We start from the raw sequence: 144,179 nt of genomic DNA on the forward strand, positions 1-144,179 counted from the left end.
CATCAGTTATTTTGCTCCCCAAATATTATTAATTTCAAATGAGTGGAGATTGTCTCTCTGGAAGGCGTCAAGTGTCTCTCTGGAAGGCGTCAAGTGAATTTTTATCTGCTTTTTTGAATAGGTATATTTTTCGCTTATTTTTCGAGGATTTGGGGATTGCAATGTTCAATCTCGCTACGACAACTCTGTGTTCACTAATCCCTGAATCGGTTTTGATGCTTGTTATTAACTCAGGATTATTTGTTGCTAAGAGGTCAAGTGTGATTTACAACCATTCACTATTTGCTTGGGCTCATGAACTAACTGCTTGAAATTAGTTTCAGAGAATGCATTTAGCCCAATTTCAGATGATATTTTATGCATACCTCCAGAATTAAACATGTATTTTCGCCAACATATCGAGGGTAAATTAAAGTCACCACCAACTATTATTGTATGAGTCGGGTATGTGTTTGAAATCAAACTTAAGTTTTCTTTGAACATTTCAGCAACTGAATCATCTGAATTGGAAAGTCGATGAAAGGATCCAATTATTATTTTATTCCAGTTGCCAACAATGACCTCTGCCCATACTAACTGACAGGAAGTTTCTACTTCAATTTGGCGACAAGATAAACTACTTCTGACAGCAACAAACACGCCACCGCCAACCGTGTTTAGCCTATCCTTTCGGAACACCGTTAGGTTCTTCTCAAAAATTTTGGCTGAGCTTACCGTATTTACTCGAATCTAAGCCGCACTTTTTTTCCGGTTTTTGTAATCCAAAAAACCCCCTGTGGCTTATAATCGAATGCAAAGTAAGCGGATGTTCTGAAAAATGTTGGTAGGTGCCGCCACAACTAACTTCTGCCGTCGAATATACACTCCTGGAAATTGAAATAAGAACACCGTGAATTCATTGTCCCAGGAAGGGGAAACTTTATTGACACATTCCTGGGGTCAGATACATCACATGATCACACTGACAGAACCACAGGCACATAGACACAGGCAACAGAGCATGCACAATGTCGGCACGAGTACAGTGTATATCCACCTTTCGCAGCAATGCAGGCTGCTATTCTCCCATGGAGACGATCGTAGAGATGCTGGATGTAGTCCTGTGGAACGGCTTGCCATGCCATTTCCACCTGGCGCCTCAGTTGGACCAGCGTTCGCACTGGACGTGCAGACCGCGTGAGACGACGCTTCATCCAGTCCCAAACATGCTCAATGGGGGACAGATCCGGAGATCTTGCTGGCCAGGGTAGTTGACTTACACCTTCTAGAGCACGTTGGGTGGCACGGGATACATGCGGACGTGCATTGTCCTGTTAGAACAGCAAGTTCCCTTGCCGGTCTAGGAATGGTAGAACGATGGGTTCGATGACGGTTTGGATGTACCGTGCACTATTCAGTGTCCCCTCGACGATCACCAGTAGTGTACGGCCAGTGTAGGAGATCGCTCCCCACACCATGATGCCAGGTGTTGGCCCTGTGTGCCTCGGTCGTATGCAGTCCTGATTGTGGCGCTCACCTGCACGGCGCCAAACACGCATACGACCATCATTGGCACCAAGGCAGAAGCGACTCTCATCGCTGAAGACGACACATCTCCATTCGTCCCTCCATTCACGCCTGTCGCGACACCACTGGAGGCGGGCTGCACGATGTAGGGGCGTGAGCGGAAGACGGCCTAACGGTGTGCGGGACCGTAGCCCAGCTTCATGGAGACGGTTGCGAATGGTCCTCGCCGATACCCCAGGAGCAACAGTGTCCCTAATTTGCTGGGAAGTGGCGGTGCGGTCCCCTACGGCACTGCGTAGGATCCTACGGTCTTGGCGTGCATCCGTGCGTCGCTGCGGTCCGGTCCCAGGTCAACGGGCACGTGCACCTTCCGCCGACCACTGGCGACAACATCGATGTACTGTGGAGACCTCACGCCCCACGTGTTGAGCAATTCGGCGGTACGTCCACCCGGCCTCCCGCATGCCCACTATACGCCCTCGCTCAAAGTCCGTCAACTGCACATACGGTTCACGTCCACGCTGTCGCGGCATGCTACCAGTGTTAAAGACTGCGATGGAGCTCCGTATGCCACGGCAAACTGGCTGACACTGACGGCGGCGGTGCACAAATGCTGCGCAGCTAGCACCATTCGACGGCCAACACCGCGGGTCCTGGTGTGTCCGCTGTGCCGTGCGTGTGATCATTGCTTGTACAGCCCTCTCGCAGTGTCCGGAGCAAGTATGGTGGGTCTGACACACCGGTGTCAATGTGTTCTTTTTCCATTTCCAGGAGTGTATGTAGCACAGGCATGCTTTGCAGGCACAAAGTCAAATACTGACGCCAAAACCTCTGAGTCAGTAAATAATTTAAAAAAAAAAGGTGGAAGAAGAGCTTTTTTCTCCGCCCCGAGTTTCGACCATTCCATTTTCATACATTATCCAACGAAGTAAATACAAATTCCGTATTGTTCATCTTCGAATGTAGCAGCATTTCAATGTACTATGAAAATCCGACTGGAAAGACTGTTTGTCAATATGGCCAATTCTACGTTCTGAATTTTTTCCAAGCTGTGAGAAGAGATGGTTTCTAATAGGAACTTTTATGAATTGTGAATCGCATGCAGTATTCTCTTCACCATAAGAATAATACGAATATAAACATTTTGCCATGTATTCTTTCGTGTTTGCTGCTATCTCATTTAATACCTGTCTGCCTAATAAACTACGAAACTAGTGTGAGACAACAGCAAACGCGGAAGAATAGACATATCATGTCATGTTTATATTCGTATTATTCTTATGCCTAATAGTGATACAGTCAGAAATGAATCACGGCAATTGACTAGATTTTTAAATCTAAGATGACTCTAATTTCTGTGCAGAATGTAGTGTACAAAAGAGGCGTCTGCAAATATTTTCAAACGGCGAATAATTTTAGCTAAACTCTCGTTCAGAACATCTTGTATCATACGCAGTCTATTATTTGGTTCTTGTTGACCGTTATCAAAGAAAGCAGCAGTGTAAGTAACAACAAATAGCAGTCTCTTGCCATTGTTTCGCTAATAAGACAATTCCTCTCTCTCTCTCTCTCTCTTTTTTTTTATCGTAGGCGGCGCTAGCGCGCTCAAAAGCAAGCCATGCCGCGAGCGGCGAGAGGTCGTGAACACACATTGACAAACAATGCATGACACAGTACAATAACGCATTTTCAGCTTAGAGTGACGTAAACACCTATAGCAAAGAGAACAGCACTTATCAGATCAAAGAAAAATAAGCAATCGATTCAAACCAGACGAAGCACGTGAAAAAGGAAGGGTACCCGTATAAATACGGACGGAGCGCCTGACGCATAGCAATGGCTACCTGGTAAAGCTTAACTGCTAAGCTTACGACTCGAACCAAACTACTGTAGCTGTATCGTCATTCATTCGACCTAAATTGTGTCTCATATTACAATGGACCAACTTTGTTTTGATTTGGAGGTGCGGCCTAAAACTTTTCTCTCCCCTTGAATTTCGAGTCTCAAATTTCATGTGCAGCTTAGATTTGGGAAAATTTTTTTCCCTTGATTTCGAATCTCATTTTTCAGGTGCGGCTTAGATTTGAGTGCGGCTTAGATTTGAGTGCGGCTTAGATTCGAGTAAATATGGTATATCCAGCTTTAGCCAGCTTTCAGTGCCTATAATTATTTGAGCATCAGTGCTTTCCATTAGCGCTTGGAGCTCTGGTACTTTCCCAACACAGCTACGACAATTTACTACTGTTATACCAATGGTTCCTGTATCTACGTTCTTCCTGTGCTCAGCCTGTACCCTTTGTGACTGAAGCCCCTCTTGTGTTTTCCCGAGACCCTCTAACCTAAAAAACCGCCCAGTCCATGCCACACAGCCCCTGCTACCTGTGTAGCTGCCTCCTGCATGTAGTGGACACCTGACCTATTCAGCGGAACCTGAAACCCAACCACTCTTTGGCTCTAGTCGAGGAATCTGCAGCCTACATGGTTGCAGAACCATCTGAGCCTCTGATTCAGACCCTCCACTTGGCTGTGTACAAGAGGTCCGCAATCGGTCCTGTCGACTGCTGCAAATGGTCAGCTCTGCTTTCATCTTGCAAGCAAGATTGGCAGCCTTTACCACTTCTGTTTGCCCCTCGAAACCAGAGAGAATCTCTGGTACCGACGTGAGCAACCACCTGCAGTTGGCTACACCCTATGCTCTTCATGGCATGAATATGTAGCTTCAGACGCTGATACATGGCAGGCAGCATGCATTTGCTGCTTGGGAGACTGAGCACTGTGCTAGCATGTCCAGTATTTGAGGCAAGCTGAGGCGGCCAGATGCAGCTCTGTGTGGTCACAAGCAGCCATCAAGTCTTCTCTAATGTGGAAGGTCGTATCGCTCTAGTGGCACAGCAATGCTGGTGGCCGGATCTGAAGTCTCAACTGATGGTGAGGAGCAGGGATGGGCGAATGGTGCTGTGTTGCCTGCTTTGGCTGGGCAGACAGGCAGAGGTCTCTCCTTCACAGACTGGTGGTGGCAGAGTTCACAGTAAGGATGCCCTGCAAACACACAGCAGGCGCCAGATGTCATCCTGATGTGCCAAACATGACATACTCAGCTTGGCCAGCATTTAAATGCTGCTTCCCGGCACTGAATTCATGGAGGGGCTGCATTTGTTGGCATCACTGAACCATGTGGAACAAGGCAATGACTAGGGTCTGGCGTAATCGTCAATGACACAGAAGGCAGTCCAGCCAGTGTGCCTTCTTGAAGGCTGGCCCAGGGCACTGACACACAGGACAGTGTCACCGAAGACTTGGTGCTTCTGAGAGGCACTGATCAAGCAGGAGCAATGGCCGGCTGTGGCCAATGTCCGTGGCTTGTACCCTGATTTCAGCTCTTGAGATCTGACACGGGAGCTGATAGCGCAGTCCAATGACCACCATCTGCTGTCTGGCTGCAGTGTTGTATTAGGTCCGGGCTCTGACTTCTGCCCCAAGTTCTCCTGTAGTTTTCTCCCATACAGAGGCCCATATGCAGCAATGTTTGCTGAACAGTTATTGAGGAGACACTGTTGGCAGCCCCTTCATTCATCTGGGTGCTCAGTTGCTCAACAGTTGCTTGTCTGTTCATCTGTACATATCTCTGCAGCCAATGTTCATCCCTGTCATCTGTGGTCCGTGGTGCATTACAGTTATATCGGCATTGGGTTTGGATAATGCCATTTTCCCAGGCAAGGTATACTTTAATCACAGTGGCACACAAACAATTTAGAGATGTAGCCATTTCAAAAATGCTTCCACACTTGGTCTGAAAGCCAATGATCATGCCCTTTTGGACATCAGATAAATTTCTCTGTTTCTGCATTATGGCAATGACTGCATGTTTTCCGTGTCACATCAATGCACTGTATATACCTTCCACTGCAAGTGGTGTCACCTGCTGCCTGTGAGTGGTTATTGCACATTGATGCCAACATAGGTGGTGGTCAAATAATGTGACTGGACTATGTGTTTAAATTAATGGTTCAAAAATACTAATGCCTTCTTTGGTATTTGAAGTTTTATACTCTTCTTGAAGGGTGAAGTTATTTCATCTGTCTCATGTATGATACACATCATGTGGAACAGTTTTGGCATAATTGATTATACTAAGGAACCTCATTAATAATTCTATGTACACTCAAGACAGCTTCTTGTGAAATACATCTTGCTGTGCTCTATCAATTTCTTCTCATAGTTTCGCATCCCTATCTCATATTCAGCCATTTCCTCTTTTCTTTCCATGATATTTTCTTAAGTTTGTTTCTTTTGTATATTCTTCTATATGTTCCTTCTACCTTACAGCTTTCTCTTCTTGGCTCAGTGCTGACTTGCCATCTTAACACTTGATATTCATAAAACTGTGTCCCTTTTCTCAAGGGGTTCTTTAATTTCTGTATGTATAGCATCTATTATTCCAACTGTCATGTGTGTTTCTTCCATGCAGCTGAAAATAAGTGTTTTTTCCCTTCTTCCATATGATGGTTGTGGCCATGGGAATGAGCATTCAGGTGTCCGTGTGATTGTTTGAATGCTCATATTATTTCTAGAAAAGTAGTTAATGCTCAAAAGCTGTTGGTATTTCTGTTTTCTGTTACAAGTTTCTGTGCTCTATGCATCAAACCAGTATAGGTGAGTGGTGGCCTTTCCATTATTTTGCATATTAACTAACAAAATAAGTGTTTGGCTACTGAGTATAGCCTCCCACAAACCAGGAACCATGCACTAATAGGGTGGCCTGCACGTCTCACAAATATGGATAGTTCTACTGTAGATAGATGAAGGGGCAAGAGTCTGGCCTTATAACATTATCCAACTTAGCTATGGTAGCTTTACTGTGTGGTTAAACAATGACGGAATAATCTTGGGAAAAATATTCTGAAGGTAAAACAGTCTCCCATTATTGCATTCTCCTCCAACCATTCTTGCTTCACGATTTTGCACTTTCTGTCAGTCTCATTTCTTTTTGATGGATAGTTGTTCTTCTACTGTCTTTGCTACCTCTTCTCTACCCATTCATCTTCTGCTTCATTTGCTTCCCCATTTCAATTAGTAATTCTCTAATGATCCCTTGGAAACTTTAGCCTATGGTTCTTTCAATTTATCTATGTTCCATTTCCTTAATTTCTTACCTTTTCACTGTTTCTTCAGTTTAAATTGTATCCATAATGGATAAATTCTAGTCAAAGTCCACATTTGCACTTGGGAATGCTTTGCAGTTTAAAGTCTTTTCCGTATCCTACCATTATATAATCTGTCTGAAACCTTCATGTGCCCACACATCTCTTCCAAAACACAATCTTCTTTCATGAAATTTAAACAAACATTTTGTGCAGCTTCCCCTTTTGCTTCTTTCCATCAGTCAATGTTCTCCTTTTTTCCTTCTTTTCCTTTTCTTACTAACGGATTTCAGTTAGCTATCATGATTAAATTTTCATGTTCCTTAATATATTAAATAATTTCTTTTATTTCATCATACGTTTCTTTCTATCTCTTCATCATCTGTGGACATTTTTGGCGTATAAATATGGGTAATTGTGGAGGATCAAGACTTTTTATCATGGCTATGACAGACTATTCAGTAAGTTGATGAAATAGTTCATGGATGAATGGCTGATCTAATAGTCACTATATTTTGGCAAGCAGCCATGTCACCATCATATCACCATCAGGTGCACTGATGAACTGACTGCTTAGGGCCTGTTGTGACATGCCCCACCTCTCCCCTCCACCCCTCCCCCTGTCATCCCACCAACCAGCCACTCTCCCCTCCTCCCAGCAACACAGTGCTCTATCCTCAGTTCCTGCCCAGGGACACAAGCTAGTGGCATTTCTGCTGCTGCTCTACCTTCCCTCAAAGTCAGTTCATATGAGATATCTCCATCTTCTTAATTGGACTAAGCACAGGTTCCTAGCCCTTACTAACAATGTAGCCACTATCATGACTGATCAAAGGTTCCTTACTCAAATCTCAATAGCTTCTTTTATGACACAGTCTGAGAAGTGTCAGAACCTTAGTATTATTGTAACCCATTCCATGTACTTGTGACAGACAATGTTCTGCAACTGCCGATGTGTTAGGATAGTTAGGCTACTGCAGTCTGGTATGGTGTCAGTGTTCTTGCAACTACCTTCAACAGTAAGCACTGTCTGATCTATATATGTCTTGCCACATTGGAAGTAATGGAATATTGCCTGTCAGAATTAAATTGAACAGATTACAACCATACTAAGTTTCTGAGACAGACATCAAACTTCTGAGACTGTGTCATTAAAGAATCTATCAAGATTTCATCAATCGTGATAGTGGCTACATTACTTAGTAAGTCTTGAGAACTCACTTAGTCTGATTAAGACAAGGAAGGAGGTGTTGCACAAAAAACTGACTTTGGCGTGAGGCAGAGCAATAGCAAAGATGTCATCAGCACATATTTCTGGGTTTTAATGGAGGATGGAGCAACATTTCCACTGGAGAAAGGGATGAGGTGATGTTTGGCATGAACCACCCTTGATAGAAGTTCACCTACATTTCTGTTTTCTAGTTCATTAGTAGTCTTACTCCTGCAACATCCTTGTTTCATTTCATATTGAAACTTGTTCTTCCTGCCATCAAACTCTGTAATCTCCCACTACATCTAACTTCAAACAATCAGTTTCACTGTACATGTTCACTAATTTACCTATGCAAATAGTCCCAAACAGTCCCAACCTGAAGATCCAAATGGAAGAGTATTTTACCCTCAGAATATTTTATCCAAGATTATGCCATCATTGTTTAACCATACAGTAAAGCTACCATAGCTAAGTTGGCTCTGGCCTCTCCACAGGCACCATACTCTTCTGATATGTGTGAGGTTCATGGTTTGTGGGGGACCATACTGAGTAGCCAATCACTTATACTGTTAGTTAAATAAAACTAAAGTTCATACATAAAGTAAGGGAAAGGCAGCCATTCACCTATAGTGAATGAATGCAGGGAGCATAGAAATACATAACAGAGGTTTTGAGCACTAGCTCTTTTTCTAGCAATGGTATGCACATTCGTGCACACAACCATACAGACACCAAAACACATGCTCCTATGACCACAGCCATCATATGGAATAATAAAAAAATCTTGTTTTCAATTCCACAGTTCAAACTCTAATAATGCTTAGGTAGATTACACATCAATTTACACCCCAAATTTTATTAAAACAACAGATTGTGATATTTAAACGGCAAAATTTTTCTTGTCTCTAAGTCAAAAGTAGTAGAAGCAGTTATGTTTGTAAGGTTCATTCCTACACACTAGTTTTAATCCTGCCAGGCATATCAACAGGTGATGTCATACTAATGACATACCTCATTAAATATTATGTTGACATCTGTTGGAGTTTTTGTGAGTAGCATATCCAGCCACCATGTCACATGAGCTCAAAAGCCAGCTGATTTAAGGCCAAGTGGACACAGGCTCTCTTTTCTGCTCACCAACTATGTGTTCTTTTCCAAGGTCAACTGGAGTATTGAAGATGACTCTGCATTACACAAGTTGTTCTTTAGATTGTTCATGTTATGACTGATCTGCTTGTGATCTGAGTATAGGGATGTACATGTATTGCTACTGAGTTCTACTTCAGTGAACTTTGTTACCATTCCATATTTGGTTACATGATTCATTTCAGTCTCCACCACCACCATAATTCAAACTGAATCCACCCTGACTGTTTTCATTTGTAATCCAAATAATTTACACACTCAGCAACTTTTAGGAACTATGTGTCATTTATCCTGTGTTTCAATGTATTCAGCAAATGTTAGTAAATAAGTTTTACACTCTAAATAGGAGACTACAAATTTTTTTTATGAAAGCCAGTGACAAACAGCACTGACATATCTCTAACTAAACTACTGTGGCGAAGCCTGCTGTAAGTTTGTTACGCAATGCACATGCACCAGAACAGTACAAAGGTGGGGTGGGTAGTGGAGGAGAGGTGAGGTGAGGGATCAGGTGTGAGGAGATTTATCTTATTATTTTACAGTGCTACTGCACTAACAAAAATAAACTACAATAAATCATCTTAAAAATATTTTAAAGATTACAATAAATTAACTTTTCTATAAAAAACAAAGAAGCAATGGAGAAACCCACTAATTTAGAAAGAATTTTTCACCCTTCAGTGGAGTGTGTGCTGATACAAAACTTGCTGGCAGATTACAACTGTATGCTGGACTGGGACTCAAACCTGAGACCTTTGCTTCCACAGGCAACTGCTCTGTGGACAGAGCTATCCGAGCATCTCGTGATGTGCGCTCACAGTTTAAATCCTTCCAGTACATCTCCTGCCTTCCAAACTTTAACAGCATAACTCATGGGACTATCTATCTTGAAAGAAACAATACTGAGGAGATCTGGATTAGCCATAGCCTGGAGGTATTGTTTCCAGAATGAATTTTTCACTTTGTAAAAGAACGTGCACTCATATGAGCCTTCCTAACAGATTAAAACTATGTGCCAGCCTGACAATGTTTAACAGGCCTTATGAGAGAACATAAACATAGGGAAATGACATGAATTAAAAGAATACTCACATTTTTAACCTGTAACTAAAGTACAGAGGAGAGAGCCACCGTGAATCTGTTAGGTAATACACCATCACATATATACAATTAAAATGAAATTTCCCTAATTTTAGTCAGGATAGGAAGAGGCACAGGCAAAAATGCATGATAATAGGGAGAAGGGTGGGGTACAAAGCATGTGGAGAAATATCTTTATTCACTTAGATGCCATTCCACTGGCAAAGTCACTGTACAATAAATTAACTTAGGAACAAAGCAGCAATGTAGAAAGACAATGTTCAATAGGTCTTATGAGAGAACTTATATTCCAGAATAGATAAGTGCAGGGAAATGGCATAGTGGCTTATGCCCCCCTCCTTGCCTCCTCTTCCCCCACTCTGACATTCAGCTTACATATGTTGATGGATTACTGAATAGATACGCAGTCAATCTTACCTCTGTACTTTAGTTGTAGCTTTACACTGTTAGCATTCTTTCAGAGGTAACTGCTTGTTATTTCCCTTCCTTTATGTAACCTGCTATAAACACTCTTTTATAAGCCATGTTAAACATTACGGATATTTTCCACTGCTTCTTTGTTTTTATATACATATATTTTTAAACTAGATCATTACACTGGATTTTAATTAGTGCAGTAGCACTATAAGTCAATAAAGACTTTAATTCCCCATACATGATGCTTCCTAACTCCTTCTTCCCAATCTTGTGCATGTGTATTACATAACTGACTTTCAGTGGGTCTTTCCTATGCAGTTTCATTATAGAAATGTCAATCATTGATGCTACTAGCTTTCATTTGTAGGAGACAGTGTTGGTTTGTGCCCACCTAAACATGTTCTGTCTTTCTTTTTTCCTATTACCACCAGCTCTCACTTAAATCACATGATTTAATGGTGTACTCTTATTTTCACACTTTTAACTGTAACTTTTAATTTTTCATAAAAGGATTTACTGCTATTGTTTTTACATTTGTCTCTGATACTTCCTCTATTAATAATTTATCCGTTGACTTTAAATGCAAAATCTCATCATCACTGCCACTGTGACACCTAGCAGTATGTAATGACATAGACTAGTCCTTGTAATGGCAGTCTAAACTGAGTTGACTCCTGTTGTAAGTTATGTAAAGTGTAAACTGAGTTGCCAATGAATGTGAGTATGTGTTAATATGTCATCTACAAGTAGTGCTTGTACTTTCCTGACAACTGCAATGTGTTTTGGCAGATGTTTGAATGATGTACTATGGCTAAAACACTAAAAATAAATAAATTTCTAACAAGTGGACTGTTGTTGTTAACAACTAAATAAAGCATTGAAAAAAGACATGCTCAGCATTCACATAAAGCATGCAGACCTCCAGCATGAATCTGTGTGGGAACTCAAACACTTTATTTTTATTTACAAATTGTCTATTACTTTATATGTCAAATTATTTTTGGAAGGGGATGTCAACTGTTTACAATTACACCACCATCAGTAAAGTAAAAGATGTATACATTTCCTCCAGAGTTTTAGAACAGAAGATGCTAAGTGAGAAATAAATCATATGAGTCTTACCATTATATACTGAAATCTTTTGGAGAAATCAGCAATATAAGCCCCCAGCATTTTGGTACTTGGATATGATACCTTCCACCAAGAGGCAGGTATCTTGTTTTTCAGTATGGAAGATACTGAGTCTTCTATTTCAGGGGAGATAATAATTTCTTGGCCTTTCATTGTTCTGATTATTGTTTCTAGCGTCATTCTAATTGTCTTGAGAAGTTTGTTATATTTATCAATTTCCAGTATGAGAACATTATTCAAGTTTTCCTTCTGTGAGAGTGGATACTTTTTTCTTGCAGCTTTTTCATCAAACTCTTTCTCTGGAAGCTGTGAAACAATTGATAATTATATTTTAGTGTTGCTTTACACTGCTAATGACACATAAAAAATCTATTAATTTTTTTGAATAACCTTAAAAAGTATGTTGATTTTTGCCTAGGGCTGTATATGATTCATTCAATATACTAATATTAAATAGGTTCTGAAACTAATAATTTTATGTGGGAGTCTAATCTTTTGCTTGGTCTATGACAATTTTCATTGACGAACTTCTTTATTATGATAGCAATGTGGTATAATTCAAGAAACTTGAAACAACTGCAAAGAATGTCACTAATGGTATGAAGTTCATTAACATTTTTTCTTATCTAGCAAATAAATTAATAGGGCATGCAGAATTCCTTTGAGATACACATTTCTTTTAGCCAGCATAGCTCATGGTAAAGGCAACAGAAACATTAGTTTCTCTGCACACTAATATTAAAAACACTGTAATAAATGAAACAGTATTTAGTCTCCCACTGTCCTCTTTAATCTGCTTTGATAAAAAATCAGGTTTAGAAATACAATTATTCTGATCTCCATTTTTGCATAACATATTTGAAGCTTTGTTCAAAATAATGGAAGTATAGTAACTTTGAGTTGCAAAAGACACACAAACATGTTCTTATTCCTTTTTTGTTTATCTAGTTTATCTTCTTGAATAATATTAAAAAACACTTTGTTTTCCATTTTGTTTGAAATTACATCATTACCTAGCAAGGAATAAAACAATAACAACATGGAGGATGTCCATACCAACACAATGGAAAAAGTACAGAAAGTACATACAGCCTCCTCTCTTTCAGGACCCCTGTGTCATTAGTTTATGTTTGCTTAAATATTATTGTAGTATAATGTCATTTATGTCATTTAATTGAAACAATGAGCAAGACCACCGAAAATTTTAGCAGCACTCAATACTGATTATCAACATAAACAGTACTGCACTTTGCTGATCTCGAAGCTGTGTTTTGGATGTGTTCTTCAACTTACCAATTAGATGTATCAGTGAATAATATTTATCAGAATCTCAGGCATCATTTAGTGTCTCAGTAATATTCTTAGCACTATGTGCGTCACTCACAGTTTAATATAAAATTTATAAAAGAAGAATTCTAATGAGTAAAACGTGTACTTATTTACAAATATGTGAAAGATGACATCTCCAAATACAGTTATTAACATGCTGATTTGGTGTAAATCCAGTCAGTAGTGCTAAGATATTTGTTAAAAATGTTGGCATTCTATTAACTTGGTATAGTGTGAAGAGTGTCATCCAAGTACATGTGGCACTAAAGGCACAGACAATGAACTTGTGAAATATTAGTGTTTTTCAGATTTGAAATCAGCTATACTGCACACTGAGATGGAGAACACTGTTCTCATGCATGTGGAGAAACACTGTTGGGTCTTTCCATGTCAAATTGTCTAATCTCAGAACATTTTCCCGCTCGACCATCAAGAATTTCTGGTGGCTTTGAGCTTTTATATTCCAGGCATTAATTTGCTGAAAGAAATTAAATTTGTTCATCTGTTACAACTTCGCATGATCCCTTAAGAATAATAATGAAAAGAATTTTATGAGCGATATTCATCCAGAAAGTTTTAGGCAAAATCTCACAAAAAAATAAGTGCCAGAAAAAATTTCGAAGTTTGACCTCTTATATCTCAGGGACTAAAGGTATGATGAATGTGAAACTGGGCCTGTAGTAACCTAACAACACAATGTTTTCATATTAAAGTTTCATTTATGTACTACTTTCCAAATACTGAATAAGTCCAAAGTTGAAGATTTTCTAGAAAGGTAAAAAATCTCGCATTTTAGTCAAGCAATTGTCTATATCTAGACCAGTATTGCTTCAATGAACGTAAACACTACCAATGTTAATTGGGGCCATGTGCAAATGCCATCATAAAATTTCAATGAAATCTGAAATGGTTGATCAGGGAAGGCTAGGTAAGTTGACATTGAATGACCGTGCTGCAATGTTCACCTTAAAACATATCTTTGTTCAGATTCATATTTGTTGTTATCCTGCACTTGTAAAAGAACTGTCTATGTTGACTGCATCAGCACAGCTCGAATGACTTCGTCACTGCTGCAATTATTCTTGTGTTGAAATCTTAGAGCCTACAAGCAATTTCAACATATTATGAAGAAACAGAACTCACTTCTTCTTTTAATAAATGCCTATGTCACATTTCAATGTAAAATGACTTACTGTATTTCTACATTTAGTAACAGGAAAAAATCACTTGTGTGTACAGTTTAAGGTTGTACATTTGACTCTGATTTTACATGAATGACCATTGTGAATTTAATGCACCCTCTGACATTCACTGTCAATGAAACTAATTTCAGTCATCAAGGGAACATTGGTAAAGGAAGGGTATTTCTAATCTGGCTTCATCCTAAAAAGATCTAACCATTTTGAAAGGAATCACTGCATTTGGTGTTCAGTGGGCTCAAATTCACTAATCATGTTATCATCTATAAACAACAAACTAACACTTCACAGTCTTATTTAGGTGTAGTTGTGTCAGGGCTGGTTTGAGAACACTTTTCCACACAAGTGACATATTATTTGGCTCACTCATCCCCCCCCCCCCCCTTTTTCCTCTTACACTTTCATGTGTATCAGTTTTTGCTACTGCTTGTTATACACATCATATACAAATCTTGCACTTGGGTGTCCCTGGTGCCCCCCTTAGCTTGGCATCACAGGCGGATGCTACTAATTGTGACATGTCTTATATAGAAATCTTAAAGTTGTGGTGCCCATCAGCTTTGGACCAAGCTTGTTCCATTTGGGGCTTCGTATGGCCCAGGTCAGTGTCTTCTGTAATCAAATGTATGAATATTCTCAACTGGCATACGTAAAAAAATGTAAGCTTTCTTGGTAGTTTTCAGTGCCATTTCAAGCCCCATATCACCTTGTATTGCAGCCTTATCAAGAAGGTTGTTGTGATACGGTAACGTTCCCCCAACTGTAAAAAGTGAACATTAGAGTTGTGTGTCTGAAGAGCAGTCCTGTTGATTTAATATCTATAAAATGAAACAAGGAGTGAGCAGAACTGTCCCCAGCCTCTTCCCCTATCACTATTTGATTCTTTCTAATAAAGGCCTTATTCAAGGCCTATGTTCACGCACGATAATTGTATGAAAAAGTAACAAACATTTCTTTCCCATCTGTTTTATTGTATCTAGCTTTAAAATCAATCAATGATGTGTGATAAGTGTGGACGTTGCAAAAACTTAGACAGGGAGTGGTTTGCAAAAATTATAGATTATGTGTTCACTGGTGCAACTCCAATTGAGAAGACAGTGGGATGATTGATGGAGCTCTTTGATTGAATTGTAGATTATGTAGAAAAACTGGAAATCATGGAACAACAGACGAAAATTTGTGCTCTCCAGGCAAAGTTAGAAATCACAAAAACTGAATTACAACAGCTGAAAGGGGCAACAAGAGATAGTGTGCAAGAGAAGGTAGCAAGCAAAACGCAGACATGGGAAAATTTTGTTAGCAAATTCAGAATTCAGGTAAGCAACAGATTTCGCTTGGTACCTCAATTACAGAAGGTAGAACCTTATTCAAATGTAAAGAAATGTAGGGTGCAAAAGAACAGTGCTAAGAAAATTACAGATAAATCAGGTGAAATAAAAAAAAATAACAGTAAAAGAAGAGTCCTGCTGCTATATAGTAGTCATGCAAAGTGTGTAGGCCAGCAGCTACAGGGAAAATAGGTTCTTGTTCTTTATTTGTCAGTGGATCAGCTCTTGCAATGATATTGGGCATGTCATGTTTACATAAAGCTTACATATACATAGCAAAAATATGATATATATTAATTTATGTATGACTGTGTTTGTAGTCTGTTTCATACATTTGCTTGTTACAAAAAGATAGCAAATATACATATATTTTATAGAATTTTCACAAAAAAGTCATTAAAAGTACATTATAAAAGGCACCAATGATAATATAGTTCATTTCTCTGTAATTTCTTGGTCTTCACTCAGCACTGCCGAGAAAAACAGAGAGAAAGTAGAGGACAATACCATTGGAGTTTTGACAAAAATATTATTTCATACATCTTACATACTGGAACTGATTCTATAAACAGTTTTACATTTGTTGCAGTTTCCCTTTGCAATGTATACTGACACACTATTTAATTTTTTATTTCAAGATATTCTTTAACACTGTAAGGGCAAATATTCATCAGATGTCTTTTTAATTTTCTTTTAAAAAGAGACATACTTTCTATCATCTTGATATATTGCAGTAAACTGTTGTACAGGATGCATCCAGCATTTACAGGTTCTTTATCTGTTAATTTTAGCCCACTTCCTTCTATATGATAGTCATTTTTTCTTCTTGTATTATGTTCATGATACTCTCCATTTAGCAATGCAGTGCATTTAGATTTTAAGTAGATAATTGTTTCATACACATATGCAGGATGCTACAGTGAAAATTTTTACCTCCTTGAATTTATTTCTGCAGTATTCTCTAGGTAATACTTTTGCACTGCATCATATGGCTCTCTTTTGTAATCTTAATACCCTTTGTGTGCGCAACATTTCTCCAAACCACGATGCCATATGAGAAGTGTGAATGGACTAGTCAATAGTACATTGTTTGTAGAGTGTGTCTATTTACTGGCTTTGACATTTTTCTCATCAGAAATTTGTTTGAACCTGTTTTGCTGCAAATATTATTTATGTGATTTTCCCATGTCATATAACTGTGGCATAGAGTGCCATAAATATCAATATTTGTTCTGTGCGCAAGTGTGCTATCCTTGAGGAGAGGGCTTTGGGGCAGGATGTTGGACGCTAACGGCAGTTAGCCTCCGGACTTGTATCTGTGTAGAAGCTAAGTGAGAATAAATCTGTATATGAGAGAATTCCAGTTGTTTACCTACAACTATACCATATTCCCTCACTGGTGACCCCGTTTTTGTGTAATACGCGTCCGAGTTACCACCCGAAGCTTATTTACGCGCCTACTGTGTCGGGTTTCTCCGCGATCGCGAGGGCCTTTGTTCAGCTCCAGACAATGGCCTTTCAGCATTCACCGCCACCCGGATTCCAGCAACATCTCTCCAGCACTCCTGCCGTCATAGTGGCCATGCCGCAAGAATCTTTGGAATCCTTCAGCCAGAACATGCAGTGGAATTCATCGAGTGCCGCCAGTTTCTTCCAACCGCCAACAGTCGTGGACTCTGGCTTTGTTAGCCTGGACCTTCCCACGTGTTCTCCACAGAGTGTTGGTCGGAACATTCCTACTCCTGTGTCAAACACACAATTCAATACAGTTCGTGGCATCGAGCGAGGTTTTGCTACTTTGGAAAATCCAGTAGTAAATTCAGACTCGAATCAGCTCCCGCCACGTGTGTATCCTTCCGCGCCGGCTAGTCAACAGGTGTTCAATGCTCGCCAAACAGCAAATATCACACCAAGTGCGCATCCTAATGGACGTGTGTGGGATCCTTGTGTTGCTTCTAATCAGGTCAACAATTCTGTGCTGGACAGTAATTACTCCGACATCTACAACCAGTCTCACCACTCACGGTCGAGTGAATACTGTGTGCATAACGGACATTCACCGGCGTACTTAAGCACTTGTGGCTTCTCTCCAAGCTACCATGTCAATGAGAATGCACATTTTGACTACGATCCTCACACCGTTCGAGCGTCCGTCGCTTATCAGCCGCCCCCCCGGCGTCAAGTGAATTTCGTGATTTCCGCATTACGGGACGCCAATAATTCGGACTCGCAATCTTCTGCATGCTCTACTTCCATCTGAAGTAATAGGCACACCTCCGCAGTGACTGCAGTGCCGAATCTGCCGAAATTACCAGACTTCAAACCCGCTCACCAAGAGTTCTGGTTTAACCTGGTTGAGCAAACATTCAATGTCTGTGCTTTGGACGATGACGCACGCTTCGCATGCCTCACGAACCATCTTCACGACCGCGTCGATTTAATTTACGATCTGGTCAAAGCACCCCCCCCCCCCCCCCCCCCCAGCAGGGAAGTATGCTGTGGCGAAACAGACGATACTGCAGCGCGTCTCTAAAACCAGGAGAGAAAATGTGCGACAGTTCATCTGTGAAGAGCGTCTCGGCGACAGGTCTCCGTCCCAGCTGTGGCGGTGCATCCATCTTCTCGTCGATGAGCAAGTTATGCCTGATGACACGCTCGCAGAAATCTGGACTGAAAAGCTGCCTTTGCCTGTCCAGACTGCAATCTCTGTGTATGAAGATAGGCCAATAAATGAACGTTTATGCGCCGCCGACAGAGCATACTCCGCCAGGCAACATGAGCTCCGTGCACTGCATTCTGGACGTGACCACACTAAGATGCTTTCTGATGCCACGCCCTTGTCTGGTGCTGCTAGTAACAAGTTTGTTAAACTAGCCGCCCTGCCTGCACTTTCAACTCCCCGCAATGACAGTGCATCGGCCTCTGTGGAAAACTCTGGGGCACATACTCCGTCACCTAGCAACTACCCACAGGAGCACAGGCCCGCCCAACCTTACTGTTTCTTCCACGCGAGATTCAGGGAGCAAGCTCGCAAATGCCAGTCACCGTGTTCTTACCCAAACTCCAACCGCAGGTAGGCTACGGTGCCACCTCCTGCGATGTAAACAACGGGCACCATCCCACGTTGCACTCCGTTTCAGACAATAACAGTAAGTGTGGTCGAGTCTATGTTCGCGATTTACGATCAGGTGTATGTTTTCTGGTAGACACTGGCGCAGACGTCTCTTTGCTGCCAGTTCACCTAGCAACCAATAAAGTGCAACCACACAAAACAGTACTTCGTGCAGTGAACTTGTCTACCCTACAGTGTTCGGGTTCCACTTTGTATACAGTGAAACTTTCGCTCGAGTGCAAGCTGGAGTGGACGTTTCTAGTGTCAACAATTGAAGAACCTATTCTCGGAATTGATTTCCTCAAGCTCTATCAGTTGTCACTAGATTTTGCACAAAATACTGTGTTTTACCCCTCCCTTAACAAACATATTCCTTTCGCTTCGCCGAGTGACAGTTTGGCTAACACCAAACATGTGTGCTGTGCTAAGAAGTGTGTAAACCTATCCTTGGAGCTGCAATCTTGGACAAATAAGTGGCTAGTGGAGTGCACCAAGTCTTCGAAGTTGCGGATGGAACGTAAGGAAATGCTGCTGCATCTCCGCGACATACACCACGAGTTGGCCTCCACACAACAACGCCTCGCGGCACTACAAGCAGACGACTCATTGGCTATAGACAAGGTCAGTCCGTGCCAATCTGGTGTTCCCGTGCCCGCGCATGTTAACGACAATGTTGTGAACTCTGTAAACTGTGTCAGCACCCCCTTTTGTAATGATAGGGTATGCCCGAGTGCTCATGCTCCTTGCGTTCCAAATGGACAATTAACTTGCCAAGCTCGTGCCAATGAACTACGGGCATCTGCTGTCCGGCCATGCCCACTCGTGCCTACAGCGCTCGTAGCGGCACGGCCCGCTACCAAGAACCAGTGTACCAACCTCGCCCATGTTAACATGTGTGCGGCCTTTACGCAGCCTACGAGCGGGTGGCACACCTGTACTTCCGTGCCCTCAGTGCCACAGCATGGCCCATCCGCCACTGCCTGCTCCGCTTCACGGACATCTGACTGTCGTGCCGCACCACGTATTGCAGTAGTCACTAATGGCACAGTTCATCGGTTACATCTAACCAATGGGCCGCCCATATCACAACGCCCACGCCGCCTCAAGCTGGAATTTATGAAAATTGCAAAAGAACAATTGGACGATCTGTTACAAAAGGGAATAATTGAATCTTCTTCCGGTTGCTGGGCTAGTCCTATCCTGTTTTACCAAAAGAAAGACGGTACATGGCATTTCATCAATCAAACTTTATCCCATCTAGACTTTTGTTTTGTATGCATGGACAACATATTGGTTTTTGCTTCTACTTTAGAACAGAGTGAGGAGCGTGTTCAAGTCGTGACGGATATTTTAGCAGCCGCTGGTATTGAACTGAACAATAAAAAGGCTCAATTGCACCAGTCATCTGTCACATTCCTAAGTTATGTTGTGTCATCGGATGGTCTGACACCACCACAGGACAAGATCAAGCCTGTTCTCGAGATGCTACGCCCTCAGACCTATAGGGAATTACGCAGGTTCATCGGAACAGTTAATTATTACAGGAAACATTTGCCAGCCGCTTCTGCGGTGCATGCTCCTCTCACAGATGCTCTCGCTGGCCCACTAACTTCTGGCACCCGCCAGGTACCATGGACACCAGGCATGGACAAGGCATTTAATGAACTCAAGCAGCTGTTGGCCTCTGCTGTCACTATTGCCTCCGGACTTGTATCTGTGTAGAAGCTAAGTGGGAATAAATCTGTATATGAGAGAATTCTAGTTGTTTACCTACAACTATACCTTATTCCCTCATAACTATCCAATGTTACAGCTAGAAATTTATAGCTGTCTATCTTCTTTAGTTCTAGGTCTTAAAATCTGACAGTAATGTTGTCCAAAGTGTGTTTTTTGTTTGCATGTGCCTGCATCTATGTTGTTTTGTTACCTTTTATAAAAATATTGTTTTCCCCGAAATAATTGTTTCAACTTTTCATCTTCAGCGAAGTCTTCTCTTGCAGGTCATCTGTTGTAGAACTGGTAACAAGTGAAGTGTCATCTGCACACATGACTACACTATTATCTACTGTTTTGGTCATATCACTGACATACAGAATGAAAAGGAGTGGACCAAGGATGGATCATTGAGGAACCCATGTTTCACAATTTCAAAATGTGAAAAGAGACTTATAATATTATTTTTCATTTTTGGCTTTATTTCTACACCCTGCTTTCTATTTTCCAAAAATGATTTAATGATATCTATTATTTTCTCCCTTATACCGTAACAATGAAGCCTTTCTAATAGGAAGTCATGGTGTATACAGTCAAATCCTTTTGTTACAAGTATTATGAATTCAGCTACTGCTGTTTTGGTAGATTTACTCTTTCTGAACCCATGTTGTTCATCGTTCAGAATATTGCATGTTTGCATAAAATTTAATGCTCTGTCTTTTATTATCATTAAAACTATCAGGCACTCTTTGTTGTCTAGTTCACTTTCTCAGCTTGAATTTTTGTCTTTCTCCATGTCCGTTTGATACCTTTCTTCCATTTTCTCATTTACAGACTCATTGTCTGCCTTTGGACTCAGAATCACAAAAACTTTTCTCCCTGAATCAGAGTCCTTTAGATCAATACACCTATCATCCACTTCCACAATATCAACACATATGGCAATGATAACTTTATCAATAATCAATATTCTGTATCCAACTTCACAGTAGCAAACTCTGCTTTACAGTTCTACTTTGAGTTTCTCAATTGTTCTGGTACATGTACAAAAACCATATTACTCTGTCCTTTGCAAGCCTTCATGGCTAAATAACTACTGCAAGCTGCATCCCTTTGAACCTCCTATCTGTTTTCATCTCTTGGTCTGCCTCACAACTTTTATCTTCCCTTTTTCCCTCCAGTACTAAACTGATGATATCTTGATGTCTCAGAAAGTGTACTATCAACTGACCCCTTCTTTTAGTCAAGTTGTGTTACAAATTTCTTTTCTCCTCAATTCTGTGCAGTACATTCTGATTATTTATGTGCTTACCCATCTAATTTCAGCATTTCTCTGTAGTAACACACCTCAAAAGCTTTCATTCTCATCATGTATGAATTGCTTATTGTCAGCATTTCACTTTTGTACAAGGCTACACTCCAGACAAATACCATCAGAAAACACTTCTTAACGCTTGAATCTATATCCGACATTAACAAATTTCTCTTCTTCAGAAACACTTTTCCTGCCATTGCCAGTCTATGTTTTATATCATTAGTTATTTTACTGCCCAAACAGCAAAACTTATCTAGTACTTTAAGTGTATTATTTCCTAATCTGATTTTCTCAACATCACCTGATTTAATTAAAATTATTTTGCTTTTGTTGATGCACTTCTTATGTCCCCTTTTCAAGACACTATCCATTCTGTTCAGCTGCTCTTCCAAGTGCTATGCTGTCTGACAAAATTACAATGTTGTTGGCAAACCTCAAAGTTTTTATTTCTTCTCCTAGAACTTAAATTCTTTCTCCAAATTTTTAATTAGTATCTTTTACTGCTTTCTCAGTGTGCAGGTTGAATAACATTGGGGATAAGCTACAACCCTGTCCCTCTCCCTTATCAACCACTGCTTCCCTTTCATGCCCCTTGACTCTTACAACTGCAGTCTAGTTTCTACAAAAGTACTAAATAGCATCCTGCTCTCTGTATTTTACCTCTGCTACCTTTAGAATTCTTTTGTCAAAAGTCTACAAATGCTATAAATGTAGGTTTGCCTTTGCTTAACCTATCATCTGAGATAAGTCATGGAGTTAGTGTTGGCTCACATGTTCCAACATTTCTTCAGAACCCAAACTGATGTTTAAAATCTAGTTCCAAAATCTCAGTCTGAACCTTTCAGTGCCTCCAGGTCTCTTCCACATAAACAACCTCCTTTCAAGATTCTTAATCCAATTGTAAGCAATCATTGAACTATGCTCTGTTCAAATTTCTACCAGGCAGCATCCTCTTTCAGTCATTTCCCTCATGCCATATTCACCTACTACTTTTCTTTTGCTTCTCTTTCCTACTACTGACTCCCATTCCCCCAGCACAAGTAAACTTAACTATCTGAATAACCATCACAATACATTTTTTTCAATCTGTTCATCATCTGTAGAGCTAATTGGTATATAAACTTGTACTGCTGTAGGAGTGATGGCTTCACGTCTATTTTGGCTATGACATTACTTTCACAATACTGTTCATACTAGCTGATCTGCATTCCTGTTTTCTTATTCATAATTAGGTCAACTCTGGCATTATCCCTACTTGATTTTGTACTTATAACCTTTTATTCAACTGACAAGGAGTCCTGCCACTAAAATTCACTAATTCTCACTATATCTACTTCAACCTATCTATTTCCCTTTTTAAATTTCCTAACCTACATGCCTGATTAAGGGATCCGACATCCCATGTTCTGACCTGCAGAGTGCCATTTTTTTTCCTGATGGTGGCATCCTCCTAAGTAGTATCCACCTGGAGATCTGAATGGGGGACTGTTTTACGTCTGAAATATTTTACCTAAGAGGGTGCCATTATTTAGCCATACAGTCGAGCTGCATGCCCTCGGGAAAAATTATGGCTGTAGTTTCCCCTTGCTTTCAGCCATTCACAGTACCAGCACAGCAAGGCTGTTTTGGTTAGTGTTACAAGGTCAGATCAGTCAATCATCCAGACTGTTGCCCCTGCAACTACTGAAAAGGCTGCTGCCCCTCTTCAGGAACCACACGTTTGTCTGGTCTCTCAACAGATACCCCTCTACATGTTGTTACCTGCCTTAATATTATTACAGGTCATCATATGTTGTACCTCCATTACAAAGATGGTGACAGTGTCTCTTGAAATGTCCTGGTTTGACATGCCTGTAACACAACTGCTCCCAGTAGTTCATACTGATTTTATTTTCAGCCTGAAATGTTTTGAATTTTACAGTTTTATGTCCATCCTTGTCTTTTAAATCCATCATGTGACTTTTACTTTTAATGCATTTGACTGACTCATTTTTTCTTTCAAAACATCAAATTCCCAATATAGGTCAGAGATTCCAGCAAGGTTGTAAACATGTAGTTTATCTTCTCCTTTTCTGTCACCTTTGCACCTGCTAATTTTAATTTCTACACTCATTTCGTTTAAAAAAATACAGAAGAATGTTGACAAATCACTATAGCCTTTTAACCTCAGTTTTTCCAACTCGATTCTACACACAGTTTGCACACTCTTCCATTTTAGTTGTCTACTTTCTGAATAAGAATCTTCTTTTTACTTAATAACCATTAACTGCTACCATGTAAAGAATTTTTATTAATGACAGAGTAAATAAAATATACATCACTCTATATACAGTGAACACACACAAAGCACAGAACTAACTGTTGTGGAGTAAACAGATATATACTCACTGTTGAAAGTCTCCTAGACACTGTTGATACTACTGATAAAAAAGCACCATATCTGAATACAGGTAAGTGAGGAACTGTCATATTTGTGAAAAATGAACATAAATACAAAAATGTAGAAATAAGTAAAATCAGTGAAGATCAGGATATAGAAGCATGTGCTCATGAGATGATATAGGGGATGTAACATTTGTTGCTGTAAGCTGAGGAATTATTGTGCTGTCTGGCAGACAGCAGAAGAGATCTATTTAATTTTAGTGATTTTAATGTAAATTTATTGAAGGAATGTGACAGGAAAAGCCATTTAGAGGTGCTTTAGTGGATAAAAATTTGGTGTCAGCTATAAATGTTCCTACCAGAGCTGCTAAAGATATTAGTGCTCTTATACAGATTGCATTCATTCAACCAACAGGCAATAGAGACACATGCCTGTATAATGGAAAACAGATGGTCAGATCACAAGGCGCAGTTAGTCACATTACATAACTTAGTTCCACGTATAGTTTGGAAGCACTCTAAAAAATCAGTGAGGCTGAGTAATGAGAAACTACTGAATATTTTAACAAAACTTAAAAAGGTACTGAGTGGAGTTACAGTTACAATTAAGATAATGCTAACTCTAAATTCAAGGTAATTATTTATCCATTTTTGAAAGTAGTTTTCCTGAAAGATAATTAAATGTAACAATGGCAACTCATTTAAAAATCCTTGATCACTATAGGTATCAGAGTCTCTTCACACCAAAAAAGGACTTGTACAAAATAGCTAGAACAAGTAACAACCCAGAAATACTTTCTTATTGTAGATAGAACTGTAACACATTAAGGAAAGTTGAGGTATGCATATTAGATATGAAACTGACAGATCAGATAACAAAACAAATCAGTATTGAATATCATTAAAACAGAGACAGGCAAAGAAGACACAGGAGATGACATTATTTCTATTAAAGAGAATAGAGACATTGTGAAAGATGTTTCATGCATAGTTGACATTTTTAATAATTAATTTTTAAAAATAGAGGGCAAAATTGGTGCAAATAGTTCACAAGAAAAAGCAAAAGAGAACAGTAGAAGCAATACAGAGGCCATTTAGTGGAATAGAAATTAATCTCACAGCCTCATTTGAAATAAGAAATATCATCATGAATTGAAAATGTGAAAATCCTAATGAAGTGGGTAACATTTCCAATAAGACACTAAAGAGTTGTGACCCCATAATGTGTAGTGTTCTTAGACATTTCTACACAATTTTCTAAATTTTTTGCATAGATAAAAGTACTCCACAGCTGTCTCATAACTGTATAGTAATGACATACTTATCTAGCCTAGGTTTGGATTTCAAAATGGCTGTTCTACTGAGTCAGTTACTTATACATATACTGAGCACTGAATAAACTCTTTAAATGATAACATATCACCAGCTGAGATATTCTGTGTGTGCTGACATAAGCTGTCACCAGACTGCGAGAAGACCAATAGTATGCACCGGAGCAAGCGAACCTATGAGGAGAGAGGTCAACGACAGACTTGCAAACAATGTGCTGCCAAAGCCCTCTCAACCGCCAGTATTTAGATCGCCATCATGGACCGGAGGACCCAGTCAGTCACCCAGTGAGTCACCGACAGGATGCAGAAGTCGCAGTCTCAATCAGAGTCTCAGTCTCAGGCAGCAAATAGCGACCAGAGTAGTGTGGATAGCAGAAGTTATACTTCAGCAGCTGTGAGGCTAATGACTATTAGGAAGAGCTTGTACCACAACACCTGGCCTATGTTAAGTTAAGTAGCTTCGTGTTAAGTCAATAATGAACTCTGTTAATATATGCATGCAGTTGTGTTATAGAAAGAGGATACCAGCCACCAAACAACATCCCCTCCTTGCTTCCCATGGTACAAGCCTACAGTGACAATGAGACAACACAAAACTGTGACTTATCAAAGGCATTTGATTGTGTCAGTCATAACATTGAATTACAGAAGCTAAATATTAATGGAATAAGTAGTTCATCAAATTCCTGGCTTAGTTCTTATTTAAGAAATAGAATGTGCAAAGTTACTTTAGGCTATTTGTGTAATAAAAAGAGGGTGCAATATCATCTGCATTTGGGTAAATTACAATGGCTGTCCCACAGGATTTGATCACTGGTCCACTACTGTTCTTGTTTATGTTAATGATATGCCATTTTATTTGAATCAGAAGCCAGTATTAATCCTGTTTTCAGGAAGACAAACATTGTTGTGAAGCTAGGCAAAGAAGCATCAACAGAGAAAATAGTAAATTATGTTTTTGTGGAAGTTACTGAATGGTTCTGTACAAATGGACTAGCTTTAAATTTTGGAAAAATTCCATTCAGTTTTGTACTGTCAAAAATCTCCTACCTCCTATTAACCCAGTATACTAACAAGAAATAATAAACAGGATAGAAGTTCTTGGGGATGGGCACTGATGGAAACTTAAGCTTGAAAAACCATATGGTAGATCTTCTAAAACATTAATGTCTGGCCACTTGTACCATAAGAATAATTGCCAACTTTGGTACATAGAAGTCAGTAAGTTAAAATATTTTCATATTTTCATTCACTGATGTCTTGTGGGAAATATTCTGGATAAATCCTCACTTAGGTGAAAAGTATTTGTTGAGTTGAAGAAAGGAATTACGATTATCTGTGGAGCTCACTCATGTATATTTTGCAGGCACCTCTTAAGCAGTTATGAATATCCACTTACGTAATTTATCAACAATTCATCTAAGATTGAGACCAACAGAGATATTCACAAGTACAACACTAGAAGGAAACAAGATCTGCATTATTCTGTAATGAATGCAACTTTGGCACAGAAATTGTGTGAATACGCAGTTGCAAAACCATTTGATAATCTACTGATGGAGGTAAAATACCTGATATACAGCAGAAGTCTTTTCAAATGTAGTTTGCAGATCCTTCTTCTTGGAAACTCCTTCTATGCCACAGAATACTTCTTGAATAGCAGTAATTAATCATTTAATTAATAAATAACTACATACACCTTAGCCCGGAATGTGGCCATGTAAATATTATTTTTAATTTTTACTCCTTTAGTTGTATATAACTGTTATATGTTTGTTATGTTGATATATTCAACACAGTAACATTTATTGTGAGTCTGAATTATGGAACAAGTAGCTGACTACTTCTTCTAACCAATAACTGTGCCATGATGATGATGATGACGATAATGATGAGAGACGTTGTGATTAAAAACTATTGCTGGGACATAGCCTGTCACCTCAAATAGTGTCATGAGGCCATAAAACCAAACACACTACCTGACTTATAAATTACTATCAATAGTGTGACATGCCATCACTGAGAGAGGTTTGAATTTTAACACAGGATATTGGTACAAAAACTAATGATCAGGAATATGACATCTCTGTCCTCCCTTTCTCTTTTAAATGTTGACAAAAATATTTTCCCCTCTCATTAGAATTTGTACATCTAACTTCCAATTTGAACATGAATACACACAACTATATGTTGGTGCCCCTGAGAGGAGGCAGTCAATACTAATACAGAACAAATACCATGAGCTCATCATTCATGGTAAGAAGGTTAAATCAACAGACACAATATTTTTATGTTGTTAAGATTTATAAAATGTCTTAAAATCTAGGAAAGGGAATCTCCAAGTTGAAATATAACAGTATAAGGAAAAGATAGATAGCTACTCAGCATAAAGATGACATGTGGAGTTGCAGACAGGCACAACAAAAATAGTCTTACAGGGTAGCTTCCAGCCAAAGCCTTCTTCACAAAAGGAAACACACACACACATTCATTCATGCAACCAAGCACACCTCACGCACACATGATTGCTATCTCTGGCAGTTCAGTGCAGAATGCAGATGATGCATAGAAACTGCAATCTGGAGGGTATGGGGGAGAGGAAAGGATAGAAGGGTACATGTGTGGGGAGGGAAGAGTGCGGTTGGAGGATCATGCAGGGACTAGACTGCCAACAGGTGCAGTGATGTGAGGCTCTGCATCAAGGACACGGGGTGGGAGCGATGCATTGTCAGAGGGCGGCACACAGAGATGATGGGATGAGATTAGGGAGAGATGTTAGGACAGAAGAGGTGGGAACTGCTGTGTGGAGAGTGTGAGGACGGTAGGTTACTGTAGGTTGAGGCCAGGATAATTTTGGGGATAGAGAATGTGTTGTACAGATAACTCCTATATGTGCAGGTCAGAAAAGCTGGTGGTGGGAGAGAGGAACTAGATGGCTCAGATAGGGAAACAGCCTTGAAATCAAGAATAGCTACTTGTTGTACTACAGAGCGGTCTAATTTGCTTTTGGCCACAGTTTGACCATGACCGCTTATCCTAGTGGATAGCTGGTTGGTAGTCATACCAATATAAAAAGCTGTTCAATGATTTCAGCAGAGCTGGTACATGACATGGCTGCTTTCACAGGTGGCCCAGCCTCTGATAGGGTTGGATAAGCCAGTGACAGGGCTGGAATAGGAAGTGCTGGGTGGGTGGACTGGGCAGATCTTGCACATGGGTCTTCCACAGAGATATGACCCCTGTGGCAAGGCGTTGGGATTGGGAGTGGCTTAGGGATGGACTAAGATGTTGTGGAGGTTGGGTACATTACATAACACTACTTTAGGAGGTGTGGGAACGATCTTGGGTGGGCTATTCCTCATTTTAGGAGTTGCTGATAGATAATTAACGCCCCGACAAGAATGTGGTCCAGTTGTTCCAGTCTGGGGTGGTACTGGGTGATAAAGGGGATACTACTTTGTAGCTGGTTCATGAAGGTAGAGGCAGGATTAAGGTGTGAGGGGAAATGGCACAGAAGATCTGTTTGTGGTCTAGGTCTAGGGGATAGTCAGAACACCCTATCTTCATTCCTTCATAACTACAACACCCTTTCTCACATCTACTTCACCTGGTCCTCCTCATCCCAGAATGGCAACTACTGGATGTCGACATCCTTCTCTCTTATGGCTCTATCCACACTTCTATCCACATTAAATGCACCAACCACCAACAACACCTGCGTTTTCATGGATGCCATCCCTTCAACAACAAAAAAAACACCTCACATTCAGCCTGGCCACCCATGGATAGTGTATCCGCAGTAAAAAGACTCCCTTGCCCAGTACGCTGAGGGTCTAACCAAGACTTTCACAGACAGGCGCTAACCCCCAGCTCTAGTCCACAAACAAATCTTCCATGCCATTTCCCCACACACCTCCAACCAATCCCAAAATCCAGCTATAAAGGAGTGATCTCTTCATCATCCAGTACCACCCCAGACTGGAACAAATGAACCACTGGCTCTGATCACCAATCATTGTTCTCTGAAATGAGGGACATCCTATCCAAGATCTTTCCCACCCTACCTAAAGTGGTATTCTATGACCAGCCCAATCTCCACAACATCCTGGTCCATTCTTATGCCACTCCCAGTCCTAATCCCTAGCCACAGGAATCATATCCGCATGGAAGACCTGCCCAATTCAGCCATCCAACACTTCCTGTTCCAGTCCTGCCATAGGGTTATCCTATTCCAGCAGAGGCACAACTTCTTATATTGGTATAACTACCAACCAACTGTCCATTAGGATGAAAGGTCATCACCAAATTGTGGCCAAGAGTAAAGTAGGCCAACCCTCTGGCACAATATGCTGCTGAACATGACATTCTCAATTTCAATGGTTGCTTCATAACTCAAGCCATGGGGATTCTCTCCTCCATCACCAGCTTTTCTGAACTGCACAGGTGGGAGTTATCCTTAAAGCACCCTCTCAACTCCCAAAATTATCTCAGCCTCGGTCTATGGTAACCTACTGTCTCCACACTCTCCACCAAACATTTCCATTCCCTCTATCCTATCACCTCTTCACTATTCTTGTCATCTCATGCTCTTTGTTTGCCGGTCTATGCCAATGCACCAGCCTGTCTTTCCCCTACCCTACTCATCTCATCTTTCGTTGTCTGTTGCCCGCCTTTCTTCCTCCCTAACTCCCTGCTCTGCAGCATCCTGATTCTGTGCCTGTTGACAGTGTAAGCCCTGCATGCTCCTAGAGTCAGTGCTCTTCTCTCACCCCCTTTCCCCATCCCACCTCCTCGAGGTTGTTGTTTCATTCTACGTGATAACAGCATTCTAGTCTGAACTGCTGGAGATGGTGGTCGTGCATGTGTGAGGTGTGGTTGTTTGTGGAAGAAGGCTTTGGCTGAAAGCTAATGTGTAAGTATCTTTTCATTGTAGATATCGGCAACTCAACGTGTCACCTTCATGGTGAGTAGCAATCAATCTTTTCCTTATATTGTTCAAACCTTTCAATTACTTAAGGCTGCAAATTTTTTACAGTTCTGTCATTTCAGTACCTACTTAAAATTTTCAGTGCTTAAGCTATCACATTTGAGTCTATAAATTATCATTCTCTCAATTAAAATCGCCACACTCACCTAAAATTGTCATTGTACTCTTATTTTGAATTACAACAGACTTTGCATGATGTCATAAATGTCTGTTTTTTATTGATTTTTGTGATTACTACAGTTTTACCTGATTTTTATTATAAACTGGTTGACAAACCTGGCACTGCCAGGGAATTCATTTTGCTAATTTTCTTTTAGAAATGAAAACAAAAAAGGAAATATGTTTGTATGTAACATTAAAAAAATCATTTCCATGTAGTTGTGAAAAAACCTTTGAAATTACGAAAAGTCATACAAAGAAATATGCATAATGCACAGGTGTATAAGTGCTGTATTCTGGACAGTTTCTGAATGCTGGATGCAGCTGCTTCACATATGTATAACATGATTTTGTGAACAACTGTATGGAAGTGCCTCTTTAGAGCTCTATAGATGGCTATTGTTTTTGCCTACAGCAGTCTGTGCTTTGGAGTTGAATGTTTTCAAAAGGGCTGCCAGGGTCAGGAATATTCTTAAGTTGACCCAACTGTAGGAATGTCATAGTTGTTGTTGTGGTCTTCACTCCTGAGACTGGTTTGATGCAGCTCTCCATGCTACTCTATCCTGTGCAAGCTTCTTCATCTCCCAGTAATTACTGCAACCTACATCCTTCTGAATCTGCTTAGTGTATTCATCTCTTGGTCTCCCTCTATGATTTTTACCCTCCACGCTGCCCTCCAATGCTAAATATGTGATCCCCTGATGCCTCAGAACATGTCATACCAACTGGTCCCTTCTTCTTGTCAAGTTGTGCCAAAAACTCCTCTTCTCCCCAATTCTATTCAATACCTCCTCATTAGTTATGTGATCCACCCATCTAATCTTCAGCTTTCTTCTGTAGCACCACATTTCGAAAGCTTCTATTCTCTTCTTGTCCAAACTATTTATCGTCCATGTTTCACTTCCATACATGGCTACAGTCCATACAAATACTTTCAGAAACGACTTCCTGACACTTAAATCTATACTCGATGTTAACAAATTTCTCTTCTTCAAAAATGCTTTCCTTGCCATTGCCAGTCTACATTTTATATCCTCTCTACTTTGATCATCATCAGTTATTTTGCTCCCCAAATAGCAAAACTCCTTTACTACTTTAAGTGTCTCATTTCCTAATCTAATTCCTCAGCATCACCTGACTTAATTCGATTACATTCCATTATCCTCATTTTGCTTTTGTTGATGTTCATCTCATATCCTCCTATCAAGACACTGTCCATTCCGTTCAACTGCTCTTCCAAGTCCTTTGCTGTCTCTGACAGAATTACAATGTCTTTGGTAAACCTCAAAGTTTTTATTTCTTCCCTGTGGATTTCAATACCTACTACGAATTTTTCTTTTGTTTCCTTTACTGCTTGCTCAATATGCAGATTGAATAACATCAGGGGGAGGCTACATCCCTATCTCACTCCCTTCCCAACCACTGCTTCCCTTTCATGCCCCTTGATTCTTACAACTGCCATCTGGTTTCTGTACAAATTGTAAATAGCCTTTCACTCCCTGTATTTTACCTCTGCCACCTTTAGAATTTGAAAGAGAATATTCCAGTCAAAAGCTTTCTCTAAGTCTACAAATGCTAGAAATGTAGGTTTACCTTTCCTTAATCTTTCTTTTAAGATAAGTCGTAAGGTCAGTATTGCCTCACGTGTTCCAACATTTGTACGGAAACCAAACTGATCTTCCCCGAGGTTGGCTTTACCAGTTTTTCCATTCATCTGTAAAGAATTCGCGTTAGTATTTTGCAGCTGTGACTTATTAAACTGATAGTTCGGTAATTTTCACATCTGTCAAATCCTGCTTTCTTTGGGATTGGAATTATAATATTCTTCTTGAAGTCTGAGGGTATTTCACCTGTCTCATACATCTTGCTCACCAGATGGTAGAGTTTTGTCAGGACTGGCTCTCCCAAGGCCGTCAGTAGTTCTAATGGAATGTTGTCTACTCCCGGGGCCTTGTTTCGACTCAGGTCTTTCAGTGCTCTATCAAACTCTTCACACAGTATCGTATCTCCCATTTCATCTTGATCTACATCCTCTTCCCTTTCCATAATATTGTCCTCAAGTACATCACCCTTGTATAGACCCTCTATATACTCCTTCCACCTTTCTGCTTTCCCTTCTTTGCTTAGAACTGGGTTTCCATCTTAGCTCTTGATATTCATACAAGTGGCTCTCTTTTCTCCAAAGGTCTCTTTAATTTTCCTGTAGGCAGTATCTATCTTATCCCTAGTGATATATGCCTCTACATCCTTACATTTGTCCTCAAGCCATCCCTGCTTAGCCATTATGCACTTCCTGTCAATCTCATTTTCGAGATGTTTGTATTCCTTTTTGCCTACTTGATTTACTGCATTTTTATATTTTCTTCTTTCATCAATTATGAGGGCAGTTCAATAAGTAATGCAACACATTTTTTTTCTGAAACAGGGGTTGTTTTATTCAGCATTGAAATACACCAGGTTATTCCCCAATCTTTTAGCTACACAACACTATTTTTCAACGTAATCTCCAATCAATGCTACGGCCTTACGCCACGTTGAAATGAGGGCCTGTATGCCTGTGCGGTACCATTCCACTGGTCGATGTCAGAGCCAACGTTGTACTGCATCAATAACTTCTTCATCATCCGCGTAGTGCGTCCCACGGATTGCGTCCTTCATTGGGCCAAACATATGGAAATGCGACGGTGCGAGATCGGGGCTGTAGGGTGCATGAGGAAGAACAGTCCACTGAAGTTTTGTGAGCTCCTCTCGGGTGCGAAGACTTGTGTGAGGTCTTGCGTTGTCATGAAGAAGGAGAAGTTCGTTTTGATTTTTGTGCCTACGAACACGCTGAAGTCGTTTCTTCAATTTCTGAAGAGTAGCACAATACACTTCAGAGTTGATCGTTTGACCATGGGGAAGGACATTGAACAGAATAACCCCTTCAGCGTCCCAGAAGACTGTAACCATGACTTTACCGGCTGAGGGTATGGCTTTAAACTTTTTCTTGGTAGGGGAGTGGGTGTGGCGCCACTCCATTGATTGCCGTTTTGTTTCAGGTTCGAAGTGATGAACCCATGTTTCATCGCCTGTAACAATCTTTGACAAGAAATTGTCACCCTCAGCCACATGACGAGCAAGCAGTTCCGCACAGATGGTTCTCCTTTGCTCTTTATGGTGTTCGGTTAGACAATGAGGGACCCAGCGGGAACAAACCTTTGAATATCCCAACTGGTGAACAATTGTGACAGCACTACCAACAGAGATGTCAAGTTGAGCACTGAGTTGTTTGATGGTGATCCGTCGATCATCTCGAACGAGTGTGTTCGCACGCTCCGCCATTGCAGGAGTCACAGCTGTGCACGGCCGGCCCGCACGCGGGAGATCAGACAGTCTTGCTTGACCTTGCGGCGATGATGACACACGCTTTGCCCAACGACTCACCATGCTTTTGTCCACTGCCAGATCACCGTAGACATTCTGCAAGCGCCTATGAATATCTGAGATGCCCTGGTTTTCCGCCAAAAGAAACTCGATCACTGCCCGTTGTTTGCAACGCACATCCGTTACAGACGCCATTTTAACAGCACCGTACAGCGCTGCCACCTGTCGGAAGTCAATGAAACTATACGAGACGAAGCGGGAATGTTTGAAAATATTCCACAAGAAATTTCAGGTTTTTTCAACCAAAATTGGCCGAGAAAAAAAATGTGTTGCATTACTTATTGAACTGCCCTCGTAAATTCAATATTTCTTCTGTTACCCAAGGATTTCTACTAGCCTTCGTCTTTTTACCTACTTGATCCTCTGCTGCCTTCACTATTTCATCCCTCAGAGCTACCCATTCTTCTTCTACTGCATTTCTTTCCCCTATTTCTGTCAATTGTTCCCTTTTGCTCTCTCTGAAACTCTGTACAACCTCTGGTTCTTTCAGTTTATCCAGGTCCCAACTCCTTAAATTTCCACCTATTTTCAGTTTCTTCAGTTTTAATCTACAGTTCATAGCCAATAGATTGTGGTCAGAGTCCACATCTGCCCCTGGAAATGTCTTACAATTTAAAACCTGGTTCCTAAATCTCTCTGTCTTACCATTATATAGTCTGTCTGATACCTTCTAGTATCTCGAGGATTCTTCCATGTATACAACCTTCTTTCATGATTTTTGAACCAAGTGTTAGATATGATTAAGTTATGCTCTGTGCAAAACTCCACCAGGCAGCTTCCTCTTTCATTTCTTAGCCCCAATCCATATTCACCTACTATGTTTCCTTCTCTCCCTTTTCCTACTTTCGAATTCCAGTCATCCATGACTATTAAATTTTCGTTTCCCTTCACTACCTGAATAATTTCTTTTATCTCATCATACATTTCATCAATTTCTTCATCATCTGCAGAGCTAGTTGGCATATAAACTTGTACTACTGTAGTAGGAATGGGCTTTGTGTCTATCTTGGCCACAATAATGCGTTCACTATGCTGTTTGTAGTAGCTTACTCGCACTCCTATTTTTTTATTCATTATTAAACCTACTCCTGGATTACCCCTATTTGATTTTGTATTTATAACTGTGTATTCACCTGACCAGAAGTCTTGTTCCTCCTGCCACCGAACTTCACTAATGCCCACTATATCTAACTTTAACCTATCCATTTCCCTTTTTAATTTTCTAACCTACCTGCCCGATTAGGGGATCTGACATTCCACGCTCCAATCCGTAGAACACCAGTTTTCTTTCTCCTGATAACGATGTCCTCTTGAGTAGCCCCCACCCGGAGATCCGAATGGGGGATTATTTTACCTCTGGAATATTTTACCCAAGAGGACGCTATCATCATTTAACCATACAGTAAAGCTGCATGCCCTTGGGAAAAATTACGGCTGTAGTTTCCCCTTGCTTTCAGCCGTTCACAGTACCAGCACAGCAAGGCTGTTTTGGTTAGTGTTACAAGGCCAGATCAGTCAATCATCCAGACTGTTGCCCCTGCAACTACTGAAAAGGCTGCTGCCCCTCTTCAGGAACCACACGTTTGTCTGGTCTCTCAACAGATACCCCTCTGTTGTGGTTGCACCTACGGTACGGCCATCTGTATCGCTGAGGCATGCACGCCTCCCCACCAACGGCAAGGTCCATGGTTCATGGGGGTGTTATAGTAGTAAAGAATAAATTCATCAAAATTGCATGCTGGATGCCACATTTTTTCATACATTCCGTGTTTCTGAAAATGTATCTCTTGAACTCTGCTTTGCACAATAATATATTTGTATAGGTACATTTATCAAACTATGTGGAAAATGCCTGTAAAATATATTGTGGATGGAGTTAGTAGCAGAGAAGCAATATATTTAAACATCATGCACGACATTGCAGTTTTTCATGTGTCTCAATGTTTATGACATCATCTCTCCTGAACTATGTGTAGTATCACAATGTAAATTTGTAGGTGCATGTAGCAGCATATGGGGATACTATCTACAAAATTTATTGTGAATAGAATTACTAATACAGAAGTAATAAATTTAAATGTCATTCATCTCATTGTTTGTGACGTCATTTCTCCTGAAGTATGGTATCAGGTGGCTCTTACCACCACAACAATTGATGCCTGACAGTAAGGTGCACATGTACCAAGTGTGGTTGAAATCGGTTCATTGGTTCAGGAGGAGATGTGGAACATACAGAGATGCATGTACATATACTTACACCCATTTTTATAATATGTAGGGACATGAGGCATGTCCATAAAGTAAATACCATTTTGGAAAAAAACTGTTAACATTTTTTTCAAAGCAAAATTTGTTTTTACGAGGAAGAGCATTTCTCAGAGTATTTTTCTACATAGTTGCCACCATTGTTCTCACATTTATCACACTGGGAAACCAACATTCATATGTCCTCTTCATACAAAGATACTGCCAGGGAAGACAGTCTCTGTTGAACACCATTTTTTGCATCATCGTCACAGTCAAAGTGCCCTCCTGTAAAATCACTTTTCATGTTCAAGAACAACTGGTAGTCAGAAGGTATGAGTTTGCGGCTGTACGGTGGGTTATCAAACTGCTCTCAACCAAATTGTTGAATAAGCTTTTGAGTGAAACTGACAGAATGGGGATGTGCATTGTCTTGAAGCAACACACTGCCTTGATTCAGCATTTCACACCTTTTGTTCTAAATTGCATGTTGATGGTTGCTCAGTGTTTTACAGTATTGTACAGCACTGACATTTCCACATCTGGGAAGGAAATCAACAAGCAGAATGCCCAGTCTGTCCCAGAATACAGTGCACCTGGGCTTTTGTGCTGATAATGTTATTTTGAATTTTTGTGTTTTGGAGCTATGTGAGCATCTCCACTCAAGTGACTGTTGTTTTTATTCTGGAATGACATGAAAAACTCAGGTTCATCCCCACTCACAATTCCATTTAACAATTCATCTCCCTCATCACTGTATCGGGTAAGAAATATCAAAGCACTGCCAATTCGCATCATTTTGAGGACATTCATAAGCATTTGTGCAACCCAATGGGAATGCAGTTTGTGAAAATTTAAGCAATTTGTGACAATCTCTGGCAAAACAGTGGTTGAAATTTGTCAAAACTCATGAAAAAGCTTTCTTATTGTGAAACATCTGTTTTCATGAATTTCCTCATTCACTTTCTCAATCAAACTATCATTGACAACAGAAGGCTACCAACTCCATGCAATATTGCTTCACCCGTACTGAATGGTCTCACCCATTTTCTCACCCCTCCATCAGTCATTACATTTTCATTACAAATCTCTACAAGTTGATGAAGAATTTCAGATGACTTAATATTCTTTGCTTTCAAAAATCATATTACAGAACACACTTCATGGTAAGTGAGCTCAGAGAGTGTCTTAGATATTATCAACAGTCACTAGCAAGAACCAGAGGGATGAGAGCAGATGTGCAGAGCTGTGAAACTTGCACTGCAGTTATGGTAGAACAAAACAGCACTTACTTTTCAGACACACCTCGTATCTCTAGTATTTTATAAAATAATTAGCACACAACTGATTAATTTGAATTATATTTAAGATTTAATTACGTACCTGTTCTAGCAAAATAGTACATGTGTCGATAAGAACATCTTCAATGTCTGATATTTTAGTTGGTACAGCTGGCCCATGAACGAGGTACAAGGCATCAATAAACAAACTTGTATTATTTATTTTCTGAATTACATCAACATTAGGATGCATACCATATATTTCAGCCTCTGTATCTTGTGGCAAACTCTACAGGTAAAAGAAAAGTTTAAGTAGTTTTTTTGTGTTACATATGACAGATATATAAGTTAATAAGTGGAGCCTCAGTCTTATGAACTACGGCAACCAGTTTCCTTAACATCTTAGTCAGTACATATAGATAAGCAGTTTGAAAAAATAAAATTAAAAAAAGAAAAATAAGTTCTCCTTATGCGGAGTAAATAAACGTACTGTATGATTACATAAAACAGATACAACTTGCTTCAAGAGCAAACAAATGATTAATTGATGTACAGAGCAATTATGAAAATGTAAAGATTTGTTGTAGAGAACATAAATAATAAATATACAGCTAGAAAAGAAGTAAATGGTGTTGTTTAATTATGTAAAAAATTCATTGTAAAAATAGATGACAGATTGCAAACATCAAATATTTCTAGAATTCAATGTCAAATCAGCATCCACACTCATCCAAAATGGGTTGATAATTATGGAGAAGTTGTAAGGAAGCCTTAAGATAACAACAAGACTGTACTCACAATCTGAGCTGCAGGAGGGCCGTGTGTGTGTGTGTGTGTGTGTGTGTGTGCGGGAAGGGGTGGGGGGTGGGGAGTGACAAGTATTAATTTTGCAGAAGTGGGAGTGATAGAGGAAATGTCAATATCTTACAAAATAAAACTTAAAACTGTTGAATAGCTGTGTTTATTAAACACCAAACATACTAGCTCTACCTACTACTTACAATGCACTTAACTGAGGGTGTCTCTACATACTGTTTGGTGAAGCATGCAAATTCAGACATATAAAGACCTACCATATTCACGTTTTAATTACATTGGAAGGAAAACGTGTGCAAGTTGTAAGAATGAAATACTGAAGCTGAAGAATGAATATCCAGTCTACAGTTTACAATCGACACTCAGATGGTGGAAGTAAGTAAACTACAATCTGAAAAACATGAGACGCTAATGAAGAAAGAGGACTCGGTCTCCGGAAAATGGAAGATAATGACTGAAGGAAGTTGTACTCAGAAGGTAAAAGATCTGAAAAACAGTGAAAATTTAGTGCAAAAAAACTCTTTTGAAGTGATTTCTGCCGTGGATTCAGTGAACACGTTGGAAAGAGTTGAAAAGTTGGGAAAACAAAGTAGGCAAACTGTTGCTTGTTGTAAGTAGGTGAAACAGTGAAAATACTCCAAAAGTAAGTGCACACACTTACGCTACCACAGACTTCAATGCAACAAAGGGACCTGTGTTAAAAAACATATCTCCAGCGAAACTGCAAACTGAAGAACATTTAGTATACGTGCAGCAAAATACAACATTAGTCAGGTGAGAAGAAGAACGTTTAAATCTACCGGAAACGTAAAACAATCTGTGTGTTAAGTGATAGTGACGGCAGTGAAATTTCTGCAATGTTGATGAGAACATGTAGTTTCAAAGCGTCTGGTTTCATAAAGACAGTGGCCCCATTGAGGGAAATAATGGACCTAACAACTTCAACTGGAGTAGCTAGTTTGAATAAAGACGATTTTGCTGTGTTAATAGGAGGATCAAACGACATCTATAGAAATGGGACATACAAGGTTATTACAGAAATGAAGAAATGTTTAAATAATTTAACCCAAACAAATGTACTCATTGTGAACATCCCACATCGTCATGATTTACCACCCTGGTCGTGTGTGAACCGCGAAATTAATGTTGCAAACGAGTGTATCACTGAAATATGAACTAACTTTAAGAATGTCGATACTGTAGATATAAACAGATTGGAGCGAAGGTTCCATACAGTCCATGGACGTCATTTAAATATGCCATGAAAGAAATTACTAGCCGAAAAAATATATACTCACATTTCGAAGAAGAGAGAAGAAAAAGAGAATAAGTGACAAACAAACAGAGATTAAGCAGTGCTTCAGACGAGTTACAAACTGTGCTATTGGCCAAACGCAAATTACCAAGTTGTTTAAACCAATTAGGTGAGAAACAAAAATTACGAAATGGTTTAAACCATAGAGGACAGATGTGGATGAAGCAAAATTTATACAAGCTCCAGAAGTTAACTCACCTGCTGATTGCCACCAGCAAACAGAAGTGCTGTATTAGAAATGCCATTAGATAATGAATCAGAAACCGTTTCAACTAAAGTTGCTAAATACCCAGATTTTGCGATACTACAACATAATGTTCAGTCACTCACAAATAAAATTTCCATGTTGGAAGCACTACTCCAGTATGCTCTAAATGACATAATTTGCATTACTGACCATTAGCTGCAAAATGATGCAGTAAAATTAACCTCAATCTCAGGATATAGATAAGCAAGTCATTTTAGCCAAGAGTTTTTCCAAACATGGTGGCTCTGCTATCTTTTTGAAAAAACAAATAAAGTTCTGTGATGTCAATAAAAGTTATACTGACTTAATTGAAAAAGACTTTGAACATTCCATTACTGAACTGCCAGAGCTTAATTTCATAGTTATTAACATTTATATTAACATTTATAGAGCACCAAGTGGAAACCTGCCAGTCTTCATGAATAAACTAGAGGTTCTGCTGAACAGGATCAGTACACTAAATGTGAAGATAGTGCTTTGTGGGGATTTCAATATTGATTTTCCAAAAGACAGCAGCACCAGAGATGCTTTGATAAATATGACCAACACATTCAATATGATCCCCATAATAGACTGCCCAACAATATTAACAGAAAGCACAAATTCCATTATCAACCAAATATTCATCTCAGAAGCAAATTACAGATTCACAAGCAGAGTACTGAGAGTGGGTTATAGTGATCATGAGGCACAGCTGCTGTGTATAGAAATGTAACAAGTAGTAGCAGTTCCAAAAAAGTAGTTAAAAAAAGAACCTTTTCTGAAGATTTTTAATCTATTACTGGCGAAGAAAAGCTGGGAAAGCATCGCCACTCAGGATAATGTTGATAGCATGTACATGAGTTTTCAGAGCACCTTTCTTCACTATTTTAATGTAGCATTTCCAAAAGTAGTAAAAACAGTAAAACCTAACAATAATAAGCAATGGGTAACTAAAGGCATAAAAATTTCCTGTGAGAGAAACAGATTTCTGTAGTACTGTTGTAAGAAATATGGAGTAACCCAAGAATTCACATATTATTCAAAGCCTACAAAAGAATCTATGGCATAGTAGTCAAAGATGCAAAAATTATGTGGAATGACAATTTGATAAGAAACTCATCTAACAAAATGAGACCCACGTGGAGAATTATAAAGAAAGAAACTTGTAGTTCAGCACCAAAGAAAAAGAATGTATCATTAACACTAGAAGGCTCAAAAGTCACAGACCCAAATTCAGTTGTGGAAAAATTCAATGAATACTTCACTTCACTAGCTGAAGACCTCATTCAAGTACACTGTCAAGGACCAGTCCCAATTTTCTCCAGCAACTCAGTGATCTTGACTGCTTCTATGTATAATAAATGAAAAGCATCAGTTTGCTCTTCTATGACAGGCTTTTAAGTATCATAAATAAATATGCACCTCTTACAGTACAACAACATGGTTTTAGAAAGTCTAAATCTACACAGACAGCAATTTTCGAATTCTTAGACTGGATTTTAAAATCCCTTGATCAACATAAATTAGCTGCAGGTATTTTTCTAGATCTGTCAAAAGCCTTTGACATCTTGGACCATAACATTCTGCTCGAAAAATTAGAAAGACGAGGAGTAAGAGGTGTAGCACAAAGTTGGTTGTGTTCATACCTAAAAAAACTGTAGGCAGAAAGTACCATTTCAGTGTGAATTGAGCAAAATGAATAAAACAAGAACCAACTCCTTTCTTTCTAGTGAATTACCAATAAAAGATGGTGTACCAAAGGGCTCAATCTTAGGTCCACTACTATTCTTGATTTATGTAGATGACTTAGTTGAATATATGAGTCCCACAAAAACCATCCTGAAACTTCCCGGCAGATTAAAACTGTGTGACAGACCGAGACTCAAACTCGGGACCTTTGCCTTTTGTGGGCATGTGCTACCCAAGCATGACTCACGACCTGTCCTCACAGCTTCAATTCTGCCAGTACCTTGTCTCCTACCTTCCAAACTTCACAGATGCTCTGTGAGTTGTGCTTGGGTAGCTCAATTGGCAGAGCACTTGCCCGTGAAAGGCAAGGTCCTGAGTTTGAGTCTCAGTCCGGCATACAGTTTTAATCTGCCAGGAAGTTTCATATCAATGCACACTCCGCTGCAGAGTGAAAATCTCATTCTAAAAACTATCCTGTTTGCTGATGACACCAGTATATTGCTCACTGGATACAGTCCAGAAACTTTGCAGTCCACAGCAGAAAGTTCTATGAAAATACTTTCTGAGTAGTTCACAAAAAACAAACTCATTATAAATACTGAAAAAACTGTGTGTGTTGATTTTCATTTAATTCCTCCAACTAATCAAATGTCTATTCAAGCACAATTAATAAATGACCCCCTACAAAATGTAAGTGTCACAAAATTTTTAGGTCTATGGGTCCAGCAAGACTTAAAGTGGGACACACACAGAAATAACTTGTCTAGAAAACTATCATCTGTGTGCAATGGCCTTAGAATTTTAAAGGCTACAACAAGCAAAACAACAGTACTGCAGGCACACTATGCACAGTTCCATTCACTAGTCCGATATGGGATCGTTTTCTGGGGATACTCAACTCACTGTGTAAAGGTTTTTAGAATGCAAAAAAAGAGCTCTAATAATAATTTGTGGCTTTAAAAAGATGGAGCCCTGTAAATCCCATTTTACTGAGCTCGGTGTTCTAAATGTTCCAAGATTAATCATTTATGAAACTATCTTGTTCACTAGGGACTACCTCCTGAAAACAGGCAAACTGCTACAGAACAAAAATGTACACAACTATAGTACCAGAGGGAAATCAAATATACATCAAAAATATCAGAGAACAACCACCAATCAGAGGAGCGTAATTAACATTGGTGTAATACTACACAATAAGATACCAGAGGAAATAAAAAAATTCTACTCATCCAATATGTAAAGCTAAACTAAAGGCATTTACAATAAAGCACTGTTTCTATTCTGTCAGAGAATTTCTGAATACATAACAAAATTAATTGGAATAGGCACCTATTTTTAATTTTCCTACTATTTTGCTAATACTATGTATTATTATAACTTATCTTTGACATGTCCAATATCAATTGTACAATTTGTGCTGTATGATAAAACTGGACCAATAAAAGTCAAATCAAATCAAATCAAATAGAACCCAGAATGATTTGTCATTTCCAGTTGCATGTAGAAAAGCTGTGAACAGTAAAACTGTTTAGCTATATTTATTGGCGAATATCTGTTTATATATCCATGACTGACCAATCCTGACATAAGTAATTTTTAAGTGGATGGAGAAACATGTCAGTCATAACTGGAATGTCATTCTCACTGCCCATGTGGATAAATGTGTAATGGAGATGTCAAAATAAAAGTAAAATCTAATGACATCACAAAATGAGAGTAATATTTTATGCTATTCAGTAACTGAAATAAAAAAAATAACAAGATGGGTGAGCTTCTCTTGGGATTATATATTTTATGACTGCTTGTCACTTGGTATTATTACCTTTAGTTACTGATGAGAACAAAATATTTTCTGATTTCATGAGGATTCAAAATTTTAGTTTCACAGCCCCATGTCCATTACAAGCTGTCTGCATGTGGGCCAGGAAAGAATGTCATGAACACTTTGATACTTGACATTTATGCCCATCTGAAAATACCTTGCATCAAAAATTGCCCCTTCATGGGTAAATAAATGTATGCTCACTAAGAAACAGATCCCAAGTGGAAGATTAAAAGGTCTTTTTAGTACATTTTTGTTTCTCAAATCTAATAAGCAAAACTTAATGGAAAATGTAAATTAATTTAAAAGTTAAATAAAAATTGTATTTCAATTAGATCCAGTAATTTCAGAGAGCTAAACACATATTACAGATAAATTTGTGTTCATGTATAAAAGCTATCCCACAGACAAAAATTTTATTATATTGTTTGACAGTGCGACTTTATCAACATATTATTGCAGGTAACTTCTTATGGTTGTTGATGAATGCTAGTTTGGTGAGCAAAATACCAACCTGCAAATTGTAACATTTAGGTACATGGTCATGAGGTTTTTCTTCATGGAGACATAGTCCATGTTGTCTCCCAGATTAAACTTTAGAAGAAAGTACAAGAATGATAGACATCAGTTCCTTCTGAATGATGACTTAAATCTGGCTTATTGATCTGTCACAGGTTTTCCTCACCATACAGTCAAATCTCGAAAATACATCCATATACTTTCAGAAGTTATGGTTTCAGGCAATTTCCATAGCTGTTGTGCAATGTGCTGCAGAGTTTCTCATTATTGGATGATAATGATTTTCAGTTTAGGGCATTCAGCACCAGTAGTTCCTGGTTTTCTTTACAATACATGATTTAAAAGCCTTTCTCACTTGCTTGCATATTGGATCTTGCAGTAATAACTCCATTTTCTGACAACAGTAAACCTGGCTGCAGCAGTGGGGTTGTGTAAGGATAGACAACAGTGATTTATTTTTCTCGTTAATATTTGTTAATCATCTGATTAGGGTACAGGAGATATATTTAAAATTAATAATATTATGGAAAATCCAGGATGGAATAATGACAGTAGTATGAAAAGGATAGATTGCTACTCACGATATGGTGGAAATGTTGAGTTGTCGATATGCATAACAAAAAGACTGTCAAACAAGTAGGCTTTCAACCAAAAGGATTTTCATCGGAAGTAGACAACAAACACCAACAGTCATGCAAATGCACTACTTCTCCCCCCCCGCCCCCCCTCTCTCTAACACACACACACACACACACACACACACACACACACACACACACACACACACACACCCGTGCGCGCGCGAGCGCGCTCGCGCGTGCAAGCGCACACATGACCACAGTCTCTGGCTGCCAAGGCCAGAATGCACATTATGGAAGATGGGAGAAGCAATGTGGATGTTAGGGGTAAGGAGGAGGCTGGGGCAACTATGGGGAGGGATAGCAAGATAGGGATGGGAACGGTAAAGTGCTGCTTGTGGGAGCATACACAATTGAGGTTGGGAGAAGGTAGGGCAGCTAGGTGCAGTTGGGATGTTAGACAGAAGGCAGGGATGAAAGGAGGGCAGCAGAAAAGGGAGAGTATAGTGCTGGAATAGGGAAGGGGATAGGTTGGTGAAGGACAACAGTGACTAATGAAGGTTGAGGCCAGGAGATTTAGAGGAACATATGCTATACTGCAGAGAGAGTTCTGACTGGCATAATTCAGAGAAGATGGTGTTGGTAGGAAAGATCCAGACAGCACAGGCTGTGAAGCAGTCACTGAAAAGAAGGACATCATATTGGGCAGTGTGATCAGCAACTAGGTCGTCCAGCTGTTTGCTGGCCATGGTGTGTCAGTGGCTCCTCTGTAGCTGGATGGTGGGACTTTGGGTGGTGGTGAGTGAGATCTGTTTTTGTAGAAGGTTGGGAGGGTAATTACAGTCTGTGAAGGCCTCAGTTAGACTCTTGGCATATTTCAAGAGGGACTGCTCATCACTACAGATGTGACGACCAGAGGCAGCTTGGCTGTATGGAAGGAAATTCTTGGTATGGAATGGGTAGCAGCTGTCAGACTGGCGGTATTGTTGGTGATCTGAGTGGAGGTACTAATGTAACAATTTTTGAGGTGGTGAGGAAGTCATCAGTGAATATGAAGCAGGTGAGAGGTGTGAGATTTGGGGTTGTTAGATAGGATTCCTCTAGATAGCCCACGATAGGTTGGCATAGACTGGAGCCATGTGGTTGCAAATTGCTGTACCCCGAATTTATTGCACATGATGCCTTAAAAGGAGAAGTAATTGTGGGTGAGAATATTGTTGGCCATGGAGCAACCTACTCTACTACAGAAAAGATTCCAACCAACTCTCTACAGTTCCTGCATGGCACCATCCTATACCAACCTATTTGTGGGTAATCTAGAAAATTCCTTTCTAACCACCCTGAATCCCAAACCCCTCAGCCGGCCGATGTGGCCGTGCGGTTCTAGGCGCTTCAGTCTGGAACCGCGTGACCGCTATGGTCGCAGGTTCGAATCCTGCCTCGTGCATGGATGTGTGTGATGTCCTTAGGTTAGTTAGGTTTAAGTAGTTCTAAGTTCTAGGGGACTGATGACCTTAGAAGTTAAGTCCCATAGTGCTCAGAGCCATTTGAACCATTTTGAACCAAACCCCTCAACTACTTCAGATTCTCTGATGAAATTTTCTTGATCTGGATCGAGGGTGAGGACACCCTATCCAATTTCCTCCTGAACCTCAACACATTCTCTCCCATTTGCTTCACCTGGTCCTCTTCAACCCAATAAGCCACATTCCTCAATTTTGACCTCTACCTCAAGGATAGTTACATCAGTACCGCCATCCATATCAAACCTATCAACCACCAGTAATATCTCCACTTCGACAGATGCCACCGAGATAGATGCCAACTGTGCTCATGTGTGTGTGAGTTGTGTTTGCATGAGTGTGTGTGTTATTTTGTCTAGTTCCAGTGAAGACCTTTTTGGCACAAAGCTTACTTGTTTGACAGTCTTTTTGTTGGGCCTATCTGTGATTCAGCATCTGCGCTATATGGTGTGTAGCAATATATTATTTTCATAATATTGTCATTATTCCATCATGAATTTTCCATTCTTTGATGTTGCCTAATGGTTTCTCTTCCATCTCATAACTCAGTACTGTTTTTGTTTGTTACTATTTTCTAATGCATTACAGTAATCAGTGTCTGTCCTCTTTTCTCTGCTTTCCTGTGTTTCACTTGTCACATTCCAGATCACACAGCATGCCCTACTTATGAACCACACTGTATCAACATACTCTGTCATGCACAACAGATGGCTACAAGATCATGCTGATTATTGGTGCAGCACCTCATGATCCACATTACTCCCATCAATATCATTAATCCTAGATCTTCAAATTGATCACCCTTCCTGCGTCACTCTTATGTATGTTCATGTGTTATTTTCCATACCTTTCTGTGCCACACCAACTTGAACTGCAGCCTACCAACCCCTCCCCACCCCGCACACCTTCTTCTCTCTGATTCCAATTAGCACATACTAACTTCACCTAATATAGTCATATCTGCTGTCCCCCTTCTTCACACATATTGACCCACAGACCTACAACCCACATTACAATCTTCTTATTTATTTTTTCCTTTGATCTCTTTGTGTTTTCACATTGATTGCAATTGGTTTTCACCTTTCACTATCGTTCCGCTCCCTTATGTTGCATTTTGTTTCCCCATACTTCATTCATTTCATTCTTTTTGTGATTTTTTCATGTATTTGTGTGTATTTTTGCGAATTTTTTCACACTTATTTCTACATTATTTATTTATTTTACACATTCTAATCCTCCACCACTGATCTTTGCTGCTTCCAGAAAAGTTTCTGTATCCCCAGCCAGAATCCAGTCACACATACTGTTCCTCCATTGATGGAATCCCCCAAATAGCTTTACCAACAAATTACTTATCTCCAGCTGCAACCCCTACTTCCACAATAACCTCCATCTGTTCAGATTCCTCCAGTCCTTAACCCTCACCAAAGCCATGCCCTCAGGCCCTAACCTCCATGCAGCACCTCCTCTCAATCACTAAAATTTCCTGCTATGCAGTCCCAAATTCCTGGATCCCATATCGCACACTGAAACTCATGTCCTCCAGGAAAAAGAGCAGCATACACAATCCCACCTAAAAATTGTCCACAATGTTCACTTCCTACTCCTACCTTGGACTACCATTATGCACCACCTCTACAACAACCTCCAAGTCTCCCCCACATCCCCTCATAGCTAAAAAACGCTGCCATGCAGACTTACTACGCTTACCCCACCCTCAAAATTCCCTCCCACCACCATACTGAATCTAGAACATAAACAGACTTGAAGCACAGTTACAAAATGTTCCTTCAAAAGCCTTATCCCCACAGATGTATCAGTCTTTTCCAAACACTTCATGTTTTGCCCCACTCCCAAATTCAATCATGCAAAACTTGTTAAAAACTTTCTCTCCTTCTCCTGACCTCTACAATGGAAACAGTTTCTTGCACGAACCAATCAGACTCAACAAGAGACCAATGTTGAACCCTGCCTGACTGAGTTCACTCCTCCAACCAACCGTGTTCCAACACCACTGCCCCATATCACCTGCAGTTAACTTTCAGACACTTCATGTTTTGCCCCACTCCCAAATTCAATCATGCAAAACTTGTTAAAGACCTTCTGTCCTTCTCCTGACCCCTACAATGGAAACAGTTTCTTGCACGAACCAATCAGACTCAACAAGAGACCAATGTTGAACCCTGCCTGACTGAGTTCACTCCTCCAACCAACCGTGTTCCAACACCACTGCCCCATATCACCTGCAGTTAACTTTCCAGAATCTCTTAACCTCAAACCTTGCCTCACCATCATTCTCCAAATCCTTCAACATGCAAGTTAACCTTAAATTCACAGAAAGAACTGAAATCCACCAACTAAAAACAGATCCCATATATTATAATCCTCCCTGCTGACTAAGGCTACGCCACAGTGGTTTGAACTGCAAAGATTACCTCGCAGGACTACACCAGCTGTCAGATTCATCCGCCTACAAACTCTGCCCCATTCCAGGAATCCAGTAGGTCTCCAGTCTCTCCTCAAATCCTTAGGCTCATCCCAGAACCACTACCTGGAGTCAATGAACTCGCCCAACCCATACCACTCCCCCCACTCCTACCTTGTATGTGCTTAACAAAATCTGTAAACCAAACCGCCTATGATACCCTATTGTCGATGGTACCTGTGCCCCCACTGAGAGAATCTCTGCTTTTGTAGGTCAACACCTTCAGCCTATTACCTGCATCCTACCCTCCTATGTAAAAGAGAACTACCATTTCCCTCACTGACTACCCACAGTTCCTGTTCTGTTACCATATGGTCCTCTGTTTGTCATTATTGATGCCACTTCCTTTACACTAACATCCATAATGCCAAAATCCTTGCTGCTATTGAACACTACCTTTTCCAACATTTAGCAGATTCAAAACCTACAACCCCCTTCCTAGTCACTATGACCAACTATGTCCTCACCCACAGTTACTTCTCCTTTGATGGCACCACCTACAAGCAAATCTGGGGTATGACAATGGCCACCTGCATGGCACTGTCTTATGCCAACCTGTTCATAGGCCATCAAGAGGAATCCTTTCTAACCACCCAGAATCCCAACTTCAAATTCATTGATGACATTTTCATGGTCTGGATAAAGGATGAGGATGGCCTATCCACATTCCTCCAGAACCTCAACACTTTCTCCCAAATTCAGTTCACCTGCTCGTCCTTAACCCAACAAACCACCTTCTTCGATATTGAGCTCCATGCAAAGAAGGTTACATAAGTAGGTCCACTTGTATCAAACCTCCAACCGTCAGCATTACCTCCACTTTGACAGCTGCTACCCTTTGATACCAAGAAGTCCCTCACATATAGCCTAGCCACCTGTGGCTGTCACATCTGTAGTGACAAGCAGTGCCCATTGAAACATACCCAGTTTCTCACCGAGGCTTCACATACCAAAATTACCCTCACAACCTTGTACAAAAATAGATCTCCTATGCTTTACCTCTCCAGTCACCCTCCAACCTTCCAAAGTCACACTCTCAGCAACACGGGAACACTCCTCTCGTGACTCAGTACCACATAGGACTGGAGAAACTGAATCACATTCTCCATCAGTGTTCTGACTACCTCTCATCGTACCCTGAAATTAGGAATGTCCTACTCACTATCCTTCCCACCCCTCCCACAGTGGTGTTCCATTGCCCAATGAACCTACACAATATCATCATCCAGCCCTGCACCAACCTCGCTCCCAATGGCTTGCCTCATGGCTTATATCCCTGTAACAGTTCTAGATGCAAGACTAGACCCATACATCCTCCCACCTCTGGTCACAAGCATCACCTATCTCATCAAAGGCAGGTCTATCTGTGAAACCAGTTATGTGATCTACAAGCTAAGCTGCAATCAATATGCTGCATCTTGCGTAAGCATGACAACCAGCAAGCTGTCTGTCCACATGAATGGCTACGGACAAACTTTGGCCAAGAAACAGCTGGACCACCCAATTGCTGAGCATGTTACCCAACATGACATTTTTCGTTTCAGTGACTGCTTCACAGCCTGTCCCATCTGGATCCTTCCCACCAACACCAGCTTTCTGAATTGTGCAGGTGTGAACTCTCCCTGTAGTATAGTGTACATTCCCTTAATGCTCCTGGCCTCAGCCTTCATTAGTCTTGTCCTTTACCAACCTTTCACCTTCCCTATTCCCATTCCAGCACTACACAGCCCTATATTTCACCAATGAACCCACAGCATTTTGTCTTCTTTTGTGCTGCCCCCCCCCCCCCCCCCATATACCCATCTGCCTTCTGTCTAACCTGTCGACTGCACCTAGCTGCCCTATCTCCTCCCAACCTTGCCCCTGTATGCTCCCACAAGCAGCACTTTACTGTTTTGCCCATCCCTACTCTGCTGTCCCATCCCCTTCCCACCACACCCCCCTCCATACCATTACCATCTAGACGCTTCTCCCATAATGTGCTGTTGCCCACAGTTAGGCCTCGGTGGCCAGAGACTGTGGTCATGTGTGTGTGGGAGTTGCATTTGCATAAGTGTGTGTGTGTGTGTGTGTGTGTGTGTGTGTGTGTGTGTGTGTGTGTGCTGTCTAATTCTGTTGAAGGCCTTTTTAGTTGAAAGCTTACTTGCTTGCCAGCCTTTTTTTGTCCCTGTCTGTGACTCAGCATCTGTGTTAAATATGGTGAATAGCAATCTATCTTTTTCATAACACTGTCTTTAATAATATAACTTGCTTATGTAAAATTTTTACTAATGAGATGGAGCATTATTCTACTTTTTCCTGAGAATGAGCAGTTGTATTTGCACAATAAGTTCATTCACATACTGCTCAAATTATCAGTTCTTCATGAACACTTCCACTGAGCAGTTGTTGTTTTGGCCTTCAGTTCAAAGACTGGTTTGATGAAGCTCACCATGAGAATTACCCTATGAAATGCTTTTTGCCTGTACATAACTATTGTAAACTACATCCACTTTAACCTGCTTACTGTAGTGTATCGTTGGTCTTCCTCTGCATCTTAGCTACAATGGCAAATTAACTATTCTCTTATGTCTCAGATTGTTTGTTCTTTTAGTATAGCTATACCATAAAGCATTTTTCTATACAACTCAATGTCATATGTCTTCATTAGTTATTCTATCTATCTATCTCACCTTCAGTTTTCTTCTGTGGCATTATATTCCAAAAGCTTATTGTGTCTTCTTGTCAGTACTGCTTACTGTCCACATTTAGTTCCATACAAAATTTCATTCTAGACAATAATTAAAAAAAAAAAAAAGAAAACTTTCTGACAATTTATTTATGTATAATGTTAGAAAGGTTTCTTTTTCAGAAACGCTTTTCTTGGTATTTCAAGCTAACATTATACATTCTCTTTACTTTGGCTGTTGTTAGTTGTTTTATTCCTAAAATAACAAAAGTCATCTACTACTTTTAGCATCTCTATTTCCAATCTAAGTCTCTCAGTATTGCTGAATTTAATTTGAGTACATTACATTAGCCATGTTTCACTTTTGTTGAAGCTCATCTTGTAACCTCTTTTCTAGACTTAATGTATTCCATTCAAGCGACCTTCCAAATCATTTCCTGTATTTAACAGAATTATAATGTCATTAGCAAACTGAAAGTTTTTATTTCTTCTCCCTGAACATTAATGCCTTTTCCAAATTTCTGCTTGGTTAACTTTAATGCTTGCTTTAGGCACAGACTGAAGAACAGGGGGAATAGGTTGCAATCCTGCCTCTCTACCTTCATAGGTACTGTCTTCATTTAATCTCTATCAACTCTTAAACATGTATTTTGTATTTTGGCTTCTGTAGAAGATGTACATAGCCTTGTGCACACTGTATTTTATCCTTAACTTCAAAACATCAATGAGTTTACTCCAGTCAGTATGGATTTTTTTTTTTTTTTTAAATGCTATAGGCGAGGGTTTGGCTTTCTGGAAAATATATTTTGTGTTAAGTTGTAGAGACAGTAGTGCTTCATAAATTCCGAAATTCCTTCATTATTTCTGTGGAACTCGAACCAGTCTTCCCCCAGATGGACGTTTTAAGTTATTCCTGACTTCTGCAGATAATTCATGTCAGTATTTTGAAATAATTATCCATTAAACTGGTGGTTCAGTCATACTCACACCGGCCTAAACACTTGTTTTCACTTTACTGGAACTGTTAAATTCTTCCTGCCATCTGAGGGTATTTCATTTGTCTCACAAATCCAACATACAGGTAGAACATTTCTGTTGAGGTTGGTTCTCCCAAGGACCTTGACAAACCTATGGAATAATATAAAGAAAAATGGATTGCTGTTCACCATGAAGATGACATGTTGAGTTGCAAACCGGCACAATGAACAGAGAGTTTCAAATTTAGCTTTTGGCTAAAGCTTTCTTTAAATAAGGAAATATACACACCTTAATTCACACAGGCAAGCACAACCACACACATATGTCTACCATTTCTGGCAACTCGGACAGGAATGAAACTGTCATATAGAAAGGAAGCAGCAATCTGGAGGGGATGAGTAAGGGGAAGGGATAGCAGGGTATGGGTGAGGAGAGAAAAGCGCACTACCTGGAGGAGCATGCAAGGACTAGACTGTCAGCAGGTGCAGAGTTGGGATGCTGTGGGGCAGGGAGGTGGAATGGGGGGAGGGGGGAATGGAGAGTGAAAAAGGAGATGAATGGAGAAGGGTAAAGATGTGTGGGACCATTGGCAGAGAGTAGCACACACAGAGAATGAGGGTATGAGAATAGGAGGAGGTCATAGGACACAGGACTGAGAAACTGTTGGGTGGAGGATGTAGAGACAGTATGTTACTGTAGTCTGAGGTTGTGATAATTTTTGGAGTGGATAATGTGTTGGAAGAAACTCCCATTTGCGCAGTTCAGAGAAGCTGGTGGTGGAGGGGAGAATCTGGATTGTGAAGCAGTCATTGAAATAAAGCATGTTATGTACAGCTCCACGTTGTGTCACAGGATGATTTACTTTGCTCTAGGCTCCCTCAGATTGCTGCTTCCATTCTACATGACATCTTAATTCAAGTCTAAGGTGCCATAGATGGAAGTCATGTGTGTGTGTGAGGTGTGCTTGCTTTTGTGAATGAATGTGTGTATGTTTACTTTTCTGAAGAAGCCTTTGGCCTGAAGTTAAATATGTACTGTCTTTTGATTGTGCCTGTGTGCAACTCAATGTTTCATCTTAGAGTGAGTAGTGATCTACCTTTTCCTTATATTGTCGATATTCCAACCTGGAGTTTCCATTGTTATGAGTAAGCCTCATGGAATGTCATTTACTCCAGGTGCCTTATTTCAAATTAGATCTTTCATTGTCCTGTTACATTATTCTTGCAGTATTGCATTCCTCATCTCATCTTCTTCCATTTCCTCTTCGCTTTCCATATTATTAGTACCAGCTAACATGATTCTCACGGATGTGAAACACGGGTTTGGATGACTTTTTTTTGGAGCTACAATGGAAATGGAAATGATTATATGGCATTGTTGGCCAGGAGGCCCCATTCGGGGGAGTTCGGCATCTGTATTGCAAGTTCTTTTTAGGTGATGCCACATCGGCAACTTGCGAGTCAAGGATGATGAAAATTATGATGAAGGACACACAACACCCAGCCCCTGCTGGGAATCGAACCCACCTGTGTGGTAGGCGGTAACATTACTGCTACGCTATGGAGGCGGACGGAGCTACAATATAAATGTTATTTTACTAGACTGCCCCTAGCTAACATTGCATTATCTCACTATAAAAACTAAGGCAACCTCTGTTGGTCCTGTAAGGCCATTCACCACCAACTGCCCATCATATCTTCCTCTGCCAATGGAGTCATTTGGATGGGGTATGTAGGGGCATGGGATCATACACCGCGCTCCTGGCCACTGCCAGGTTCCCAGACCTTGGAACCTTTACTTATCATTCAAGCAGCTCCTCAGTCAGCACTATGAGGCTGAGTGCACCTCATTCCTGCCCGTGAAAAAATTCCTGGTTCTTCTGGGAATTAAACCTGGGTCCTCTGCTTAGCAGACAGACATACTGAGCACATAGCTAGGGAACCAGATTTACTTTATTATTACTGACATAAAATAACAGTGGTATGCAAGTTTCCATATGTACAGGCTAGTGGCATCATCAGCATCGCAAATTTGAAGCTTAATCACTTGATAGTTACTCAGCATGCATATTCCAATTTAAATTTTTTGTCTGGAGTTAGTCCTTTGGATCCTTCTAGGAAAACTATACTATTGTTATTACTAAGGGCCTATAAATCGCTGAAAAAAAGGTTTCGTACCACCTGCAAATCTCTGAACACGTGTTGTCTTAGATTCAAGAGGACCAGACAATAAAACAGATAGCTCTGAAACTAAAAAAAGTGCATTTACTATGAAATAACAAAACAGAAAAAAAAACAAAATAAAGAAAGTATGTTTGAAAGTGTATGACTTTACACATCTGTGAAATAAATTCTTGCTGCTGTGTAACATTTAATATCAGGTTGCTACACTGATTTCACTGTAAGATGTTTGGATCCTTCTTGGCATACTGTCAACAAGGTGACTGAAACTTTGCTGCTCAACCCTCCACTGCTCTTCCTGATGTCATGAAGAGTGTGAGGAGGTTTCCTGTGACAGTGGTTCGCAAGTTTTGTTTGGTCTCTAGAACACTTCATCAGGAGATAATTCAGGCCAGTCAATTCAGTTGATATCTAGCTCCTGGGGGAATGTGTTCACAAGGTGGGTGCAGTGTACTCATGCATTATCACCTTAAAAGACAGACCTATTGCGAAAATATTGCAGCATAGTCAACAGGACAGATTGCGCATCTCTGGTACAGAGCTGAGTGGAAGGCCAGAATCAGAGGTCAGATGGTTCTGCAGAGCTGTGCAATCAGTGTGAATATCTAGTCCTTATATTTCATTACCCTCAAATTACCATTGATTGTGAAGACATATTACTTGTGTAGACAATACTAGCCCAAAACAAGACTGACCCATCTGCCTGATAATGTAAATGTTGTGTGACTAGGGCCTCCCATCAGATAGAGTTTTTGCCGGGTGCAAGTCTTTCGATTTGATGCCATTTCAGCAACTTGTGCATCAATGGGGATGAAATGACGATGATTAGGACAACACCACACCCAGTCCCTGAGTGGAGAAAATCTCCGATCCAGCTGGAAATCGAACCTGGGCCCTTAGGATTGACATTCTGTTGCGCTGACCACTCAGCTACCGGGATCTGCCTGATGATCCAGTGTGACTGCATGCCTGAGATGTGCGGTCTTCCTGACATTGTAGAGAGTGTGAGGAAGTTTCCTGCAACAGTGGATTGCAAGTTTCAGTTGGTCTCTAGAATACTCGGCATTGACTGGAAGAGCTTCTCTGTAGTTTTGAGTGGCTAATAGAAGTGCTAAAGACTGCCAGTCTTGCTTGCAAGATAAAACCAGAGCTCACCATCTGCAGCATATCAACAGGACTGACTGCAGATCTCTGGTACATAGCTGAGTGGAGGGTCTGAATCAGAAGCTCAGGCAACCGTGTAGGCGTCAGATTCCTCGAGTTGCACCATATGGTGGTCGGGTTTCGGGTTCCACTGAATAGGTCAGGAGTCCACTACATGCAGGAGATGGTTACATGGGTAGCAGGGGCTGTATGGTGTGGACTGAGCAGTGTTTTAGGTTAGAGGGTCTTGGGGAAACACAAATGGCCTTCAGTCTCAAATGGCACAGGTCAAACACAGGAAGAATTTAGAGACAGGAACCATTGATATAACAGTTGTAAATTGTTGTAGCTGTGTTGGGAAAGTACCAGAGCTGTAGAATGCTGAAGATTAGATGGGTACATCAATAACTAATGAGAAGGTACTGAATAGAATTGGGGAGAAGAGAAATTTGTGGCACAGCTTGACTAGAAGAAGGGATCGCTTGGTAGGACATGTTCTGAGGCATCAAAGGATCACCAGTTTAGTACTGGAGGGCAGCGTGAAGGGTAAAAATTGTAGAGGGAGACCAAGAGATAAATACACTAAGCAGATTCAGAAGAATGTAGGCTGCAGTAGGTACTGGGAGATGAAGAAGCTTGCACAGGATAGAGTAGCATGGAGGGCTGCATCAAACCAGTCTCTGGACTGAAGACCACAACAGTAACAGCAATTGTTGTATTGTACTGTTGAGTGAATTTCATTTTTTTGTAAATTATTTTCTATCTTAAGTATGAATATATCTCTACTGATGTACTTTGGAACTGATAACAGGGTGTGGTCAGCTTGCATGTGTGTGGTGGGAACAAAGGAAGGAGAGATGTCAAAGTTTTCTGGTGTTGTGTAAAAATGGAGTGAACATTGTAAATTTATGGCAGCAAGGCATCTAGAACTATTAAATATGAAAATCATGTACAAATCAATTTGAACAGTTCTCGGGTATCCCACCAGGTAGCGTCATAATTTCTCCACAATATTTCGGCAGATGTACACAGTGCCATCTTCAGGTGGTTCCTGACGAATGCTGTGCTGTTCCTCTCGGCGCCCTATGTATATTAGCCATTACCCCCTCCACTGTTCCTCTCCTGGTTTCTTTGGTGTGGATGGCGCGGTGGCTACTGGAGGTGGTGGGGGAAGCAGCTTCCCAAACCAAAGACTAAGTTTTATTGGGAGAACTATTAGAAAGTGTAACAGATATACTAAAGAAACTGCTTACACTATGTGTGTCCATCCTGTTTTGGAGTACTGCTTACCAGATAGGATTAATGGAGTAATTTGAGAAAGAACAAAGGAGAGCAGCACATTTTGCATTATAGCAAAATAGGGGAGTGAGTGTCACTGACATGATACGTGATTTGTGGTGGACATCATTAAAACAAATGCATTTTTCATTGGGGTGGAATCTTCTCAGGAAACTACAATTACCAACTTTCTTCTCCAAATGCAAAAATATGTTGTTGAGGCCAACTTATATAGCAAAAAATGATCATCATAACAAAAGAAAGGAAATCAGAGCTTGCATGGAAGTGTTCATTTTTTTTCATGCTCTGTTTGAGATTGCAGTAATAGAAAATTATTGTGAATGTGATTTTATGAACCCTCTGCATTTAAGTGTGAGTTGTGGAGTACCTGTTAGGAGTAGATGTAATGATATAAATCTGATACCACTGAATGGGGTTCCATTCCAGGCTACTCTTGTCCAAATTCTTTGCAAATCAAGATACTGGGAACTTATGCTGCTTACAGAAATTCATGTTTTTGAACATGCCAAGATCTGCTGATAAAATAAATCTTTACTCTCAATGTGTTTTGATCTTAACAATCATCATCAAACAACATGAAATAATTTATAGTACTGGTAGCCTTTATATACAGGGTATTCACAGTTTCTTTTAAAGGCTTCTAGGGGTCTTGGGGATGGGGGACTCAGCAGACAAAGAATATCTGTGTGTGTGTGTGTGTGAGTGTGTGTGTTTAAACATATTATGTAGACAAATATGTAAACACTTTTGTTCCATTTTCCCACTAGCAGTCCTTGAAGGGTTTGACCCTGGATTTTCCTTAGACCAACGTTTACAGTTGTTTGCCTGTACTGTATGCAAAATGTTGACATTTGAATCAGATTTGTAACACAGCCAAAGGGATTGGTGGAAGAAAGTGGTAATCCACAATACTGTATTTTGAGTAGATACATGTTACCTGTGTGATTAAATTTATTCAAAACAAGAACATAGACATAATAAGCCAAGACATTTCTTTCTTGTGGTAATATCAAAATACTTGTTACCACAAAATGATGCACCTGGAAATAAATGTTATCAGGCCAATTCTTATTAGGTTGAATGTTTGCAACATCTTCTGACTATCTTTTCAGTCATATCTTACTGCTAGGAAGAGTAACTTTTCATTACTGCTAGCAGTGTCCCTAGAAAAACATTCACATTATTATTGTTTATGTTACATTGTGTTTTAATGAATGTTTCTACCAATATTTACACCTTCTTGATGGCTGATTACACTCTGACTGAGAGTTGACATACATCTCATTCACAGGGAAACATGATGCAACAGTCTAGCTGTAAGGCATTTGTATGCAGAATGATACCTGGAGGAGGGAAGTTTCAAAATCAAGTCACATTTCAAAGACTTGATGGTCATCTTCATGATATATCATTATATAGGTTATATGTGGCATATGTATTTATATTTCAAAAGTGTAATTAAGCTCTCCCTCATTTAGATTTATTGCTCAGTTTATCCTTCTCACTGTACTGATTCCATTGATACCACTAGTTTGGCTATAGAGCATGTGAATTAAATGTTACATTTAATTAAAGTTAGCACTACAGTTCAATACATGCAAAACTTAATGGGCTAATCAACATAATTCCCTATAATGACCCACACCAACAGAAAGCTAAGCATTCTGACATTCTTGTGAAGTACTTCAAACCATCAGAAACTAATTAAATGAAGAGATAATAAGTATTCAAGTCCACAAGCAGTCCCATTTTCTACTGCAGATTTTGCAATAACTACTGTTGGATTCTGGTTTTGATTCTGTTGCCTTAATTTTTCTGTACAATATGGTGTACAGCACTAATTAATGAATTCACTAATTAATGATTACATGCAATTTACTATAATTTGCAATGTGGCATTCATGCATGTAAACAAGGGAACTCACATTGATGTAATAGGGTCCATGCATTTTTTTTTTAATTTCTGAACAGTAAAATCCAGCCTGATAAAAATTTTCAAAATATTATGTGTTTTACAGAATAACAGTTTATTTTTTTGCCCATCTATAAGTACTCAGACATCACTCAAAATTTGTAGTTAGTGGTTTGAAACCTCATGAGTACACCTGTGTTGAGTGTGCTCACCATGTTGACTAACACCACAATTATGCATGTTTTGCATGCAAAAATATTTGCACCAACAACTGTGGAACTAAGGAACTTTAATGTTTGACAACTTTTGAGCGATTACATCACCTCGTATTGAGACATATTGTAATTGAACTGTGTTCTGATTAGAAAGTGTCGAATGATATTTTCATTGAAACTAGTGATTGTTTGACATAGTGAAACTCATTTTGAACTGATTTAAATGAATCACTAACCTGTTGTCCATTGTAATAAATTACTACAGCACTGTGCTAAGTGTGAACTGTGACTATTTCATGTATATGTGAGCTGTGTTTTGTGTCATAGTAGAAGAATTAACTTTGCCATTGTAATTAAAGGTGATAATTCTGGTTCAGCATACTTATAAATTAAAATCTTAGAATATAGCTTAGTTTCTGTCATACTGTAATAACACTTCAGAATCCTTTTATTCAGTTTATATAAATTATCTTACTTCAATCTTCTGCAAACATGCTGAATGTGTGATGTCTGATGGAACACTGTACACCTTATTTATTTCTGTAAAGATATAGTTTTGAGAAACAACAAGCTCTTGATTTATAAAGTCATGTAAAATTGTTATTAATATTCGATGATCCCACTCATCAGTTAGTTGAGCACCATATATGCATTCACCAATTGTGTATTGGATGGCTTCATATGATATTTCCTTGTCAGTGTTGAGGAAAGCCTGCAAAAATCATATAGTTTCAGTTCACTTGATGATTTAATTATCTTTAATAGGGAATGGAGTATACATATCAGTTTGTGACTTTAAAAAATAATATGCAAGGGCAGCTAAAATCATTGAAGTCCAGTCAAAAAAATAGAAAACAATAATTGCTTGATACTTCTTCAGCTACACAATAACATTAACTAATAAACATGCTAATGAGTTCTATGTTTTATAAATTAACATTGTCTACTTATTTATTATGACTAAATACTTGATACAAACAAGAAAAAATTTGGTAATCTAGGATGTATGTCCCAAGAAATATTGTGGAAGTGTTTGTTTATAGATAATTTCACAACACAAGAATCCTCCAAAGCTGTTAGTTTTTTGAATACAATTTTCCATCATAAATTGTTTTTATCTTCTTTCATCCAATGAAATTTGTTACTATTCTATGAGATCACAGAAATAGTGCACTATGTACTTGGTTAGACTACTGTCAGACTAACAGAGGGCAAAGCATTTTCCTATATATATATATATATATATATATATATATATATATATATATATATATATATATATATATATATATATATATATATATATAAGAAAGAAACAGAATACGATATTCAGAATAGGAAAATATTAAATTTGGAATGTTTATATCTTCTCCCTGAAGGAGAAATAGTTAAGGGTAAGGTGAAGGTTCATGAAGTGTGTAAAGAAAGAAAAAAATAAAGAAAGACACTGGAAGAGGTAGTGTTTGACAGCACCAAGGAGATGAACATGGGTGAAGATTTCATAAAAGGAACTGACGTCAACGGTAATGAGCAGTGTTTTAGATGGTAAAAGAGTGGGTGTGGCTGTGAAGCAGTGAGGGAAATGTTTTGTGTCCTGATGTAGGAAGCTGAATAGCAGATGTGGGTTAGGGGTTTTGGTCAGTGTGAGCCAAGATTCTTCTTTCAAAGTCAAGGCCTTGTCTCATTGACGCTTTCATCTGTCACTTCCTCAAAACTGCTTCTGAACATCCCACAAAACTCAGAACAAAAATTAACCCAGAACACTGTTGTCAACCTTCAGCATGAACTTAGTACAAATTCCGCCAAAGTGTTGACCTCCTGTCATGATGTCAGGATATGAGGAATATCTTTCCCAAAATCCTTCCCAGATCTTTTTATATCATGTTATGTAACCCACATAAATAAAATATTCTGATTCATTCTTATACTACAATTACTCCCAAACTATGTCGTATGTGTTATATCACCATGGAAGAACTAGGTGCAAGTGCTGTCCTAGGTACCCACCAGCACATCCTATTCCAGTATCATCACAGGCATATCCGCATATCCTACCCTACTTCTTAGGAGAGCAGTAATGTCAAATGTCAACTCTACTTTAACTTCTGACAGCCTTTTATGTGCGCACAAGCACCAATCAACTATTCACTCAAGTTAAATACCAACATCTGGCCAAGTGCAAAGTTGACCATTTGGAGCAGAGCATATTGCTGAGTGCAACATTCTGAATTTCAATGACTCCTTCACAACCTCTCCCATAGGGATCCAACTCACTTCCCCCACCCACTCCCATACCGCCTTGTAATATATAGATCAGGTTTATCATTATAATACATTGTAAATGCTTTCCATTAAAGGCTTCCTCAGTAAAGAAAGGAAAACACGCACCTATTCATACAAGCAGGCATACCTGACACAACATGACCACTATCTCTGACCTCTCTGGCCAGACAGCAACTGTTACATTGAATGAAAGCAGGAATATGATGTAGAGTAGGGAAGGGGAAAGGATAGCAAGGGATGAGTGGGGAGAGAAAAGAGTGCTACTGGAAAAGCATGCAGGGCTAGAAGGCACATGACACAGCTGCAAGATGGATGGATGGGAGGCTGTGGGGATGCCTTCAATTGTTTGATGAAAGAAGGGCATACAAAAACATTCAGTAAAACACAGGAATACAGCAAACAAGACACTTGGGATGAAATAAATAAGAAGTGTAGGGTAAGTGCCAAAGTGAAACAGTTGTAGGAGAAGTGTGAAGAAATTGAAAAAACAAATTGTCATTGAAAGGACTATTTCAGCATATAGGAAAGTAAAAAAAACCTTTGGTGAAATTAAAAACAAAGTCATAAACATTAAAATTATCAAATAAATTCCAGTGTTCAATACAGCAGAGATAGCTTATAGGTGGAAAAAATTACATTACAGGCCTCTATAAGGGAGAGGAATTGGCTGATGACATGATAGAAGAAGAAATGGGAGTCAATATGGAAGATACAGGGAATCCAATATTTGAGTTAGAGATTAACAAAGGTTTGGAATACCTGTGATCAAATAAGGTGGGAGGCAAAGATATATAGTGGTTGGGATGATAGACTCCTACACTGGGTGGGGAGGCCAGCTGTAATCTGTATCTACATCTATGTACATACTCCACAAGCCATCGTATGGTACTATGGAGAGTGTACCTTCTGCCACTACTAGTAATTTCCTTTACTGTTCCACTCACAAATAGAGTAAGGGAAAGACAACTATGTGTATGACTTCACATGAGTCCCAATTTCTCTCACCTTTGTGGTCATTTGAAATGTATGTTGGTGACAACAGAATTATTCTGCAATCACCTTCAAAAGCAATTCTCTAAATTACCTCAACAGTGTTTCTTGAAAAGAGCTTTGTCTTCCCTCCAGGTATTATCATTTGAATTCATGAAGCATCTCTGTAAAACTCATGTACTGATCAGCATTACCAATAACAAATCTTGCTACATGCATCTCAACTGCTTCAATGTGTTCCTCTAATCTGATGTGATGGATATCCCAAACACTCAAGCAATACTCAAGAATTGGTTAAACTAGTGTTCTATACAGAGTCTCCTCTATAGGCGAGGTACACTTTCCTGAAATTCTCCCAAGAAATTGAAGTCAAACATTCACCTTCCCAATTACCATCCTTATGTACGTGTTCTATTTCATATCAATTTGCAGCATTATGCCTATATATTTAATCAATATGACTGCGTTAAGCTGCACATTACTATTGCTGTATTTGAACATTATGAGATTGTTTTTCCTATTCATCTACCTTAACTTATATTTTTCTTCATTTAGCAAGTTTCCATTCATTATGCCAATTAGAAATTTGGTATAAGTCATCTTGTGTTCTCCTACAACCATAACAATGGCATGTTTCTGTAAACCACAGCATCATCAGCAAACAGCTGCAGATTGCTGATCAACTTGTCTGTCAGATAGTTTATGTATATGGAGAACAAGAGTGGTCCTGTTACACTTCCCTTGTGCGCTCCTGTCTCTCTCACCATCAAGGACAATGTACTGGCTTCTATCACTTAAGAAGTGATCAAGCTGCTCACATATCCATGTGCTAGGACCTTTGTTAACAGTCTCCAACAGGACACTGTGTCAACAGAGTTACTTAACTTGATTTTCACTGGAGTAATGACATTATGTTTGATACAGTAAATGTGTAACTGACAAGAAAGGAAGATTATTTTTGCACAAATTGAACAATGTTCACATATAGAGGTATAATAATTGCTAAATTTGTGGAAATATTTTTGAAGGAGGTAAAAGTCATACATCATTACGCTATCAGACGGCAATTTCAGCTGTGTTGAACTAGACAAAAAAAAAAAAAAAAAAAAAAAAAAAAAAAAAAAAAAAAAAAAAAAAAAAACCACGCAAACTTTTGTAGTTTGTGTAAGAGACGATGATTTAGTAATGTAAGTGTTTTTCCTGTGCAGTCTGTGCAGATAACTTCTATAGGTATAATATAAGATAATAATAATAATAATAATAAAATATTAATAATAATAGTAATTATTATTATTATTAGCAAAAGTTCATATTTGGGATGATACGTATAGTTCAGAGATTTGAATGGACGGCATTAAGCGGTTTTAGCACGATATTCAAGGACATCTGTTTGAGGGAATTTATATATTTTTACTGCTGTTTTATGTAGTTATTTGAACAATTTGATTTCTATGTATTTTAATTGCCTATGTATCACCTACAATAATATAGTGTAAATGACTGTAATTTTTGGTGTAGGACTGAGAGAGTGTGAAGTGTGCCTGATATTTTTATTGTACTACAGTATGACTCAGGAGGGAGCCACTTCTGGGTTGCCTGATAGTATTTGGTTTGTAGCCTAGCCATTACCTGCACAATTATGCCCTCGGTAGCTGCGGCTCTGTCAAATCTGTTTGAAAAGTTGGTTGTAGAAAGTAGGCTATTGTAAATAATATGGTTCACACCAGGATTACAATTTAAACACTTTAATTGCACTTGGATTGCTGAATGAATTAATGTTTATGGCCAGTTCAAGTTTCATTTCCTTCAATTAGGCGCAAATATGTGGATCGCCACATACAACACTTGTTTGACATCGTGTAATACCATTGTTCAGATGCAGTAACCTAACATAGACATAATTACTCACAAAAGTTGAAGTGTGTCAAACAGATATTTAATACAGTCACAGAATTACACTCTTACCTGCCTTTCAGATCTAGCAGACAAATAATAAATTACCCCAAAATATAAAAGATATTGACACAATTGGACAGTTCAAAACAAAACTTGAAAAATTTTATTAAATAAAAGTTATTATGCAGTAACGGACTATCTGAATTAAAACATGTAGTGTAATTAAAGTAGCCCGCATTGTAATACTTGAGGAAATAATTATAATATGAAATTCAGAATTGTACAGTACTATAAGAAAATTACATAAGGATATAATACTTATGTAAGATACTTTAAAAATGTGTGTAAATATTAATTTTATGTGTATAAATTATAGGTATATTGTATTGTATATGATTTTGCTGATGAAATCCACACAATGTACATTGTTACATGGATTAATAAAGAAATCAATCAATCAATCAGTGGTATGGAGACAATGTTCCCACTACTCATCATTTCGAAATAACATAATTCACACTCTGATCCCAGTGTCACAAATAAACATTATTGAAGTTTGACACAGTCCATGATAATAATGATGCATTCTCAGTCCAATTAATAATTTAAAACAGAATTATTAAACTCTCACACATTAAATTTTGATAAATCATGGTACATTTTCTATCTTGTTACCTGCACTAAATCATCTGTGACATATTTCCTCATATTAACAAAGAGATAGAGGGGCTGGCCAGTACTTACCTCAGCTCAGTACAGCCGATAGATACACAAAAAACAGAACCGAAAATTTACGTTCCTAGCTTTCGGGACAAATGTTCCTTCATCAGGGAGGAGAGAGGGGAAAGAAAGGGAAGAAGGGAAAGTGGATTCAGTTACTCGTAAGCCAGGTCATGAAGCAACAGGGAAAGGAAAACAGCGAGGGTAGCAAGGATGGAGGCATGGTTGTCAGAGGGAAGCCAAAGATATTCTACTGTAGGTACTGTGCCAGCTTCAAACCAAAGAGGATGCATACAGAAGTAAAGAGGTATACAGTATAAAGATAAACACAACTATGTAGGATGAAAAGATGCGTGAATGGCTAAAGAGGAAAGGGAAAGAGGAGAAGACTGAAGAGTAAACGGGAGTGAGGTGGTTTAACTTAGGTTCAGTCCAGGGGAATGGCGCGATGAAAGGATGTGTTGGAGTGCAAGTTCCCATCTGCGCAGTTCAGAGGGGCTGGTGTTGGGTGGGAGAAGCCAAATGGCACATACGGTGCAGCAGGTTCCTAGGTCCCTAGAATTATGCTGGAGGGCATGCTCCGCTACTGGGTATTGGACATCTCCTAGGCGGAAAGTTCGTCTGTGTCCATTCATGCGCTCAGCCAGTTTAGTTGTTGTCATACTGATGTAAAAGGCTGTGCAGTGCAGGCATGTCAGCTGATAAATGACGTGTAGTTTCACACGTGGCCCTGCCTTGAATTGTGTATGTTTTACCAGTAGCGGGGCTGGAGTAGGTGGTTGTGGGGGGATGCATGGGGCAGGTTTTGCAGCGGGGTCGGTTACAGGGGTAGGAACCGCTGGGTAGAGAAGGTAGTCTGGGAATATTGTAGGGTTTAACAAGGCTGTTACGGAGGTTAGGGGGGCGACGAAAGGAAACTCTGGGTGGTGTGGGGAGAATTTTGTCAAGGGATGATCTCATTTCAGGGGTTGACTTGAGAAAGTCGTATCCCTGGCGGAGTAATTTGTTGATGTATTCGAGGCCAGGATAATATTGGGTGACAAGGGGGATGCTTCTGTGTGGTCTAGGGGTAGGAACTTTGTTGTTGGACGGGGAGGAATGTATTGCTCGGGAGATCTGTTTGTGGACAAGGTCTGCAGGATAGTTGCGGGAGAGGAAAGCACTGGTCAGGTTATTGGTGTAATTGTTGAGGGATTCATCACTGGAGCAGATACGTTTGCCACGAATACCTAGGCTGTAGGGAAGGGAACGTTTGATGTGGAATGGATGGCAGCTATCAAAGTGAAGGTACTGTTGTTTGGTTGTGGGTTTGATATGGACAGAGGTGTGGATGTGAGCTTCAACAAGATGAAGGTCAACATCCAGGAAGGTGGCTTGGGTTTTGGAGAAGGACCAGGTGAAATTCAGATTCGAAAAGGAGTTAAGGTTATGGAGGAAATTAAGGAGTGTTTCTTCACCATGAGTCCAGACCACAAAGATGTCATCTATAAACCTATACCAGGCCAGGGGAAGCAGCTGTTGGGTCTTCAGGAATGCCTCCTCCATGCGGCCCATGAAGAGGTTAGCATATGACGGAGCCATCCTGGTTCCCATGGCCGTTCCCCTGATTTGTTTGTAGCTCTGGCCTTCAAAAGTGAAGTAATTATGGGTCCTTGGTAAACCCTACAATATTCCCAGACTACCTACCTTCTCTACCCAGTGGTTCCTACCCCTGTAACCGACCCTGCTGCAAAACCTGCCCCATGCAACCCCCCACAACCACCTACTCCAGCCCCGCTACTGGTAAAACATACACAATTCAAGGCAGGGCCACGTGTGAAACTACACATGTCATTTATCAGCTGACATGCCTGCACTGCACAGCCGTTTACATCGGTATGACAACAACTAAACTGGCTGAGGGCATGAACGGACACAGACGAACTGTCCGCCTAGGAGATGTCCAATACCCAGTAGCGGAGCATGCCCTCCAGCAAAATTCTAGGGACCTAGGAACCTGCTACACCATATGTGCCATTTGGCTTCTCCCACCAAACACCAGTCCCTCTGAACTGCGGAGATGGGAACTTGCACTCCAACACATCCTTTCATCCCGCCATCCCCCTGGACTGAACCTACGTTAAACAACCTCACTCCCATTTACTCTTCAGTCTTCTCCTCTTTCCCTTTCCTCTTTAGCCATTCATGCATCTTTTCATCCTACATAGTTGTGTTTATCTTTATACTGTATACCTCTTTACTTCTGTATGCATCCTCTTTGGTTTGAAGCTGGCACAGTACCTACAGTAGAATATCTTTGGCTTCCCTCTGACAACCATGCCTCCATCCTTGCTACCCTCCCTGTTTTCCTTTCCCTGTTGCTTCATGACCTGGCTTACGAGTAACTGAATCCACTTTCCCTTCTTCCCTTTCTTTCCCCTCTTTCCTCCCTGATGAAGGAACATTTGTTCCGAAAGCTAGGAACGTAAATTTTTGGTTCTGTTTTTGTGTATCTATCGGCTGTACTGAGCTGAGGTGAGTACTGGCCAGCCCCTCTATCTCTTTGTTAGTATTTGTTTCACATCTTTATATGAGATTTTCCATTAATCATTTATATTTCCTCATATTGGCAGACATGGATCTTTCTCCTTTCAGTCATTGCAGACTAACGTAAAATGGCTCCCAACATGCCTCTTTTATAAGTTTATAACAATTAGAACTGAATTTAGCTACTCTTGTTTCCTGGATTTTCATAAATTACAATTTAAGGTTTATGATTCTGAGTAACTGAATAGTAGAAGAATATTCATTTGAATGTGAATTTTCAAATACAAAATGCTGGTTACTTTGTCTTAATATGAGATTCTATTTCAGTAACAGCGTTTTTTTTTACTAAGGATCTTAATTGTTCTGGATTAAATGTATGTAAGTATTGCCAACATATTTTTGTCATTGATTGTAAGAATACTTTCCTTATTTATATATCTTTGTTATCTACTTTACTAATAAGTTAGTAATCAGGTATATGGTTACATATAAACAATGATAGTGAAATCTTAAATTAGTGATGTTTTGTAATTATCACTGTTTTTAGGTAAACTAGCTAACTCATTAACTCCTGATAACCAAAAAGATTTAACAGACACTGAAATTCAGTTGGCCAAGCCCTGGGTCAATATTTGGAATTTTTAAGGTTCTGTGCACATGCCTTATAAATCACAGTATTGAAAACATCACTAAATTTGGAAAAAAATAATGACAATTTTGGGGGAATAAAAGTTTAATGACTGAAAGGAATCCACCTGCTCTGTCACAGGTTATTTGTTTCTCTGGGAATCTTGTTGCTGATTCATACTTTTTTGTGATTCCTAGTTTCTTTTTGGGTTTTCAAACAATTTTTTCTGAAGCTCTTGAAAAAATTCTATTGAAAAGACCTAAAGATTACTGCTATCTTTGGTGTCATTATGTAGTAATATTGTATTCTTTGCTCATCACCGGCTTCTGGAATTTTTGAAGATGTGTATGCCTTTTCACTAGCTGGGGCATTGTCTTGCTTTTTATATCAACAATGCCGAAGCATTACTTGTTACATACCGAGATACTGTGCAGAGAGATGTTGCTGAGATTACACATGTGGTAATCACGCACAACTGTGTTGTGGATAAGTTGTCTGAAGACTTTGCTAGAAAGTATAATTATAAATAGAAAAAAATGCTTCAGTTCATAGGAAAAAAGTCTTTCAGTGATTTGGTTTATTCATGGAAATGTGTGTGGAATTATCTACAAAAACTGTAGTTGAAACAGCATTGTATCTATTAACCAGTAACTTCCATGGTGGACCACATTCCTATAAGTACAAAATTGAAAAAGGCTTCTGTGATCTGTGATAATCTGGTAAATTAATATGGAAATGCAATACAGCAATGATTACTATTGCATGGGTGTGAAATGAAATGAGCTTAACAGTTAATAGAGGAGTGGATGAATTTGGGCATGTGCCAAAAAATAATAAATCAAAGTAATATTATCAAAATATCCACGGGTGTGTTGCCGGTCTATAGTGTCCTACGGGCACAATATTTCGGCGATCATACATGTCACCATCATCAGGTGATCTGACGGACTGAGCTCCTGTGAACGTGCCGGCACGGAGATCCGTACACTATGGCTGCTCAGAGGGAACTGGGTTCGGTTGCGGCGGTGGCCGATTTAAATACCCTCCGCCCACGGCGCGCTCCCTCCACCGTCCGCGCCCCATGCTGCGGTCGTGCGGTGTAACAGGTTGCGACGGCGTCTGAGATGACGTCGGTGTGATGGCTCTGTCCACCGTGGTCGTCACAACTATACGTTTGCTCGATTTACTCTTGATTATCCCAATCGCTGGTTCCCAAACCTTTCTAAGGTTATAGCCACAGTCACAGTTTATGAGTCGTCATTGGTGCGAATTTCGATGGCCTCTCTAACAACGCTGTCCCAGTATCTCGACGTCTGTACCAGAATCCTCGTGCGGTCATACTCCATGGCGTGATTTTCTGACAAACAAAGTTCAGCGACTGCCAACTTGCTCGGATACATCAGTCGAGTGTGCCTCTGGTGTTCACAGCATCGATCCTCAACGGTACGCATCGTCTGACCAATATACGACTTGCCACATTGACACGGAATCTGGTACATGCTGGCCTTCCTCACACCAAGGTCATCTTTGGCGCTCCCCATCAGTGCACGAGTTTTATTCGGAGGACAAAACACAGTTCCGACCCGGTGTTTCTTCAAAATGTGGGCGATTTTCCTCGAGAGTGCGCCTGTATAAGGAATAAACGCAGTGCCTACCTCCTCCCTCGTGATTTCATCCATCTCGACAGGTTGTGCTGCAGTGGTTGGGCGGAGAGCACGTTGAGTCTGCCACTCTGAGTACCCATTTTTTCGAAATACAGTTCTCAGATGTTCCAATTCCTGGGGTAGACTCTCTGCGTCAGAGATAGTGCGCGCCCTATGTACTAGAGTTTTAAGTACCCCATTCCTCTGTGAAGGGTGGTGGCAGCTGTCTGTGTGCAAATACAGATCAGTGTGCGTTGTCTTCCGATACACCCCATGACCTAGGGCGCCGTCAGCCCTTCTCTTGACCAAGACGTCAAGGAAAGGTAATTTACCCTCCGTTTCAGTCTCCATAGTGAATTTGATGTTGGGGTGTATGGAGTTTAGATGTGTAAGGAAGTCAAGGAGTTTATCCATACCATGTGGCCAGATGACGAACGTGTCGTCCACGTAACGGAAAAAGCAAGTAGGTTTCCATATGGATGACGACAGGGCTTCCTCCTCAAACTTCTCCATGTACAAATTCGCTGCCACCGGTGAGAGTGGGCTACCCATGCCGACTCCCTCCATTTGTTTGTAATATTCTCCTTTAAAAAGAAAATACGTGGAAGTCAAGACATGCCAAAAAGTTCAGTGGTCTTCTCGTCAAACTTCTGACTAATCAATTCTAGTGACTCTCACAGGGGTACCCTCGTAAACAAGGAAACGACGTCAAAACTCACCATGATATCTGACTCATCCAACCTGAAGCTATCAAGGTGTTTAACAAACTCCATGGAATTACGGATGTGATGAGGGCATTTACCCACATAAGGACTTAATATTCCTGTGAGGTATTTGGCCAACAAATATGTAGGTGCCCTGATGTTGCTGACAATGGGGCGTAATGGTACCCCCTCTTTGTGAACCTTCGGGAACCTTCGGGAGTCCATATAGTCTAGGCGGTACCGGACCTTGGGGTAACAATTTCTTAGTGTCACCCTCCGGTAAATCTGCGTCCTTGAGAAGCGCCCTCGTCTTGTTCTCCACCTTCTTTGTAGGGTCAACGCTGATCTTCCGGTAGGAATCGTCATTTAGCAGGCTCTGCATCTTATCAGTGTAGTACTTATGGGAGACAACAACTGTAGCATTGCCTTTGTCAGCCGGTAAGACAACAATTTCAGAGCGCTCCCTCAGATCACGAATGGCCGCCCTCTCTTTACTGCTGATATTTGACTTCATCGGCTTGGATTTCGTCAACGCACGACAAGTTTCACGACGTATTTCCTCGCCTGATTCTGGCGGAAGTCGAGCTGCAACCTGTTCAACAGCACTAACAATTTCTGCGACCGGAGTGAACTTGGGGGTGGGAGCAAAGTTGAGACCTTTCTGCAAAACCAAGACCACATCATCACTCAACACCATGCCACTCAAATTGATGACAGTCTTGCACGGAACCTGCAGAGATGGTTTGTCAAGGAGACGTGAGAACTTAGCTGTTTGACGTCCCGTAGCCTTCTTATGGGCGGAATCGGCTGACACCCAGGTGACACCATCAATCCAATCCCAGGAAAAAGAAGTGAACTTACTAGCCAGTTGCAAATGTAGTTTGAGTAATTCCTGTGAGATAAACTCAAGGCTCCGGCGGGTGAATTGCACTCTCTCACGTACCAATGCGAGGCTGGCTCGTTTCTTGATCCTCTTAGCTGCTGCAGAATCGATGTGATGCATAACCTTAGCAAAATTTGGAACAACATTCTCGGAACAACATCTCTTTAGAAAGGCAAGAGTACTTAGCAAACGACATCTACGGTGGCGCAACTTTTCAAATTTCTTCATGCTGTGATACATCTCCTCCCCGTAAAGGTGTATGATGTGATTCTTGAGTTTCTCCCGGCGTATTTGATAATCAAAATATCCATGGGCGTGCTGCCGGTCTATAGTGTCCAACGGGCACAATATTTCGGCGATCATACATGTCGCCATCATCAGGTGAACTGACGGACTGAGCTCCTGTGAATGTGCCGGCACGGAGATCCGTACGCTATGTGTGCTCAGAGGGAACTGGGTTCGGTCGCGCAGTGGAACAGGTTGCGACAGCGTGACCGTGGCATGGGGCGCGGACGGCGCAGGGAGCGTGCCGCGGGCGGAGGGTATTTAAATCGGCCGCCGCCACGACCGAACCCAGTTCCCTCTGAGCAGCCAGTGTGTACGGATATCCGTGCCAGCACATTCACAGGAGCTCAGTCCATCAGTTCACCTGATGATGGCGACATGTATGATCGCCGAAATATTGTGCCCGTTGGACACTATAGACCAGCAGCACACCCGTGGATATTTTGATTATCAAATACGCCAGGAGAAACTCAAGAATCACATCAAAGTAATATTAGTTTGTATTGTTGTTTCTTCAAAATGACGGTTTTCATCTTTTAACTGAGAGACTTTAAAATTTGAAAGTTGTAAGAGAGTAAGAGATTCACTTTCATATTAGGTAAATGGTCGGGGTTTCACTCTGTAAAGATCCCCAGTCAAGTCTAATAGTCACAAAATGTCAAATATGAGATTACCCTCCTGAAGTGGAAAAACAAACAAGCAATTTAAGAGTTAACAAAAACACACAGAGAAAGCTAAATAAGGAACTTGCTACTCTCATGATAGGCCAGGATGCCTGATACACCACCCTTGGCATGGCTGTAGTAGTGTGGTCTCAGGTGACAGGCGGAGACTCACAATACTAGTTAAGAAAAATCCCTTAATTCAAACAGGCTACCAGGACTGTTTTAAGGCACAAATGAGACAAGCCAATACCTGAGGTGAAGAGATGAGAGAGATTCCAGAGGGGCCACAACTGTAAGATTTCCTTACAAGATGTAACACAATTAGTAACAGCTGCTAGGAGCATCAAGCTGAGAGGTGTGCTCAAATGTAAGATTTGTTTACAGTGCATGTCACAGTTAATAGTGCTAACTGTCATGAGAGAAAGTACACGAAGGAAAAGCGGAAGGAGGGACACTAAATGATAAGTTTGTTATGTGAAAAATTGTTCTCTAACTGGCGCTAAAAGTTAGAGGAGCAAAGACAGCACTGGAAAGGTGGCCACTGCCCGTTGTGACCAAGGCCTTCCTTGTATGGTAAAGTGTGCTGGTCTCAACTGTGGCTTGGTGGATGTCCATGTCCATGTCCATCCACTTTCTCACTTGAGTGGTAATGGCTGGGCAGCTAAAGGGTCCAGGCATGAACCATGGGCCACAAGGAAAGTGGCCAGCAGCAGATGGTAGTCATCCAGTGGGGGGGCTACCAGCACGAAGGCACCAAGTCAGCAGCATCCAGACTTTGCGCAGGTAATAGCCTATGGCTAGTGAAGATAGCATCTGGTGGCAGCAGCTTTCTGAGTCATCTAGTTTCGATGACTAGTGGTGAGCTCCCCTCAAGACCATCAACTGGCAGTTCTGGTGTTGAAAGGCACAGAAGTTGAATGCACACCAGAGGGTATCAACCTGGATACCCACTAGGGGTCTCTGTGCTCCAGTGCATGCCTGTGCCACAAGCCTCACCTTGTGAGTGCGCCACTCCACATGCAATGTGAAGTCTGCAGCCAATCATGTTTCCCGTGGTCAGGTATTACGCGGCCGCATGGCTATGTTTATACCCTCAGTTCTTGCTTGTTTGCCTCGTGCTGTGTCCTGGTCAGTTGTAGTGTCTGTCTTCCCCTCCTTGTTTGTTTGTCCTGTCTGTTCATAAATAACAGTAGCTGCAGCAGCTCCCCACCTGGAAGCTTCACATCTCCATTCCCTGCTGTGCATCGATTGCCAGTCACTAGTGACTATAACAGCAATGACTGAGACTAAAAGTATAAATTTGGCAGTGTTATGCTAGTCTGGTTCCACTATCATTTTTGAAATGGTAGCAGTTTTGACTTCTGAGTTAAGGCACGAGGCTAGACCATTGAGCAACCGTGTTACCATTACTCCAACCATCATATTAGCAACTCCATAGTCCTGTTCTACTGTAATAATGTCACAGTTTCTCCTTTCAGGACCCTGGGGTGGTGAGTTCCATGAAGTAAGTTTGCTGAATACATGTTCGTGTGTCAGTGCAGCTGGTTACAGAGATGTATTGTGACACTTTTCTTATGCTGTTGTTTTGCTGAATTGGTCACAAGAGTTATCTGCTTCACCAGGCAGAATGATAGTGCAACCCTCCTCTCCCCTTTGGGAGTCATCCATCAGACCAATGTCTGCTTACATCTCTGGATAAATTCTTAATGACATATTTCAGAGTTTGACATATATGTAAATATACTCTGATTCTCTTATCCTAATCCAGCATGAATCACAATGTTCACTGGCGGTTTATTAAATTAATTACAAGTTCCTAATATTAATCCAGTCCAGTCTGCTGGCAACTGGTGCATTGGGAGCTTAAGTGATCCAGTAGTTTTCTGCCTAAAGATATAGATTACATAAAGTAAAACCAGAACCACAATGACACCAGAAATTCAGACACTCATTGTCATGGCTCTACTGCACAGTTCCTCAGGGTATCGCTTTACGCTCTGGAACATCTGCTCTATGGAAATGCATTCCTTTTTCATTGCTATTAGCTCACAGAACCTACCTCATTTTTCACACATGGACTATAATGAAACATTATGTAACAAATACAAAGAAAAAATGTGTAGATTATTTAAATGGCCTACACATATAAATAAATATTTGTAATAACTCTTATTCCACTTGTCCTCGTGTAACAAAGATATCGTGGGGAGGTATGATTATACCTGAGAAGCGGACAGAAAACTGAAAGCTATATTATCTATCTTTTTAGGTATCTCAATTTTCATTGGTCTTGCTGCCTGTCAGTCTTTTGAGCTGGTGTGATAAAGACATGTGTGCTTGCACCATCCCAATATTGCATTAATTAAAAGTTAGAATATGCGGAAATGAGAAGTTTTCATTCTTCTACCGAGCTACATTCTAATCTCCACATCCTGATGTGATGAGGACTTGCATTTTTAAATGGAATTTTTGGGGAATAAGTCAAAATGAAGAGAGAACAGCCAATGCAGCCATGCTGGCACTGCTGTACACCATTGGGGAGATGATAGAAATATCAAGCCATACACCAAAACTCGAAGGAATTAATCTTCAATTTTCCAGAACTGCCACAACGTTTCTTAACCCACACACAATGATACCCAAGTGCATTTCTGAACTTACAATTTCTGATGCAGCTAAATGTGCATTAGCATAACTGTGTCAGCTCTGAACAATTCACCCTCTCTTGCTAACCACTATACAAACTAAAAATAATATTGGAAACTCTTCTTTTTGACAAAATGTCTTAATAAACTGACCTTAAACAGGAAATGGCCCAACTCAACTGATTTCTCATGGACAGTGTTTCTCCTTGTTTATGCAGTAGTTTCTTAACTAGCTGCTTTGGTAGATCATCTGGAACTTTGTCCTACATGTAAATGTTCACCTTATGTTTTCCCAGAAAACAAATCCTTAACACTATGCTCACAAGACCATAAACTGTTTATTATTACAAAAGTTCATTTAACTCCCCTAGGAGACAATGACAGCCAGTGCCTTCCTGGAAACACGTATATGATTGCCTACAGAATCACGATGGTACCCAGTCATGCATTTCTTCATCTGAAGCAAATCAATGGCTGCAAACGTCTTTCTTCAGAGCTAAAAAAATATGGAAGTCTCATGGAGAGAGATCAAGACTGTGTGGAAGAATGTGTGTGAAGGCTTCCCAGAAAAAAACATCTGCAATGTAGTCAAAACAACCTCAGCAATATGTGGGAAAATTCTGTCACTACTGAAGTCTATTAATCATTGGCAGTTCAAACACATGGTGAATGATAGTACTCCTTAGGTAGATGGCAGCAAGGGCCAGGAAAGGATAGCTGGTGCACTCAGTGTATATGCCTGTGCACCTCATACAACATGTTGAAGATGCTATTCCAGCAGCCATTGAGGCAACAGGGTACAACCAACTGCAGATTATGTCACATGGTGGAACAAATGAAGCCTATCACCTGGGTTTCAAGGTCATTCTTGGGTCACTCCAGCAACTGGCAGAGGAGGTTGAGAAAACCAGCCTTGCATATGGAGTTTAAATGAAGCTCACAATTTTCAGCATTGTCCCTGGAACTAATTATGGCCCTTTGGTTCTGAGTCAAGAGGAAGGACTGAACCAAAGACTTTGAAGGTTCTATGACAAGCTAGAATATGACTTCCTGGACTTACACCTTAGGTTTGAGAACTGTAGGTTCCCCCAAAATGGGTCAGGTATGCATTACACATCAGAGGCTGATACTCAGGTAGCTGACTTATGTGTGGTGCACATGAGACTTTCTTGGATTAGGTGACTCTCCATCCAGTCCAGATAACAACAGCTGCAGAAAATGCAGAAGTATCAGTGTAGGATCAAAAGAAATGCCTCCTACAGGTGAGAGTATTAAAATCCTAATGGCAAACTGCCAAAGCATTGCAACAGAGTGCCAGAGTTTGTAGCACTCATGAAAAGCACCAAAGCTCACATAATACTAGGCACAGAAAGCTGGCTGAAACCTAAACTTGATAGCAATGAGACTTTCTGTGAAAATGTAACTGTCTGTATATTGAATGGAGAGGCAAATAGAAAATGCATGTGGTGTATTTGTCGCATAGACAAGAAACTCCAATGAGTTAGACATAGAAGCTGCTTGTGAGTTTGTTTGGGCAATACTCAGTATCAGGGTGTGGGCATAAAACGATAACTGCATCCTTCTATCACCCAACAGACTCATATCCTGATGTAAAAAAAAAAAAAAAAAAAAAAAAAAAAAAAAAAAAAAAAAAAAAAAAAACACAACTTTAGAGAATACCTCAGCTCATTTGTACATAAGTTCTGCAATCATACTGAATCATTGGTGGAGAATTAAATCATCCAACAATTAATTAGTAAAATTACAGTTTTGTTAGTGGTGAGCATGACAAGACATCCTGTGAAACTTTACTAAATACCTTCTCTGAAAACAACCTAGGTCATATAGTTAGTAACTCCACATGATGGAAATATATTGGATCTTATGGCAACAAGTAGACCTGACCTCTTTGTCCATATTGAAATTGGTATCAGTGACCATGTCATGGTTGTGGCAACAATGATTACTAAAGTACAATGGGCAACTAAAACGAGCAGAAAGATATATATGTTCAGTAAACTAGATAAAAAAATCAGTAGTGTCATATCTCATTGAGGAACTTGAAACTTTCAGCACAGGTCAGGAGCATGGAGCTCTGGCTAAAGTTTAAAAAAAATAATTGACCATGTACTGGATAGATATGTACCCAGTAGAACAGTTCATAATGGGATGGAACTTCCATGGTATACAGTCAGTGTAAAGAAACTCCTAGAGAAAGAGAGATTATTGCATAACAGATGTAAAATAACTTGTAAGGCTATAGACAGAGAGATGCTGAATGAAATTTTTTGGACTGTCAAGAGAGCAATGCATGAGGCCTTTAATGACTACTGTAGAAGAATACTGTCACACTTGACACACTTCACATAACACAAAGAAATTCTGGGCATATGTAAAGGCTGTTAGTGGTACCAAAGTTAGTGTCCAGTCTGCAGAGAATGAAACAGGAACAGAAATTGAGGGTAGCAAAGCAAAGGCTCAAATGCTTAATTCCATTTCCAAATGTTCCTTTACAAAGGAAAACTGAGGAGAACTGCCCCAGTTTAATCTTCGTACCACTGAAAAGATAAGTGAAATAAGCTGGTTGGTTTGGGGGAGGGGACCAAACAGCGAGGTCATCAGTCCCATCAGATCAGGGAAGGATGGGAAAAGAAGTTGGCTGTGCCCTTTCAAAGGAACCACCTCACTACACCACCTCACTTGGTATGAAATAATTATTAGTGTCAGTGGTGTTGAGAAGCAGCTGATATCATTAAAATTGAGCAAAGCTCCAGGGCCGGATGGAATCCCTGTGAGATTCTATACTGAACATATGTCGGAGTTAGCCCCAAAATTACTGTCCAGTATCGTTGACAGAAATTTGTTGTAGAATCTTAGAACATAATTTGAGTTCAAACATAATGAGATATCTTGAACAGAATGACCTTCTCAATGCCAACCAGCATGGATTTCGGAAACATTGATCATGTGAAACCCAACTTGCACTTTTCTCACATGACATACTGAAAGTGTTGAATCAATGCAATGAGGTAGATGCTGTATTTCTTGATTTCCAAAAAGCATTTGAATCAGTACCACACCTAAGCTTATTGTCAAAAGTGTGATCATAAGGGGTATTAAGTGAAATGTCAGACTGGATTCAGGCCTTTTTGGTAGGGAGGACATAGCATGTTATCTTGGATGGAAAGTCATCATCAGATTTAGAAGTAACTTCAGATGTTCCCCAGGGTGATGAGTTGGGACCGTTGCTGTTGATGTTGTATATTAATGACCTTGCAGATAATATTAATAGTAAAATCAGGCTTTTTGCAAATAATGCAGTTATCTATAATGAAGTACTATCTTAATGAAGTTGCATAAATATTCAGTCAGATCTTGATAAGATTTCAAAATGGTGCAGAGATTGGCAACTTGTTGTAAATGCTCAGAAATGTAAAATTTTGCACTTCACAAATTGAAAAAATGTAGTATTGTATGACTATAATATCAATGACTCACTGTTGGAATTGGCTAACTTGTACAAATACCTAGGGATTTTAAATGGAATAATTGCATAAGTTCAGTCATGGATATAGCAGGTGGTAGACTTCGATTTATTTGTGGAATACTGGGGAAGTGCAATAAATCTACAAAGGAGATTGCTTACAAATCACTCGTGCGACCTGTTCTAGACTATTAGACTATCGTTCAAGTGTGTGGGAACCATACCAGATAGGGTAAACAGGTGATATTGAACATATACAGAGAAGGGCAGCATGAATGTTCACAGGACTGTTTAATCCATGGGAGAGTGTCACAGAGATACTGAAGGAACTGAACTGAAACACTCTTGAAGATAGATGTAAACTATCCTGAGAAAATCTATTAAAATTTTTTAAAGAACTGGTGTTAAATGATTACTCTAGGAATATACTACAACCCCCTACATATTGCTCAAATTAGGATCATGAGGATAAGATTAGAATAATTACTGCACACACAGAGGCATTCAATCAGTTTGCAACCAGTACTGTTTCCATGATAGATCACCATGGCCACTACCACACCCCTGCAGCCACACTATGGGTGGTGAATTGCAGACTTCTTGACCACATTGCCTATTAGACCCACCTGTCACCATAGTGGCTGTACTCTCTTACCACTATAAGTAGTGAGGGAAGTGGTTGCTAACATCTCTGTTTTGCGAGCCACAACTTACAGCATCAACATGCAGTAAGGTGAGTGCACTGACCCTGTATTTACAGCAAATGTCATGGCAAATAACCTGGTTTTCTACCAGAGTTATATTGTGTTTTTGTGTGAAGTTTGCAAAAGTAAACTAAGGTGGTGTGCTGAGAATTGTAAGAAAAAAAGTATGGTAATTTATGATATTTGGTACAGGCTTTCTTTGCTGTTGGGAACAGGAGTATGATAGCTTGTTATTAAGTGTGTGAAGTAGTAATTATGAGAAGAGGAATTAATAAGAAGTATTATGTGGTATTACATTTAAATGTATTTTCTGTTGTATTTTGTTGTCTTGATATTCTTTGTTTTTTGTGTACTTGATACACGATGCACCAAGTCTGAGACAGAAACACAGATAGTTACTCTTGAGAAAATGATGTGGAATTTAGCAATTTTATTAACTGAGTATACAATACAAACATGCATGACCAGATGAATGCTATGGAATGTAACAGGCCTGTGTGCAGTGAACCCGTTCCTGTTTACATAAAGATGAGACAAAAAAAGGGACGAGTAGTTTACTGGACACAAAGAATAACTTGTTGATCAGGGGATAAGAAATATTAAGCATGTACAGAGGCTTGAAAGATTAAGTCATAGTAATATCTGTGTGGAAGCAGAAAGTCAGGGGAAATAAGTTAATAGTGTGAATTTAATTGATGCAGAGAATGTAAGATTATGAAGATTGTGGGATTATCAGCTTCAGTATCTTGCAAATATTCACAGTCTGAATCAGCTGTAGTGCCAAATGAAGTAAATGTGTGCCATACTAAAGTAAATGACAGTGTGAGTAGCAACAGGGGTGGTACTGATTTAGGTTCAGTAGTACCTATCCCATTAAGGGATAATGGATACTATATAAATGCCACATGTGACCTTGGTTTGGCATCTACAAGAAAGTACATGTACCAATGATTTTTGTGTTATGCAGAGTGTAGCTGCAGAGAGAAATTTTCCTGCAGATACTATGAAGGATGCACAGGAAATTTCTGATGATGTTAATTATGTTACAAATATTGTAGATAATAAATTGGTACATGTGCATTTATTCCTGATGGATACAAATTTGCCGCCAACTGTCATGATGTCATTCCTTCTGAAAGGGAGAGGGGATAAGACAAGAAAGGAGAAAAGCGCTTGAAAGACTAGTGATCAGTCTGAAAAGGATAAATCATTTCAGGAATGTGTGCTAGCAGAAAGTTGATGATACTTGCAACATATGAGGCACAGTCAAATGAAAACCAACACCCACCACAACGGGACCATGGAATGGTTACATTCAAAATTAATCACCACACATGTTAAGACATTTATCCCAATGGAAGATGAGATGATCAATTCCTGTTTCATAGAACGAAATCAGGCGTTGACGGATTCACAACTGCACCCTCTCTTCCTCTTTGTCATCCAACTGAAACTGACGTCTGCACATGTCTTACTTCAGGTTGTCAAAGATGTGAAAATCACATGGTGAAAGATTTGAGCTGTGTGGAGGATGTTGCAATGTTTCCCAACCAAACTGCTAATGTGCAGCTCCTGTCTGATTGGCAGTCTGGGAATAGGCTTTATTGGCAACAGGATGATTTTGTCCACCAGCATTCCGACAGCCTAAGGTCAAATGGCAGAGCCAATGATGGACACTTTCCACATTTCCCCCACCAAAGAAAGTCAAGGCTATGCACACAAGTTCCAGTAAGGTCTTGATGACCTTCTTCTTTCACTGCAAGTGCCTCTACTCATTGAGTCCCTTGAGCATGGAACCATAATCAGTGCACAGTGCTTTGAAAAAGCAGAAGATGTGATGCAACATGAAGTCAGAATACCTAATGCTGTTGGATTTAATCATCCTGTTTCACGATAATGCCCACCCCCACATTACTAATCAGGCAAGGGCTACACTCCAGTGATTTGATTGGGAAACAATGCAACATTCTCTTACAGCCCAGGTCTTTCTCAATGCAATTTTGTATATGGTAACATAACGGGCAGTCAAATGGAAATGACACAGATGGAGAAAAGTAAGAGATCAGTTTATTTTTCCAAAAGTAATCACAGTAACTGTTAATACATTTAGATAGTCAATGCCATCATGGAAAAATGTTTGCAGCTGTCAAGAGAAAGACGATTGCACTTAAGTGTGCACCTCTTCATCTGATGCAAATTGACAGCCATTAATGTCTTTATTTGGACCTCCAAAAACATGGAATTCAAATGAGGAATGTATGGAGGATGTGTGAGGGCTTCCCAACAAAACTTCTGCAGGCATAGCTGAAACAACCTTGTTGATGTGAGGACCCGCCTACATCTCGCCAAGTTTGTTTTGAGCATGCTGCAGAAGTTTGCTGGAAGGCCCTTACACACCCTCCATTAAGTCTCAGTATCTCCTCAGGTAATTTACATTGTTTAGAGCCTTGAAGAAAGAACCTTGAGTCTTCAGCACACATACCTGAAAAATTAGGTGGGAAGTGATAAGATAAAAAATGAGGAAGTTCTCCAAAAAATCAGTGAGAAGATGTTCATGTGGAATGACAAGAAGATGGGAGAGGATGATAGGGCATATGTTAGGACATCAGGAAATAGAACTGGAAGGAGTTACAGAGAGGGTAAAAATTGTGGGGGAAGACACAGGTTGGAATACATATGTGACAAATGCAAATTTGTACCAAGGCTGGTATTTGAACCTGGGTTTCCTGCTCATTAGGCAGATGTGTTAACTACTGCACCACCTTAGCACAGTCGCTTTTGACAACTAAACAAACTGCCCTAAAACACCCCCCTCCTCAAACCAAATTCCCATTCACACCTTAGCCCACTCAGTATTCCACCTAAACTTGAATAGGACTGCAGAGGCTCTTCAACTGTGTTGGAACAGCACTGCAGCATTTAACAAGATAGGGGATCCTGTCTGAAACCCAGGCATAGTTGCTTTTATAAAATGGAACCACAAGGTTCATGAGACCCTTTAAAGTCTCAAACTTCTATCATGTATATATGCAGACTGAAGTGACAAATGAAAATTTGTATCAAGGCTGGGATTCAAACCTACGTCTGCTGACTAGGCAGGTGTACTAAACACTAAGCCACCCTGGCTCAATGGTTTTGCACAACTAGATGGACTACACTGTCAAGCCTCCCTCCTCAGTCCAAGTTCCCATTCATGCCTCTGTCCATTTGATATTTCCCCTAAACAACTGGAGAGCCTCTGCAATGTTGTTCGAGTTTAGGAGGAATACCCAGTGGGCTGAGGCATGAATGGGAATTTTGGTTGAGTAGGGAGATGTGCTATGGTAGTCCATTGTAGTTGTGTAAAGCCACTGACCAGGGTGGCTTAGTGGTCTGTGCATCTCCCATGTGAGCAGGAGACCTGGGTTCTAATCCTGGCCTTTGTACAAATTCTCATTCATTGCACCAGTCTGCACATACACATCATAGATGTTTGAGACTTATAAAGATCCCTGGAACTATATAGTTTCATTGACTAAAACACCTATGCCTGGGTTTCAGCCAGGTTCCCCCATTTTGTTTGATGTCAAGATGCTATTCCAATATAGCTCGAGAGCCTCTGCAATCCTGTTGAAGTTTAAGGGGAATACCAAATGGGCTGAGGTGTGAATGGGAAGTTGGATAGAGCAAGGAGGCATGCTAGGATAGTCCATGTAGTTGTGCGATGCTACTGTGCCAGGGAGGCGAATTGGTTAGTGCATCTGCCTAGTGAGAAGGAGATCTGGGTTCTAATCCTGCCTTTAGTACCAATTTTTGTTAATTACTTCAATCTTCATGTACAGGATGGTCCATTGATAGTGACCAGGCCAAATATCTCATTAAATAAGCATCAAACGAAAAAACTACAAAGAACGAAACTCTTCTAGCTTGAAGGGGGAAACCAGATGGCGCTATGGTTGGCCGCACGAGATGGCACTACCATAGGTCAAATGGATATCACCTGCGTTTTTCTAAGTAGGAACCTTCATTTTTTATTACATATTCATGTAGTACGTAAAGAAATATGAACGTTTTGGTTGGACCACTTTTTTCGCTTTGTGATTGATGGCGCTGTAATAGCCACAAACATATAAGTACATGTATCATGTAACATTCCGCCAGTGTGGACAGTATTTGCTTCGTGATACATTACCCATGTTAAAATGGACCGTTTACCAATTGCGGAAAAGGTTGATATCGTGTTGCTGTATGGCTATTGTGATCAAAATGCCCAATGGGTGTGTGCTGTGTATGCTGCTCTGTATGCAGGATGACATCATTATTTAAGGAAACAGGAAGTTTTCAGCACCATGTGAAATGTTAACCATGACTTACAACAAATGATGATGCCCAAGTAGGTTTTTTAGCTGCTGTTGCAGCTAATCCGCACATCAGTAGCAGACAAATTGCACGAGAATCGGGAATCTCAAAAATATCAGTGTTGAGAATGCTACATCAACATCGATTGCACCCTTACCATATTTCTATGCACCAGGAATTGCATAGCAATGACTTTGAATGTCGTGTACAGTTCTGCCACTGGGAACAAGAGAAATTACGGGCCAGTGACAGATTTTTTTGTACGTGTTCTATTTACTGATGAAGCATCATTCACCAACAGCGGTAACGTAAACTGGCATAATATGCACTATTGGGCAATGGAAAATCCACGATGGCTGCAACAAGTGGAACATCAGCGACCTTGGCAGGTTAATGTATGGTGCACCATTATGGGAGGAAGGATAATTGGCCCCGTTTTATCAATGGAAATCTAAATGGTGCAATGTATGCTGATTTCCTACGTAATATTCTACCGATGTTACTACAAGATGTTTCACTGCATGACAGAAAGGCGATGTACTTCCAATATGATGGATGTCCGGCACAGCTCGCATGTGGTTGAAGCGGTATTGAATAGCATATTTCATGACAGGTGGATTGCTCGTCGAAGCACCATACCATGGCCCGCACATTCACTGGATCTGACATCCCCGGATTTCTTTCTGTGGGGAAAGTTGGAGGATATTTGCTATCGTGATCCACCGAAAACGCCTGACAACATGCGTCAGCACATTGTCAATGCATGTGTGAACATTACGGAAGGCAAACTACTCACTGTTGAGAGAATGTCATTACACATATCGCCAAATGCATTGAGGTTGACGGACATCATTTTGAGCATTTATTGCATTAATGTGGCATTTACAGGTAATCACGCTGTAACAGCATGCATTCTCAGAAATGATAAGTTCACAAAGGTACATGTATCACATTGCAACAACCGAAATAAAATGTTCAAATTTACCTATGTTCTGTATTTTAATTTAAAAAACCTACCTGTTTCCAACTGTTCGATTAAAATTGTGAGCCATATGTTTGTGAGTATTACAGCACCATCTATCACAAAGCAAAAAAAGTGGTCCAACTAAGACATTCATATTTCTTTACATACTATATGAATATGTAATAAAAATGGGGGTTCCTATTTAAAAAAACACAGTTGATATCCGTTTGACCTAAGGCAGTGCCATCTAGCGGGCCAACCATAGTGCCATCTGGTTTCCCCCTTCAAGCTAGACAATTTTCGTTCTTTTTAGTTTTTTTGTTTGACACTTACTTTGCTAGATATTTGGCCTGGTCGTGATCAATGGACCACCCTGTATACATCATTGACTATATTCAACATATAATTGAAGATGTAGGGTACACGTGCTACAATGAGATGAAGAGGAGACATAGATCAGGCAAAAAAAGAGTATAAGTCTTTTCCCATTTTTTTTATCTCCAGCCACGATTTTACGTCACTATATTTACATTTAATTTGGTAGTGCTACTCGTTATTAACATCCTCAGTCTATGAGAAAAATGGCATGCAAATTATTTTTAAACTTCCCTCTTCAATAGAGTCATGACCCTTTAAAGTACCCTTTAATTACAGAAATCTGTGTAACTTTTTAGTCATTCATGGAAAATCTATATTTCTAACCATATGTATTTGGTACCCTGTCTTTCATAATAAGAGACAATTTTTCTGTTTATCTTTTGTGATTCAATAATAGTAAGTTTTTTTGTATTTAATTAATCTTACAAGAAGTTAGACTTACCTGTAAAGTTTGTATTGATGTAAACAATTCTGAGTCATCATGCTCATAAGGACTTGTCCAGCCAACAGGGCCATATGAGCTTCTCTCCTGCAATACCACATGAAAAAAGCACAGCGCATACAACAACCTGCTGAATTCTTTGTACCGACCACCAGAACTCTCAAAAACATGTGGGTCTCTTAACATTTCTGACATATATAAGTGATAAAGATTTCGTTTAACACCCACTGGAGGATCGTATGTGAGTTTAATTCCATTCTGCAAAACAGATTCTGGGAACTGAAACAGATATTTCATGTTTATATAATTAATAAGCATTTAGAGCAAGATTGGAAAAGAGTATCAGTTATTTTACAGTGTAAGTATATGTAAATGCTAGTAGTGTTTTATTTATTACAGGTGCAACCTTGAAACAAGTAGGAACATCATATGCAAGCACTTATCTTGTGAGAGTCAAAACAATGATTTTTAGGCAACATAAAATTTTCTAGTTCTGCGGTGTGTTAATAAAATACTTGAGATACTGTTGATTACTTGTTCTATTGTATGACATGCATTCCAAATAACTAAAATAACAAAATAAATTATCTCAATCTTTGTGAATATACCTCAATATTTTCTCGTAGATTTTTCTTATAGTAAACTTTGTGTGTAAATAATGCTTTTATATGAATGTTGTAAAAATTAATGTTGACTTTCAATTTATGCTGTGTTCTGAATCTCTAAAAACTGTAAATAAATTAATAGACTGGGACTTGTCAGGACACAGAATTGTGAAATAATGTTTTTAGGAATGTATGGTGATTCATAGTTAGATGCACCCAGATATCCACATACATTAGCACACTGTTTCTGAAAATTGGGAAGATATGTAAGCCCCAGATCAAATCTGATGGGCAGATTAACGAGGGCTGGTATGCTGGCCAGCCTTGATGTGGTTTCAGGCAATTTCCCTCATCTGACTATGTGAATACTGGGATGATACCCATGTCCCATCTCTTAAACATTTTGACAATGTTCTCACACTTTCATATGGGGTAACTCTAGACACAAACAGATGGGGTACAGAAATTCCATCCTGGGGGCAAAGGGGTGATGACGAGAAGAGTATCTGGACACCCTCTACAACTAACATTGCCAAATCTTGATTAATAAGCTGACCCCATTAAGATACAAGGTAAGGTCAGGAAAAAGAATAAAAATGTGGTTCATAGTTAATTGGAAACAGAAGAAAATGGCCACATGAAACTTATTCCAATACTCTTTCCTGTTGATTTGGAAGAAGTGGGATGTAGGTACATAGTGCTCACCACTGAGGAGGGTAAGATGCTCTAGAATAATTGCAAATCAGTTAATACCAGTGAACCCACTGTCACCCCGCACCTGGATTCCTTACAGAACTGAACTCCCATGCACAAAACAATATCAAATGCCTGACTGCTTTGATTTTTCCTTTTATTATAACTTTTTCATGTATTGGTGGCAAGGGGGTGGGGGGGAGAGGCGCTAGTCAGAAAATGTTTTGAAAACATTTGTGAAGTTTGGTGCAAGTCACTATGTGCTCTTACTTTCAAATACTGACTGAATATAGACTGGGTAATTTGCACACTATGAGTTACATTGCCTCAAGACATACACACAGTTTCTAACTTAAATATTTAACTTAATGTGTAACACCTTTAATGTAAGATTATAGATCTTAATGTGCAGATAATGAGAGTATTTAATTTTTTTTAATTCAATCAATAATTATATGAAATACTCAGAAGCCATTAGATAGCCAACCTGAAATTGGGGCTAGATGTTTTTAGTTGTTTAGTGATATAAATATGTAAGATGAGACATGTCTGTGGACAGCAGTTAGCAAGGTGCTAGCAGGCATGAGTTTCAGGCATAATTACCCATTTATGATAGAAATGTGTTGATCTAACAGCAACAAACAGAGCTGACCACTTTGATGATTTCCTTGTTGATCCTGATCTAAGTGGCCATGAGGCTCTTGTAGCAAGAGTGATTAGCAATTTGTCCAGCAAACTGGATAAAGAGGCAGTAATTTTACATCTTATTGAGCAACTTATAACATTTGGCTCAGGACAGGAGCAAGGGGAAGAACTGTGACTCAGGTTTAAAAAAATGTGACCATGCACTGGTTAGATATCAACATTGTAGAACAGTTAATGAGAGGAGGGAGCATCCGTGATATACTATCACTTGAAGAAACTCCTAACAAAAGACAGCTCTCTCCGTAGTAGGTGCAAAACAGAATGTGAGGCTATAGATCCATAGTGCTCACCACTGAGGGTAAGACACTCTGGAATAATTGTGAATCAGTGTGATCCAGTAGGTGTAAAACAGAATATAAGGCTATAGATATAGAGATGATGACTGAGACATATTTAGGTGTCAAGAGGGCAATATGTGACAATATTTCAATGATTACTGCAGCAGACTCTAATTCAAGATCCCTAACAAAAACAAAAAATTCTGGTCACAGCTATAGGTTGTTAGTGGCACCAAAGTTAGTGTCATGGATGAGAGAGGAAGGGGGAGCAAAGCAAAATCATAAATTATGAGCTCCATTTTCAAATGTTCCTTTACAATGGAAAATTCTGGAGCACTGCCACAATGTAATTTCCAGCCTACTATGTAGGTGAGTGATATAGATGTTAATATCAGTGGCATTGAGAAACAGGTAAAATCAATAAAGTTGAACAAAGATCCTGTCACTGATGGATTCCCTTTCAGATTCTATGCAGAATTTGCAGGGCTGAGTTAGACCCTCCTTTAACTATAAAGTATCATTGATGTTTTCAACAAAAACTGTGACCCATGGTTTGAAGAAAGCATAGGTCCCACCTGTCTACAAACAGTACAGCAAAAGTGATTCACAAAATTACCATTAAGTCTCCTACAGATCAGTCTGTTGCAATAACTCAGAAAATATTTTGAGCTCAAATGTAATGAGGTATCTTGAACAGAATGACCTCCTCCACACCTCTGAGCATGGATACCAAAAACACTGGCCATACAAAACCCAATTTGAGTTATTTTGATTTATGAAATGAAATTGACTCAGTATCACACATATGTTATTAATGTAACTATGATCCTATGCAATATCAAGTGAAATTTGTGACTGGATTGAGGATTTCTTGGTAGAGAGGACATAGTATGTTATCTTGGGTGGAAATTCATCAACAAATGTAGAAGTAACTTTGGGAGTATCCCATGGGACAGTGTTGAGACCCTTGCTGTTCGCCTTGTATATTATGAAGAACCCCAAAATCATAGGCATGGAAAAGGAGCAGAATTTTTCACACCTTCCATTGGTAACATAATCAGGGCAATGCACAACCACTGATTGGAAAGCTAACTAGGAAGGACTGCTTATGTGTGTGTAATGTGGCCACAAGATGGAGGTAATTGCTACACATTGTAAGACTTGGGTATCCAGAAACCCAATACTGCAGAATGACATCATAGGTAAGGCTGGATGCTTCCATTGTGTTGACAACACAGAGTTAAGTAATGAACCATAAGATGGACACAGAATGATTATTCACAGAACTGATGTTGCAGAATATGTCCAACACTGCTTCTCACAGGAGAAATTAAGACATCTTTCAGCTACAGTCAAAGCATCCAGAAAGCCAATCAGTCAAGACAAACAGGCCAAGTTAAATCACTCACCTTACAATAGCAACACAGGTGAGTCAGTTCCAGTACAAATATTAATCCTATCCAGTGGCTTGATCTACTTGTACTCATTTTGCAACTGATCAACCTGAGGGTAGGACCTGTGTCAGTCCATCCCATATTTGTGGAGGCCATCTTTGGACTCTGATGGAGTGGTGAGACCTGTCAAGAGGGTTTTGCCACTGCTAGCTACAGTGCTGCCATTCAAGTCAAGACTGATGTGTAGCTTTGGGCAACATTCACCGTTAGGCCTTATGGAGGCCTAACTGGAGGCCATGGAGCAGGCAAATCATCAACATGGAGGGATGTGCTACAACTGCCACCTGCCTTCCATTCCTGTAGACATACTCCAGTGCCGTGGGCCTTACTCCATCTCGGAAGCCACAGTGTGATTCAGTCCAAAGTCATACACTTTGAGCAGGACAAATGGGTGCGTATTTGCTACGAGGTCAACAAGAGTGCTCTGATAACTCACTGCACAACACCGATAACACCAGACAATTCAGACAATACTAGCTCAGCTGTGGCCAATGTGCCACATAGTACTATGGTGCTGAGAGAACAAGCCCCCCACAATTGCAACAACCGAGAGGGTGGGGAATGTGTGTGTGTGTGTCAACACATTCCAGCATGGCTAGCACACTGCTGTTTGCCTCCATTGCTGGCACCCATGAATGAAGAAACAGCATACTTTGGAACAATAAATTCTGGTTTGTCAACAGTGTTTTATCAGCAGCATTAACTGCAGAGCAGGCCATCTCCCACCAAGCCACAGCTCACTTATGACCAAAAAGTGACAGTCTAGCCTGTTCCTGTATTGACATCCTAAAACCGTCACCTAATTCACTGCCTTGTCACTGGATGGTTACAGTTAATAACCAAGCAGGCAATATTAATAGTAAACACAGACTTTTGCAGATATGCAGTTGCCAACGATGAGATACTGTCTGATAAAAGTTGCATGAAGATTCATTTAGATTTCAATAAGATTTCAGTGATTTCAGTGATTCAAACATTCATAAAGGTAAAACTGTGCACTTCAAAATATGAAAAAAAATTGTATTCTATGCCTGGAGTAAGAATGAGTCCCAACTGGGTTTGCTCAACTCGTACAAATACCTGGGTATAGCATTTTTTTTTGAGATACAAATTGGAGTGATCACACAGGCTCAGTTGTAGTAAAGCAGGTGGCACATTTTTCATCACTGGTGGTATACATGGAAAATATAATTCAAATACAAAAGAGATTACTCATACAACATATGTGCAACCCTTTCTAGAAAACTTCTCACATGTGTGGGACACGTACCAAATAGGACTAATTGGGTATATTGAATGTATACAATGAATACCAATACAAATGGTCAAAGGTTTGTCTGATGCATAGGAGAATATTACAGAGATGCTGATAAACCTCAGCTGGCTAATGCTTGAAGACAGGCACCAATTATTCTTGAAAACCTACTCACAAAGTTTCAAGAAACCTTTTTAAGCGAAGAACAAAGGCGTATAGTGTAGCCCCTAACATATTGTTCCTGAGAGATCGTGAAGACAAGAATAGGCTGTTTACAGTTCACACAATGCAGTTAAGCAGTCATTCTTTCTGGACTCCATACATGTATAGAATGTATGAGGACCTACAGTACTAACTGGTACATTTGGAAGTGTCCTATACTATGCACTTCAGAGTAGTTTGCACACTATATATGTAGATGTAGATATCAATTACCTTATGCCATGTGCACAATCCTGAGAGATGTATAAGGAACTCCATTGGATTAGTGAAGACCTTGTTGTCCCAAACCATTATAATCAAAAAGACAATAACTTGTGAGGAAAATCAGCTAGACATGTAAAAAGCACTTCCAGCGCAAGTTTTATTTAAGTGTGACAATACATTTATGTTATTGTGGCCATAATATTGTAGTTAAGTTGTGTCACTGTCCTCTTGTCATTATTATCCAAGATATGGTCCATTACCTATTCATAATTGCAACACACATGTCATTGGGTTAATGAAACAATCAGTAGCATTATTTTCCAACTGCCTCACTCTATTTGTTTGCAATATTGATGAAATTTACAGCAACCAAAAATTAACTTTGTTACTCATTAAACTGGTTAAACAATTAAAATCCTTACTACAGATATTCAGCCTTAAAATAAAAAAGTTACCAATGCCACCTGAATAATCTGGATAAATTCTTGATGGGAAAACAGAAGGACCAGATAGGATGCATTCTCAGTCCCTTGAATTGTTTGATGAAGAACAGGTAGAATTCTTGACAAAACTTTTCAATAAAATTTATAATTAGGTTACTATTCCTCAAAAATGACATCAGTCAGAGGCTGTAATCATGTTAAAAAGCAGGAGGAGCTGAAAACATAGTGATTTCAAAAGAATAAGTCTGATGAATGATCTGAAACAATTTTTGTAACACTGTTTACAAAAATTTGTGAAGAAGAACCTACACAGTTTGGCTTAAGTGATTTCATTACTCAAGAGTCTCTATTATACTTTCAAATCTTATTCCAGCAGTGTAAAGACATGAACTGATATGCCTATGGTTGTTTTATTGGCTATCAAAAAGTTTTTGATACAGTATAACATTACAAGATCGCTGCGGTACTAAAAAAGTATGGTGGGTGACAAAGACCTCTGGATCATAATTAATCTATATTGAAATCAATATGTTTCTGTGAGAGTAGAAAATGAGAAACCTGACACATTAAAGATATGCCGAGGAGTGAGACACTGCTGTATTTTATCATCACTGATATGTAATCTTTATTTCGACCTTAAAAGAAGTCCTTGAAAATGTCAAAGAAGGAGTCATCTTGAACTGAGTGAAGCTGAACAATATCTGCTACAATGGTGATACTGTAATATTTGCTGACAGCTTAAATAGTCTTCATCATTTTGTATCCTGCATCAGCAAAAGTACTGAGCTGTATGTTTGAGAAATCAAAACAAGTGAAACAATATACACATATCTGGGTAGTAACATTAACAAACAATGGGAACATTTGCAAGAAATTAATTTTCCCATTGAGGAAACCATAGCTGCAAATTATAAAATGGCTAAAGTGTTCAAGTGCCATCACCTCTATGTCACAACAAAATTAAGAGTTCTATGTTAAAACTTATTTTCCATACTTTTCTATGAATCTGAGACCTGGAGTTTGACAGGGATAATGGGCAAACAAGTTGAGGCGTTTGATATGTGGCTGCACAGGAGAATGCTAGGAGTGCCATGGACACATGAAATACACATAACACTGGCACTCTACAAAAACGGAAGAAAGAAAAGGTAGCCCTAAACACAGAAAAAATGCAGAAAACAACAATATCTTGACCATTGAATGGAAACAAATATAATAAACTGCTGCAGAACATTCTTCAAGGAAAAATACTGGGTAAAAGAGGACAAGGATGAAGAATAACATCTTTGCTCAGAAACTTAAGAACATGGAATTCACACAAAAGTGAAGAACTTTTCCAAGCAAGCAAAAGTATGGTCATCAAGATCTGGAATGGCTAGGTACTAGAATAAGAAGAAGAGAAAGAAAATTATGTGAACCACTATTTGTATAATTACGTAGTTATACAGTGGATTTGTCTGTAGTACATTTTAAGCCAATAGAGTTCCCCCCCCTCCCCCCCCCACACACACACACAATTTTTTTATGATGTAAAATGATTATTTGATATTACTCACATAATAGTTAATAGAGGGAAACATTCCACGTGGGAAAAATATATCTATCGACGTGCCAGCGCTTTCGTTTGGTAAGTCACATAATAGTTATACCTACTGTTTCTATTTCAAATTAAGTGCTTTACCAGCATCTATGATAGCAGTGTAAAAATTTCCTTTGTGGAACTACAGTCAGAAATCCCTTACATTCTCTACATAATTGATGTCCATAAATCATGAATGTATAAATGAAAAATAGTTACCCCCTCTGAAGGTTCAGTTGTGAGCCAGAGCCTAAATCCAGGACTAGAATTGTTGTTGTCTATTGTTTCCCATATCCTCTGCAGTGTTGGCATCCAGGAGCATGCAAGATGGCAATTTTGTAAGCAGACCCAGCTGCCATCAGCTTGTGCTGCTCGTATTGTATTCTGAGCAATTTCACCCTGGAACAAAAGACAGTTATCTTTATCTTCCCCAGTAAATCTAATGAACTTATCCTGATAATTAAAGTAATTGATGAAGCTTTCAGTAGCTGTGGACATACCATTCATGAAGGAGAGAGAGAGAGAGAGAGAGAGAGAGAGAGAGAGAGAGAGAGAGAGAGAGAGAAATAGTTTATTTTTTTAAAGTGATTCATAGTTATGTGATTCACACACCTGTACCATCAGTACTACATTTAAAGATATTCTGCTGAAAATAAATGGCAAATCTTTGCTTTGCAACCACCTGCATGCTATGAGATATTAAATAAAGATCTAATATGGTTGTTTAGTATGCTACAAAATGACACTGAATGCGTGAAAGCATTTGAAACACATCTTTATTCAATGTTGTATTAATAAAACAAATGACAACACTAAAAATAAATTGACCCTGTTTAATGAAGTACAAATGGTGATGTTCTCTCAATTAAGTAGACTCTTCTTAGAAGTGGACTGAAAGAAGAGACTCCATAATACAGAAACATAATTATGATTTTATTCATCTGTATCTCTATGGGCAGCTGTACCCTCTTTTTACAATGAGCATAAACATATATCTTGCTCAGCACACTGAATTAGCAAAAATTGCTAAAAAATAACTAATTTTCAAGCCATGGTGAACTGTTGTTGTTTATCTAACAGTGAATACTGCACACATCTGTCAAAGGAAAATTCATTGTATCATGTTTCATGCTAGATTGTCTTATATTACCCTACATGATATCAGGGATACAGGGTTCCAAAATACATATGTACAAAGAGTTTAGAGAGGTATCACCCAATAAAGTATAATTTTAATTTATCTTACAATTTTGGTGATTCCTGGTTTCCTATTTCCTATCAGTGCACAAGCTTTTAAAATATGTTTTGCACCAAATAAAACTCTGTGTTATTAGATCTTCAAAATGAGATCTAAATCAACATTTGGAGCATGTTTTTGTGAATTATACACAGATAATTCAACACATTTTTTTTAATTATTAGACATACAGTTAGTTTGAGGATAAATGTTGTCACAACAAAAGTGTGCTCGAAGATGTTTTTTCATTCATTAATTGACTTAATTTCATTGAAATACACATTATCACTAAAAACAACACCAATCAATGAAAACAAATTGTTCTTGATATTTTGTTTCCAATTTTGATGTCAGTAAAATATAAAATATCACTAAGTGGAAAGCCAGCTGTGCTATTAGTTTTATTTAGTTAACCAATGTGTAGAATCCAATTTTTGTTTGTTCTTTGTCTGGATGTAACAGGAAAGTTCCACATAAAGTTTCAGGTAATATATAAATATTGCTACTTATTTCAGGAAAAGCCAGTGCCATTTGCTCCAAATTTTCTGCTGGAACTCTTTCTAAGACCAAAATTTGTTTGTTTGCATATTACAAAAGGCAAACCTGTTCAGCTGAAGCTACCCTGACATAACAGAAGTCTTAATGTGTGTTTGTTTTTTGATCTTGAACTTTGCTATTGCACTTTGACTAGTTTAATGAAAATCAATCATCATAGTGGCAGTGTTCACAGAACTTGTATTGTATTGTATTTTTATTGATCCAGGCAATCATAGTATTGTACAGCTGTACATATGATATTGGACAGGTCAAGAGAGCTATTTACAAGTAATTTTTACAAATTGATTTTACATTATTTTGTAGCAAGGAAATGATCTATCTTAAACAAAACAGTTAATACAAATCATAGAATTGTACGGTTGTACATATGATATTGGACAGGTCAAGAGAAGATATTTGCAAGTAATTTTTAACAAATTGATATTTTACATTATTTTGTAATGAGGAAGTTAGCTATCTTTAACAAAACAGTAAATACAAATGTTGAATAGTAAAATAATCCAGTATATTTCATAGACATGCACAGTATATAATAATCCAGTATATTTCATAGACATGCACAGTATATAATTTTCAGACCTAATTGAACATTTATCATAAAATTGTTTACAATTTTAACCCCTTTCAAAAAAATGATCAACTGCATAAAAGCAATGGTCCAAGAGATATTTTTTAATTTATGTGTGAAGGCTCTTGAGTTCTTTGTTGCTTTGATTTCATTTGGTAAATTATTATACATTTCTATCCCAACATTTAAAACACTTTTTTGGTAGCAGGTAGTTCTGGACTGAATCATATGTAGGTCAGATTGCTGCCTTGTTGCATAGTTATGAATATCTCCATTGAATTTTAACGTGCAGTCATTGTTTAACAGGTATGACTTGACAAATGAGACAATATTATAAATGTAGGCAGAGGGCAGTGTCATAATGTCATCTGTTTTGAAATGTTGTCTGCATGATTCGTTATGTCTTAGGTTACATATTATGCGTATTGCCTTTTTTTGCATTTTGAAAATATATCTACCTCCAGGTGAGTTCCCCCGTAATATGATTACATACTGTAATGTAGAGTGGAAGTAAGCATAATATACATGTATGAGAAAAGATTTTGTGACAGATTTTTTGAGTGTCCTTAAAATGTAACACACAGTTGATAGCTTTTTTAAGATATAGTTTGTGTGAGTCTTCCACTTACGATTTTCTTCAAGCCATATGCCAAGAAACTTGACAGAGTCCAGACACATAAGCTCTTGGTTATTTAGAATCACATTGAGCATTTCTTGTTTTTTGGATGAGAGTCTGAAGTTGATGTACATTGTTTTCTGTATGTTTTTAATCAGTTTGTTCTCATTGAACCATTTGCTGAGTGACGACATAAGCAGTTTAATTTTTTGGTTGTGGTCCTCTGTATCAGTACCTGTTATTAGTATACTTGTGTTATTGGCAAATAGTGTGGTATGTCCTGTAGCAAGCTTCGTGCTTATGTCATCAATGTATAGCAGAAACAGTATGGGTCCCAGGATTGAGTCTTATGACACACCATATCTAATAGGCATTGTGTCAGAGGAGTGGACAGTAGATTGATGGATGGTTGTATTCTTTTTTTCAAAATTTATTTCAACTTTTTGAAATCTGTTTGACAGGTAAGATTCTAACCATTTGTTTGCAATTCCTCTTATACCTTTATTTCCTAACTTTGTAAGAAGTATCGTATGGCCAGTTACATCAAAGGCTTTCGATGAATCTAAAAAGATACCAGTAGTGATTTCCTTATTATAAAGTGCTTTTAAGGTTTTGTTGAGATACTCATAAATAGCTGTGGTAGTTGTCTTTTGCCTTCTAAAACCATGCTGGTGTTTTGTTAATAAGGATAGTTTATTAGTAAAGTCTTCCAATCTGGCGTAAAATAATTTTTCAAATGTTTTTGAGAATGAGCTGAGTTGTGTTAAGGGCCTGTAATTGGCTACATCATTTTAGGGCCCTTTTTGTGAAGTGGGGTAATTTTAGAAGTCTTTAGTAGGTCAGGGAAAACTCCATTTGTAAAGGATGCATTTATTATGTGGGTTAGGGGTTCTACTTACTACAGACATGTTATTGCACTCCACCAGAAGGCAAAAATAGCATATTTTATCAGTCTCATGGAAAAAATATGTAAAAATGATTTAACATTGGAAAATTCAGGATGGAATAATGATAATATTATAAAAAGGGTAATTGCTATTCACCATATAGAGGAGGTGTTGAGTCACTTACAGGCACAACAAAAAAGATTGTCAAACAAGTAAGCTTTCAACTAAAAGGCCTTCTCCTGAACTAGACAACATACACACACACATACACACTGTCATGCAAATGCAGCTGACACACACATGACCAGTGTTTCTGGCTGCTCAACCTCGTTGTTAATGAGTTTCATGGTGAACCAACCATAGTTGTATATATGTGATCACCACAATGCAGACATATGTGGACTTAAGTGGGTCCTAATTTAAAAACAACCAAAGTTACTCAACATATTTAATAAGTAGACAACTTTGCAGATTCAGTGTTTTTACTTTTGTTTCAAAAATAATAAATAGACTCATTTTCCAATAGAGTGGTAAAACACATTACAGGCAAGCAGTTCAAGATTGAAGATAGCCATGCAGTAATATACTATCACCAATAGCTACATAATAAAGGAAGTAAATTGATTTCTTTTTCATAAAGGTAACATTTTATGGTCTGGAATGATTGTTTTCAGATCCATTATTAGAATATCAGTATCACCAATGAATTCTTTTTTTGCAGTTAACCATTACATATACTAAAAGAACCTAAGACTTTGGAGATCACATGTTTTTTGTCCCCAACTTCCAGTTTAATATGACACTTGAAAAACATGAGTGGAATAAAAACTTTGAAACCACTCACTATATAGCACAGTTACTGATTAGGACATAGGTACAGAAACATTTTATTTATTTTTATGTGCTTCCTTTGCAGTGCCATTTATCCAGCGAGTGCTGAATCAGGACTTGTTTCAGGCTTCTCGAACGTCACACAGAGCAATGTGGTTAGCACACTGGCCTTGTATTTGGCAGGACAATGGTTCAAATCCCCATCCAGCCATCCAGATTCAAATTTTTCATGATTTCCCTACACTGCTCAAAGCAAATGCTGGGATGGTTCCTTTGAAAGGGCACCGATGATCTCCTCCCCCATCCTTCCCTAATCTGAACTTGTTCTCCATCTCCAACGACCTCATCGCTGATGAGATATTAAACACTAATCTTCCTTCTTTCCAGTTTCATTGCGAACCAACGATTGTTGTATATACATTATTACTACAATGGAGCTGCCACTCACAAAGACAATTTAAAGCTACAGCTAGCTTTCCATGGAGGAGAATCCTTGTACCCCTTCTGTCTATTGCTAGTGTGCACTGCATGGGCAAATGTGGCAAAGTTTTCAAACTGTAAGCATATAGTGTAACTGAGGTGCAATGTGAAAACCAGCCTAGTATTTACATAGAATTATGTGGAAAACCCTCTACAAACCACGTCCAGGCTGGTCAGCATGATAGCCCATAACGTTACCCTGCAAAGCAGGTGTGATGTGGGGCTAGCACACCTCCCCATGTCCCAGAAGTGAGTGCTCTAATATGCCTGACTCTCCAAATGGGTTTATTTTTATGTACACAGCATTAATTGCACAATTTATTTTGTTTGAGAACCGATTTGAGAAGGTTGACACATGTTGACACATCATCCTCTTATCTGTGCTGTGGTAGCTGTACCATCTGCCACTACTGCCCTTACAATATGATGATCCTGCTGGGCATCTGTTCTGTGTGTACTCCACAAACTCATTTACGAGTGTGAGAATGTTCATGCAACCACTGATACTAGCATTGTTGCACAACTGATGCAGCATGTCCAACTTGTGTGGCAATTCTGAAAAGGATATCCTGCCACTCGAAAGGTCACAATTTGAACCCTTTCAAACTTTCTCAGTTGGCTGTAGGAAACATGAGCATGTCTCCATGGCATAGTTACTGGCTAACACCATACTGAGCTTTCTGGCCGTGAGCATTCCCTGTTAAAGGGTAGACACAGATGATGCTCTGGTAGCTATGCCACTAAGCTATATTTTGCCAAAAGACATTGAATTGCAGAGTGCCTGTCATCAACATGAAATACCCAGTGCTGAGGGTGAAGATTTGGAGCACAAATGGAAACAAATTCAAAAGCATCATGCAATATGCCTTAAACAAATATGTTCTGAGCAAGGTCTTAAGGGATGAGGAAGAACAACAATGGTTCAACCCTCAAGTTATGAGATGTGGTCTCTCAGACTGCACATGAATTTCTGATCTCACTCTCCAATGTAAATTTTGGTGGAGTGTTTCTATACTCAAACTACCCTCCTTAACTAACCAACTACATAACATTTTGTTGGCGGCTCACTATAGCATTCTTCATATGTTGCCAACTTGCATTGCTGACACATGTTGGAATCTCTTAGACCATGTTTTGTGAACTGTGTACCTGTTTTCTTGGCAGCACAAAATGTATTTGTAGAAATGTGTTGATTTTAATGATCGTAAGTTTGATGAAGTTAGTAGTTGCTGAATAACGACAGACATCAGTCATATAGATGAAGAATTAGATAAAAAAGACAACAATTTAGCTATAGCCACTGATCACAATTCTGCTGATGAATGAGAGTGTCATATCATTCAGAGGAAGAACTTCAAGGGCAATGGTGTTGAGACCCTTGTTTCTCCAATATAATACTTACAGTGTTAATTAACATCAAATGTGCTCTGAGTGGTGTAAAAGAAAAAGTAGATCCCATCAGAGAATGTCAGTTTTGCAGACTTTCTTTTTGTCCTATTGAGCGCAATGTTTATGTGTAAATTTAAACCATGGAATTTAGGTTTATGCAAAAATTTACATGCTGTAGACATACTCTAATTTTTAAAACTGTAAAATCCAGTTCTCTAACAGTCATGTTCACTGAATGTGAAGAGACAGTAAAAGTGGTTTGCAGCGGATATTTCTACTAAGTATAGCTTATGAATGTTTGTATATGTATCGGTATCAGAAAAATGTGGTGGACAATCACTCAACTTAAACATTATATTGCATGTTAAGGATATCAAGTGTCTTTAATATAAGTCTCTCAGGTGAGTAATAAAGGAGTAACAGAAGGACTGACCAATTTTTCTATTTATTTAAATGCACTGCTATTGTAGTTATAATTTATTGTGAGAAAGAAAACAGAACTGCATATATTTACAGCAGAGCATGGCACAGCATTTTCATGTATGTATTATATATACACTGCCAGAAAAAAATCAGTAAACCTTGAAAGACAACCTCAGTTTATATCTGATGATGTCATAAGTGTAGTGCCTCAAGAATTTCAGTGTAAATTCTAGAGACACTTGGCTTTCCACTGTCTCGAACACCCAGTATCTTAAGTATGAAGGTGAGAGAATGGAGATGTGTCTACCTTGGCGCCAGTTTCTGTGTGTGCAAGATGGAGGTGTATTGGGAGAATATGGCAATAGTGATGGTCGATCGGCACGGACAAGTGTTTGTAGCACGCGCCTGAGAAGCTGTATGTCCAGTACAAAGAGCAAGCATGCTCTATTCCTTGATGGTGTAACAGCTGTATTGTTGTGAACAAATGAATTATGTATTGAAAAAAATACTTTTACATTTGACTTTCAGGTGTTGGACTTGCTAGAAGCAAGAACTGGATTTATAGTGGTAATTAAACCAGACACATTATAATTGTATCTGTTAGTTTCTAATGGTCCAAGACAGGGCTGACTCATGAGAGTTGAATGCTTGTGTGAAATTTGTGAAGTTGTTTTATTGTGGAGATGAAAATATAACAGAGTTGAACAAAAGTACCCTGAGAGTACAGAATCATTTCAAGTGTAGAAAAGAAGTCTATTTTGAAATTCCCTTAACCAGCTAGAGTCTTCACAGAAGAAGAGTTTGTGAAGATCGATGCAGCCGTCTGACCCGAGAAGAAGATCGGCTGCACACAATACGTGAGTCAACTGTGAGAAATGTGTGAGTCTTTCACCCCAGTATCACACAGTCTCCTGTTGTTCAAAAACAATTAGAACGTGGTGACCTAAGTGACAGGACCTGAAGAAAATGGGAATTTTACGGCAGAAACGGGAAGAAGATATTACAAGTTGCCATAGCTACCGGACATAACACGTTATGAGAACTGTTTCCAATAATTGTATTGAGTCCAATAAACCAGTGGAAGAAAGTTGCGGGTGCATTCCAGTAATAGACTTAAGAAAAAGTAATAGTGAAGAAAACTGGAGAGAAAACCTCAATATTTCGACTAAGAAGATCGGGTGTGGAGAGTAAGCAGTCTTCAGACATGTACATTGCACTGATGCTGACACAGTTAGCAGTCACCAACGCCGACTGCACCAGCTGCTGCTCACCAGTGCTGACTCCGTGTCTGCTTGCTGATGTCACAGAAACCAATGTTCAATGCTGCCGGCGCCAGTGATGTCCACCGGCGCCGATTACACATTCGCTCACCTACGCAGTGAGAATTCTACACTGGGTGAGCGTGAAATAAAAACTTTATTATTCTTGTAAGACATGTTACAAAATACAGGGGGGGGGGGGGGGGACTTTTACTGTGTAATTGGTATAATTGAAATTAGTATTAGATGGTCACAAGAGCTAAGTTCTATAGAAGCATGGACAGTATACAACAAGTTGGAGAGACATCAGAACCAGCCATGGCTATGAGGATTGCTAAAGAAGGGCCTGACTGGCTTGAAGTAGTGAATTTAATCAAAGCTCAAAACGCCCAAATGGCAACCTTGAGACATGAACTAAATGCTAGATCAGAAGAGCAAAGTGCTAAGTTGGATGACAGAAGGCTGATTCAGCCACTCTAAGTAAAATGTTAGATGCTCAGAGTGAAATTTGTTATCAAAGTGAAACCTTGAACAGTCAAGCAGCAAATATAGTTTTATTAAAGACTGAATTTGACACTCTAAATAATAAGGTAGAAGATCTGAAATTAGATTTAAAGACTGAAATCACTAGTTCTTTGAATACTCATGTTAATCAACTATTTACTTAACTTAACCAGAGACTGGATGAGTGATTTCAGAATTTAGCTAAAAAACTACAATTTGGTATTGAGGATAAATGTAATAATGTAGAATCTAAATTTAGTGAAAAATTAAAATTTTGTGAAAATGTATGTAATCTTAAATCTCATTCTGTTAGACAGGAAATGGATATTTTGAAAGAGAGCACAGTTCAACCTAAGGAATTAATAGTGATTATTTAATCATTAGTATACGAGCTGTTACTACATGAGATGTCAGTTTGCAAGTAAATAATGTAGAACAAAATTTCAAAGAAAAAATAGTCAACCTTGACATAAATGTAAGAAGTCTGGCGGAACCTTTTGAGCTAATTATATCTACATCTACAGCTACATGACTACTCTGCAATTCACATTTAAGTGCTTGGCAGAGGGTTCATCGAACCACAATCATACTATCTCTCTACCATTCCACTCCCGAACAGCGCACGGGAAAAACGAACACCTAAACCTTTCTGTTCGAACTCTGATTTCTCTTATTTTATTTTGATGATTATTCCTACCTATGTAGGTTGGGCTCAACAAAATATTTTCGCATTTGGAAGAGGAAGTTGGTGACTGAAATTTCGTAAATAGATCTCGCCGCGACGAAAAACGTCTTTGCTTTAATGACTTCCATCCCAACTCGTGTATCATATCTGCCACACTCCCCTATTACGTAATAATACAAAACGAGCTGCCATTTTTTGCACCCTTTCGATGTCCTCCGTCAATCCCACCTGGTAAGGATCCCACACCGTGCAGCAATATTCTGAGGACGAACGAGTGTAGTGTAAGCTGTCTCTTTAGTGAACTTGTTGCATCTTCTAAGTGTCCTGCCAATGAAACGCAACCTTTGGGTCATCTTCCCCACAATATTATCTATGTGGTCTTTCCAACTGAAGTTGTTCATAATTTTAACACCCAGGTACTTTGTTGAATAGACAGCTTTGAGAATTGTACTATTTATCGAGTAATCGAATTCCAGCGGATTTCTTTTGGAGCTCATGTGGATCACCTCACAGTTTTCGTTATTCAGCGTCAACTGCCACCTGCCACACCATACAGCAATCTTTTATAAATCGCTTTGCAACTGATACTGGTCTTCGGATGACCTTACTAGATGGTAAATTACAGCATCATCTGCGAACAACCTAAGAGAACTGCTCAGATTGTCACCCAGATAATTTATATAGATCAGGAACAGCAGAGGTCCCAGGACGCTTCCCTGGGGAACACCTGATATCACTTCAGTTTTACTCAATGATTTGCCGTCTATTACTACGAACTGCGACCTTCCTGACAGGAAATCACGAATCCAGTCGCACAACTGAGACGATACCCCATAGGCCCACAGCTTGATTAGAAGTCGCTTGTGAGGAACGGTGTCAAAAGCTTTCCGGAAATCTAGAAACACGGAATCAACTTAGACCCCTGTCGATAGCGGCCATTACTTCGTGCGAATAAAGAGCTAGCTGCGTTGCACAAGAACGAAGTTTTCTGAAACCATGCTGATTATGTATCAATAGAGCGTTCCCTTTGAGGTGATTCATAATGTTTGAATACAGTATATGCTCCAAAACCCTACTACAAACCGACGTCAATGATATAGGTCTGTAGTTCGATGGATTACTCCTAATACCCTTCTTAAACACTGGTGCGACCTGCGCAATTTTCCAATTTGTAGGTACAGATCTATCAGTGAGCGAGTGGTTGTATATGATTGCTAAATAGGGAGCTATTGTATCAGTGTAATCTGAAAGGAACCTCATCGGTATACAATCTGGATCTGAATACTTGCCCGTATCAAGCGATTTGAGTTGTTTCGCAACCCCTAAGGCATCTACTTTCTAAGAAACTCATGCTAGCAACTGTTCATGTTTCAAATTCTGGAATATTCCATTCATCTTCCCTGGTGAAGGAATTTCGGAAAACAGCGTTCAATAACTCTGCTTTAGCGGCACAGTTGTCGGTAACAGTACCATCGGCACTGGGAAGCGAAGGTATTGACTGCGTCTTGCGGCTTGTGTACTTTACACACGACCAGAATTTCTTCGGATTTTCTACCAAATTTCGAGACAATGTTTCGTTGTGGAACCAATTAAAGGCATCTTGCATTGAAGTCCGTGCCACATTTCGCGCGTCTGTAAATTTTAGCCAATCTTCGGGATTTCGCATTCTTCTGAACTTCCCATTCTTTTTCTGTTGCCTGTGCAACAGCGTTCAGACCTGTTTTGTGTACCACAGGGGATCAGTTCTATCTCTTACCAATTTATGAGGTATGAATCTTTCCATTGCTGTTGCTACTATGTCTTTGAATTTGAGCCACATTTCGTCTACATTTGCATAGTCAGTTCGGAAGGAATGGAGATTGTCTCTTAGGAAGGTTTTTAGTGACGCTTTATCCGCTTTTTTAAATAAAATTATTTTGTGTTTGGTTCTGATGGATTTGGAAGAAACGGTATTGAGCCTAGCTACAACGACCTTGTGATCACTACTCCCTGTATCAGTCATGATGCTCTCTATCAGCTCTGGATTGTTTGTGGCTAAGAGGTCAAGTGTGTTTTCGCAACCATTTACAATTCGCGTGGGTTTGTGGACTAACTGCTCGAAATAATTTTCTGAGAAAGCATTTAGGAAAATCTCGGAAGATGTTTTCTGCCTACCACCAGTTTTGAACAAGTATTTTTGCCAACATATCGAGGGAAGGTTGAAGTCCCCACCAACTATAACCATATGAGTGGGGTATTTATTTGTTACGAGACTCAAATTTTCTCTGAACTGTTCAGCAACTATATCATCGGAGTCTGGGGGTCGGTAGAAGGAGCCAATTATTAACTTAGTTCAGCTGTTAAGTATAACCTCCACCCATACCAATTCACACGGAGTATCTACTTCGACTTCGCTACAAGATAAACCACTACTGACAGACACAAACACTCCACCACCAATTCTGCCTAATCTATCTTTCCTGAACACCGTCTGAGACTTTGTAAAAATTTCTGCAGAACTTATTTCAGGTTTTAGCCAGCTTTCTGTACCTATAACGATTTCAAACCACCCCACTTCACCCGACTCACTCCTATTAACATTCCAGAATTGCTTAATCTCAAACACTGCCTCACCATCATTCCCCAAATCCCTTGGAAAGAACCACGGTCCATGCCTCTAAACATGTCTGCAAAAATTGTCTGGTTGGAGGCATATGTGACACTCAATGGTGAAGAGAACATGCTGCCAGTCCTTAGTGGTCCATTCAGCATGTTGTTCAGCCCATCTGCACTGCACTGCATGGTGTCATGGTTGCAAATATGGAGCTCACCATGGACGTCAGGAGTGAAGTTGCACATCATGCAGCCTATTGCTCACAGTTTGAGTCATAACACGACGTCCTGTGTCTGCACAAAAAGCATTCTTCAACATGGTGGTGTTGCTGTCAGGGTTTCTCCAAGCAATAATCCATAGGTAACGGTCATCCACTGTAGTAGTAGCCCTTGGGCAACCTGAGCAAGGCGAGTAATTGACAGTTCCTGTCTCTCCGTATCTCCTCCATGTCTGAACAATGTCGCTTTGGTTCACTCTGAGATGCCTGGACACTTCCCTTTTTGAGATCCCTTCCTGGCACAAAGCAACAATGTGGATGCGATCGAACAGCGGTAAGGATGGTCTAGGCATAGTTGAACTACAGACAACCTGAGCCGTGTACCTCCTTCTCGGTGAAATAACTGGAACAAATAGGCTGTTGGACCCCCTCATCTAATAGGTGCTGCTCATTCATGGTTGTTTACGTCTTTGGGCAGGCTTAGTGCCATCTCTGAACGGTCAAAGGGGCTGTGTCTGTGATACAACACAATCAACATCCATATTCAGGAGTTCTGGGAAGAGGAGTGATGCAAAACTACTTTTGATGTGTGTAAATACGGGGGTCCCATTGCTGATCCTTGGGGTACATCATATTTAATTTGTTTAAAGTCTGATAAGTGTTCAGATAGAGTTTTTAGGTGAATATTTGTGTGCTTGAAGCTCACTCCCTGCTTGCAGTTGCTGAGGAAGAAACTGATCCAGTTGTTGGACAGACCTTGAATATCATATTTTTCAAGCTTTGACAGCAGAATCTTATGGTCTACCATGTCAAAAACTTTTGACAGATCAATAAATACTTCAATTAATTCCTGTTTCTCCTTCTATCAGGCTTAATATGGAATTGATGCACTCATAAATAGCAGTTGTTATTGACCTCTTATTTCTGAATACATGTTGGATATTGTTTTTATTTACAAATTTCCTTCTAATCCTGTCCAGTAAGTCCGTTGGCCCAGTGTTCTGGGTGACTTTTCTAAACTCTACCCCTTTGCCTAAACCTCTCCAGTCCCTTTTCCTTCCCTTCAACTTGTCTGCCATAAGAAGGAGCCACTGGCTCCAAAATCTTGTGAAAGTTCAATCCTTTTGTGTGTGTGTGTTTCCCTGGTGCCACTTGGTGAGTATATTTTTTTTATGGGTCCATTTAAATTAAATTTCATAAGTTTGTCATACATAACTTTTTCTAATACTTTCGAAATACTGGAGGAAAATGTGATAGGTCTATTTCTGCAGTCAAAAACTAACAGCAGTCCAGAATTTATTAATTATTTCAAAAAATACAAGCTAGTTTTGAAACGCATCATAAAGGAGGCAAAAATTAAGGAAAATGACAAATATATTATGAAGTCATCCAATAAAACTAAGTCCATGTGGAAAGCTGTGCAGAATCTTACTGGGAAGAAGACAACTCACAAAAATATTGTGATATCACATGATCGCAAGAATGTCACTGACCCTAGGGAAGTTGCAAATAGTTTCAATTCTTACTATGCAACTGTTGCTGGGAAATTAGTGAAGGAAAAATTTGGAAATCCACCTAACACAACATGGAAAGTACTTTCATCTATTGAAATAAATAATATATCCATGTTCCTCAGTCCAGTAAGCCCAACAGAGCTCCTAAATACCATTAATTCACTGAAGAGTAAGTATTCAACTGGTATTGATGATATTCCAGATTATATTATAAAAATAACAGCAAGACAAATACTTTCACCTTTATTGGACATATGCAATTCATCCTTATCATGTGGTGTCTTCCCTCAGCAACTGAAAATGGCAAAAGTAATACCCCTATATAAAAAAGGTGATCATCAATGTATGGGTAACTATAGGCCTGTGTCTCTATTGTCAGGGTTTTTGAAAATTATTGAAAAAGTGTTCCTTTCAAAACTAATTACATTCTTCGACAAGAATAATATTATTTCTGGATGTCAACATGGCTTCAGACCACAGAGATCAATTGAAACTGCCACTCTCAATCTGATAAACCATGTCTTAAATGCAGTGGACAACCACAGAAATATCTCAGGTTTATTCTTGGACACAACAAAAGCTTTTGATGTGATTGATCATTCTATACTCCCGAGGAAGCTCGAATGGTATGGTGTAAGAGGTGTGCCAAATCAGTGGATCAAATGATATTTGGAATATCGCCCTCAGGTAACTGAAATTAAGTACACAGAAGGAAATGAACTCCAGGTACACGTTTCAGGACCATGTGGACTAACTCATGGTGTTCCACAGGGCTCCATTTTAGGTCCCTTTCTTTTTTGGACTACATTAATGATTTCCCATCACATGTTAGCGATTCTGAACCAGTACTGTTTGCAGATGATATCAGTCTATTGATTGAAGGGAATAATGAAGAAAATCTTACTGCAGCTGCAAAAGATATTACAAAAGGAGTGTCTGAATGGTTTACCAGAAACAGCCTAATAGTTAATCCCCCAAAAAATGGTACTCATGAATTTCCACACTGATCAAAATAAAAATCCGGCACAACCTGTAATATGTATAGATAACCCAAACATTAGTTCTGTCAATGAAACTAAATTTCTTGGGATTCATATCCAGGAAAATCTTAAATGGAACACTCATATCACAGCCCTAAATTCAAAACTAGCAAAAATGAGCTATGTGGTAAGAATTCTCTGCAACAGTACTAGTGCAGAAGCAGTTAGGGCTGTATTCTTTGCTCGTGTACATTCAATACTGAAGTACACTATCATTTTCTGGGGAAATGTCCATCAGGCCATAACAGTTTTCAGGAAACAAAAGACAATTATAAGAATAATCAAACAAGTGAGCAGCAGAAAATCATGCAAACCTTTCTTTAAAGATCTGAAGATCCTACCCCTTCCCTGCATTTATATACTGGAAGTAGTCACGCATGTCAAAAAAAGGATACTGAGAAAAGAAAACCTTTTTCCTCAAAACAAAAGTGTCCATGATTACAGTACCAGGTCAGACAGTGACATACATGTCAATCATTGTAACACCACATTATGCCAAAAAGGTGTATATCATGCAGGAACAAAACTTCACAACAGATTACCAAGACATATAAAATCTCTTACTGAACTACAAAGCTTTAAAAAGTCTGTGACATCCTACCTTCTGAAAAACTGCTACTATTCAGTCTCACAGTATCTTATGCAAGACAAAATGTAATTTGTATCTTTAATTGTAGAAATAAGTTATAAATATACAAATTTCAAAAATTTGTAATTATTAACTGTATAGATCCAATTTGTCATAAAAATTTATAAAATTTATGTTTGACATTTGAAAATCCAATAGCTAAAAAGGTTTTCTGCCCAATATCCTGTGTACAATATATGTACTTAAAAAGAGATTTATATGGACAAATAAATAAATAAATAAATAAATAAACATTACCTTTCTCACATTTTTTACATATTTCAATGTCTTTAGATGTTTTCAATAAATCAGTGAAAGTACCCACCTGAAGTGAGCAGTCACATAACTTTGTATGTATTTCAATTAGGTTTGATGCACTCTTCTTTAAGATTGTTGCAGGGTCTCCATTGTAAGTTTGATAGTACCATATTATCAGAATCACCCGTGAAAACATTATTAAAAGTGTAGGCTACTTTTAAGGGATTTGTCAATTTTTTATTTTTTTGTGATGGTGTATTTTTGCATGATGGACAGTGTTCACCAGATTCTTTTTCTTATAACACTCCACATAGCCTTTGCTTTATTATCTGAATTATAAATGTTTCATCATTCATTATTTTTGCTGCTTTTATTACTTTTCTTATTATTTTGAAGTATTTTTTTATAGTGTACGTGTATCTCACTTGAGGAAATTTTTGATATACACGTTTCATGAAGTAATCTTTTTTTTCTGGCATGAAACCCTTATTCTTCTTGTGATCAAGCTGTTTGTTCTGTGACTCGGGACCTTATGGTACAGTTTTCAGTGGAATGACACTCCTTTATTTTCACTGTTCACACCCTCTCTTGCCCCCCCCCCCCTCCCCCTCCTTCTCCAATAATACACAGTTATATGGCCTGTTAACTTTGGCAAATTTTGATGAGACTCATTAATAGGTTGCAGACAAACATCAGCATACTGCTACAATAGTTTACTGTGTCATCTATGAGCAGTAAAAACCTAACCACACAGTTCACAGTTCTCATGGTTAAATTGATGCATTGTTATTCTAATCAGCACAGATTCCTCGGCTGAAAGTTGGCTGTGGACTGACTGGCCTTTACATATCCTCACAATAGTAGGTACTAAAACTATACATTGTTTGGTGTTTAATTGACAGAAATTACAATTAAAACATAAATCATTCAATTAACTAAATGTGTTGGAAAATTGGTACTTTTTAACAGTTTCTTCTACTGCAAGGGTTAGGCCAAATTATTTATTTAAATCATGAAATTAACAGATATAGTTATACAAACAATACTATTGGCAAACCTGGTAATTATCTTGGAATTAATTAAGGTCTGGCTTTGTTAATATATTTTCGAATAGAGCCAAATAAATACTTTAAGAATCCTAGTGCTTTTTCTTCCAAATGTTTATAATTAGTGCAGAATTTATAAATGTTTATGAGTCAACAATAGAATTTAAGTTATGAAACAATTACTGATTTCACCCTATAACAAAAGCTATTAACTAGGAATAGTCAAAATAAATTAGAAAATCAATTACATACATAAAACTAAGGGCAAAATTAGATCTGGTGCTATATTCTTTAAAACTGAGGGCTAACCATTCTATTTTATGAAAATGCAGATTATACTCACGTATGTTAATGATAATTAGTCAAAAATGGAAAAAATGAATTTAAGGAGTCAGATTGCAAAACAAGAGGGGAAGTAAACATAGTCCAGCTTGCTTCGTCACAAAGTTTTAGATGAGTTGTATTCACGACTTGGTAATTGGGAATCATATTTAGAGCACCACTGATTAATCTCCAAAGTAAGAGATGTTCATGTATATTGTTACAAATGTGAAAATGTTTTCTTATAAACAGTTTGGGAAAAATTTGAATGTAAAGTACTTAATAAACCTTCATGTATGATATAGAAAATGGGCAAGCATGGCACAAAGAATTCATAGTCAAACAAATAATGTGTTACATGAAATTGTGTTGCATGAAAGAAGCCACTATTTTGAAAGTTCTGCAGAAGATATGAATTGCTCAGTTGATGCAGAAAGAAAAGCATGTGGGTTTTTAAGTACAAATAACTTGCTTTTACAAATGATGTAGGTACTAGAATTAGAAATTTGTCTAGTACCACTAGTTTTGAGCCAGTTCTCAAACAAGGTTGCTGAGCAATTGCATAATGATAAAGCTGACAAAGCATTTGAAGAAGAAGGAAATTTAGTCATTTTGTCCACAAGTATCTGTACACCCAAAGTGTTTATACAGGAGTTTCATCTGATTTATGGGCCACACATGGAAAATCATCTTTTATTTCTGTTAAGTTATGCGTGAATTCTGTCTGCTAAAATATGCAACAGTGTCGATGAATTTAAATGGATTTCTTATCTGTATATTGGTCAAAAGAAATTCAGATCTATTAACTGATTTCTGGTGTGATAGTAAGTATCATCCAAATTGTGATTTCTTGAAACATTTTTCAGGATATTGGTCAATATGTTTCAAGTATTCAGATACAGTTATGGATCATTAAATTTTGATGATTTGCAAGTCATTTCACATGTGCCGTATGATGCCAGCAGCCTTCAAGGATAGTAATGACCATTTAGTGTGTGTAGAAATGTTACAGAGAGAAAATGGTGTCAGACTGGAAACATACCATCAGAAAGATGAGATATGTTATATTTATGTGATGCTTGGACAGATAGGTCACAGAGTAAAGATGTGTCAGAGCCAATGCTATGTGCAGAATAGCCACATTGATAACCAGGATTATGAGTATGAAGGCCAGTAGCTCACAACAAAATGATGAGTTGGTAAAGAAATGAATGTCTCAGTGAGGCATCAGCTAAGGCCACAAACCAGCTAGTAACTTTTGAACAATATTTAATGTTGAAAATAACATAAATGAGATAGGTCAAGATGGTGATGCTATTGATGCATGTAATGTGTTGAGGTAAGGGTGCAGTAACACACTTCTACCATGTTTTGTCCACAGAACTTCTCAAAGGACTGTGCTGGCAAGTTTGACACTAATATTGAATTGAAAAAAAAAATGTTGGTAGTATATCCAGCTTGACTATGAAACTTGGGACGATAACGAACAGGAAAAATATTGTACAAATTTGGGTTGGAAGCTTTGGCAGTTCCATTCAATGGAAAATGATAGTACAAACTTAGTCTGGTGAAGTACACTCCAGGAGGCAGAAATATAAGATGCCCCTTTCAAACCTTCCACATTTCAAAGACCCAAAAAAAAAAAAAAAAACTGCAGTAGATATGATACTGAAATTGCACCATATGCTACAGCATCTCAGAGTTTATTTAATAATCATCAGTACACCTCTACATGTGAACTATTTGCAGCATGAAGAATATTAGATCTGCATTCAATTTTTCCTATGTTCTTCATATCATGTTCTTGGCTGCTGTTGCAGTTGCATCAGTAATACGATATCTTAACATGTGAATATTGCCCACTTTGGCCAGATATGTATGGTTTCACATGAAACCCCACCCCACAAGAAGAAATCTGGCAGGGTAATGTCAGGAGAACACAGTGACCAGGGTGAGTCCTACACATCTGAAACACTAATTGGGAACTTTCATATCTAGGAACTCACAAGCAGCCACTGGCCAGTGTGACACACCTCCATCTAGTTGAAAGATGATGTTGGGTTGCAAGTATTATATCTGAGTGTATTCAAAGTGCCCCCATATGTTCAGATACACTGACCTATTCATCATCTTTTCTGCAAAGAAGAACAGTCCAACAATCCAATCGTGCATTAGTCCACACCAGACATTCAGTTTAGGGCTGTCATGAACATGTTCAGTGGTAGCATGTGATTTTTGCAAGCCCAATAACTGAATGAAATGCTGATTGGCCATTCCTGATATGTGATAGGTTGTCTCATCTCAAAATAAACATCATTACAGGGATATGGAATTCATGTCAATATGCTGCAGCTATTTGGTGCAAATATTTTTGGGCTTGTTTCTTCATTCAGCATCAGATGCTTCAGAATTTGCACTTTGTAGGTATATAAATGATAATGCTGTTGTACTACCAATGCACTGTTGCTCGGGGTACATTAAGTCACATAGATGTCTGCCGAACTGACTTCTCAGAAATGCTTGTCTGATGTCCTCCACTGTCTCTTCTGAAACATTATGATGTATGCCACTAGAATGTTTTAGAACACTTACAATTCTGAGAAACATATGATAACATTCTGTATTTGTTTTCACATCAGGTGAATCAGATTCATACAACCTACAATAATTTCTTTGCACAGCCAACAGGATTTTGTTTTTGTGAACTACAGTACTGCTTGTGCACTATTGTGAAAAGGAAAGTTGTCACTCACAATATAGCGAAGATGCTGAGTAAAGATAGGCACAACAAAAAGACTGTCACAAATAATAGCTTTCGGCCAGTAAGGTCTTTGTCAAAATTAGATGACAAACACACACATACACACTCATGGAAATGCAACTCACACACACATGACTGCAGTCTTAGGCCACTGAGGCTGGCAGTGTGGCCTCAGTCTCCTGAGACTGCAGTCATGAGTATGTGAACTGCATTTGTGTGAGTGTGTGTTCATTGTCTAATTTTGATGAAGGCCTTACTGGCCAAAAGCTATTATTTGTGACAGTCTTTCTGTTGTGCCTATCTGTGACTCAGCATCTCAGTATATGGTGAGTGGCAACTTTCCTTGTCACACTACTGTTCGCACACACTGTTGTGACATCACCATTATCACTTTATGTGATCACCTTACTCTCTGACAACAATAGTTGGCACATCTAACGTGGGAATATAAAGTCTTTTAGATGCTCTAGCATATAGTGCAATTTTATTGTCATACTAGCTAAGCCAGCAATGCTTCCCAATTGCTAAATACGTATGGGAGTTGGATATGTAACCTAATATCCCAATCTACCCCCCCCCCCCCCCCCACCTCCTCGATCCATCGCCTTGTCCTCCTCCCCTTACTTCAGTCCATCACCTTGCCCCCACTTCCTGTACATCTCTTATCCCACAGTCTCTTTATCCATCTCCTCCAGAATCTCTCTGTGTGTATCCTCCTTCCGCTTCTTTATATCTATTCCCCCTCCCCTCCCCGATTCTTAGTTATTGCAAATTGAACCCTGATTGAAAACAGAAGTAAAAATGAATGGGTACATCAGTTGGAATCATTAGTACACAGGATATAAGAAAGATCTTTCGAGCTGCTGGATCTGTGAGGATAGGAAGTTTAATGACAGTGTTTCACATGGTTCCGATCTACAAACATGCAGTATTATAAAGTTAGCCATAAAATCAACTTTCCTGTTTTCTGTTAAAAATGATAGTGAAAAGGAAAACAAAATAGCATATTTTCACAGCACGCCTTAGCATATTGATTGTCACACCTGGTTTAACAGAAAGTGTTTACTGTATAACAGATGGTGCAGATGGTGCAGTGTCAGTCACTCAGCTGGTAGAGAAGGGATTCATATGACTGTATCTTTTCTTGAATGGGTGTGAATAGACACAAAGCCATTTCAGTAAGATCATGACTTTATTTAAATGATGAAATAAATCAGAATTGTTCCAGAGTCGTAAAAGATTGTGCTTGAGAAATTGTTATTTCTATTTGCTGCCAAATGCAGTTTATGATCTTCATCAGTCTCATTGACTCAATGATCATGTTGTTGGCCTGCACTGCATGTATTCTGAGCAATATTTTGATGCCTCACCAGTGGTATTTTTTCAAAGAAATAAACCATGAACTGAAATCAATTGAATGTTTGCAGCATAGCACATAAGATGAGCTGACATCATTTCATTCTTTGCAACATATGAAAGATATTATCACTACCAATAACACACTGAAATATCACTTTCAATTGTATTCTTTTTTGCAAAACATCAGTATTCAATGTCAAATTTGTTGTTTATATAAAACATGTGGCAGCAGAACTCTGAAACTGAATGTCACAATTTTTTGTTGTTGTGAAAAGACTTGACTGCAGAATTGTCAAACCAACCATCACATTTCTTTTTTAGATATTTTCATACAAAAATACACTCCAAATTTCCAACTTTTCTGGTGCATTTTTCATACATTTTCTTTGATACAAACCTTGTCTTAACAAAAAAGGCACAGTCAAATTGGTCATGCCGTTTTCAAGTAATGATCTTTCATACATGCAGCAACTGATTTTTATTTATGTAGATTTACTGCAGTTTGTTTTTCTCCTGGGAAATTGGGAAGGGACACCTTGTAGTTTGGAAATCAATGTGCAAGAATTCAGCAAGGTTGAAATGCTACACAAAATAATGGGTAGTGTTTTAAGGTTAGTATTTATAGGGGAAACTGAGTACAGAGAGACCTGCATGATGTCTCAGAAGTAAACACTTAAACTAGAACATATGATATGCCTCATGCAAGACAGAGAATGTATAACTTGTCATTTAATGACAAGTTACTACAAGACTACCAATTTTGACCCCTAGTGAAGTCAAAAGATAAAGGTACTGGCTGTATCAGTGGTTTCAATCAGAAAGCCATAATTGATGCTTTGTTAAGAGAGAACAACAATATTTTTGTTGCAGAACACACTAAACTTGTGTTACAGGAAAGTGTAGGAGGTATTGTACATCAGCTGACAGATAAAACCTGTTGTGTAGTGTATGGATCAAAGACAAAAATGAAAGCAAAGCCTTTCTCACAATAAACTGAAAACAGAGTGAAGGAACTGCTACATTTGATATATCAAGATGCAGTATGGGTCTGAGGCCCACAATCAGGCACAGTCAAATTCGTTGACAATCATTCAGAATATGCAGTGATACTTTTTACTAAAGCCCAAAAGTGAAGTGCTTCAGTCATTCAAAACTATAAAGTGTACACAGAAAATTTTCAATGAAAACTGTAGGATTGCTATGTTCAAACAATGGGGGCAAATATAAATAAAGACTTTGAAGAATTTCTGCAAGACAAAGGAATTGAGAGGACAAGGACTGTACCTATCACACCTTAACAAAAAGCTGTTGCAGGACAGTCTAACAAAACCCTTGCAAATATTGTGTGATGTATGATTAATAGTGACTTAGATGTCTGACAACAGCAAATGATAAGAGAAAATCCTTGCAAACAATGTCATAGGCGAGGAGCAGACATCAATCGTTTGCAGTGATTCTGATGTTTTGCATAACAAAAATGAGAGTCAGACCTGTTAAATTTAAGACAAAAGGACACACTGTAATGTGGCAGGGTTGCACAATGTATTCAGAATACATTGATACTGTGTCAACAGTAAATTACAGTACCCACATTGGTCACTGTGTATGTTCATTACAGTGTATTATGTTTTACATATCAGCACATCAGTGCAAAATACAGTATAGTTAGCTGATTTCCATTCTAATTTCAGTATGCACTATTTGTCACAGGTTGTTACCATGACTGGAATATAAACAGATGCAACTATTTTCAGCCAAAAAAGAAGTTTGTTGTATTTAGCACAATATTGTCAAAAACATGTTAGCAACATGTGAGTATTATGAAAAGGATAGAGTGTTACTCATCACATAGACGAGGCACTGAGTCGCAGAGAGACACGATGAAAAGTCTTCTAAACATGTAATCTTTCAGGCAAAAGGCCTTCTTCAGAAGCAGAAAGCACACACATATTCACACAAGCACAGCTCATCCATACATGGCCACTATTTCTGACTGCTGTCACTTGAGTGTTGACTGAATCAGCATCTGATGTGAGCAGCAATCTGTGGTGGGTTGTTGGGGTGAGGTGGAGGCAGGGCACAGGGAGGGGGAGGGTCAGCAGGATACATGTGGCTGACGTGTTATACTGCCTGTGAGAGCAAGCAGGGAGATGGTGAGGGCAGGATAGTTGCAGAGGTGGGTCCCTTTGCTTAGTGAAGGGTAGGGGAAGGGGGGGGGGGGGAGGTTGGAGGAGCAAGGGGGAGGGCGGGGAGCTGAAAAAGGAGAAGGGAGAGAAGAGGAGTAGAGAAGGGACAACACTAATGGGTGCATTGGCAGAATGGAGGCAAGAATAGTGGGAACAAGGAAGAGGTTAGGTAGGTGGAAGACTGGGACTAACAAAGGTTGAATCTAGGAGGGATTGCAGGAATGAAGAATGTGTTACAGAGAGACTAGAGCTGGTGTTGTTGGGTAGAATCCAGATGGCACAGGCTGTGAAGCTTTCATTGAAGTGAAGCACATAATGCTGGGCACCATGTTCAGCAACTGAGTGGCCCAGCTTGTTCTTAGCCACAGTTTGAAGTTAGCCTTCCATGTGGACCGACAGCTTATTACTTGTCTTGCCCATGTAGAAAACACCTCAGTGTTGGGAAAGGTAGTGTTTAACAGTGGCAAGGCCATGGGCATTGTGAATGTTAATGTAGAGGGAGGTGGCATCAACAGTGATGAGCAGGATGCCACGTAGTAATGGAACAGGAACTGGTACTGTATAACCCTTTGATTCTTTTCAGAGTATGCTGATGCAATAGCTATATATTTAACAATCATATAAAACAGCTCACTCAACAAGAAATCCATACCCAAAGACTGGAAAGCTGCACAGGTCAAACCAATATTCAAGAAAGCAATTGGAATAATTTCCTAAATTAGAGGCCTATACCATTCAAACATTATGAATTACCTTGAAGAGAATGATCTGTTGACACACAGTCAACATGGATTTAGAAAACATTGTTCTTGTGGAACACAACTAGCTCTTTACTTAGACAAAATGTTGAGTGCTATTGACAAGGAATTTGAAAATGTTTCCATATTTTCAGATCAGTGCAAGTCTTTTGAAACCATATCTCACAAGTAGCTTGTAATCAAACTGCATGGTTATAGAATGTTGTCTCAGTTATGCTAGTGGATTTGTGCTTTCCTGTCGGAGAGCTCATAGTTCATAGTAATTGCTGGAAAGCCATTGAGTAAAACAGAAATGATTTCTGGTGTTCACCAACGTAGTGTTATAGGACCTCTGTTGTTTCTTATCCATATAAACAATTTAGGAGACAATTTGAGGAGACATCTTACGTTGTCTGCAGACGATTCTGTCATTTATCATCTAGTAAATTCATCAGAAGATCAAAACAACTTAGAAAAGATACCTGTATAATGCCAAAATTGGCAGCTGAGGCTAAATAATGAAAATTGTGAGGTCAGCCACATGAGAGCCGAAAGAAATCTGTCAAACTTCTGTTAAATGATAAATCAATCAAATTTGAAGGCCACAAATTCAACTAAATACCTAGGAATTACAATTATGCACAACTTAAATTGGAAAGAACACACAGAAATGTTGTGGCAAACAAAAGACTCCTTTTTATTGGCACAACACTTAGAAGATGCAACAGATCTACTAATGATCAAAAAATTAGAAACTCCAGGTAGGAATATCAACAGTGTAGGAAAAGACAGATTGCTACTTACTGTAAAGAAGACATGTCAACTTGCAGACAGGCACAATTAAAAGACACTTACATACAGCTTTTTGCCACAGCCTTCATCGTTAAAAGAGAGGCAGTCATCGTTCACGCATGCACAAGTGAGCACACCTCATGTACATATGACTGCCAACTCCAGCATCTCATGGCAGAATGTAACTATAATGTGGGACACAAGCAGCAATCTGGTGGGGGCAGGGAAGGGAAGGGGATAGTAATGTATGGGTGTGGAGAGAGACGAATGCTGTCTGGTGGGTTATGCAGGGAATAGACTGTCAATAGGCCCAGTGTCAGGAGGTTGTGGGGGAGGGAGGTGGGGAAAAAAGGAGCAAAAAAGGAGACAGGTGGGCAAAGACAGGAGGGTGCATTGGCAGAGGGCTACAAATAAACAGGGTGGGAGATGATAATGGGAAGGAGATGATAGGACAGTCGGGTTGGAAATTGTCTTCTTTATGTAAGTGTCTGTTAACTGTGCCTGTCTGCAACTTTGATGTGTCCTGTTTACGGTAAATAGCAATCTGTCTTTTTCTACACTGTTGATACATCTACTAAAGAGACTGCCTACACTACATTTGAACATCTTCTTTAGGAGTACTGCTGCTTGGTGTGGGATCCTTACCATTTAGGATTAACTGAGTACATCAAGAAAGTTCAAAGAAGTGCAGCATGTTTTCTATTATTGAGAAATATGGGAGAGATTGTCATGGACATGATATATGATTTGAGGTGAACATCATTAACACAAAGACATTTCTAGTTGTGGTGAGATCTCATAAAATTTCAATCACCAACTTTCTACTTTGAAAGCAAAAATATTTTGTTGACGCTGACAGGGAGAAATGATCATCATAATAAAATAAGGGAAATCAGAGCTCTCAAGAAAAGATAGTTTAAGGACTGTGAAGATAAGATACAAGAAATTAGGGCTCATATGGAGGCATATAGACAGTTGTTTTTCCCTTGCTCTATTTGTGAATGGCACAGGAAAGGAAATGACTAGTAGTTGTCCAACACACAGCTTACAGTGGATTGCGGAATGTTGATGTGGATGTAAATGTAGAATATTATAGTGCCTAAATACTCTTAATAAATATTTTTGATACACAATGATTTGTAATATGTATAATTTTTTGGATGAAATAGCTAAACATTCTAATTATATGTGAACTTCTGTGCAAAACAAACATGGAGAGCAAATACTCTTATCAGAAGTTGAGTCTTGACCCAGATGAACTGATAATGTATATACACTTGTATATATAGATTAACATACATTACTTTTTGCTTTTACTTAGTAGTAGATATAATAAGTATCTTTCTTTGTGTAAACCCTGGGACATATCTACCGTATACTGATACACGTGCTTCTCCATTGCTAGAACAAAGTTTTGCAATGTTACAATATGATGACCTGTTAGAGGATTACTAGTATTGGTTGTTTGCCAATGACTTGTTTTACTAGAGACCTGCACAATTTTGTTGTATACATTTTTATTACCTGAATCTAATTAGTTACAATGATAGTCAAAAGTGCATACTTTTTGAGTTACTAAATTACCTACATACTTAGTGATCAGTAACTATTATTTTGTATTACTGACAGACACACGTGTGTATTGTGTTGTTTCTTGTAAATACTAATTTTCTATTCTTGATGACTTTAAATTTATGTAGCTATGAGACACACATTATGTTCAATTTTGATCTCTAAAATTAAGTGTAAGGTTAGCTGTGAGCATCAGTCATTATGCAGGCTTTTATCTCAACTTTGTATTGTGCTCTGACTAGAAATTTCATACTGAAGACAGTGCATCATATCAGAGATTACCTGTTGTGTTGAGGCATGAAGTGCCAGATTGAATTAATTAGAACTGGGACACTACAACGTAATGCCTTGTATGTAGGAGCTTTGGACATGGTTGCAAAACTATGCAATGAAAAGAGGACCTCTGTGAGGCATTCCAAACATTGTTATATTAAAACAAATACGTATAAAAAAATGGTTCAAATGGCTCTGAGCACTATGGGACTCAACTTCTGAGGTCATCAGTCCTCTAGAACTTAGAACTACTTAAACCTAACCAACCTAAGGACATCACACACATCCATGCCCGAGGCAGGATTCGAACCTGCGACCGTAGTGGTCTCGCGGTTCCAGACTGCAGCGCCTAGAACCGCACGGCCACTCTGGCTGGCAAATACTTATAACCAGACCCTAGTTCACTTATGAAAATCAATACCAAATTGTATAACTTATTAAAAAAAAAGCATTGAGTCACATACACAGCAACATGTGTAATTGGACTGATGCTGTCTGTACAATTTTTTAATATTCCTTGCTGATTACAATAATCATATCTGCATCAATTTGCTTTTAATGTAAACACATATCACACTTATGTTATTGAATTTGTTTTACAATCCACTGAATGATAAGACTTTCCTATGAAACTCCACTTTAATAAGTAATGATTATCTCTGTTCTCAAAATGTATAAATTGATAGTTAGGTTACATATTGTCACTATTTGGTCACACATCCAGAAAAAAACTGAAACTTAGATTTTTGGAATATATCTCCCAGTCCCGCTTGATGCATGGCCTGGAAGAGTCTTGCACATAAATTTCATTTGAGGTACTGCAGGGGGTACGTAATCTGGTAGAATGAGACAACATATTTAGAATATGTTGAGAACATGTCGACAGTAAATTATGATACCCACATTATCCATTGTGTATGGTCATTACATTCAATTATCTGCCTTAAGTGTCAATGTCCATGTACAAAAGAAATACCTTGCAGTACAGATAGCTGATTTCCACTGTAACCACAATATGTAGTATTAATTAATGGTCATCACAATAATAGGAAGTGAGCAGACACAAAATTTTGACTTCTCAGATTGTAATATTTAACATAACATTGTAAAAAATGTGTTAGTAACTTCTGAATCAGCATAATTTCAATGTAATGAACATCTTCCTGTAATGCCTTGTTTAGTCAATTGGAATTGTATGTTTGTGGGAGATAATATTTGTAAATAAGCAAAACTATTGCTCTATATGGAAATTTGAATTAGAAGCGAGCTTTATTCATCACTAAATTATTCAGCTTTAATTTTAATCCATAAAAAGTACGTGCATATTTATATTTATGGGAGAATTTAAATCGTGTTCGCCTGTTGAACTTTTCTAATGCTATCATCTGTCAAGTGTAACATGTGACATTTTCTTGATCTGTTATCAAGTGTTACAATAAATGCAAATTGCAGTGAAGTGATGCGCTATTCCAGTTTTTTCCATGATTTCCTATCTCTGCATGTAATATTTAATTGTTTGATATAAGACTGATAACGCCTTTGTTGCCTTTGTTGAAATATTGGAAGGAGGTGCGTGTGTGTCTAGCCAGAGGGCGCTGTGGTGTTGCTGCAGCCGGCTGCCTGCCGTTTTTATGGGAGAGCATCAGTCAGCAGGAAGAACTCTAATTATAGACATCTGGAGCGTACAGGAGACCACGCCATTTTGTTGATGTTTGGCGTGACTCGTGTCAGGTATGATGCATCGTTAAGGCCATGATAGCAGCCAATGTTACTGTATTGGCCACAGATGGATCAAAGGGGACAAAGCCTGGTTGTCCACTGAAACTCCTATCCTATGGATGTCATCAGACTAAAAGTAAGACGTTTTGACCAATATTCTGCGTTATTTGCAAGCAACTGGGCATTCCAGGGTCTACAGTAATTTGGCGAAGATTATCCGTTTTGTTGGTGTGTAAGTGACTGAACAAGGAGCAGTTTATTTAATGTTCTCCTTATGCTCATGTTCTGCGTGTGCTGTTTGCAAGTGTAAACTTGACCCTCACCTTTGTCTGTCAATTTTTGAGCTCATCATCAAATACTGGATCCAAGTAGTGACTTTCAATTAATTAGCTGGATTCTTCCTTTTCCTTGTCATGACTCGTGATAAATGGCAAAGTAGAATTGTCGACCTTAACTTGCTACCTCATTTGCCTGGCTTCAATAACGGGGCCTAACCAGTTAACTAATTAAGGCTTGTGGTAAACAAAGGTACTTAAGTATGTTGCTTTAAAATATTATCTGTGTCAATGATTTATGTTGCGCTAGTTGATACTTGGGTATGTTTTAAATGGCTCTAAGCACTATGGGATTTAACATCTGAGGTCATCAGTCCCCTAGACGTAGAACTATTTAAACCTAACTAACCTAAGGACATCACACACATCCATGCCCGAGACGGGATTTGAACCTACGACTGTAGCAGCAGTGCGGTTCCGGACTGAAATGCCTAGAACCGCTCGGCTGGTGATACTGAGGTATGAACGTATGTGTTGGCACATCTGCCGTGTAAGGGAATCCTGCTAGTTTTGATTACCTTCTGACCAAGGTCCTTGCTCTATGATTGTCTTTAAATATACCACTGACCTGGTTAGGGTATGTAGTGGCTATTTGAAATTAATCACTGCTGAATAGCCCAGCACAGCCAGTCAGAAGCCATGTATGTGTTATTTATTCCTTTATTCTAGTCAGTCTATAAGCATGCTATTCTTAATTTGTTACTTTAGGCAGCCATTAAGTTGCCATTTTTGGGGTGTTTGGATGGAGTGTGGCTCCTTTGAGTATAGATTGGTCAATTTCCAATTTATTGTTTTTCCGCCAGTTTTTAATTGTGTTTATGTGCATATATGTATTTATATATATTTGGGTGGAATCAAAAATTTTTTATTACTGTTGAGCTGTACTTAATGTCATGTTGTAAAGAAAGGAACTTATTGGAGGTAAACTGTCGCTGTAAGGTGTTGTGGACGGTGCTCTTTCCTGCTATTCATTTGAATGTTCTAGTCAGTGTGTAAGCTTACTAATTATTTTCTCTTTACATGGAGTGTGCCTGCCTTGATGTTATAAGTGACAATTTCATAACCAGTTCTTTAATGCGCCTACACACATTTATGGGAGAACTTAAAGTGTCCCCCCCCCCCCCCCCCTCCCCTTGTTGAGCATTAACTAATGTGCAGAAAACTTAATCACATGTTTATTATTGTTCTAGTGCTATTATCTGTCAAGTGTAACATGTGAAATTCTCTTGGTCTGTTATCAAGTTTTACAATAAATGCAAATTGCTGTGACGCGATGCGCTATTTCAGTTGTTCCTGTGATTTCCTATCTGTGCATTGGTTAATCTAAACTCATAATATTTAATTGTTTAAATAGTGGAGGGAGGTGTGTGTGTCTCAATGGTAGCAGAGTGTGGTTGTTTCCCTTAGTTAGTGGGGGAGGTTTAGATTTGCTTCACTGTCTTGCATTTACTGTACAGATTTTCAATTTCATACATTTTCTATTTGCTTGACATTGTGTTTTACAGTCACTTGTAAATTTGATGTGTGTCATGATGGGGCAACATGATTGCCTGGTCTGACCTTCTTCTAGAACGATAAATTAGTTTATGAATTGCTCATTTGTCAGCAGCATACGCAGGGTACGGTTGCGGACTTGGTCATTAGGTTGCTTGGTACATTGAACAATCCAGTAGTCATTTCCAGTGAACTCATCAGGCAGGTCAGCGATGCCCTACATGTCGTTAGCAGGACTGTGAATGAATTAAATCAGAATATTACCTTTTTTCACGGAACTCGTGTTACCTCGAAACAGGGGGGACAGGTGCACGCCCCTGTTGTGCCATTAGCACTCTCATTTATGGGACTTACAATTATTGTCTTTGAATGAAGAACAACAGGGATTGGTTAGCCAACTTACCCAAAGAGTAAAGGAACTGCAGGTTAAGGCCAGTGTATTAGGATTGGAAGATGTTCATGATGAAGATGATGAGAGTTTGGCTTTCCTGGGTAACAATAATCAGGGTTTTAGTAGTCGTGTTTAAGGGTCAGGGATTGGAGGTGTTTGCCAAATTTCCCAATCCTATTATGTATTTATTGCAAGGGATTTCGTAGTTAATGACTGATGACTTAAGTAAAGTTCAAACGGTTTTGTGGCTTACTGTTAGTGTTGAAATACATACAAGTGCCCTGCAGTTCCTCCAGGCTGTTGTGCTATGTCTTTTGTATCTATTATGTAAGGGGCTTCTTAGTGAAATTCTTTCTGAGGCCTTGCGTGGACTGGCTCCCTTAGGTGAATTAAGAGACTTGATCATTAAGTATAAACTTTTACCAAGGGTTCGGCAGCATTTAGCGAGCCAATATTATTGGCGAGTGCAGGGGTTCAATGACAAACTCTCCCAATATACAGAACGGGTTCAAATGGCAGTAAGGGCTCTTGATATGAAGGTTACTGAATGTGATTCTATCCTAATCACAGTCCAAGGGACGAGACCTGAGGATCGATCACGGACTCAGTTTGTTCGTGAGCCTATCTCATATACCGAGTTGAGTCAACTTGTTAGTACTATTGAGGCACTTAATTTTGCCAATGAACACCATTGTGCAAGCTCATTGGATGAATGATCAACATCTGTAATAGTGAAGCATAAGCGAGGAGTTCTTCCTTTCCCTGCCCAGCCTTGATGTTTTAGGTGTACTGTTTCCAGTCATTTGGTTCATGACTATCCACATCAGCAAGCAGCTCGTTCTAGTAAATGACATCAGAAGAGGAGGGACAATGGTTGATAGGATGGTCCACCTAAGGGCTGTGCCCATATTACAGCTGTATCAGGGTCTTGGTTTCCCCGCTTGTGTGCCACGCTGAATCACGAGCCTGTTTGTGCCCTGTTGGATTCTGCCAGTGCCATTTCCTTGCTTGATTATGATTGGTACCTTGAATATCATGCCCTATGCAGGTTTCCTTGTCTCCTTCCATGCAGGGATGTCAGGCAGTGAATGGACAGAAGTTACCTCTGCCGGGGGAGCAAAAGGGGAACATTGTGGTAGGCAATTTTTCTTGGCTTATTCATTTGCTTGTAACTAAGAACCTTTCAGTTAGTTTGTTGTTGGGCTGCGACTTTGTTTGGAAGGTTGGTCTGGTGTTCGATTTTGCAAGTAATATCTTTAGCTTTGCTTTTCATCCTGCAGAGAAATTTGGATTCTGTTCTTGTTGTAAATCTGTTCCACTTAAGGCCATTAATAATATTGTTTCACAGTTTGATGTTGACCATCTGTCTGATGTGCAGGCATCTTGTTTGCTCCAATTATTACAATTTTATCCTAAGGTCCTGACTACTTGATTGGGGGTTATGGATCGTATTTGCTACAAAAATCATTTGATGGATGATGTTCCAGTCTGGCAGGACCCTTACCACCTGTCACCTCCCAAGATGCAGATATTATGTTGTAAAATCAATGAGATGTTGAATAATGGGGTTATCAGACCATCAACGTCCCCATATGCTTCGCCTGTATTCTTGGTCTCTATGGAGCATGGTAAAGACTATTGACCTGTCGTCATTTACTGCTGCCTTAACCAGAAGGTTATATTGGAGTCAGTACCGATGCCTGATCTTCACAATTATTTCACTTGGTTCACTGGAGCACTCTGCTTTTCTGTTCTGGATTTAAATCAGGCCTATTACCAGATACCACTTACTGAGGATTCTAATCCTGTTACCACATTTGTACAGATTGGAATCTCTTTGAGTCCACTTGTGTTTCCCTTGGATTTGCTACTGGGGCAGCAGTTCTATCCCATCGTTTGGATAATGTGTTGGGTGATCTAAAATTTAACTGTGTTTATAATTATTTAGACGACATTGTAGTCTACAGTCATAGCTTTGATCAACACTTACAACATCTGACGTTGGTTTTAGATTGCTTCAGTAAGGCAGGATTAATTGTCAAACCTGAAAAAATTAAGTCGTGGAGAGATTTCCTTCCTTGGGCACTTGGTGTCAGTGGATGGCATTAGGATTGATCAGGAGTGTACTGTCAGATTAAGACATTTTCGCCTGCCACTTAATAAGAAAGAGATCACTAGATTTGTTGGAATGGCCAATTATTTTCCTAAATTTGTACATAATTTTGCTCAGTTAACCACTCCCCTTAATTGTCTGCATAGCAAGAACCAAGCATTTCAATGGGGTGAGAGTCAGCAGGCAGCATTCGAAGCAATTAAAACTGCTCTTCCCAATCCTCTGGTTCTTGTTGTTCCTGCCTTTATTCAAAGTTTTATTGTCCAAACCAATGCATCCAGAGATGGGACTGCTGCCGTTCTCATGCAGGAATTTAATGGTGATAGGCAAACTGTTGCTTGTGACTCAAGGTGTTTGTCTGAGGCGAAGTAAAGTATTCAATTTATGAATGTGAAGCCTCAACTGTTTTGTTTGCCCTTTAAAAGTTCAAATTTTATCGAGAACATCAGGAATTTTTACTGAGTTGGGTTTTGGCATGTCCCAGGAAAATTGGTAGGGTGGCTCGTTGGGTGGTCCGTATATCGGCATTTTGTTTGAAAGTTCACCATATACGTTGCACTGACAATCAGGTCACTGATGCCCTCAGTCAGATGATTTCTGAGGTGGAACAGGAACCTCTCCATTCTGAGGAAGTTATTGTGGCTAATGTCCTCTTCAAGATCCCAGAATTATTTAATGACATCAAGGAGAAGCAGGAAGAGGATCCCAGAAGGAGCGCCATTAGGGAAGCTATTCTTTCTGGAGAGCAGATGCCTGGATATATTATAAATAGAGGCATCTTGTGTAAGTGGGTTGGGAAGACTGGTCAGTTTAACATTTGTCTCCCTCAATGGTTGGTACATCTGGTTTTTGCTTATTTCCATGATTCGCTTGTGGGAGGTCACTTCGGGGTTGCTAAAACCATTGCCAAGGTTAGTGAACAAGAACCATGGACCTTGGCATTGGTGGGGAGGCTTGCGTGCCTCAGCGATACAGATAGCCGTACCGTAGGTGCAACCACAATGGAGGGGTATCTGTTGAGAGGCCAGACAAATGCGTGGTTCCTGAAAAGGGGCAGCAGCCTTTTCAGTAGTTGCAAGGGCAACAGTCTGGATGATTGACTGATCTCGCCTTGTAACACTAACCAAAACGGCCATGCTGTGCTGGTACTGCAAACGGTTGAAAGCAAGGGGAAACTACAGCTGTAATTTTTCCCAAGGGCATGCAGCTTTACTGTATGGTTAATGATGATGGCGTCCTCTTGGGTAAAATATTCCGGAGGTAAAATAGTCCCCCATTTGGATCTCCAGGCGGGGACTACTCAGGAGGACGTTGTTATCAGGAGAAAGAAAACTGGCGTTCTACGGAACAGAGTGTGGAATGTCAGATCCCTTAATCAGGCAGGTAGGTTAGAAAATTTAAAAAGGGAAATGGATAGGTTAAAGTTAGATATAGTGGGAATTAGTGAAGTTCGGTGGCAGGAGGAACAAGACTTTTGGTCAGGTGAATACAGGGTTATAAATACAAAATCAAATAGGGGTAATGCTGGAGTCGGTTTAATAATGAATAAAAAAATAGGAGTGCGGGTAAGCAACTACAAACAGCATAGTGAACGCATTATTGTGGCCAAGATAGACACAAAGCCCACGCCTACTACAGTAGTACAAGTTTATTTGCCAACTAGCTCTGCAGATGACAAAGAAATTGAAGAAATGTGTGATGATAAAAAGAAATTATTCAGATAGTGATGGGAGACGAAAATTTAATAGTCATGGGTGACTGGAATTCTGTAGTAGGAAAAGGGAGAGAAGGAAATGTAGTAGGTGGATATGGATTGGGGGTAAGAAATGAAAGAGGAAGCCGCCTGGTAGAATTTTGCTCAGAGCACAACTTAATCACTGCTAACACTTGGTTCAAGAATCATAAAAGAAGGTTGTATACATGGAAGAAGCCTGGAGATACTGGCAGATTTCAGATAGATTATATAATGGTAAGACAGAGATTTAGGAACCAGGTTTTAAATTGTAAGACATTTCCAGGGGCAGATGTGGACTCTGATCACAATCTATTGGTTATGAACTGTAGATTGAAACTGAAGAAACTGCAAAAAGGTGGGAATTTAAGGAGATGGGACCTGGATAAACTGAAAGAACCAGAGGTTGTAGAGCGTTTCAGGGACAGCATAAGGGAACAAATGGCAGGAATGGGGGAAAGAAATACAGTAGAAAAAGAAAGGGTAGCTTTGAGGGATGAAGTAGTGAAGGCAGCCGAGGATCAAGTAGGTAAAAAGATGAGGGCTAGTAGAAATCCATGGGTAACAGAAGAAATACTGAATTTAATTGACTAAAGGAGAGAATATAAAAATGCAGTAAATGAAGCAGGCAAAAAGGAATACAAACGTCTCAAAAATGAGATCGACAGGAAGTGCAAAATGGCTAAGCAGGGGTGGCTAGAGGATAAATGTAAGGATGTAGAGACTTATCTCACTAGGGGTAAGATAGATACTGCCTACAGGAAAATTAAAGAGTCCTTTGGAGAAAAGAGAACCACTTGTATGAATATCAAGAGGTCAGATGGAAACCCAGTTCTAAGCAAAGAAGGGAAAGCAGAAAGGTGGAAGGAGTATATGGAGGGTCTATACAAGGGCGATGTACTTGAGGACAATATTATGGAAATGGAAGAGGATGTAGATGAAGATGAAATGGGAAATATGATACTGCGTGAAGAGTTTGACAGAGCACTGAAAGACCTGAGTCGAAAGAAGGCACCGGAAGTAGACAACATTCCATTAGAACTACTGACGGCCTTGGGAGCCAGTCCCGATAAAACTCTACAATCTGGTGAGCAAGAAGTATGAGACAGGCAAAGTACCCTCAGACTTCAAGAAGAATATAATAATTCCAATCCCAAAGAAAGCAGGCGTTGTCAGATGTTAAAATTACCGAACTATCAGATTAATAAGTCACAGCTGCAAAATACTAAAATGAATTCTTTACAGACGAATGGAAAACCTGATAGAAGCCGACCTCGGGGAAGATCGGTTTGGATTCCGTAGAAATATTGGAACACGTGAGGCAATACTGACCCTACGGCTTATCTTAGAAGCTAGATTAAGGAAAGGTAAACCTACGTTTCTAGCATTTGTAGACTTTGAGAAAGCTTTTGACAATGTTGACTGGAATACTCTCTTTCAAATTCTGAAGGTGGCAGGGGTAAAATATAGGGAGCGAAAGGCTATTTACAATTTGTATAGAAACCAAATGGCAGTTATAAGAGTTGAGGGGCATGAAAGGGAAGCAGTGGTTGGGAAGGGAGTGAGACAGGGTTGTAGCCTCTGCCCGATGTTATTCAATCTGTATATTGAGCAAGCAGTGAAGGAAACAAAAGAAAAATTCAGAGTAGGCATTAAAATCCATGGAGAAAAAATAAAAACTTTGAGGTTCACCGATGACATTGTAATTCTGTCAGAGACAGCAAAGGACTTGGAAGAGCAGTTGAACGGAATGGATAGTGTCTTGAAAGGAGGATATAAGATGAACATCAACAAAAGCAAAACGAGGATAATGGAATGTAGTCGAATATAGTCAGGTGATGTTGAGGGTATTAGATTAGGAAATAAGACACTTAAAGTAGTAAAGGAGTTTTGCTATTTGGGAAGCAAAATAACTGATGATGGTCGAAGTAGAGAGGATATAAACTGTAGACTGGCAATTGCAAGGAAAGCGTTTCTGAAGAAGAGAACTTTGTTAACATCGAGTATAGATTTAAGTGTCAGGACCTCGTTTCTGAAAGTATTTGTATGGAGTGTAGCCTTGTATGGAAGTGAAACATGGACGATAAATAGTTTAGGCAAGAAGAGAATAGAAGCTTTCGAAATGTGGTGCTACAGAAGAATGCTGAAGATTAGATGGGTAGTTCACATAACTAATGAGGAGGTGTTGAATAGGATTGGGGACAAGAGAAGCTTGTGGCACAACTTGACTAGAAGAAGGGATCGATTGGCAGGACATGTTCTGAGGCATCAAGGGGTCGCCAATTTAGTATTGGAAGGCAGCGTGGAGGGTAAAAATCGTAAAGGGAGACCAAGAGATGAATACACCAAGCAGATTCAGAAGGATGTAGGTTGCAGTAGGTACTGGGAGATCAAGAAGCTTGCACAGGATAGAGTAGCATGGAGACCTGCATCAAACCAGTCTCAGGACTGAAGACCACAACAACAACAGTGAACAGATAACTTGGCCCTCTATGAGTCGGGATATTAGGAATTTGGTAAATATCTGCCAACTCTGCAAAATTAGTAAACCTAATAATAGGTTACGGGCAGGGCTTTTGCATGGACAAATTGTTTGTTGATTATGTGGGTCCCCTTCCCTGGACACGCTGTGGGAATAAGTATATATTTCTGGCTGTCAATGCTTTTAGTCATTTTCATTGGCTTCTCCCCAGTCAGGGGGTTACAAATAACCTTATTGTCCAGCAATTTTTGGGATCTTTGGACCACCTAAATCATTAGTCAGTGATAATGCACCTGCCTTTACATCTCGCCAGTTTAAGCAATTTTGCTTTAGTAATGGGGTTTGTCATTTCACCACTACACCTTATTATGTGCAACATTCTTTTTCAGAATGGGTTAACCATAATTTGAAGGCAGCTCTTGTTATTTATCATTCCCATTCTCCATTTAAGTGTGATCAATCTTTGCCATCGTTAAACTTTACTTTTAATTCTGTCTGGCATGAGTCTTCTATGGCCTCTCCTGCCTCATTGATGTTAACCTATCCTTTGAATTGTCTGCTCACCAATTTATGGCATATCAACAATCTCTTGCCTGAAGTCATACACACCCACTCGATCAAGAACAATTGGGATAGTGCTAGAGCCAATATTCATCATGCTCATCATTGGGAGGCGCTCCGTTACAATCCTGGCCGATGGTCCTTTCAGGGAAAAGCTGGAGGTACAGATTTTGTTAAGAATTTTAATCTTGGAAAGCGCTTCCGGGCCCAGGACAGTGGGAAGTTTGCACCACCCTTAACCGGTCTGTATTGTATACAGAAAATTTCAAGTCCTGTCAACATTTGCTTAAACACTCTCATACTGGTAAAGTGCTTAAGGTTCATGTAAATCAGATTAAGCCTTAAGTTGGGTAATCTCCTGTTACCGTCTGTTGTGTGGTTTTGGTGGGGGAGGTTCAACCATGACAAAATGTCACGGTTCGTTCTCTACGTTTCCTTTTTGACTGTAGTGCATTCCTTTCTAAATTCCTACTTTGTGCTCTGTTGTTTCCTTACCCTAGGCAGAGGGTGCTGTGGCACTGCTGCAGCTGGCTGCCTGCCATTTTTGTGTGAGAGCGTCGGTCTGCAGGAGGAACTCTAATTGCGGATGTCTGGGAGCGTACAGGAGACCACACCATTTTGTTGCTGTTTGGCATGACTCGTGGCAGGTGCAATGCACTATTAAGGCCATGATAGCAGCCCATGTTACCGTCTTGGTTGCAGACAGATCAAAGGGGGTGAGGCCTGGTTGTCCATTGAAACGTCTATCCTACAGATGTTGTCAGACTTAAAGTAACACGTTTTGACCATTATTCTGCATTATATCCAAGAAACTGGGCATTCCAGTGACTACAGTAATTTGGCAAAGATTATCTATCTTGTTGGTGTGTAAATGACTGAACAAGGAGCATTTTATTGAATGTACACCTTCTGTTCATATTCTGCATGTGCTGTTTGCGAGTGTAAAACTGACTCTCACCTTTGTCTGTCGATTTAGAGTGCATCGTCAAATACTGGATCCAAGTACTGACTTTCAATTAATTAGCTGGAATCTTAGTTTTCCTTGTCATGACATGTCTTAAGTGGCAAAGTAGAATTGTAGACTTTAATTGCTACCTCATTTGCATGGCTTCAATAATGGGGCCTAACCAGTTAACTAATTAGGGCTTTTGGTAAACAAAGGTATTTAAATATGTTGTTTTAAAATATTATCTGAAATGTGTCAATGAATTATGCTGCACTTGTTGATCCTGGGGTATGAACGGATGTGCTGGCATGTCTGCGGTGTAAGGGAATCCTGCTAGTTTGGATTACCTTCTGACCAGGGTCCTTGCTCGTTGCTTGTCTTTAAATATGACTCTAACGTGGTTAGCATATGTTGTGGCTATTTTAAATTAATTACTGCTCAATAACCCAATACAGTTTGTCTGCTGTCAGAAGCCATATATGTGTTATTTATTCCTTTATTCTGGTCAATCTATAAGCATGTCATTCTTGATTTGTTACTCTAGGTAGCTATTAAGTTACCATTTTTGGGGTGTTTAGATGGAGTGCAGGTCCTTTGCATATAGATTGGTCAATTTCCAATTTATTGTTTTTCCACCAGTTTTTAATTGTGCTTATGTGCATTGTTGTTGTTGTGGTCTTCAGTCCAGAGACTGGTTTTATGCAGCTTTCCATTCTGCTCAATCCTGTGCAAGCTTCTTCATCTCCCAGTACCTAATGCAACCTACATCCTTCTGAATCTGTTTAGTGTATTCATCTCTTGGTCTCCCTCTATGATTTTTACGCTCCACGCTGCCATCCCATACTAAACTAGTGATCCCTTGATGCCTCAGAATATGCCGTACCAACTGATCCCTTTTTCTACTCAAGTTGTGCCACAGATTTCTCTACTCTCCAATTCTGCTCAATACCTCATCATTAGTTATGTGATCTACCCATCTAATCTTCAGCATTCTTCTGTAGCACCACAATTCGAAAGCTTCTATTCTCTTCTTGTCTAAACTATTTATCATCCATGTTTCACTTCCATACTTGGTTACACTCCATACAAATACTTTCAGAAACGACTTCCTGACACTTAAATCTATACTCAAAGTCAAAATATTTCTCTTCTTCAGGAACGCTTTCCTTGTCATTGCCAGTCTACATTTTATATCCTCTCTACTTCAACCATCATCAGTTATTTTGCTCCCTAAATAGCAAAACTCATTTACTACTGTAAGCATCTCATTTCCTAATCTAATTCCCACAGCATCACCCGATTTAATTCGACTACATTCCATTATCCTTGTTTTGCTTTTGTTGATGTTCATCTTATATCCTCCTTTCAAGACACTGTCCATTCCGTTCAGTTACTCTTACAGGTCCTTTGCTGTCTCTGACAGAATTACAATGTCATCAGTGAACCTCGAAGTTTTTATTTCTTCTCCACGGTTTTTAATTCCTACTCTGACTTTTTCTTCTGTTTCCTTTACTGCTTGCTCCTCAATGTACAGATTGAATAACATTGTGGAGAGGCTACAACCCTGTCTCACTCCCTTCACAACCACTGCTTCCCTTTCATGCCCCTCAACTCTTATAACTGCCATCTGGTTTCTGTACAAATTGTAAATAGCCTTTTGCTCCCTCTATTTTACCCCTGTCACCTTCAGAATTTGAAAGAGAGTATTCCAGTCAACATTGTCAAAAGCTTTCTCTAAGTCTACAAATGCTAGAAATGTAGGTTTGCCTTTCCTTAATCTATTTTCTGAGATAAGTCGTAGGGTCAGTGTTGCCTCAGGTGTTCCAACATTTTTACGGAATCCGAACTCATCTTCCCCGAGGTTGGCTTCTACCAGTCTTTCCATTCATCTGTAAAGAATTTATGTTAGTATTTTGCACCTGTGGCTTATTAAACTGATAGTTTGGTAATTTTCACATCTATCAACATCTGCTTTCTTTGGGATTGGAATTATCATATTCTTCTTGAAGTCTGAGGGTATTTCGACGGTCTCATACATCTTGCTCACTAGATGGTAGAGTTTTCTTAGGCCTGGCAATCCCAAGGCCGTCAGTAGTTCTAATGGAACGTTGTCTACTTCCGGGGCCTTGTTTCGACTTAGGTCTTTCAGTGCTCTGTCAAACTCTTCACGCAGTATCATATCTTCTGTTTCATATTTATCTAAATTCTCTTCCATTTCTATAATATTGTCCTCAAAAACGTTGCCCTTGTATAGACCCTCTACATACTCCTTCCACCTTTCTGCTTTCCCTTCTTTGCTTAGAACTGGGTTTCCATCTGACCTCTTGATATTCATACAAGTGGTTCTCTTTTCTCCAAAGGTCTCTTTAATTATCCTGTGGGCAGTATCTATCTTACCCCTAGTGATATGCTCCTCTACATCCTTACATTTGTCCTCTAGCAATCCCTGCTTAGTCATTTTGCACTTTCTGTCGATCTCATTTTTGAGACATTTGAATTCCTTTTGGTCTGCTTCATTTACTGTATTATTATATTTTCTCCCTTCATCAATTAAATTCAATATCTCTTCTGTTATCCAAGGATTTCTATTAGCCCTCTTCTTTTTACCTACTTGATCCTCTGCTACCTCCACTATTTCACCTCTCAAAGCTACCCATTCTTCTTCTACTCTATTTATTTCCCTATTCTTGTCAATTGTTTCCTAATGCTCTCCCTGAAGCTCTCTTCAACGTCTGATACTTTCACTTTATCCAGGTCCCGTCTCCTCAAAGTGCCACCTTTTTGCAGTTTCTTCAGTTTTAATCTACAGTTCATAGCCAATAGATTGTGGTCAGAGTCCACATCTGCCCCTGGAAATGACTTACAATTTAAAACCTGGTTCCTGAATCTCTGTCTTACCATTATATAATCTATCTGAGACCTTCCAGTATCTCCAGGCTTCTTCGAAGTATACAACCGTCTTTTATGATTCTTGAACCAAGTGTTAGCTATGATTAAGTTATGCTCTGTGCAAAATTCTACCAGGTGGCTTCCTCTTTCATTCCACATTCCCATTCCATATTCACCTACTATATTTCCTTCTCTTCCTTTTCCTACTATCGAATTCCAGTCAGCCATGACTATTAAATTTTCGTCTCCCTTCACTATCTGAATAATTTCTTTTATCTCATAATACATTTCATCGATCTCTACGTAATCTGCGGAGCTAGTTGGCATATAAACTTGTACTACTGTAGTAGGCACAGGTTTCATGTCTATCTTGGCCACAATAATGCATTCAATATGCTGTTTGTAGTAGATTACCCGTATTCCTATTTTCCTGTTCATTATTAAACCTCCATCTGTCCAATGGCCAGCTTCACACGTCCGTCCACATCAAACCCACCAAAAAGCAACAGTACCTGCATTATGACAGCTGCCACCCATTCCACATCAAACGGTCCCTTCCCTACAGCCTAGGTCTTCATGGCAAACGAATCTGCTCCAGTCTGGAATCCCTGAACCATTACACCAACAACCTGACAACAGCTTTCGCATCCCGTAACTACCCTCCCGACCTGGTACAGAAGCAAATAACCAGAGCCACTTCCTCATCCCCTCAAACCCAGAACCTCTCACAGAAGAACCACAAAAGTGCCCCACTTGTGACAGGATACTTTCTGGGACTGGACCAGACTCTGAATGTGGCTCTCCAGCAGGGATACGACTTCCTCAAACCCTGCCCTGAAATGAGATCCATCCTTCATGAAATCCTTCCCACTCCACCAAGAGTGTCTTTCCGCCATCCACCTAACCTTCGTAACCTGTTAGTTCATCCCTATGAAATCCTCTAACCACCTTCCCTACCCTCTGGCTCCTACCCTTGTAACTGCCCCCGGTGTAAAACCTGTCCCATGCACCCTCCCACCACCACCTACTCCAGTCCTGTAACCCGGAAGGTGTACACGATCAAAGGCAGAGCCACGTGTGAAAGCACCCACGTGATCTACCAACTGACCTGCCTACACTGTGATGCATTCTATGTGGGAATGACCAGCAACAAACTGTCCATTCGCATGAATGGACACAGGCAGACAGTGTTTGTTGGTAATGAGGATCACCCTGTGGCTAAACATGCCTTGGTGCACGGCCAGCACATCTTGGCACTGTGTTACACCGTCCATGTTATCTGGACACTTCCCACCAACACCAACCTATCCGAACTCCGGAGATGGGAACTTGCTCTTCAATATATCCTTTCTTCCCTTTACCCACCAGGCCTCAATCTCCGCTAATTTCAAGTTGCCGCCACTCATACCTCACTTGTCATTCAACAACATCTTTGCCTCTGCACTTCCGCTTCGACTGACATCTCTGCCCAAACTCTTTGTCTTTAAATATGTCTGCTTGTATCTGTATATGTGTGGATGGATATGTGTGTGTGTGCGAGTGTATACCCGTCCTTTTTTCCCCCTAAGGTAAGTCTTTCCGCTCCCGGGATTGAAATGACTCCTTACCCTCTCCCTTAAAACCCACATCCATTCGTCTTTCCCTCTCCCTCCCTCTTTCCTGATGAGGCAACAGTTTGTTGCGAAAGCTTGAATTTTGTGTGTATGTTTGTGTTTGTTAACCTTTCATCTTTCCTTCTCCTTCCCTCTTTCCTGACGAAGCAACCATTGGTTGCGAAAGCTAGAATTTTGTGTGTATGTTTGTGTTTGTCTGTGTGTCTGTCGACCTGCCAGCACTTTCATTTGGTAAGTCACATCATCTTTGTGGTTTTAAGGGAGAGGGTAAGGAGTCATTCCAATCCCGGGAGTGGAAAGACTTACCTTAGGGGGAACAAAGGACAGGTATACACTCGCACACACACACATATCCATCCGCACATACACAGACACAAGCAGACATTTGTAAAGACAAAGAGTTTGGGCAGAGATGTCAGTCAAGGCGGAAGTACAGAGGCAAAGATGTTGTTGAAAGACAGGTGAGGTATGAGCAGCGGTAAATTGAAATTAGTGGAGATTGAGGCCTGGTGGATAACGAGAAGAGAGGATATACTGAAGGGCAAGTTCCCATCTCTGGAGTTCTGACAGGTTGGTGCTGGCCGCGCACCAAGGAATGTTTAGCCACAGGGTGATCCTCATTACCAACAAACACTGTCTGCCTGTGTCCATTCATGCGAATGGACAGTTTGTTGCTGGTCATTCCCACATAGAAAGCTTCACAGTGTAGGCAGGTCAGTTGGTAAATCACGTGGGTGCTTTCACACGTGGCTCTGCCTTTGATCGTGTACACCTTCTGGGTTACAGGACTGGAGTAGGTGGTGGTGGGAGGGTGCATGGGAGAGGTTTTACACCGAGGTCATTTACAAGGGTAGGAGCCAGAGGGTAGGGAAGGTGGTTTGGGGATTTCATAGGGATGAACTAACAGGTTACGAAGGTTAGGTGGACGGCGGAAAGACACTCTTGGTGGAGTGGGGAGGATTTCATGAAGGATGGATCTCATTTCAGGGCAGGATTTGAGGAAATCGTATCCCTGCTGGAGAGCCACATTCAGAGTCTGATCCAGTCCCGGAAAGTATCCTGTCACAAGTGGGGCACTTTTGGGGTTCTTCTGTGGGAGGTTCTGGGTTTGATGAGATGAGGAAGTGGCTCTGTTTAATTTCTTCTGTACCAGGTCGGGAGGGTAGTTGCAGGATGCGAAAGCTGTTTTCAGGTTGTTGGTGTAATTGTTCAGGGATTCCAGACTGGAGCAGATTCGTTTGCCACGAAGACCTAGTCTGTAGGGAAGGGACCGTTTGATGTGGAGTGGGTGGCAGCTGTCATAATGGAGGTACTGTTGCTTGTTGGTGGGTTTGATGTGGACGGACATGTGAAGCTGGCCATTGGACAGGTGGAGGTCAATGTCAAGGATAGTGGCATGGGATAAAAACAAAGATGATGTGACTTACCGAACGAAAGTGCTGGCAGGTCGATAGACGCACAAACAAACACAAACATACACACGAATTTCAAGCTTTCGCAACAAACTGTTCCTTCATCAAAAGAGAGGGAAGGAGAGGGAAAGACAAAAGGATGTGGGTTTTAAGGAAGAGGGTAAGGAGTCATTCCAATCCCGGGAGTGGGAAGACTTACCTTGGGGGAAAAAAGGACAGGTAAGTCTTCCCACTCCCGGGATAGGAATGACTCCTTACCCTCTTCCTTAAAACCCACATCCTTTCGTCTTTCCCTCTGCTTCCCTCTTTCCTGATGAAGCAACTGTTTGTTGCGAAAGCTTCAATTTCATGTGTATGTTTGTGTTTGTTTATGTGTCTATCGACCTGCCAGCACTTCCGTTCGGTAAGTCACATCATCTTTGTTTTTAGATATATTTTTCCCATGTGGAATGTTTATATATATAACACACATCTTGCCACAGAGTTACACCATCTGGGTTATCTGGATACTTCCCACTGACACCAATCTATCAGAACTCCGGAGATGGGAACTTGCCCTTCAATATATCCTCTCTTCCCTTTACCCACCTGGCCTCAACCTCCACTAATTTCAAGTTGCCACCCCATGTACATCACTTGTCACTCAACAACATCTTTGCCTCTGTACTTCCGCCTCGACCGACATCTCTGTCCAAACTCTTTGCCTGTGTCTCAATATGTGCGGATGGATATGTGTGTGTTTGCGAGTGTATACCTGTCCCTTTTTCCCCCTAAGTAAGTCTTTCCACTCCCGGGATTGGAATGACTCCTTACCCTCTCCCTTAAAACCCACATTCTTTCAGCTTTCCCTGTCCTTCCCTCTTTGCTGACGAAGCAACCGTGGGTTGCAAAAGCTTGATATTTGTTTGTTTGTTTGTGTTTTTGTGTGTTTTTTATTGTGTCTATCTACCAGCGATTTCCCTCTTGGTAAGTCACAGCATCCTTTTTTAATATATTTTTCCCATGTGGAATGTTTCTTTCTATTATATTCATATATATGAATAAATAAAGAGATAATTCAGAGGCTTCCTTTACCAGGATACAGGTTGGCTGGCAGCTTTTCTAGGAGCTCTTTGCGGTGTGGGGGAGTAGCCATGTATGTGAAAAATGGCATCCCATTTGTGTCAATTGATGTTTCAAAGTACTGCACTGAAAAGGTGTGTGAATGTTGTGCAGGTGTGGTTAAATTTAATGGAGCTAAACTTCTAACTGTTTTTATTTATAGATCCCCAGACTCCGACTTCTTGGTTCACTTCATAGGAAATACAAAAAGTTAGTTATATGTGGTGACTTCAAAATTAATTGTATAAGTGATAGTGCAAGGAAAATGATGCTGGTAGACCTCCTTAATTCATATAATCTTAAGCAAACCATATTCTTTCCAACAAGAGTGCAAGGGAACAACAGAACAACCATAGACAACATTTTTGTTCATTCCTCATTACTAGAAGGGCATTCTGTTAGCAAAAAGGTGAATGGCCTTTCAGATCATGATGCACAAATTTTAACTCTAAAAGATTTTTGTGCTGCAACACATGTTAAATATAGTTATCAACTGTTTAGGAAAGCTGATCCAGTTTCTGTAGAGACCTTTGTAAACCTTATCAAGGAACAAGAGTGGCAAGACGTTTATAGCGCTGATACAGTAGATGGCAAATATAATGCTTTTCTCAAGACTTTTCTCGTGCTCTTTGAAAGTTGCTTTCCATTAGAATGTTCAAAACAGGGTACTAGCACAAACAGTCAGCCTGGGTGGCTGACTAGAGGGATAAGAATATCTTGTAGAACAAAGTGGCAATTATATCAAAACGTTAGGAACAGGCAAAATCTAAATGCAGCAGCCCATTACAAACAGTATTGTAAGGTGCTTAAAAATGTTATTAGGAAGGCAAAAAGTATGTGGTATGCAGATAGAATAGCTAAGTCTCAGGATAAAATTAAAACCATATGGTCAGTCGTAAAGGAAGTGGCTGGTCTGCAGAGACAGGTCGAGGATACAGAATCAGTGCGTAGTGGGAGTGTCTGTGTTACTGATAAGTCGCGTTTATGTACAGTATTTAATAATCACTTTCTGAATATAGCAGGTGAAGTAAATAGAAACCTAGTCCCAACAGGGAATCACATAGCACACTTAGAAAAAAGTGTTCCGAGACTGTTACCTGAAATGCTCCTCCATGATACTGACAAGAGGGAGATTGAGTTAATAATTAAATCACTAAAGACCAAGAACTCTCATGGATATGACGGGGTATCTAGCAGAATACTGAAGTATTGTTCTATGTATGTTAGCCCAGTACTTAGCCATATCTGTAACTTTTCCTTTAGGAGTGCTCAGTTTCCTGACCGATTAAAGTACTCGGTAGTGAAGCCACTTTATAAAAAGGGAGACAGGGATAATGTTGACAATTGTAGACCTATTTCTATGCCATCGGTGTTTGCTAAAGTTATCGAGAAGGTTGTATATACAAGGTTACTGGAGAATTTAAATTCACATAATTTGCTGTCAAATGTACAGTTTGGTTTTAGAAATGGTTTAACAACTGAAAATGCTATATTCTCTTTCCTCTGTGAGGTTTTGGAGGGATTAAATAAAAGGCTGTGAACGCTGGGTGTTTTCTTTGATTTAATGAAGGCTTTTGACTGTGTTGACCACAAAATATTACTGCAGAAGTTGGACCATTATGGATTGAGGGGAGTAGCTTACAATTGGTTCACCTCTTACTTTAAGAACAGAAAGCAGAAGGTAATCCTCCGCAATATTGAGAGTGGTAATGATGTTCAGTCCCAATGGGGCACTGTTAAATGGGGCATTCCCCAAGTGTTGGTGCTGGGGCCACTGCTGTTTCTTATTTATATAAATGATATGCCTTCTAGTATTACAGGTGATTCAAAAATATTTCTGTTTGCTGATGACACCAGCTTGGTAGTGAAGGATCTTGTGTGTAATATTGAAACAGTATCAAATAATGTAGTTCATGAAATAAGTTCGTGTCTTGTGGAAAATAATGTGATGCTAAATCACAGTAAGACTCAGTTTTTACAGTTTCTAACTCACAATTCAACAAGAACCGATATTTTGATCAGACAGAATGGGCATATTATTAGCGAGACGGAACAGTTCAAGTTCCTAGGCGTTCGGATAGATAGTAAGCTGTTGTGGAAAGCCCACGTCCAGGATCTTGTTCAGAAACTAAATGCTGCTTTATTTACCATTAGAACAGTATCTGAAACAAGTGACAGTTCAACACGAAAAGTAGTCTACTTCGCATATTTTCATACGCTTATGTCGTATGGTATTATTTTTTGGGGTAATTCTTCTGATTCAAAAAGGGTATTTTTGGCTCAAAAATGGGCTGTTCGAGCTATATGTGGTGTAAGTTCGAGAACCTCTTGTTGACCCCTATTCAATAGTCTGGGATTTCTGACATTGCCCTTACAGTATATATTTTCTTTAATGTCTTTTGTTGTTAGCAATATTAGCCTATTCCCAAGAATTAGCAACTTGCACTCAGTTAATACTAGGCAGAAATCAAATCTGCATGTGGAATGCACTTCCTTGACTCTTGTGCAGAAAGGAGTGCAGTATTCTGCTGCATCCATTTTCAATAAGCTACCACAAGAACTCAAACATCTTAGCAGTAGCCCAATCTCTTTTAAGTCTAAACTGAAGAGTTTCCTCATGGCTCACTCCTTCTATTCTGTCGAGGAGCTCCTGGAAGAACTAAAAATTAAGCAAATTCCAGTGTTACATTGTTGATTTTCTTTATTTAAACTTACGACTTGTCGCCTGAATATGTTTCTTGTATTTCATTTTATCTGTTTCTACTATCGTGTTATAATTTCATGTATTGACTCGTTCCATGACCATGGAGTCTTTTCCTTAATTTGGTCCCATGAAACAATAAATAAAGAAATAAATAAAAAATATATATGGGTGGAATTATCTAAATTTTTTTTATTACTATTGAGCTGTACTTAATGTCATATTGCAAAGAAAGGAACTTATTGGAGGTTAACTGTCGCTGGTGTACTTTCCTGTTATTCATTTTAATGTTCTAGTCAACATGTAAGCTTGCTAATTATTTTCTCTTTACATGGAGAGTGCCTGCCTTGATGTTATAAGTGACAGTTTCATAACCAGTTTCATACCTATGTATATTTATGGGAGAACTTCAAGTGTATCCCCCTGTTGAACTTTAACTAAAGAGCAGAAAACCGAATCAGGTGTTTATTATTGTTCTAGTGCTATTATCTGTCAAGTGTAACATGCGACATTCTCTTGGTCTGTTATCAAGTGTTACAATAAATGCAAATTGCAGTGAAGTGATGTGCTATTTCAGTTGTTCCCGTGATTTCCTATCTGTGCATTGATTAATCTAAACTCATAATATTTAATTGTTTAAATAGTGGAGGATGGTGCATATGTTCCATGTGCTTAACTTCCATTAATGTTAGTTTATGTAGCACACATGGTTGAAGTCATGGTGTGAAGTGTTGTCACAGTGCTCAGAGTCCACTCAGTCCTGGTTCAGTTTTTATCACAACAGTTCTATATATGATATTGTCACAGTATCAGAGTTGTAACACATAGTTAAAATCTACTGATGCTGTATCATCTACATTTATTTGTGATTAGTAAGCTGAGAAAATCTCCTGATAATGCAAACTAGATCACAGGCACAACTTACAGAAGAAATTATTTGTTTCAGTATCATGAATCAAGCCTTCCACATGTTCAGCTGCAATATTAAAATGCTTGGCCTATTTCAATCCTCATGCATCTGCATGTTTAGAAATCGTGAAAACTCATAGACTGGCACCCAGAAATAGGTAATGTGACTGCATGAAATTTTGTATTTGATGAAAATATCTTTCATACTAAATTGAACAAAAATGCTACAAAAACAATTGTTCCGAAGACCACAGCCATCACAAAGGAAGCAGCACTACAGAATCTAGATGTAATGGAACCATGAGGAACACTCGACTTAAAAGAAGAAATGATTTGAAAACATAATTGCATTCTGAACCCATCAACATAGGAAAGTAGACCAAAGGGGAGAATGAGAGTGCTGAGAATGTTTAGTTGACAATGACTATGGTCTACAAGAACATCTACTACATGAAAACTGCAGAACACATACAGGGTGACAAGTCAAACTGCCAAAAGTGCTCACAGACCACAAGATAAAAGACAAAAAGAAGTTTGCATAACTAAAAGTAGACCCAACAAGAGGAAAAGAATCTTGATGCATACAGAAAGCCAACTCAGCTTACAATACAAACAAATGGTTAGAAGCAATTTTGGGAGAACTAGAAAACTTAAGCAAGGTTTACTCTACTAACAACTTAATGGCATTATGAATAACATCTACAAGGTGTGATTGGAAAGTTTTAAGAATGGACGATGGTGGTACTTACATGGTAATGCGATGTGTCTACTTCAAAATAGTCCCTGTCTGTCTCAACAAACCAACTCCAATGGTGTTTCTGCTTTTGGAAACATTCCTGGAAATTTTTTTCATGAAGTGTGTTAAGGACGCTCTTCATATTTGCTTGTATGTCTTCAATTGAGTCAAATCACTTCCCTCTCAGTGATAATTTCAGTTTAGAAAACAGGCAGAAGTCCACAGGGGCCAAATCAGGAGAATTTGGTGGTTGTGGAAGCACAGGAATTTTGGATTTGATCAAAAATCCAATGATGGAGAAGGCACAATGAGATGGTGTAGTGCCCAACTATTGTCTTTCCACAATGCAGGCCTTTTCTTCTGCACCTTTTCATGCAAACGCTAAAGGACACATTTGTACTATTCCTGGTTAATTATCTGTTCTCCAGTGCTAAATTTATTATGCACAATGCCTGCAGAATCGAAAAAAAATCACCACCATTGTCTTCACCTATTGACCGACTTTGCCGTGCTTTTTTTGGTCGTGGTGAACCTAGAGTCTTCCACTGCAAAGACTGCACTTTTGTTTCAGGATTATATCCATATTCCCATGATTTGTCACATGTAATTACCCTATTTAACAAATCTGGGTCATTTTTAGTCCGATTTATCAGTTCTTGGCACACTTCATGTTGGTCAGAGCACACTGGGTTTTTAACTTTCACAACATTTTCATTCGTTTTGAAGTGAAAGGACGGCTGGACTGTGGTTCATCTTCAAATGATTCATGACCATTTTTAAATCTGTTGAACCAGACAAAAACATTTGACTGGCACATACAATTATCTCTGAAAGCTGTTTTTAATAGTTCATAAGTCTCAGAAGCTAATTTCCCAATTTTAAAACAAAATTTTTCACAAACGTGTTCCTCTGTTTTTACGTCCATTTGCACACAAACAGAATCCGGCAGCAAGTCCTAACAGACCCACACTCAACCAGCTGCCATAATGACTTGAATAAAGAAAATGCTGTTTCCATTCAGAGAGCATTCAAGGACAAAACAATGACTCACTTCCCAGCCTCTGCATACCAATCACACCTCATATCTCATAGTCAAAATATGATGAGAACCGAAGAATTGGCAATTGCCATAAACACAGCATGATTGCTGACTTTTAAGAAGTGAACAGGAATTGATTTTGACAGATGTTGCAGCTCCGTTATAAAGACTGAAATGAAGCGTGCGCGCGAATAACGCTGTATGGCACATTTTGCAGTTGTTGGGAAATTGACAAAAACTGTTAGTTCCAGAGAATTAATACGATATAATAATGTAATAGCAGATATGTATTGTTTGTGCATATAGACTGTGGAAAATACTAATTTCTGGTTTTTAAAATTGCGCTAAGCACAGATTTTTCGAAAATAAGTAAGTTTTAAAATTGAATAACGCTGTATGGCAATGGATATACAGCATTATTCCAGATCAGCCAGTGCTCTGCTGTAATTATGAGGTGTCTAGAATCCAAAAATAGTAAGAAAGAGATTTAAAACAAGATACTAAATAATATTTATTGTAAACTGAATTGCTTGATCTTAAAAAAATAATACAACATTAGTTTATCAAGTCATGGCTGCAAAATACTAACGCAAATTCTTTACAGAGGAATGGAAAAACTGGTAGAAGCGGACCTCGGGGAAGATCAATTTGGATTCTGTAAAAATGTTGGAACACGTGAGGCAATACTAACCTTACGACTTATCTTAGAAGAAAGATTAAGAAAAGGCAAACCTACGTTTCTAGCATTTGTAGACTTACAGAAAGCTTTTGACAATGTTAACTGGAATACTCTCTTTCAAATTCTGAAGGTGGCAGGGGTAAAAT

General features: G+C 39.4%; 2 protein-coding genes across 2 annotated transcripts; one reads left to right on the forward strand and one right to left on the reverse strand.

The window, feature by feature from the left end:
- Positions 1-10,581: 10,581 nt before the first annotated feature.
- LOC126260395 (dynein axonemal heavy chain 12-like) lies at positions 10,582-93,068 on the reverse strand. Its single transcript, XM_049957723.1, has 8 exons — positions 93,060-93,068; positions 92,667-92,900; positions 85,010-85,288; positions 59,307-59,543; positions 37,561-37,746; positions 11,647-11,961; positions 11,506-11,541; positions 10,582-10,662 (listed from the first exon to the last, which is right to left on the reverse strand). Exons 1-8 carry the CDS (start codon positions 93,066-93,068, stop codon positions 10,582-10,584), a joined length of 1,377 nt encoding a protein of 458 aa, XP_049813680.1.
- A 6,306-nt stretch (positions 93,069-99,374) lies between these two features.
- On the forward strand, positions 99,375-107,171 carry LOC126260396 (uncharacterized). The gene is made up of 5 exons (XM_049957724.1): positions 99,375-99,414; positions 99,530-99,658; positions 105,952-106,485; positions 106,588-106,796; positions 107,091-107,171. The coding sequence occupies exons 1-5, from the start codon at positions 99,375-99,377 to the stop codon at positions 107,169-107,171; spliced, it is 993 nt and encodes a 330-aa protein (XP_049813681.1).
- Positions 107,172-144,179: the final 37,008 nt, after the last annotated feature.

Source organism: Schistocerca nitens, chromosome 5, assembly GCF_023898315.1.
Source record: "Schistocerca nitens isolate TAMUIC-IGC-003100 chromosome 5, iqSchNite1.1, whole genome shotgun sequence".
Classification (NCBI taxonomy): Eukaryota; Metazoa; Arthropoda; class Insecta; order Orthoptera; family Acrididae; genus Schistocerca; species Schistocerca nitens.

What these genes read in the sequence shown, in the direction of transcription:
- LOC126260395 (XM_049957723.1), bottom strand. An exon ending in CAACTGAACCTTCAGAGGGG is followed by an intron (nt 85,289 to 92,666) that starts GTAACTATTTTT and finishes TATCTGTTTCAG; the next exon opens with TTCCCAGAATCTGTTTTGCA. An exon ending in CATCAATACAAACTTTACAG is followed by an intron (nt 59,544 to 85,009) that starts GTAAGTCTAACT and finishes TGATTTTTGCAG; the next exon opens with GCTTTCCTCAACACTGACAA.
- LOC126260396 (XM_049957724.1), top strand. Translation starts at nt 99,375, where the DNA reads ATGTTAAGGATATCAAGTGTCTTTAATATAAGTCTCTCAG. An exon ending in CTTTAATATAAGTCTCTCAG is followed by an intron (nt 99,415 to 99,529) that starts GTGAGTAATAAA and finishes ATATATTTACAG; the next exon opens with CAGAGCATGGCACAGCATTT. An exon ending in ACACAACAAAAGCTTTTGAT is followed by an intron (nt 106,797 to 107,090) that starts GTGATTGATCAT and finishes TATTGATTGAAG; the next exon opens with GGAATAATGAAGAAAATCTT.